The sequence below is a fragment of the Indicator indicator genome, chromosome 5 (genome assembly GCF_027791375.1).
Source record: "Indicator indicator isolate 239-I01 chromosome 5, UM_Iind_1.1, whole genome shotgun sequence".
Lineage (NCBI taxonomy): Eukaryota > Metazoa > Chordata > Aves > Piciformes > Indicatoridae > Indicator > Indicator indicator.
Window position 1 is genome coordinate 19,783,145 of NC_072014.1, and position 139,120 is coordinate 19,922,264.

Consider the following 139,120-nt stretch of genomic DNA (forward strand, 5'->3'; position numbering starts at 1 on the left):
AGTGAGGGATGCTGCAAATTTCCTCAGGGTCCAGCTCAGGCTGCTGCAGAAGGCAGTGCAACTGTGCTGTGTTTCTTCTCAGGAAGGTAACACAGGACATATCTCCTCTTTGAGTAGAGGAAGATCAGCAAGTTCTTGTGCTAAGCCACAAAAGATTTTTGCCCTGCCTATTTTTTTGGCAGAATACATTAATAATCATTCTTTCCAGCTTCTCTTCTTCCCTCACTAGCTAAGTACTTGCCATGTGCAGCTGTAAAAAATTGTTTCCAAAGAGAAATAAACTGGAGCAAAGACGTCTGTAATTGGAGACGTGGAGGAAAGTAGAAGGGCGTTTTCACTTTGTTATCCTTGGTTGTTTTTGGTTTGATTTGTGCCATGCCTTAAACTAGTCCCCTTGACAGGACTTTGGGCCCCTTTGCTTGTAGACATCTGTGTGCCACCCAGTGGCACTGACCTGCCCCATGTCCCTCCTGGTACCAGGTGATGATCAAGGCAGTTAGGAGTCAGTTAAGAGAGCCCTGTGCTGGGTCAGCAGCACCATGGCAATTCAGTAGCAAAGCTAGGAAGAGATAAGCCTCGACCAAGAGGATAGTGATGCCTAAGTTAGAAAATTTCTGCCTGGATGTCAAACTTAATAATCGAATTCAGTGTTTTCCAGGACTTTTTCAGTGAAAAGCTTTTCTAACCATCAGTTTATAAAAACTCCAACCCCCCCAATTCCTCCCCCCAAAACTGAAGGTGAATTCAGTGCAAAATTTAAGTTTTAGAAATTAGGAAGTTCTAAAATAGTCTTTTAAAAGGTATTTAGAGTACCTAAAGCAAATGTAGGCTCTGTAGAAATTTGCAGTCCTAAGAACAAAATAGTCAAATTTCGGTTTTGGTAAATGAAAAATTTTTAATTTTCTTTTACTCTTTATTGAAATAGAAATCTCTTCATGTCTCAGATGTTGACAGGACATAACATTTGTTTCTTGTTTCTGTCTCTCTTATTTTAATCCCAGACCCACATTATTAAATCTTGTAGTATACCAATATACGCAAATTTAGTGCCTCTACATTCCTATACTGAGTTAGTCTTTAATGTAACCTTAGAAGTTCTTAGAGTCTAAAAGAACAGCAGACTGATACAAAACAGAACTTTTGTACCTTGCCATATATTTGATAATTGGCAAGATAAGTTGAGAAGAATATTTCATCAATTAAATCTTCAGAAATTTTAATTACAGAGCTTTCAACTGAACAATGAAAATGTTAAGTATGGACAGCTTGCTGTGTGCCCTTACTGTGGGTATTTAAATGGCAATCCTCTGCTGCGTATGTGTGCTAGGCACTCAGATACACACATGCAAATTTCATAATGCGAATATTGAGACTGAATCTTCAGTTAAAGTGCCAGATGTAAAATCTGAACCTTTTCTTCCAATGTTATCTCACTTCTATTTCATAAATACTGAGTCCTGCTGCAAAAGCAGACAGACTTCCAAGATGTATGCCAAAACAGCTTTACAAAGCTATTTTGAGTTGAATTTTTTGTTGCAGCTCTACAAAATGTGATTGTGGTTGATTTCAGCTAAGCATATTGTGGTATAAATATGAAGAATATTCATATTGCCTGGATTTTACTTTTTGCATTTTGGCAACTTTAATGAAATAACTGAAACATCTCTTAACTGCACCTTTCATTTCCAAGTGACTTTTGACATTTTTTTCTTGCCGAAAGACAGCATTGGAAATACTTAACAGAAAAAATCATTCTTGAATTACTCAGGATGTTTTCCAGTTTGGACTAAATGGAAATTGTCAGTGATAGGAACAGTACATGAGCACCAGGGTGACTTACATACATGCACAAACTCAGACGCTGAAGGCTAAGGTCTCTCCAGTTACACAAGGAGAGTTATTCAATGAACTGTGGGTTATATTTTTAGTGCTTTGCAAAGAGGTGAGCTAGATTGAGAAGCAGCAGAATTTCAGATCTGTCCTTCTACTACTCCAGCTCTTAGAAAGCAGCCACTAGGACATCAGATTTCTTGCCTGGGGATCTCACTAAACACCAGTCCACCAGTTCTACCTGGCTCTCACATGGTTGCAGTTCATGGGGCTAATCTGGAGCTCATCTCCACACTGGCCAAAGAATGAGGGTGTCTCTGAGCACCCTCCTCCCTTCGCTTCTCCACCTATCCCTCTCTTTGGCATCTGATTTAGAGGTGATGTTACTTCAGAGCAGTCACCAGACCACTAATTTGCTCTGAGGTAATCGTCCAAAGAAATGATTCTAAAGCAGGCGATCCCCCTGCAGAGTTTCTGTATGTATTCCCATTTAGTAGTAGTTTGTTTCATCCAGGAACTGGTGTTGGAGGCAGGGAAGTTCTTGCCAGCTCAGAATAAGGCAAGTGATAGATTCAGTGGGTCACTATCAGAGGCAGAAAAGAACTCTTTGTCTTCCCTGCTGGGAGTCAGCTGAAGCCCTAGAGCTTCAACTGGCACCTGCCATCGTTTATCATACAGATTTGCATTACTACTTTGGGATCTCTACTCTGGTAGAGATTTTGTATGTCTGGGGTGAAACTATAGCAACTCCTATCAGCTAAGGACAGCTGATACATTTTTTTACTTTATTAAAATATTAACCTTTTTAAATTAAGCTTTCCTTGCTGTGGTAATAAAGGCGGTGAATGAATGCAGTTAATATGGGTATGTTATAAAATCACAGTTTTTTTAAAACAGAGAAAAAGATGGTCTGATTTAGTAGATTTTTATATATGATACAAAGAACCAAGATGATGGCAACCTCCAATCTAATTTACTTAATAGTTATCTGATCTGGTAGTTTTACATAAGCCATCTAAATATAGTTTTTTAGTTGTCTTATTGGACAATTTTTAATAGCAATAATGTGTTTCTTCCTCTATCTGCTTCTGTAAAACAAGTTGCAATAAATGTTTTTTGCTGTATGCCAGGTAAGTAATCTGGTGGTGCAGGCATATAACATTTTGGACTTGTTTTTGTATGGATTAGAACAAAACAGCATTTGCCAGTACTGCCAGAATATCAGGTGATCATAGAAATTCACTTGTGAAATAATATCTTCCGTAACACTGTAGCTTTTTTCTTTATTGTTTTCAAATTAATCCATTTCAAACCAAAATATGTATGGCAGGATATTTAAGGTTAAAATTAATCTCTTGTCCTTAATTTACCTTGGGTTTGGGGTTTTTTAATTCCTTTGGGTGCAGTTTTTAAAGTCTTGCATACCCTTTTGAAAAGATGATCAATCGCCTTTTAATCACAGTAACTATGTAGTCTGGATTGGCTAAGGTTGGCTCCCACATGAAGAAAGGGGTGATGGAAGTCTTGGAGCTAGGGGAAAAGAGTTTGTTTGCTGAAGCAGACCCTCTGTCTCAGATTGCTTTTCTTCCTCCTCTTTATTATTTCCATCCTGATTCTAAAATCTTTTCTGCATGTTTGTTTTTTATACTGCTGAGAACCTTTAAAAATAATTACCAAAACCACAGCAGCCTATCTGAAAGCTTTCTGAGACACAGTATGAATTACACAGCTAGCCAAACCTCTTCCAAGCAGGCAGGAACAGATGCTGCCAGTTGCTTTGATTGCTTGTGCAAATGGACACTTCGTCATCCAACTCCATGCATGTGCCATGGATACCCAGCATATGCTGCCCAGCTTCACGTACTGCAAGGGTTTCAGGCTTTGGAAGTTAGTTATTACAGAAATTACATAAGCAAGTTGTGTAGCTATTCTCAGAGGAAGATCTCTGATAAAATATCAGTCTTAGTAAAAGCTCTTAAGTATGCAAAGTAATGGTATTTTTAATGTATTTTTGTGTATTTCATTTTCAGTGAGCTTAAAATTTTCCGTTGCTTTATTTGCAAACTTATATTAATTCCTTTGGGCTTGTGACTCATAAAAAAAGTAATTGTTCTGTAACAGTCCAACAGAGTCTACAAAGAACTTAACTCTTTCTGGCCATGTTATTGAAATAAGCATTTAAATGACAGATCAAATGCTATTTATAACTTTTCACATCAGAGATCAGAGGTTTGCCTCACAGAGGATACAAGTCGTATGCAGAAGTCCTCCTCATTTAGTATCTAGTCAGTTTGTAAGGTCTGGTGGGAGTTTCTCTTCTGTTTGTTGGCTGTGAGCAGGGCACAGAGGGAAAATCAGGAGTTTTTCAATAGGTCATGGGACTTTTAGAAAGGTGACAGTACAGCTGTTTGCTCTCCCCAAGTTCATGAAGTAAGATGCTGCAGTGCTGAACACAAGTGGTGGCATCTCTGTGCAGACTGTGGCTGTGGTACTTACTCCACCAGCCTTCTGCTTCCAAAAGATGGTGTTTCAGGAGCCAGTGCCAGCCTTGACTGCTGACTGTGACATTCCTCAGATTCATTACTGATGTGCAAATATGATTCAGTGCGCCTCACAAATTATCTGGTTTAGTGACTAATCCTGAGCTACGGTGCAAATCCCTGCACAACAGAGAATATCACAAGACTTCACAGGATCATCCCACATAATTCAAACACTTTCAGCAAAGTCATAAGGTACAATGGGTCTCATCCAGCCCTGTCTGAAAACTGTCCAGAGCCTTTCTGTGAACTCTGAGAGTAAAATCAGACTCTCTGTCTCCACCCATTTTAGTGGAGGTTTGGAGGCTCAGCACTTTGCAGCCTCAAATCATCCGAAATTAACTTTCAGAACAGAAAAAAAAAAGATATTTTTTCTTTCTTTTTAATTACAATCTCTACCAGACCTGGCTGTCTGGTTCTCACAAAACTGATTTATATGGGGGCTTGCCACACTGGACTGAGACTTTTATTGCTGGCAACCAGGCTCTGAGGTGGTATTTGTTTTCCTGAACTGTCTTTGGTGGAGCAGGCTGCCTTACATTATGCAGATCTGGGGCTGGGTTTTGTTTTGTTTTTCCCACACTCCAGGCAGATCAGTCTTTGATTGCTCCTCTAGTGACAGGTATTCAAATTACTCTCTCATTCATGTCCACACCTGGGCTGTAAAAACTCTAATGCACCCTTGCATGTGTAGTTGCTCTTTCCCTGCTGACTGCCCAGGCCACTTAACTTTTGTTTGGGCTTTTGATGTGAAATCTGACCTAATCTCTGTGCACTGTAGTTTCTCAGTGTTCTTATAGGAATATTGCAATATTTACAAGCAAGAGGGATTGGGAAATGGTGTTTTAAATTAATTCCACATGTCTGGCCCTTATATGCCTCAGATTTCCCCTTTAGAGGTAGTCACTATTTTAATATGATTTTATAATGCTGGCTGTTAGTAGAACAGTCACAGTTCACTCTAGGTTTAGTAAAACTTAGTTGATTGTGATGAAGAGGAGGGAGAGGCTCAGGGGTGACCTCATTGCTGTCTACAACTACCTGAAGAGAGGTTGTAGCCAGGTGGGGGTTGGTCCCTTCTTCCAGGCAACCAGCAGCAGACCGAGGAGACTCAGTCTCAAGCAGTGCCAGGGGAGGTATAGGCTGAATGTTAGGAGGAAGTTCTTCACAGAGAGGGTGATTGCCCATTGGAATGGACTGCCCAGGGAGGTGGTGGAGTTGCCATCCCTGGAGATGTTCAAGAGAAGACTGGATGAGGCACTTAGTGCCATGGTCTAGTTGATTGGATAGGGATGGGTGATAGGTTGGACTGGATGATCTTGGAGGTCTCTTCCAACCTAGTTGATTCTGTTATTCTAAGAAAACATTTTTTAAAGCCTATTTGAATGTTGAAGTCAACTGAATTTTTCCCCTGTACTCAGCACTGGTCAGGCCACACCTTGAGTACTGTGTCCAGTTCTGGGCTCCTCAATTCAAGAGAGATGTTGAGGTACGAGAACGTGTCCAGAGAAGGGCAACAAAGCTGGGGGGGGGTCTGGAACACAAACCCTATGAGGAGAGGCTGAGGGAGCTGGGGTTGTTTAGCCTGGTGAAGAGGAGGCTCAGGGGTGACCTCATTGCTGTCCACAACTACCTGAAGGGAGGTTGTAGCCAGGTGGGGGTTGGTCCCTTCTTCCAGGCAACCAGCAGCAGAATGAGGACACACAGTCTCAAGTTCTGCCGGGGAGGTACAGGCTGGATATTAGGGGGAAGTTCTTCACAGAGAGGGTGAGTGCCCATTGGAATGGGCTGCCCAGGGAAGTGGTGGAGTCACCATCACTGAAGACGTTCAAGAGAAGACTGGATGAGGCACTTAGTGCCATGGTCTAGCTGATTGCTTAGGGATGGGTGATAGGTTGGACTGGATGATCTTGGAGGTCTCTTCCAACCTGGTTGATTCTATGATTCTATTCTATGATTCTAAACCTACACCTATGGAGAAGGAAGATAATCTGACAGTGTGTGAAATCCTTGACACTTTTCTGTATGCCTTCATTACAGTAAAATGCTTTCAACTCAGCCCCGTGTTGTCCTGTTGGTCAGAAGGGAAAGGTGAATGAAGACTGCTGCAGCAATGGTGTTACGCAGGTCACAACGTTATTAATTTAGTGCCCTGGGCATGGAGTAGATGTGATGCAGGGTGTCCTGGAGCTCCCTTGATGTGACTTGTGGCTCCAAACAGGCTCTTTTCATCCCAGCCTCAGGATTTGCTGAAAGAAGGCCCTCTCCTTATGATCAGTGTTGTGAAGGGGACTCGCAGCAACCTAGCAGGCAGCTGTGGTCAGTGGATTTCCACCAGGAAAATCTCAGGGCTCGCTCACCAGACTTGGTTCCTGTGATTTATACTGGCTGAAAGCTACAGCTGCTCAGGTGTCCAAAAAAACATTCAGACTAATTTTTGATACTTTTTGGCCAGTTACATCATAAAACAGTGGAGAGGAGGGTGAAAAAATCCTCCAGACTTCTGTCAATTTGATTCAAATGGCAGAATTGCTTTCATGGTACAAAGAAACAAACAAAAGGTCAGATTTCTAACTTCCTAAAGAAAAATCATGGAGCAGTAGGTGGAAAGGCAAAAGGCAGGGACGCTGATGTGAACACACTTTTTTTTTTTTTTTTTTTTTTTTTTTTTTCCCCTTGGTAACGAGCTGGAGGCTCCAAGGGCCAGCCCTGTGCCGTTCTGCCTCTGGGTCACCAGGTGTGGGATACAGGAAACATCCCATCCTGCCCTCCACCTCACTCTCTGTGCAGGCTGCCTGCCACCCTCAGGCCATGGATGATCCTGCCTGGTCAGAGAGCTTAGCAGTACTGTGTTGTGAGGATAAACTGGTGGAAAATATCCTTTTCTTCAGAACTTCTTCCAAATTAATGCAATGCTTTCTGTTCTGATTTAGAACTGAATGAGCTGGAGGCAATACTCACAAATCCTTAATTTCTGACCTAGCCTGTTCACCTTGCTAACAGCTCCTGTAGAAAGGGTCATAGTTTGGGGAGAAAGCTGTGCAGCAATGTGTATGCTGCTGAACAGGCGCGTGAAAGCAGCTCTTGGGCTGTATATTAGGAACAGTATTTTGTGAAGACAAAATGTTCACAGGGAGGAACAGGTGAGGGAACAAGACAGAGAGAGACAGGCCCTTGTTGTCCCAGGTATGTAGACCCTTACGTGAAGAGGCTGTCCCTACAGCCTTTCCCAAAATGAGGATCCCTTTCTTTAGGGCTGCACGCTGAGGTCACCCCCAGCCTGGGTGAATCCCTCGCTGGCTGTGTTGGGCAGCATGCCTAGAATAACACAGCCCTGTGCGTTGTTCCAAACATTCAGGTTAACTAAAGGCTGCCTTGCATGGTAGGTGATTGAATATTGCAGGCAGCTGCACTCTGGACAGCTGAAATAAGAGTTCAGGCACAAGCAGCTCAGTGCTTAACTGTCACTTCTGCCTAGAAGAGAGGGTAAATGTTTGCTGTTGTGTTTTTCTTTGTGGAGGGGTTGGGGGAAGGGCTTTTCTTTTTTTCTTTTTTTTTTTCTTTTTTTTTCTTTTTTTCTTTTTTTCTTTTTTTCTTTTTTCTTTTTTGTTTTTTTTTTTTCTTTTTCTTTTTTTTTCTTTTTTGTTTTTTCTTTTTTCTTTTTTGTTTTTTACTTTTTAGTTTTTTGTTTTTTTGTTTTTTTTTTTTTGATTTTTTGGACTTTTTTTCTTTTTTTCTTTTTTCTTTTTTTCTTTTTTCTTTTTTCTTTTTTCTTTTTTCTTTTTTTCTTTTTTCTTTTTTTCTTTTTTCTTTTTTTCTTTTTTCTTTTTTTCTTTTTTTCTTTTTTTCTTTTTTTCTTTTTTTCTTTTTTTCTTTTTTTCTTTTTTTCTTTTTTTCTTTTTTCTTTTTTGGCAGGAAGGCAGGAGAGGGGAGTGAGCTGTAGGAGGCTGCAGTGTCTCAAGTTGTCCTCCTTTCTGCAGCCCAGCAACTGTAGATTTCTCTGCTGCCCTTGGCCCCAACCTTTTGCTAAGGAGTGACACACACATGCTTGTGTTAGAACACTGGTGAAACTCTTCTGCAGTGCCTGGCGTAGGGATTTTGCTCCTGGCATTATTCACAGGGCTGAGGTCCTACTCCCTGGGCAGGGTCATTGTGGCAGAGGGTGTGAGCCAACTCTCAGACTCTGAGAAGGCAGGAATATTTCTGTACATCTCCTCTCAAAGCACCAGCTGAAAGAAATTGCAGGAGCATGGACTGGATGGAAGCAATTTCTGTTTCCAGTGAGTCTGAGGCACTTTCTGCTGTAGCATATTTGCTCTTACGTTATCAGCTTTTCTCAAGTCAGCATCCAAACACTTAAACTGTCCAAAAGCTTTGCTACTTTTTCTAAATAGTGTCTGGAGACAGTCCCCCAAGCTAGCCATTGCCTGTGATCCTCTGCATATCTTGAAAAAGGTCACTAAAAAAAAAAAACCAAAACCATCAACCAAAAAAACCCAACCTGTTTCAAATACTTGGATTTAAAAATAATTCTGACACTGTGGTGGACTATTTCTTAGCTGTGATTTTCCATGGATGAAACACCACTGGCTATTTGCCATATAACTTTTGGCTGCCTTTGACAAATGATATTTGTCAACTGGATGCAACTTGCCATGGACCATGAGTGCATCTGGCTGTTACTGCTTTTGGCACCACAGGCTCCTGTGCTGCCTTAGTGATCTGATTAGTTCCCTCATCACTGACACCCCACAGTAACCTGCTTTGTTACTGTTTTCCTGGGGTACCATGGAGGAGATTGAAAGTGTTTAGGGAATTTTAAGACTCTGAGGAGTTGTGTAGTGTGAACTGCAACCAGTGCTGCTGGAGGGTCACTGTGAGGAACATGAGCAGGAGGGACAGAGGAAGATGGAGGTGCTGCAGTTTTGGCAGGGCATGAGTGCATGGGATAACACACAGAGATGTGTCACAGCATCCTCTGTTTTTTTTTTTGCCAACTAGTCTTACACTTTGCTGTTGTAGGTATTTGTCTCACTACTCCTCACTAGCCTCTTAACATCTGCACATAGCTCAGTTATGCTGTTGTAAGAGGTAAAAGTTTGAAATTATTGAAAACAGTATGTCTAAAATAACCCAAAAAAATATAGCATCTCTCTGCAGCCTAAGAAGGGCTGAAAAAATGCTCACTTGGATTCTGAGAGCTTGACGCATGTTTCTTCCCCAAGAACTGTCCCCTTGCATTCCTGCTAGAGACTTCGAGGCTCTTGCTTTCTTCTTCTCTCCTTTTTGGCCCCTGACCACAGCAGGATGCCCTTGCATCCCCCAAGTCAGGAACTGCCAAATTTGCAAAGACACGGCTCGCCATGGCAGATGTTCCTGCTGTTGCCAGCTCCGTGTGTCATTCAGGTTGGCCTAAGTCCTATTTTGGTGCCACATAGACCTCATTTGTTTTATGCATATGCCTCTGAGTGAAGCCATCACCTGTCACCCCTCCAAGGGCTATTTGTGAAGAGAGAAAGGAAGCTCTGATTCAAGGTCTGGGCAAGAGCTCTCCAGCATGGCTGGTACTGGCCACTTTCTCTGCCCTGGAACTTTGCGTAGGGGGTGGCATTTTCATTCTGGATGGCGTGTCATGCACCACTCATTTCAGTATTGTGCAGAGTTTCCTTGAAATGCAAAAAGTCCCAAATAAAGTTGACATCCTTACTCTGGTAGTGGCAGCTCCCCAGAATTTTCCTGGGTCTCGTGCATCTGAAGTAACTTCTTTCTTGGTTTCTCTTTTGGCTGTCTAGTTCTCTGCAACTCGTTTTAAAGGTGAAATGCTAGTGCTTCCTTTTGCCACCATGGTTTCCTATGGACAGGATAGGACAATTTGCATTTTCACACCCTTCTTTCTCAGGCCACAAACCCTGTAACCCCTGCAGCAAAGGAAAAATCATTTCAGCCAGAAACTATCCTTAAAAGACGAGTTGCTGATGTTAAAGGACCCAAAATTACTGAGAGTGACGTTTTAGGTGTCACTTTCTCTGGAGGTCCTCAGCTTTGAAAGGTTTACCCCAGTTACGAGGAGGAAAATCCAGGCTCTCCTGTTGAATGTAGGAGTGGTTATACCACAGATCCCCTGTGTCTCAATTAAAACTTGTATCAGGTTATTCTAATGCCTGTCAGGCTTTTCACTCTTCTACGTGTGACTGAGCCAGAGAGTCTCCTAAATATTCTTTCTTCGCCCTGTAGGTAAATTCCTCTTCAGCATATGCAGGAAGCTTCCTGCTGTACTGGTTTTGGTTTGGTGAGCTTTGCTGAATTCTTTAGGGGCTTAAAACCATCTGTCTGTACATTTATTTATAGGTTTCTACATATTTAGAAAGCTCAATGAAAAGAGCAGAATTAAAATACCTGATTTTTTTTTTTTTTTTTCAGACGGGATTTACCAGCCTGGTGTTGCATGGGAGGAGTGTCTTCAGCACCCTCTAAAGCTCCCATTCACACCTTGCCACATTCCCTCACCAACTCTCTTGACACAGACAGTTCTTCTGGCCTTTGGAGGATATGATGGTGGAACATGTAGGATTGTTAATGACTCAGGTCCACCAAGGAAAGTGGGAGCAGTGGAGCTTGAACAAATTTCATGGCATCACAGTGACAATTTTTATTAAAATGGCTTAATAGTTCTGGACTCTTTTCAGTGGTGGCCAGTCATAGGGTAAGGGCAAACTAGAGAAGACAAGGGTCTTTACTTTTAGGGTAATGGATCACTGGAACAGGCTGCCCAGATTTGTTGTGGAGTCTCCTCCTTTGGAGGCTGTTAAAACCCACCTGGACACATTCCTGTGCAACATGATCTAGGCATACCTGTGTTAATAGGGAGGCTGGACTAGATGATCTCCAGAGGTCCCTTCCAACCCCTACCATTCTATGCTTCTGTTCTCTGTTTTAACAGACTCATGAAAATATATTGTGGTCTGTATGAAACTGATTTTAAGCAGTTTTCCAACTGCTTTGTAACATGTTTGCAGCTAGTTGTCCTTTTGGTTTCAAGAACTACCTTAACTAAAGTACTTGGTAACTTAGCCAAATTTCTAGAAATTCAGATATTTTTTTTTTTAATTTCACCTTTTTTTCATTAGCAAAAAGTAATGCATTTTGAAAGAACCAAGTCAATACTGGCTTGGAAGTTAGGTCCTTTGGCAGAGAGGGCCAATCAGCATTTTAATTGTTGGTTTGTTTTTTTTCTTCCCTTAAGTTCTATCAATTCTATTTTATTTCTACAGTTGTGTGTTCCTTCCTCTTTTTTTGCCTGGAAATTAATCATGCAGGAAATGATTAACCACAGTGAGCTGCCTGTCTGCCTCTGACTCAATACGTTTAAGAGGGGATGCCTCAAAGCATCTCAAAATGGCTGACTAGATGCAAACAGTGCAGTTTTGGTCCAACTCTTCACGCTGTCTATCCCAAGTTAAATATCACATTTGTTTTTAGCATTTGTAATGCTCCTGAAATGATTTATGTACCAAATTTAGTCTGAAATGCTCAGAATTTGTGTTTCATGGGGTTCAGTTCAGTGCCACTTTTGCTTGTTGCTCTTTATGGATTACTTCAGAGAGGAAAGGACTCTGCAGAATGCAACATGTACTTTCTCTCTCCTTTATTATTTTTTAAAATTAAAGTAGCTTTTATCATGATAAATTTAATATCTCAATATTTCAATGCCATTTCTGATAGCGACTGCTGGGTCTGCCTTCTGTCTTGCCAAAATCAGAGGTTCCTTGTGCGTCTTTGATTGTATGATTGACCTGGGGTTATATGGGCAGCTCTGGGGCATCTCATTTGCTAACTGGCTGGGGTGGGTTTCTTAAAAGGGAGCAGATGCAGGCTGCATGTGCACTCCTCTTGAGAAGGATGCCTGTGGTCTGCAGGGACGCAGCCCTGGCACTCAAGCTGTAGCTGAGGCAGTACAGAGCAAGAGTGAGGACTGTGGTGTGGTGTCTGCTCGTGGCGATGGCAGCCCCGATGCGGAGCAAAAGGCAGTGAGCACGGTGCTGCTGGCGCCTGCCTCACAGTGGGAGAGCAGCTGCTGCTGCCAGCTGTGGAAATCCTTCTCTCTTGCTTGACAATACAGACCTTTGTTTCAGGTTCAGGGGCCAACACTGTGGCGTACATGTGCAGGTTATTTACTGTAATCCTTGCTGTTACATCACCAACGCCCATCTAGATACAGCATTTTCATATAGCTTCTTAGAAGCTGTGATAATTTACACTATTGCCTAGAAAATATGCAAGGACCTGTGTCCTGGCTTTGAAAGTAACTATATGCCTTCAGCCTTCAGGTGTTTTGGAATTGGTTCCTTTTCAAGACCCTGAAGCACTTGGTTGTTAACAGGTTTGGTAGATAAAATGTGTTACTGGGTGGGTCAGTTCCTGTTTCAGGTATTTTATCGTGTCAGCTGTTTACAATGGAAGGCAACATCCATTTCTTAAATCCTGCTTTTTCCCACTGGCTGAGAGCAAATAATAAACTGAGTCCATTGCTGAAGTTAGGACAGTAACCAAAGCTTTCTCCTAATTGCAGAGTTACGCTTAACAGCATAGGGCATCTCTGTGCTCTGGGCCAAACAGGGATCCTGCAAATTAGTGATGAACGAAGCAGCTGCAGAATTCAAGTTCAGCACTGTGCTGACACAGCTGCTTTGCTTCTGAAGCCCAAGAGGTGCTGCTCATACCAAGGGTCAGCCCCAGCATTGCACTGCACTTTGTAGGCAAGACCCCAAGTTGTTGCATCTCTTCATTACAGTATGATCCTTCCTACAGTCTTGTAGTGATCAAATGTAAAAAATCCTGGAGGTGCCAGGTTTTGTGCTTACAAAAAGTCGGGGGGGAAAAAAATTGTACTGAGTCTAACAACCAAACAGCAAGGGTGAGTTAGAACTTCAAAGACAGAGGTCCCATTTCTTGCTGCAAAATTTCAGCATGAGTTTCCAAAATGCTCTCTGTCTCAGCAGCAGGAGCAGCCAACAAATGAGAAAAGTAAGAGTGAAGTATGTTGTAATTTGCATTTTAAGCTGAAGTTTTACAAACTGTGGTGTTTTGTTGGCTCTGCATTATACTTCTGTGTGAGGACATACAGGTTTCTGAGTCATGCCATATGATCTCTATGGCTCCTAAAAGATATGTGTGTTCTAGAGCATCATGAGTAAAACAACTCTGCAGGATGCTTGCATTAAACTTCAAACCAGTTCTGCCTGAGTTTTGTCTAGCATGGAAGCTCATCCCATGCTTCCAAAATGACACTCTTCAGACTAGTGTGAAGTTGTGTACCTACTTTCCACTCCTATCCTGTTGAGAAAGCCTGTCAGTACCAGACAGTTGCTAGCTTGAGCTCGTATGCAACTGGTGACTGCAGGTACATAGGATGGGATAGGGAAAGAAGGAGGACCCAGTATCTTCCTGCACTTTACCTGTTTTCAAATAATGTATGCAGGGATGGTGGATTTGTCCATGGGTAGTGGCTTCCTCTTAGAGAACTCAAGCTTTAAGAATCACTCTGCTTCCCCTCAACCCCCACAAATTTCTTAAGAAGCCAGTTAAGAGAAATGTAAGTAGAACAGCCCAGCACAAGCAAGCAGAAAGCAATCACTTAACTGATAGGGAGGTAGACCAGTTATAGCATTTGCAAAAGTACTGCTTTTTTAGAGAAAGCACTTCACAGACACAGCTAGTTCACTTGCTGCATTCAGGTCTAAGCTGCCTTAAGAAATTAATTTAAAAGCCTGATACCAAACAAAACTTTATTCTGCCCTCTCCAGAAGCTTTACCATGGCACATGGAGTACCAAGGAGACTCACAGCGCATTACCCAGACTGGTTTGTCCTCTTACCAAAGCAGTTGGAGGATTTTTCTCTTTTTAGTAAGTTGAAGGAGTTAAAGGCTGGTGAAATAGTCTAATGGCACAGTCACACTAGAGACAACTGCAGCTGTGAAAAGACTGTGTAAAGAAACAGGATGATTGTGGTCTGCTGTAAGAAATAATTTTCCTGTTGACTATTTTTTTAAACAGGAAGCTGAAGAACAAAGCAGCGTTAGTCTTGGTGCTTTTTTTTTAACAGGCTTCAGATTTCAAATATTGCATTTAGGATAAGTAGATAGGGAAAAGATAGGGCTTTGTGCAGTTTTGTGTAACTACTGAGAGCTAGAAAGACAGAAGGCAGAAATGTAACTGAATTCAAAGAGACCCTCTGAATGCAGAGCTGGTGCTTCTCTGGAGACTCAGCAAGCTGCGCAGTCACGCAGGGAAGGGCCGGGGAGCGCAGGCCAGCCCGTGCGCAGGGCTCTGCGACTGCCTGTGCTTGCACAGAGCTGCGTAGGCTTGGCTTCACACAGCTTCCTCTCTGTCAGTCAGGCTGTCCCTGCGCCAGCTTCCCCTCTGCTCTGCTTGCTCTTTTGCAGTAACCGGAAAGAGAAACAATTTCTGCAGTAAGTGAGACGAACACCAGAGAAAATGGTAGTGCCTCACGCCACTTTGAACTCTTTTTTTCTAGACAGTCAGCCTGAGCTAGGGGTGATGTGCTTGACTCCTTTCCAAGTCCTTTCCTCGTAAAAGATTTTAGACAAATTCCATTAAAGTCTTGTTTCAGAAAAGCTTTCTTTTGAGGAAGATAGCTTAGCAGTTTTTTTTATTTGAGTAGGTCTATAGCTGTATTTTAATTTTTTGAAGTGTGGGTATCTAACAAGATAAATCTGTTCTTTTGGGGTTTTTTTCCTCACACACATCATGGATCATCTCAGAGTGATTAAAGACTTTATAGGTGGTGACTCAACTGAAATCTTCACTCCAAATGATATTTTGTTCCATCCAGAACATTTTCCTAATGCTCACGTAAACCATAAAGGTTACTTTACCTAGCCTGGAATTTGTTTGGCAGATACTGTGCTCTTACAGTTCTCCTTGGCTTTATCAAAAACTGTTAAGTGACTTCAGAAAGTAAGAAGTGTGTATTCTTGTGAATTAACTGTCCTGGGACTGCAGCCATCACCCTGGGGTTGTCGCAAGAATAACCCTTATTCCTATTCCCACTGGGTTTACCCAGCTTGTGCCAAAATTACAGAAATGGTGGGACATCACTGTTACTAAGGATGGCTCGGGTGAATGGGCAAGAGCAAAGCACATACCGAAATGCCATAGCACCGTTAGAAGAGCCCTGTCGCATCTGATAGACACAGTTCCAGCTAGCAGTGAGCCAAAATGCCACAAAACCCACCCTTGTGATTTGAAAAAACCTCCTTGAGGCTTTTCCTTTTTTCATTTAATATTTTTGTTGCATTGAAGTTCTGCATCTCCAATGTGACCCTCCTAGAACTGGCCTAGGTTAGAATTTCTGCTTGAGGTGTGGAAAAGCAGAAGTCTGATCTTCAGCTTGGGAAAGGCTGAGCTTTGGCAGTCAGGCTTTTCCCTCTGCAGCGGCTTGTGGCTGACAGACCAGGCTGCCTGCTTGTGCTTCCACCTCTGTGAAATGTACAGGCCATGACTGTATGTGCTGCTCCTCAGAAGGAGGAAGGTGCATTCAGAGGTGATGATGGAGGATTCTTCAGAGCAAGCAGAGAGAAAGGAAGAACTGTGAGTCTTTTCTAGAGCTCTGCCTTTCCACCCTACCTATAATGGGGAGGGATCTTCCAGCAATTTAAGGGCTTTGAAGGGTCAGCATCTCTTTGTATGGTCTTGAACAGATGATACCTTCTTGAAGTAAGGGTTGATGGTATAGCTATGGGATTATCTCTAAGTACTTCAACAGAAACCAGATTGTTGGATAAAACAGAGTTCACTTTTGTTACAGCATTTTTATGCATTGCCATACTAATGTATGGGTTGTGTACTTGTGCAAAACTGGGTATGTATGTCTGTGAGTTTATACGGCAGTGGGGATGATGTAGGGAGCCCCTGTTTAAAGATGCAGCTGATTTCCATACAATGAAACACAAAGTGCTTTTTACAGATTGTTTAGGTAATGTAGCAAATAGACCTGTTAGCTGCAAGGATGTGTTTCAGCTGACTACAAATGTATTTATTAAATAATCTCTGGGCCTTGTGTGTCTCTGTATATTACTGTGCAGGTTTCTTAGCAAGACCAGACACAGCTCAGCCTTCCACCATGCCTGTGCCTCCCCCTCCAGCTCCCCCTCCTCCCCCAACACTGGCATTGGTAAGTTTTACAGGAGGTAAATACATTGTGTATACACTGTCCTCTGTTGCTGCTTGTCATACTGAATAGGCACTGAGGTGTGGATGAGGGTATGCACATTATTTGGGGTGGAGAGGCACAGCTCCTCAATGCTTGTCGAAGTCAGGGGAATCAAAATCTTGCTTTCCCCTTGCCCTTCTCCAGCCATGTACTCCTATCTTCTCCCTTGTTCTACTCTAGTACTTACCTGACCTGAGCTGGAAAAAACCCATGATCCTATTGTTTACATTTGGTAAGGATAGTTCTTAGCCCACATAGCTCCCTCAGCTAGCCTTTGGTATCAGATCACAGGACTTACTGCTGGCACAGCGTGCTTGGTGAGACTACAACAGAATAGAGCTTGTGCTGTGTTTGCTCTCCAACAATCAGTCACATCACTGACAAGAAAGAAAAGGCTTCTTGAAATGCTACTGTGAAGGACTCAGATATTTTTGTAGCAAACCCCTAGCTGATTACACAGCTAGATTGGGCTCTGCTTCTGAAGTCTTTTCCTCATTTTCCACCCCAAGCAAGATGCAGACTCTCTGCTTGGCTCCTCCATGGCAGCTCTCACCACCTTTCCAGAAATTTCCATAACGCTGATAAAGCTAGAAAGTTTTTCAGGAAACACCATTTGCTAGAAGAAATAACTATATATATGTTCATGTAAGTGTGCATATATGTGTCTCTTTGGGAGAGGGGTTTTAGTTGTTGTTTGGAAAACTCTCACCAAAATATAAACTGAAGAGAGAGGACTATTGAGACAAACCATTGAGACCAAAAATCTAAAGATTTTATTTGGTCACTATGAAGAGGTCTATCAAAACTAAAATAGCAAATAAAGCTCCATCTTTCTTGTGATTTATCCAGAATTTGTATATTAAGAGCTTTCACTACAACTTTCAAGAATGTTCACCTTATTGTGTAGTCTGTTCTTGTTCAATCTCCAAAATGGCAATTTGCCACAAATGTGCCTTGCCTTTAAAAAATCAGACTCCAAATCCTAAGTGAAAAAAATGCAAATTCACATAAAAGTGTTCTGTTTCTGGTGAACAGTGTGGGTTAGAATAGTCAGCCTTGTTTTGGACCCTAAGTCACTAATAAGACAAACTACCTGTAACATCATCCACAGAAGCAAACATGGCACGCTACCCCCTCCAGTGCTGTTAAAACAGCAATTGAGGTCTCGAGTAACTACCACATTTGAGCAAAACTTTGTTGCTGGAAGTTGAGGTTTATTTTGCCTCTTCACTTTTATTTTTTCAGGCAAATACTGAAAAGCCATCCTTAAGCAGGACAGAACAAGCAGGGCGAAATGCCCTATTATCTGATATTACCAAAGGGAAAAAACTGAAGAAGACTGTTACTAATGACAGAAGTGCCCCAATTCTAGACAGTAAGTATGATTCTGCATGTCAGAGTTTCTGTGTGTGAATGGTTCTGCATATCTGAATGCAGAATATTAGTTTATATATCATCAGATGCACTGACATGAAAGAGGTAGGTAAAATAAAATACCAGAAGTTTGCATGCATAAAAATAAATTCTGTTCATCATGGATTAAGTCACTGAGAAATTAAGTAGTGCTTATGAAATGCAAGTGTTCATTTGTTTGCTTACTCTCATTTTCTTGTTTGCTTAAATCAAAAAACTATGCAAACCCTACTAGAAGCTCTGCTGAGGAGCTGCAGCAGATCAGGCAAATAAAAGCCCTGTCAGGACTGAGGAGAGCACAGAGAATACCATGGAATTTCAGCTTCTACTTTTGCATAAATAGTATAATAATAGAAGCACCCCTGGCACAGCCCCATTGGCTGTAGTGGCCCCAGTGCCACTTAAACCAAAGCCAGAAGTCCCAGCCCCACCTGTGTGTCACTCTGCTGCTGGCAGTTTTGCCACTCCTGCAGTGACTCAGAGGTGTTATCCTTTTGGCTGAGCCTTGCTGTTCAGCCTGCCCAGTGGAGCTCTGGCACAGGGCAGCAGCTCCACTTACCTGAATTGAGACAAGGTCTCTGTCTAGCTGTGCTGCTGCTGTGTCTCACTGTGCATGTTGGCAGGTGCTGAGAAGAGGCTACGAAAGCCTGGGCAGCAAAAGTATTGGGAAGGGAGAACAGAGGAGAAAGAAAGGGTGTTTATTGCCTCAGGAGAGAAGACACTTCTACAGACTCATTAGTAAATGTGATACAACTCAGTCCTGATCTGGCCATGCAATTCAAGACTGGACTATGATAGGAGGATGATGAGGAAAGAAGGAAATGCCCAAAGGAGTGTGACATAATAATAATACAGTTCTATGGTCAAACAGGTGTTTAGTTTTTTAACACTTGAGTATTATCTCTGAAAGCAAAGTTACGTGTTCTAGCTATTGTAATGAGCTGGAGAAAATCATTGGGGGAGTAAAGGAGAGGTAAACAATAAGATTAAAATGATGCATCCCATTATCTTGTTTACGTGAATTAACAAATCATGATGAAAGACTAAACCATAGTAGCAGCATTTCTCCAGAGGCTCACACCCTATGTGAGTCAGAGCTGAACTGAGGTAACATGCTTAAGGAAAGAGAAGGATGATGTGAAACATTCTGCCATGAACACATTCTTCCTCCTTTTTTTCTGGGTGGCATTATTAGAAGTGCTTTTGATGTACAGGTTTTAATTATTTGAAAGTCAGTGGAATTTTCACCCACTCAAAGTTGTGGAAACAGAGATGACAACAAATTAAGCAACTGATCTTCAGCCATGTAGCCCATCATTTGATAGCTGATGTCCACAGATGTCTCAAACTGTGGGCCTGCTCATTTTGTAGTGATGCTCTGTATTTGTTGTTGTGGAAACACTTTCGTTGTACTTTTAGGATCTTGTCGTATTTCTGGACCTATGGGGAAGTAATCAAAAAAGCAATCTTTTTCCTTGCTAAGCTTTGTTTAAATAAGTAGGCATGTTGCAACATCATCAATAGCGACAGAGTTCTGTGCATTCCCAGAACTAATCTCCAAAGGTACCTCCAAGAGGAAAGACACCTTTGTCTTCCTTCTTCCTTCTTCATTTCACATGAAATTGCGCTGTCTCAGAGTTTGCTTATGGAGAAGTGAAGAAGGATAAGAGAGCAAAGATGGTAACAAAGATGATATGATGTGCTCAGTTCCAAATTCTCCATAGTGATAGTTTCTCTGCTTGCCAGTCCAGAGCAAGCTAAAAAAAAAGTGATGGCTTAATAAAATGCAGTGGATATGTTTATTGCACCACTTCTTCCATGGTGAAATAGTGGTGGTGATGGTAGCTATAATGATCCAACCTGAACAAAGACATGTGTTTTGAAAGCTTGTCCATTTTTCCCTAGCTACAAGCATTTCTCTAATGAAAGACATGACTTTGCAGGATCAGTCTTGCCTCTCTGCCTAACATGGGGGATTTTTTTTTTCCCCAACAGAGCCCAAAGGACCTGGTGGAGGTAGCAGTGGTGGCTTTGGAGGTGGTGGCAGTAGCAGCGGTGGGGGTTTTGGTAGTGGTGGTGGTTTCAGCGGTGGTGGACCACCTGGCCTTGGAGGCCTTTTTCAAGCAGGAATGCCAAAGCTCAGATCGGCTGCAAATCGAGATGCAGGTAAGAAAGACCTTTCAGTTCCAGTGTGAAAAAGTAAATTACATTGTTTAAAACCTTCATAGCACTGCAATAAATTAACTGCTGGGATTGAAAAGTCTTCAAATATCTTAGGCTCTTAGGAAGTGTCGTTTTCAGCTTGAGTCTTGTTTTATTCTTAACACCAGATTTCATAGTTTTTAATGAAAACTAAAGATCTCAGCAATGTTCAGTTCTATATTCGGGCAGACTAAGGTCGTGCCTTAGCTGTGGGTATGCAAGACCAGAGAATTCCAGATTAATTCTTCCTTGTGCCCCAAGAAAAAGGATCTGCTTTCCAAATGGAACATACCTCTGCATCAGCTCCACAACAGCATGACTTACCATTTAGAGAGTGTATGAGGCATCCCAGCTGGCTGATACCCACACTGCAGTTGTAGGCTTGTCAGGGCATGCACTGTATTCTTATGGCTGGAAAACAGCTGTCTGAAGCCTTTGTGCCCCTTGAAATAAGGGAGATCTGTCTGGGGCCAGTTAGTTTTGTAAAGTTAAAGATGTAGGATTTCACGTTTGTTGAGGGAGGAGTGGACACTAGGGGTTGTAGGGTATTATGAACCTTACATGTTTTATAGATTAACATAATTTTCCAGCACCTGTGTACAAAACAGTCTCTGAAAGATGGTATTTTCTATTATGTCATAGTCTGTTTTGGGAACTCGTATTAATACAAAAGTTCCTGGCATCACAGGATAGTACTTCAGCTGTAAGGCTGGCTGCCTTCTTCCTGATGTGCACTAGTACACCCTTAGATAACAGCAACTGAAAACAGCCGCAACTAGTCTTTTGCTGGACTAAGCTAAGAAAGATTTCTTTGCTTTCATGTTGATATTATCGACATCAATGTTTCTTTCTTCCTTGTGTTATTGCTTGCTGGGTGATGGCTGCATCAGTGGTGTTACCTTGCAGCCACTTCGGTCTCTGACAAGTCGTCCCAGATAAGCAATTCCAGAATGTCACCTGCTACTCGGGAACAGCTCCCCAGTGCTATCAGAACCGCAGCTCACTGCTCCTGGGTGCCAGGCCCTGAAGGCTGGCGTGCCCCATGCCAAGGCTGACCCCTTAGGACGCAGCGTGTTAGGAAGTGCCTGTCCGATGGATTCTTACTCCCCATCCTGTGTCCGCAGATACCGGGGCAAGCCGCCCCCCGGCCTTGCCGCCCGGAGGCCGCTCCGCAGCCGCCAAGCCCTTCTCTCCGCCGAGCGGCCCACCGCGCTTCCCGGGGTCGCCCTCAGGGCCGCGGACCCCTGCTCCCGAGCCGCAGAGGAGCCGCATGCCGCCGCCAAGGCCCGACGTCGGCTCCAAGCCCGAGGTCGTGCCGCCGCCGGTACCCAGCACGCCCCGGCCCATCGCCTCCAGCCTGCATAACAGAGGGTCGCCGCCGGTGCCTAGAGTGAACCGGCAGCCTAGCCTGGGGCCTTCGCCACCCCCCTTCCTGGGCAGCCGGAGCGCAGGATCGGCCGGGCCACTCCGGCAGACGGGCCCCAGCGCGGCATCCCCCTTCTCCGGCCGGCCACCGCTGCCGCCCACGCCGGGCCGGCCGGCTGAGGACAAGCCGCCGCCCCCACCGCCCCCCGCCGGGCACAGAGCACCCGCCGCTCGGGAGTCGGCTCTGCCCCCGCTGCCGCCGCAGAACAGCAAGCCACCTGTGCCCTCTGCGCCACGGCCCACCGTCGGCGCCCCAGCGCCACCACCTCCCCCTAGCAGGCCGGGGCCACCCCCTATCCCGCCTGTCCCGAGCGGCAGCGACGAGATGCCGCGGCTGCCCCAGAGGAACATCTCGCTGGGGTCCTCCTCATCGCCCGTCGGCGGGGGCGGCCGCTCCGGACCCCTGCCCCCCCCGCCCAGCGAGAGGCCTCCACCGCCGGTCAGAGACCCCCCAAGCCGATCAGGTAGGGAGCCAGGGGCTGAGGGTCCAGAGCTTTGCTGGGGATTGAACAAGTGGGCCGGGTGTGGTGAAGTGGAAATTCTTGAATTGCCTAGTGGCGCCCTTGGCCGTGCTCCCTGCAGCATAACCCCAAATCGTCAGCCACCCTGCCCTGCTACAGCCTTGAGGGTGCTTCACCTGCTGTGACCCAGAATCATTGAATGGTTTCATTTGGAAAACACCTGCAAGATCATTGAGTTTAACCATTGTCTAACTCTTATCAAGTCTGGTGCTAAACCATGTCCCTTAGCACCACATCTATGCATCTTTTAAACACCTCGAGGGACAAGGATTCAACCACCTCTCTGGGGGAGCCTATTCTGGTGTTTGATAACACTTTCAGTAAAGAACTTTCTTCTAATACCCAATCTAAACATCAACCAGTGCAGCTTGAGGCCATTTCCTCTTGTCCTATTATTTATATAACTAAGGAGAAAAAACCTACAACCTCTTTTCAAATAATTGTAGAGAGCAAGGTCTCTCCTCAGCCTCCTCCAGACTAAACAACAAGATTTTGGAGGCCCCGTCCCTGAGGACATTCAAGGCCAGGCTTGAAGGGGCTCTGAGCAACCTGATCTAGTTGTGGATGTTCTTGCTTTACTGGAGGGGAATCGGACTAAATGACCTCTAAAGGTCACTTCCAACCCCATACATTCTATAATTCTATGATCCACAAGGTGGATGCAGAAGTAGCAGCATCAGATGGCTTCAGATGGGGCATCCCTTTTTCACCCTGTGCAATGCACATAAGGGCTGGGGGAGCAGGATGTGACTTGGGGCAGGGCCTTCCCTGCCAGCCATTGCCATGCACACAAATGGTGCTGGTAGGCACAAGGGATTCTGCAGCTGGAAATGAAAGCCTGTGTGTATGATGGTGGCTTAGGGACAGTCACTGTGCATCACCAGCCTGCTCACATGGGCTTTTACAGATCTTGGCAACTTTCGTTATAATTATTGTAATTAAAATGGGTTGCAAACAAGGGGTTTCCCCATTATGTGCTTTGATGCAAAAATGTCTAGGTTCTGATAGGTGACAACGTTTGCCCTCCTGAGTCAACCAGCATGAGTTAATGGTGGCATTCTTGTCAATGGAGGTTTGCAGAACCAACCTTCTACGTGTTGGGAGACATGAATGCTTACAGCCAAATTCAAATTATATTAATAAAAGACCTAGCCAACGGTTGTTAAATAGAATGGTAGTTGTTACAGTGTGACTAATTGTTGATGTTTACCATATGCAAATTTCAAATTAGACTAAAAATGGAACTGCTTCCTTTGAGTTAATTTGTAATATACTTTGTCCTTTCTGACAACTCTTGTTTATAACTTTTGAGAATTGCACATTATAACTTAGTTCTCTTAATACCTAATGGTTTTCCCTCAGGAGATGAGAGTTTGGGCACAAACAGCCCAAATTCTTAGAAGGGAGAAGCATTTCACAGAAGGCAAAACTGGAAAGCTTGTAGAGTTGATTTTCATTTCATCTTTTGGAATAAAAATCTGGAATAGTCTCAAACCCACCCAGTCCTGAACAATAGAGATGAATGGCATGGAAGCTCCCACAGGCAACAGCCATCTGTGTTGCTTTCCAGCTCCTTGAACTAGCCTGGATTTCTTGTAGCACAGCAACTGCAGCAGCCATGCAGCTACAGAAAATACTGGCCCTGAAACCATGCTTTGTGGAGCTGGTTGCCAGCCAAAAGGATGGCACAATGCCAGCACAGCCTGCAGTAAATAAATCAGAGAAATCTTGTCATGTTTGACTGGGAACATGGATCAAAGTTGCAGAGAGTGTCTGCAGTTATTCATGTGATTCCAAGAGCTTTTTTTCCATGGTGGTCTCTGCTTCCACTGTTGCTTTCCTGGTTGGTTCGTGTCATAAGCAGATTGTTTTAGCAAACCTGCGGTACCTTTCTGCTGGTTTAACAAGCAGAAGGAAGTTGCAGCCATAAATTATAAACGTAAATACTTCTATTCTGCAGCAGTTCAATATGGATGATGTGGTTTAGAGAGAGAGCAAGAAAAACTATTCTGAAAGTCACTAAATGCTTCTCTTTCTTAGAAACCATTCCCTGAAGGCAAACTTCAGTAAAATGTAAAAAGAGAAGGTGAAAAAAGAAAACGGGGGCTTAAAAAAAGAAAAAGCTCTTACCAAGTATAGCATGTTCTGCAGAATCACAGAATATTAGGGGCTGGAAGGGACTTTGAAAGATCATGCAGTCCAGCCCCCCTGCCAGATCACACAAGAAATGCAAGTGTTCCTTGAAGCATTTTCAATACTTGTTGCTGGATATATAATATCTGCTGCTCTCTTTTTCAAAATGCACATCCATAACTAGATTTCATCAGGTCAAGGAAGCATTTCATTAAAGTGAACATAATTTTCAGTTGCCCAACTGAGCTCTGACCCAGCAGTCAATTCTGTTAGACTACTGCCTAACAGAGGTAGCAAGACCTTTAAACAGGCTTAGCCCTGTGCACCCTCTGCTTCATTCCCTAACCATGAGCACCTCTCTCCTGGCAGCAGCAGCAGCTTTCTTGCCTTTACTTACCTGCTGCTCTTGGAGAAGCACCCATCCTCTGCCCTCAGGAGAACCCTGGTCCTGTATTATGTGAGTCGTGCCTTCATATTTGACCTGTCATGTCACCATGCCAGTTAACTCACAAACACAGACACTGGCAATACCAGTCTACATGTGAGGTCTGTTTTCAGTTTAGGAGGAGGTGGATGTGCTCCAGCTATCGAAAAACCTGGCATGCAGCATATATGTTTATAAATGAGCGAGTTGATGCCATGCTGCTTAACAATGCCACTCCTGGGCTGAATTTCTCTGTGCACTGCTGCAGATTCTGGCTGTGACGCCCAGAGAGGACCACCCTTATGGAAAAGAGCCTCTGAGCCTCTTCTGCTACATGCCCTCTTGCCTTTGCAATGATACATGGAAAAGAAATGGGTTATGGTTTGGATGTCCACAGTACCCTGAATTCCACCTGTAACCTCATTGTGACCAATGTAATTTAGAGTGGCTTCAAGGATCAGCACCTATCCCAAGGGTCTTTTCCAACCTGAATGTTTTTGTGATTCTGTAGCTGAAGGAAATGTGGGTGCTGAGATGTATTTCTGCCCTGCTCCCCTGAACTCTGCTCACTAAATCAGTACCAGCTCCCTAGAGGGCACTGGACAGTAAAGAAGTCTGCGTTGAGGGCTATTTCCCCTCACGGTCAAGGGTCTCAAGCCAGCACACCCTCTCCCATTTATTAATGGGAGGCCATGGAATGCAGGCAATAGCCTATCACCAGTAAAATAACCCCTGATGCAAATGACATTTGTGTGTTTTTTTTCTCTTGTCTTGCTCCAGGCCCCCTCCCACCACCTCCTCCCCTAAGCAGGAATGGAAGCACTTCAAGAGCTTTGCCCGCTGCTCCCCAGCTGCCATCCCGGGCAGGGCTGGACACCCAGAGAGGTGGACCACGACCACCACTTCCTCCTGACCGGCCGGGCTCAGCAGCACCACCGCCACCACCACCGCCTTCATCAGCTGTCCGAAATGGTTTCCAGGATCTAGGTGATGGTAAGTCATCCTCCCAGTTGTTTGCCTTTGACAGAGACTGTATGGTAGCTTTTGGCCTTAAGTCACAAAAGGTTTTGTTTCTAGTGCAGACCTTTGGTTTCTGACCAACAGAATTGTCATTTGGGTCTTGATTAACCCTGCTAATGGACTGAATGTGCCACGCATAGAGCACAACTGCAAAGACATCAGTACAGTCTCCAAACCAACCCTTTGGAAAACAGTCTGAAAAATCCAAATTTACTGTGCTTTACTTTGCTACGATACAGAAGTAAGGCTTAAAGGGGTTGTTCTGACTCTAGTATGAATTCAAAACGTAGCTACATTAAGATAAGGCTTTTTGAAATCAGAATGATGACTCAAAAGCTGAAAAATAGATGAGAGAAGAGGCTGTCAGAACACTGCTGAGAAGCTCAACTATTTCTCTTTTTGTTAGTGTTTATTGAAAAGACAATGTCCAAGATTGCTGTTTTGAAGATTCATTGTGCTTTTCTTCTTAATTTTGTATTTGCAAAGGGTAAATAAACCTTTCAGCTAATTTTGGAAGGCCAAAACTGGTATTTCTGGTATTTGTAAGGTCAGAAAAACTAAGCAGAGAATAAAATTGTAACTTGTGCTTTTGAAAGATCTTCACACATCAGACAATGCAGGTGGGTCACAAGCACATTTTTTCCTACCCTAGTCATTTGCAGGGTTCAGAAAACATACTGGTTTCTGATTGCAGCCACTGGGAGTACACACGGGAAAACTGGATCACAGCAAATAGCCACATGTACAAGTGCCAGGCAAAACTTAGTCATTCATTACGTTATGCAATAAAATATAACAATATTGCAAGGAAGCTATGGTTGCAAAGTCCTGAAGCAACCAAGTGAAGAAATGACAGTTTAAGACAGCCCACACTTTTTTCCTTGGGCCTCTGAATTCAAATGCAGAACAGAGCTCCACAAACTTTTCCTGTTATTTCAGTGAAGAAAATGATCAGCTTGCTTTATTCTTTAGAATCCTATAGACTCAGTAAGTACATCAGTAGGGTCTCAGTAGTCTCAAGAGATACAGTTTTAGCTGACATAGTTTTCCATTTTGATACTAGTCACATAGAGGTTCCTCTGTCATCATAGATTTTGTCGTAATGGCCTCAAGTTTTCTTTTTCCTTTATAAAATTTCAGAAAGAAAAAACACCACTTATAGGTCAATGTGCTTTTATGATGCTCTTGAGATTTGTTTATCAACAGAATGTGAATATCAGAAAATTCTACATTCAGGAGAAAAATACTGTTCTGGAATAGGAAACGCTATGTATTTTGGGTAACACGTATATATATGTCTTTCTGTGTGTGTGTGTTAAAAAAATGGATCTGTTATACATAGAAGGGAACATAGCACTTATTTCAGTGGAATTATGGCCATTTTCCTGCTCTGTGGTTTTGTGTTAGATTGGCTAAGTGTCAAGTTAACAAGAATTTTCATTCACAAACTAACTTAAAGCATCTTCTTCCCTGACTTCCCAATAGGATACTGGTTCGGTACTGAGCTATGTAAACATTTTGCAATATAAAGAATGTATTAAATGTGATATTCATGTCAATATAGTTTCCTAAATCTGTGTCACAAAAGTAATGGGCAAATCACGTGGAATTTTTTTCAGATGAATGGGAAAGCAGATTTTCTTTTCATCCTATATCTGACCTGCCACCTCCAGAGCCGTATGTACCTATGAACAGAAGTTATCCCAGTAAACTAGCAAGAAGTGAAAGCAGAGGTAAGTTTGTTCCACCTCTGCTGTTGCAGTTTCAGCAGATCATCCTAAAATCAATGTGTATAGGGAAGAAATTGGATGCCAAGGTTTCAGAACTTCTCAGACTAACAGCCTGGTCACTCCCACTGCCAAATGCAGGTTCACAGGCACAATCCCTCTTAAACTTGTATTTGAGGCAGAATTTGTTTGGGTTTTAAGTTGAAACATGTATTGTAAGATACCACCTTTGCTATCATAGTCAGTCCTTCCGCTACAGGCAGCTAGAAAAATCCCCTAGGACTTCCACCTCATTTCCCATGTTAATTCAGGCACAACTCATTTATTCTTGTGCAAACATCATCCTTGAGTTTATTTATCCTCCTTCCTTGATGAGTTAAACGCCTAATATTTTCTAAGACAACAGTCATATCCTCTTCTCAGCTTTTATTTTACTGGGCTGATTAAATTGGGATCCCTGTTTCCAAGCTCTGTGCTCTGATCATCAGAGTTGTTTGTGTATCCATTTCAGTTTGGTTTTGTTGTTTCTAGTTAGGTGCTGTATCAGTTCAGGTCTCAACCATGTTTTCTACAGAAGAGTTAGTTTCCTGTCTTCATTAGTGATATTACCTGATACTCCCAAGGATCAATGTACTTCTTTCACAACCAGTGACATTGGTGGCTCATAGTTATCCTGTAATCATCTGCACACTCAGATGTTTCTCTGTCTCTTCTGTTCCCAAATGAGGTTTTGGTTTGGAGCAGGAATTGCTGTTAGTCTCTGATCCTTCACTTTGCCTTGTTAGCATTCATCCCATTGGTATTGCATTGCACCGTAAAGAAAGGCAAAGTAATATATGCAGGTTTATGTGTCCTTTCATGAGTTTACAATGGAAATCTTCATATAGGGAAAAATATGAAGAGCTTTGAAACATTCTGTAGTTAGAGCTTGCCACTTTCGTTGGAATTTGCATGTGTGTCTGGTAGCACTGAGAAGGTTTGTGTTTGTGTAAAATAGTAAGGTTAACAAGAGCTATCAATCTAGTTTTGAGAAGGGTACAAAGGACTAAAATGCATATGCTTTTCAGACATTTGGCGATAGCATTATTTCAAAATTTTCTTTTGCACTGTTTGGAGTTTTGATGATGTTTAATAAACTAACTGGAAACTACAAAGATTTTTTAGTGAAATGGCTAGGCACAAAAAAAAAAAAAAATCAGATCTTTACCAGTTACTGAATTAATGAATTGGATGTAAGCTTCCACTTTAGGAGGAGTAATACAAAAAACTTCCTTTCTCTTTTAGGTGGCTCTGGCCGAAAAGAAAGAGGTGCTCCCCCACTTCCACCTATACCAAGGTGAAATGGATTCTGGCCCATCTTTGGGCAACGTTTGTTTTCAAGTTTCCTTCCAGTCACCTCTCCTGTCCACATCATTGGAAAGTTGTCTGCTTTGCTTTATTTCTACTCTGACTTGTCAGCTGGAACAAACTTCAGTCTTTCTTACAGAGTGCAGCTTATGAACTATAGTTGCTCAAAGCTATACATTTTATTTGCTTACACTGCGGGCTGTCATGAAAGGCATTTTGTGAACCATACACAACATATGTGTATCATGCTTACTGTGTCCAGTCATATCTCCTTGAAAGCTCCACAGGAGGGCCGGCTTTGAATTTAATAAGAGCTGGAACAAATCTGTTTCATTCACTTTGGGTACACTGGCTGTGTTATTTGAATGAAAAAGTAAAATCTATTATCTGTTTAAAAAACAGTTGCTGGGGAAAAACATGTAGCCAAGAGTTCTCCGGATCCTTCTTTGCAAGCCTAACTCATCCCATCTGCTTCTGCAAGCCATAGACTACTTGGTGACTGAGAGTTTATCCTGAAGCTTTTCACTTCAGCTTAGTCAAGCAAATCTGATTTCAAACAATACTTAGCACATCTTGCCCCCAGGATGAAGTGTGGCTGGCCTTGTTTTTAATCTGTGAAGAATCTTGCAAAGAAAAACACAAGTGAAGAATTCATCAGCATAAAAATACCCTTTTTCATTTTAATCCCTCTTTCCTTGTTTTTTAATAGTGTTATGCTTTTAGTCACCTAATTCTTTCCTACTCTGATGTGAACCAACCCGCAGTCAGCTGTGTACTGTGTTATTTTAATGCCCTCTACCTGTGACTACATGCAAAGAGTCCTCAGAAAGTAGTCATGGTGCAAATGCAGCGATTATAGTTGCAGGCTCCTATAAAACATCACTAACACCAGTGCTCCACAGACTGCTTTCCAGTTGTTTCTTTGGTACAATTAAATGATGGGTTTTGCTTAAAAAGCTTCCTGGGGCTTAGGTCACAAGTCTCATATTTTATTTGACTTGTGTTATAGTAGAGCAGCTGAGGTCAAAAATGTACATAAGTGAAAGCCCTCTGATGTAGTGAAGGAGGTCTGGGGCTTGTGCCTTCAAGGGGGAGCATCAGCTCCAAAATTTGCTCTCTGCACTGGTTCAAGAGAAATGGGAAGATTTGGCTGTCTCAGTTTGCCATGAAGCCTGTCCTTTCAAACTGTGCTGAAAGGGGTCTCCATGGAGAGCTGCAAGGCCTACATTCATCAAAGAAAGAGGGAAGTATTCTAACATTGTGCCAATTCGTTAATATGTTTAATGGCTTTTGAATTTTGTATATGAGAAGAGAATTAATTATATGAGTGCATTTTTACAAATGGATCTAAATGCATAGAAAATGCCTTTGGAAATTAGAGGAAGGGTATAAATCTGGATTTGAAATATTGCTGAATGTTGCTCTTTGTTAATTAGGCTTCTGATGGTTAGCTCTGAAAAATTGCTCCTCTGTCTCCTCAGTAGTTTTGGTAGTGTTCTTGGGATCCTTACTGAACTTGTATCAGCAGCCATGCTTCACAGGATGTTGCTCAAAAAAAAAAACAAACAAACAAAACCACCAACTAGTCATGTAGGTTAGGAAAATTTTTCTCTGGCATGGAAAATATGATCCTGAGTACACTCTCTGGCTAGAATGAGGTCAGCCCTTGAAAAATCTAAGGAATTTAGCCATAAAGGATCTGGATCCCATTGGACTGCTTGTGCATAGGGCTTTTTGCTCTGTCAGTGGGCAGGGAGGGGCAGATCCTCTTTCTGCCCAAAAGCCTGACCAGTCACAGTGAAGGGGATGAGACAGAGTTGTATTTGGCCAGAGCAGAGGTAATATGGCCATTTCAGTGTTTGTTTACAAAATCTTGTTAGCTGTGATAGCATTTGATTATGTACCTGTTTTTTGCATTTTTTGTATCTAATGATGTATTTTAAGTTACTGTTTATGGTCTTGAACCTGCAATTAAATGCGCAGGCGCAGAGATGTATCTACATCTAATTGCAGGATCATGGCTCTAAGAGTTTCTTAAACAGATAGTCGAGGGACCTCCATGTGACAGGTGCACCTTGGAATCAAACCTTGAGCAATACTGAATTTGTATATGTATTTTATGAATGTCACTTAAAGTGCCTATCCCTTTGGGATATTCTTATGTGAATAGAAGTCCAAATAAGATTTTTAGGATAATAGCTTAAAGGATAAATTATTGTATCCATGTTTTGAAACTGAAGCATTTATAACTTTCTAAGCAACAACATTTTGAATTTAAGAATGCAATATTTTCAGTACCTTGACCTGTGAAATCCTTTTTAATTTCCAAAAAGCTATGCATCCAAAAAACCCAAACCTCCAGTACCTGTTTTTTAACTTAGCTGCTTCCAGCATGACGGTTTTACTTTGAGTAAGTTAATGAAAATGCTGCACATTGTTCTGATAGCTCCCTGCATCATTTAAAATATCTTATATTTGATCTTTAGAGCAAGGTTTTCTGATCACTACCAAAGACTTGTTAAACCAGCTTCAGTCTCACTTCAAAATGTGCTGTGTAAAAGGCCCTCAGTCAAGAAGCCAAGAAACCTGAGCTACTTGGAGTTTAGCACTTCTGGGTGCTATGGAAACCTCTTCAGAATGGATGTTTCGCATATAAGTAAAATAGCTTAACAATGCAGAAAGAGATTTTTTTTTTTTTTTCATCTAACAACAACTTTAAATCTTTTGCTATAAAAATTCCTAGATATATTCCAGAACAGTGCAGCATTTTATCGCTCAATATATTGCTTCATATATCAATACCTATTTGCAATATCATAGAATGGTTTTGGTTGGAAGGGACCTCAGTATTAAAGTATATATTTCACTATAAAGTGTTACAAAAGAATACAAAACAGATTGAATCACTGGTGCCTTACAACTTTTTTAGTAAACTTTTCTATGTCTCACTAGAAAAACTAATAGGCTTTGCTTTTCCAAGTCCTAATGTAAATAGTGCTGACAGTAGCATTATAAAGTGTATGAGCTAAGTCCCGCTGTTGTAATGTGCTTGATCTGCTTGCTTCAGACTGAGCTTAGTATATGGAGGGACTTGGGTCAGTCTTTAGGTGTGGTGTAAGTGGGCACTAATTACCCTCACAATCAGTTATTGATATTGCTCTGGAAGTTTAACCCTTTCCAAAAACCAGTGTCTCATGCTGCTGCCCATACAGCCCAGCTGACCTCAGTATCATTACATAGGTTTTTAGAGGACTAAATTTGATTCACTGCTTGCGTATTAAGGTTTACTGGGTTTGTCTCAGTGGCGTTGCATTACAAACCTTCACACCTCAAACTATCTTTCTATGTCATCACTAAGACTCTTGTTGTGTGATAACAGCCGTGGTGGTTCACTTCTGTTTAATTTGTCAGTAAATAAATAACTTTTGTACCACATGACAGTAATTTCTGTTCAATATTTTTGGAAGGAAAGCACATTATGTCTGTTACAGCTTTCAATACCAGCCATTGGGAGAAGAGATCACAGTGATTTATGTTCACAGTTGTTAAAGGAACTCAGTTTGTGTTTCAGGAAGCATGTATTTCTGTAAATGAACTACTTCTTAAATAAGGTTGCAAAGTTCCTGTTTAGAAGTCAGCATTTCCTGCACTGAAAGAATAGTAAGAATTTTTTTCCCTGCAAGACAAAACTATTAAAGAAGTTCCTTAAACCATCCCTTCAAAAAATGTGCAGTAGTTTCTCCATGCAGCAGCAAGTGTTAACTTGTAGAAGTAGGTCTCTGTTGGAGCAGAGGATAAGGGAACTAAACTTCTGTTGTGTTTCACATATATTGTAACACAGTTTTATGTGCCGAAGTATGGAAACAGAAAGGGTACTTTTGGCCTTGGAAGCAAAGAATGGAGTTCAGTGATCAAGAGATCTAGGGAGGGCCCCTTAGCCACAGAACGCTGTAAAGAAGATTGCAGAAGGAAATAAAAAAATAATTTGCTTTAATTTCTATCAGTACTAGAGTACAAGTTGCAATATTAAACGTGCACATATGAAATGCACATTGCAATCATGAACACTGTTGTCTCACAGTCAGGCACGAGCAACCTGTTAGGAGGTTACATTGTTAGGAGCGGTACATTGACTCTGTGTTGTACGAACTTCAACCTTTTAAATGGTATGCTCCAGAAATGAGGTGAATCTTTTACCTAAGTGTTCATGGAATGTTCGTGTAATAGTTCTTCCTGTACACTAAGAGAAAACTGGGATCTAGTAGCCCATACAGTGGAAGTGTTTGGACAATTTAGTTTAAAATATAAACCTGGAGCACCGGCATAAAGGAAGTCTCGGAGTTACTCAGCAAAAGCAAGGCACACGTGTATGTTCTCAGTGAGTAAGTATGTGGCAGGTAGGTAAGGCAGACTGAAAAAAGAAACTATGTTTTAAAATAGGGAGTAACCCTTCAGTGTGTTGCATTTTGAAAGACAGCTTGTCTGTGATAAAAGGAAGAACTCTAAATTTGGACTTCCAAAGCCACACAAGACTGTGAGATAAATAAAACTTAAAACACAGACTGAGCAGAAAATAAGATTTTTTTTTTTAATCAGGTGCTTAAAGTTTTTATAAAATAGTAATCTAGTTATATGAATTATTTTTTTCTTAACATTTATTTTGTATGTGAATTTGTTCTCCTTATTTTTCTGTCTTATGCCAAATAAATGTTACTTTTATGTAATTGGTGGTGCAGATTGTTACATTGAGGAAAAAACACAGTTGCATCCTTGGCAGAAGCACACATTACATTAGGAGGATTTAAACAGTGAGCCTGGCAGCAGCTGGGGCTGATTGTTCTCCCCTCTTGCCTCCCTTTCCACAGTAGCACAGCCCTAATGCTTAGAGGACTTTGGGCCTCCATACAGTGAAGATTAGACACCTGTAGATAAGAAGAAATACTGAGTTTAGTTTAGGATAAAGAATGATTTATGGGCGTTTGCTCCTGGCAAGGCAAGCTAGGCATGTGCCACAAGGACGTGACATGGAAAGTCACTAGTTTAGCACAGATTTTTGTTCTTCTTATCTTCACTGGCTAGGTAGAAGGCTGCCAGAGAATATCAAACAAATGAAATCCTCTTTTTGGCTTTGGAGATGTGTTCTTGATCTTGGATGTTAACCTTTCCAGATAATTTGAACCGAGTTCAGCACAGAAAGGCCCTTCAATAAAAGTCCTGGGGTGGGGGGGCTCAAATTGAGGCCGCACTGCCAGCTTCTGAGAAACTAGAAAGATCATTTAAAACCTAAGCTAAAAAGCTCCCTATCTATCCTGTAAAGACCTAAGCAACAGGTTTACTCTTACGCAGGTGGTGGATCATTTGACATCTATGGGATCTGCTTGTTGATACTTCCTTTTTACAGACTGACTGGTACAGAGATCTAGACTTTCTTAATAGGCCACCAACACCAGTGGCTCAGATGTAGCCTAGAAGCTCACCAGTTGTGCCTGTGCAATATAAATAGAAGAACCATGACAGAGGGCAGAGGCTAGGAATTTACGAGCTGTAAAGGAGCTGGCTCAGCTGGCTGAGAGACCTTTGTTTGCAGATCTTAGTGACAGTAGCCTTGAATCAGAATTCAGAGGTGTGAATCTAATGATCAGCTAGTAGGACTGTCTATCTCATGTTGTACCAAAGGAAACATGGTCCTTTCTGGCTTTCAAGAAATGTAGTTGCTGTCTTGACTTTGGGAAGAGGGAACTAAACTGAGTATGCTGTGACCTAGTCATAACCACAACATATTCCCTCTTCCATTTAACTCCTAAAATGCTGTTGCTTTAAAATAAGCCCACGCACTACACTGTAAACAGTTCTGACTGCTCCCTGCAGTTGCAGGAAGGCTCACGTGTTGCACACAGTGCACACAAAAATATCCAACTCCTTTGATCCTGGTTCAACAATTTCCAATGACCTTCCCGCTTTGTCTGCACAGGCTGCTCCCTTCTGCCATCTCACCTAGTTTGACTCCATTTTGTGTTGAAGATAGTAAATTAGTCCTACGTAATTACCAATTTGAGGGCTAAATATTGGCCAATGCATCTCTATACAACAACTTCAATTTATTTAGATAATTTAGATTAACTATTTAGTTTTATTTAGATATTTATGTATTTAGATTAACTAACAAAATAGATCAAGAGCCTTCAGGATTTGTTTTTCTCTGGCTAACAGCAAGCACAATGAGCAATGCTTACCAGATGTTTCTGCTGTCTTACGGATCTCTGAAAATTACCCAAATACGTAACATAACAATCTTGATTCTAAGTTTCATTTTCTATTACACTCTTAGAAGTTCTGTACATTTCATTTTATACATAACGAAGCTGTGCGGTTTACACTTCTAAAAGAGCTCATCCTTTTCACTTGTTGAATGGGCGCCTTTGTAATTCTCCTAAAAAGTTCAGAGCCCTCCAAGATATGAGGGTGTGGTGCATACAGTGGCATGCCAAATTTATAATCAAATAATTTCTTTCTCATAAGCAAAAATGTTTCTCCCCATACACATTAACTTCTGTCTACAAACAGATACGTGCCTGAGCTTCACTCTCCCTTTCAATTATAACACCATAAAAATTTAGCAGTGCACATGAGGGCTTTTTTTGTACCCTGCTGCTTGTTGTGTCTTTGGGGGGCATCTGTGCTGCTTGGTCTATGTGTGTTTACACAAATACAGACTGCTAATCAAAAACTTTGGTGAAGTGTAAACGTACACAAGATGGCACTTTGTCTCCACACTGTAGATACTACAGCAGTGTTGGGAATAAAAAGGAATACAAATAATGTCTGCTTCTAATGCGAGCTAGTAGAGCTTCAGAATATAGAGATTACATCCACCAACATAAGGCTGACACAATGACACCTCTGAACAGAACAGCTGTTTCACATAGCAGGGTGATGTACTTGACTTCATCAATAATAAATTATCTTTTCTGTAACTCCTGAAAGCATTCCTCTAAAAATTAATTAATGCTGCTCTAAGTCTCAGATGTTCATCTGATAATTGTCTTCCATTGCCTTTCTTGTGCCTAGGAAATCTCCCAGAATAAATTTTTTTAGTCCAGTCATTTGCATCCTAGCAATATGAATGCACTTTTCTTGTGTAGCAGACCCTCTATCACTTCCCAAAATGAGGCAAAACTGCTTGTTGTCTTCATTAAAGCCCCCAAAGGCTGTGAGGTGGCAGCTTAATGGAAAAGACTCTGTCTCTGTTGTGTTAAACTTCTCCATTTCAAGAAATGGTCAGAACTTTCTGGGAAATACTCTGTAATGGATTCCCTCTGTAGTGGATTTTTCAAGTGTTAAATTTAAAGCAAACAAACATAAACACCAAACAAAACAATAACAACAAACCACAACCCAAACCCACAAAACAACCACCAAAAAACCCTTGAGAATTACTGGTTTATTCTGTTCTTTCATAAGTAATGGAAACATATTTATTTCTACATTAAAATTTTGATACTCAAGGAAATTACTTTCAACAGAATTAAGACAAAATCACTTGAAACAGTAACAATCATGCACACTGTTATTTCCTGCAGTGGCAGTAAGGATCTTAGCCTAGCTAAAAATTTCAACTGCAGTCCAGGTACAGAAATAGTCCTGAGGAAAGAATGACTGACACAAAAATACTTTTGATTAAAACACAGAATAAATAAGGTGGCTGCTGCTAATGCTCCCTATGCCAAATATGAATCCATCTACTGAACAAAAATAGAATTTCAGACAAGGACTGCTTCAATCTTAAAACACATATTTATGGCTTAAGATATGGCTTCTATAGAAGCTAAGTTCAAGACATAAAGCAGAAATCAATCATGAATGCAGTCTATATGATATTGTCATACTTTCTAGTGCACTACAATAGGGCACATCTCATTTTCATAATTTTTTTCCTGCAAATTTCCTTTTTTTACAATTCTTTTTTCTTCCTCAAAAAATGTTATTTCATCAGGAATGCTGGGCTTAAGTCTACATAAAAACCTCTCTCATTTTTAATATGACTGTTCTTGTTTCTTAATTTTTTGATAGAATACAGCAGAAATCTCTGCCTAAGCACCTCTAACACTAAAGGTGAGCAGAGAAGCTGAGGCCAAAGGGGCTGTTGACTGCCATTCATCCTTCCTCTTGCCAAAACAGGAGCCATCAGTCTCTCCCTGCAGCCACTCTGCAGGGCTTTATCACTGTGCAAGTCCCTTTTCAAAACCATTCCCTTCCCAAAAAGGACTGCTTTGGCTATGTTTTACTTGGCTCCAAGCTTGTGCAAACATCATACCTGATAAGACACATAACCAGTTCCCTTCTGAAAATGTTCCTGTGCTCATGCCAAGATGGATGTTTAGGTAGTTCTTCATCTCACATCCCGCTTGACTTGTAGTAAGCATATGAAAATTAGTCTTTCCTGTTTTCTGTCAGGAATTTAAGCAAATTCAAAATTGTTGGTGAGCCCTCGCATGCCCTGTTGAGCAGCAGACCCCATGTGGCTGAAGGCCAGGCACTCCCAAGCTATGAGAGCAAAAGGCAGCTGAAGTACTCAGAACACTTATGAAGAGAGCAGGGTAAAGGCCACAGGTGAAAGTCTAAGCTCTGTCATATGTGTGTTGATACTAGAATTACTGTACCTCATGAATAATGTCTGTTGCACTGTTTGCCAGAGACTGCAGAGCCCTTTAGTATTTTCTGTGCTGCCTGTGCACCAGCCCTTGCAGCATACTGCACAAACCCTTCTGCTTATTTTTTCCCCCTATTTAAAACAGAAACTTTTACTTCTGCTATTTGGCCAGAAGCTTGGGCTACTTATGAAACCCGAGAACCTTTGATTGGAAACATAGAGATATCTTGTTTGTTTCCTCTAAATATATAGTTTATTCTCCTCAGCCGTGCCTACAGGACTGCTGCTGCACTTTCATCCAAACACCTATCAGTGGTGGGATTGGCCTGTTTGATCCAGATTATCACAGATTTAAAAACAAAAATTGTGCTGTGTGCTTTGAAAATCACTACATAGTCTCTGCGCCAGGACCTTCAGTCATCCCTCTCACACACATACTGGCCACTTGTGTAGTTTGCGGGGGGAAAAGAACTCTAAATCCCCTTTTTCGCTGCAAACATTTCTAATGTAAGTCCAAGTACAAACGTGTATCATAAAACGAGAAACTGTATGTTTGTGTTTGCTTTGCACTAAGCAGGTGGGAATAGGTCTGGTGCACCTCCAGCCTAGGAATTTCTCTTTGTACTGAGAAATACTCCACAAGAGAAGCTCTATGCACAGGCTCAATACATTATGGAAGAGCACATTAGTCCATTAACAGCAATAACATTCCCTGCAAATATTGCAAGGGAATTTTATTTTAAATGCTTATTTCCAGAGCTCTCTTGTTTTATTAAGGTTTTTTTAGGCAATTTTTATTCCCTTTCCTATGTTTGTACAGGAAATTAGTTATTTTTATTAAAAGCTCTAGTTTCCACAGCAGATGGTGAGTAAGAGCCCAAATGGCACAGTTTGCTTAGCCCTGCTGAGACACACAGGTGAAAGGAGGACATCCCTGGAGTGAGGGCATTGCTCACTGCCTGCAGCTGGATGAAGGCAGCAGCTATGGGCACAGGGCTACCAGGGCTGACTCAGTTGCAGAAGCTCATTTCAAAGCCGCTTCTATTCCCTGTGTTGGCAGTGGAAAGGTAAGCTCTGTCAGCCAACTGGCTTGCGGACTCATCACCTTTTCTTCCTCTTCCTGCTCACTTTTGGCTATGAATCCCTGAGTGCCTCAGGACTTGCCTGCAGTTGGTGCAGTGCTGCAGTCCAGGCAGGCAGTGGGGCTGGAATGTAACAGGGCAGACAAGCACTTGATGGCACCTCTGGCTGCTTTCCCCATTTTCACACCGCCCATCCAGGAGACTGTCTCTAGTGTTAATGCCAAGACTTGGAGGTTGTGTCAATCAAAAGCGTTTCACTAGTGTTTCATTGCCTATGTGATAAGCAATTTGTAAGCTGTGGTCCTAGCATTTAAGTATTGACAACTTTGAATGCATGGGTTTGGCTGTGAGCATATGGGAGTGTATAACTGACCATTTGAGGAACACACACACTGTTTGCCTCTGGATGTATACACCCTGATCCTTCATGCAGTCCCACAACCCTTAAGCAAGTAAAATTCCTATATTGGCATAAAAATGATGCAAAAGAATAAAACGTCTGACTACTCTGTTCCAGTTCACTTGAAAGCAGCATGCTATTGAGTGGTCTTCAATAAATGAAGTTTAGCTGCAGCTGGAAAATTAAAACAAAATGCATTTTTTTAACTGAAAAATGTCAAGTGGAAGTAACAGATAGTTGTAAGAAAGTGACTCAGACAATATTGCGGTATTAAATCCAATATTTACTCAAATATTTAACAAAAGAAAGTCCTTTGTAGTGTGAGTCAAAGAAACAGAAAACACTATCAGTCTGGCAATCCATATGAGATTAAAATATTGGCCATGAATTTAAGTGAAATGCCAAATTTTTGCACATAATCCGGAAAAGGCACGAGGAACAAAACATTAAGGAAGAATCTGTAGGTTACAGAAGTATGAAAAAATTATAGGTACAGTAGCTTTATGCAGAAGAATTGAGGAAGCAGAGGGTATATTAATATGTCTCTATGACAAAGTAACAGAAAGGATTGAATGCAAAAGTGATGGTGAAATGAAGAAAAAATAAATGAACAAAAAACCCTACAGGATTTCTGCCAAAGACCACTGTATACTGCAATCAATATATTTGTCAGATTATATTTAAACTGTGTTCATTTAACTAATAAATAGTGGCTTTAAAAATGGAGGAATATGATGTGATTACAAATGGAAACTTAATAAGTGGAGAGAATTTACAGAGATTTGGTTCACATTCTGAAAATATTTCCAAAGCTTTAAACTTGTTAAGTAGACATTGGTTTTGTGATTTCTTTCTCTGGGTTTCTTTATTAAGCAGTTGCTTGCTGAATAAGCAACAGGTGCTGCAGATCATGTACCAGAAAAAGCTTATTTAATCAGTGCAGCTTGCTTTAACAGAGTTTTCCTGAGCAAAGCAACGTTTACTAAGTGGTGTGTGATACTGATAGGTCTTCTTTTTTCCTTCTTTTTTTTTTTCTCCTCTTTTTTTTTTTCCCCCTTTCCTCCTGGTTTTGGAGGAATTAGGCTGAATTTGAGTAGTTTTACAGTGACTGAGTGGTAAGAATACTGAGAACACGTAAGTAATAAGCTGTCTATGTCAAAATGAATGGATGGGATTTTTTATGTTAGGAAAAAGCTGTGACTCTTGTGTCCTTTCTTAACACTTTTACCTCATACTATTAGTCATATGGATATGTGAGAATAAAAAAATAATTGAAACATCTACACACAGTAGATACAGCTCTAACTGTAATATGAGGCAAATGGACAAAATGTGATACCGTTTTCCAGACACAGCATTTGAAACAGCCATGTTAAAACAGTGTGACTTTGTGTGACTTTTTATTTTTTTCCCTAGTCAGACAGGTTTACTTGTTACCTTATCTTTGCTGAAGTCAAATACAAGTATTCAAACTTACCTTCTCACTGAGCCAAGTAACAGATTGATACCTTAGCACTAATGATGGATTTATACATTTAGGAGGACTCTGCAATATTGTTTTGTCTCCCTTGATTTCATAGTATTGAAATCACATGGGGCTATTCTGAATTTTACTGAATTCAGTGCAATCTGATTTGAACTTTATTTTTTTGCTTTAGAGAGGTGAATTTCACCATGCACAATGTTTACTCCACTCACTTACATGAACAGTCTGTTTCAACAGACATGAACACACATAATTATTGCTGAAGTTTTAATTTGACTTTCTGCAAGCTGACTATATTGGCTTAATGTATTTTCTTTTCGCAGATACAATATTTTGAAGTCTATAATTGCACCTACAGCTTTGTGGCATACCAGTAACATATGCCCTTGTTTCAGCCACAGAACAAAGTAGAAGTGAGAGTGTTGCAGTAAAAATGAACATTGCAAAGCCAGTGTGAATGTATATGTTGTCTTACAAAAGATATATCAAAAACACCAATTAAATTCTTATAATTAACATAGATAATGGGGGATAGTATTGCAAAATTGTATATGAGCAGATAAACAGCTTTCTTGAGAAGGAAGATGTTCTACAGAAGTGCTCCAAGATAATGGAAGTGAACGTAAACATCTGGTGTATCATTTCTGCACTAACAAGCTTCAAGCTTATAGGTAACAACATCTGGGTTAGTCTGCTTTCAGTGACACAGGTGCTGGTTGCCTTTGACACTCCAGCAAAGAAATTCAGGGGCCTATTGCCAGTCCACAGATTCATTTTCCTCAGGTGTCCCTTGTTGCTTAAGTGCCTCATCAAACATATGTATACTGCAAGCTATAGTTTATCTTCCAGTAACCATATGAGTCAGTTCAAGTAATCAGAAACATCTAGATACACAGAAGTACTTGATGTTCTTCCTGTACATCTTACACGCAACTGCAAAAGAACAGACACTGGAAGCCAACAAACTTTCCAAATCCTGAACTACATTTTTAGATAACCAAAGTTAGATGTGCATTTTCAGATGGAGTCACAGAATCAGAGACTGTTGGAAGGGACTTCTGAAGATGATTGAGTCCAGCCTCCCTGCCAGAGCAGGATCACCTAAAGCAGATCACACAGGTACATGTCCAGGTGGGTCTTGAACGTCTCCAGAGATGGAGACTCCACCATCTCTGGGTAGCCTGTTCCAGTGCTCTACCACCCTCATAGTAAAGAAGTTCATTCTCATGTTAGGTAAGAAAATTTAACACAGGTTGAGCACAGGTCCTGCCTTGTGCATTGTATTCTCTATTTCCTTGCTGAACAATAAGCAGTATGAGAACAGTATTTTTTTGAGTATGAGAGTTACAAGGCCATGTTGGCTATAGGCATAACTCCAAATTTCATATAAAATTTGGCTTGTTGTCAATAACCAAGGAGCACTGAGTAAGTACTTTTCCTGGAATTGAATATAAGGAGATTACCTAAGAAGTTCTAGTCACTCCACCCATTGTTGTAATTACTGTGCTGAGAGTATACCTTTAGATTTCCAGACAGATTTCATCCTGATGCATTTGCCAATACTCTTGCTGGCTGCTCATCCTCTTTATTCTTATTTCTGTCTAATCTTGGAAAAGTCACTTTTTTTTGCAATACCCTACTGAGAGGTTGCAGGAGATGTTGGCATGACATTTTCACTACTATGTCAGTAGAACTGCTTTGAAGCTCTGCTGATGCTTCCTATTGTCCGGCAGTGTTGTCTTTCAGTTATCACCATATCCTAGCAATTTGTCTGCAACTTCCATGCCAGCCTTCTGACTCTTTCTAGGAAAAAAATCCACAACACTCTCACTTTTAGTATTTTCCGAAACAAACTGGAGAAATGTACTTGCTTATGGTAAGTTCTTGAGGACTCTTCCTCAGAATATCCCAGCATTTCAGCCTTTGCAACAAGTGCTTGCAGTGTACCAGTAGACCTCATGTCAATTACCAAGATAACTTTGTGATCCTCTGAAAACCCGTCCATGCAGTTTCTGTATAGAAGAGTGAAAGGCAAACCCATCAAAACTCTGAAAGATCCCATTATACTTACTTCCGAAAACTAATCCAAATAATTTTAAAGTTGGCCTTTGTCAGGTGCCAAACTGAGAAGCTTTAAAATAGTCTTCCTTAATAGCGTTTGCATTAACAAAACAAACAAACAAACAAAAGTCTCACCCTAACATTATGGCAGGTGTTACCCAACAGGCTGTACCACCTTCCAGCAATAAGCATACATTTAATGGCACAGCTTTCGTACAATCCCTCATTGATCTTTCAGTTGAGCCATGTTGGCCTGGTGTAGGGACAGGATGGAGACAGGAATGAGAGGCAGAGAGAAGGCAGGCACTGACTTCTGATTCAGCATTGCTGCTAAATGTCATTTGGGGTCCATATTAAGTAAATTAATAGTAAATCAAACATATAGTATCAACAATATACTGTCTTCTAAGTTTCCAACAATCATTTTTATCCTTACAAGCTTCTAATGCTGTCTGCATTATTTATGGGATTTTTCTTAGCCCTTCCCTGGCCTTTCACTTAATTTCCTTGTAATTTTTGTTGTTGCTACTGTTATTGGGGCCCTTTATGGATAGGGCTGATTTGTTTCTGCTAAGGTTCTTTTGTTTACAGTAGTCCTTATTAACTGAACCAACCATGGCTGAATTTATTAGACGATATCTGAGGCAGCACTTCATAAACTGTCAATCACATCTTTCTTGGTTGAGAGAGTTCTCCCCTCCCCTCTGTTTTGGTCTTCTCTGGATGTCACATGAAAGGGGAATAGGAACAGGTTGGGGTTTTTTGTTTTCTCAGGATGAAGGGGGAATTCTTGAGCAAGCAGACTCTAGATGGCATCTTGTCTGCCAGGAAAGATAACTTACTGCAGTTAGGACATCTATTGCCATGTCTGCCACATGTAAGTAAGGCAAGCTATCTGCATCAAATAAACTATGGAAGAAAGTATTCAACAGACAGATTTTCACACTTGTTTTTTGGCATCAATGTCCAGCTTAGCGCCTAGAAAATGGGCAGCTTGAGCTGCCACATCAGTTGCATTCAAATGGGAAGCCATGAGAAAGCTGGATCCTTTCAGCAAGGAAAATTTTTGGCTACGACCAGCTTTAAGATTTTAGTGGAGAAATAACTGTCTGACCAGCCTTGGGGAACCAATGCCATGTAGAAAGCACAGCATTATGCTTCTGATTTTGTTTCTAAGCACTCTTAACTGCTAGGAAGTTGCAGTTAGTTTAGAAAGCTCAGCGATCAGGGCTGCTCTGACACCAAGCAGGAAGGTGGGGAGCCAGAGCCACCATCTGCCCACGCCCAGCTGTGGGCAGCAGCCCTGGCTCGGGCAGATAAAGGCCGTTGAGGCCCACACTGGCCTTTGCTGAAGTTGAGGCTTGTGTTTTGCCCTAAAGGGGTGTGTGGAGGCTCTGCCCTATGCCTCCTCATCCCTGAGTAGGAGCCGCGCGTTCCCGCCAGGCCGAGCACTGGACGTGAATGAGTACAGGCGGCAGCAGGGAGCTCGGTCTGCCCCCGGGAGAAGCTGGAGACGGCGGGAGTTTTTTGCGCTTCCGGCAGGAAAGGCAGCAGCCGAGAGCTGCAGAAGTCCTCAGAGAAAAGGACGCGGCGGGGTCACGTCGCAACCGGCCGCGTTCCCCCGCGCCGCCGCTGACGGCTTCCCTCGGCTGCTGAAGAACTCAGCCGCGCGCTGCCGCCGCCATCTTGCGTCTGATCCCTCCCACCCGCCGGTGGTCGCCGCGCAGTCTGGCGCCTCTGCCCCAGCGTAGCTCGCCCGCGGGCCCTGTACGGCGCGATTGAGTGCTGGCACAGGCTTGGTCTCCAGCGCACAGGGAAAGCGGCAGCAGGGGGCAGTGCGAGGCAACAGCGCTTCTCCTGCGGCGGAAACCCTGGGGCGGACCCCGACGGGCGCGGAGCTGCCTGCGAGTGCCGGGTTGTCGCTGGTGGGGCGGGCCAACTCCTCGTCTGCCCTCCCATCCTGGGCCTCGGTACCTGCGGCCACGGCCTTGGGGAGGTTCTGACCTCGGCAGTGTACGAGTCTTTTGGTCGTATGCTTGTACAGGGGTGCCTGCTAAAAGCCAAGTAGGTAAGCTGCCGGCTCCTTCCTCCGACTTCTGGCTTTGTTTTCTAGTGATGTGGTTGTCACACGGGACAGTGCTGTTATTTTTTTATTTCTTGGTTCTTTATGAGTGGAAATACTGTGTGCTCCTAGCGGGGGTGACGATGGAAAGGAGAGCAGTGATGGGATGGGCAAGGCCACCGTGGCAGGTGAGAGGCGTTTATTTTGTTGTGGCTTTCCCTCTGCAAGCCAAAGGATGTTTCATACCTATTTGGCAGGAGGGTTAAGTGAGGTGCTTTTTAAAGAGTGCCGACAATATAATATAATCTGTCTTTTGAAAAATGTTTTGATGTTTGCTTCAAAAGTGTGTATCTGTTGACAAACCCTAAGATGAGCTTAATTGAAAATTAAGCAGAGGTATGCTTTCCATTTGTTGTGCTGGCTTGATATTTTGTGCTGTTGACAACTGTTGCTTCATTTGATCTTGCCTGAACACCAGCACTGACAAATTTTGATACAGCTCTAAGTGTTGTGGTTGCAAGCACTGCCAGTCACATGCTCAGGGCAGGCCTCAGCTTTGCTGGGTTTCCTGTGCACACAGCTTGCCCTGCTTCTCCCCTGTCCAGGTGCTTGCTTGTAATGACAGCATAGGGGGGGAAAAAAAAAAGGAAAGACAATCTGGAAAAAAAACCTGCTCAGAAACACTTCAAGGTATGATATTTCTTGTGGCATGGTCTGGATTTCAGGCTAGGGGTGGCTGGCTTCTTGGGTTAATTGCTGTTACAATTGTCCTCTCTGATTTCTTAGCCCAGTGAAAAGTAAAATTTATGGTTAATTTGCAAGAATAGGAACTGCAGTAATCACTTCTTTCCACTTAATTTTATCATCATAACTCTCTGAAGTTCCTTCCTTTATGGCTTACTGTGTAAACTTTTACATGAAAACGCATATGGTACGTTCTTACCTGAGCAGAGGATGGGGTACTGAATCTGCCACAAATGGAACTCTTCATGCCCTGATTCCACTTTCAGCTTCCTGAATAAAATAACGTGTCATCCTTTGGGATATTTCTACATTGCATTAAAGTAGAAAATGAGGTCTCATTGTGGAATATAGTTTATGAACAGTCTTAACAGTGTTACCAGACTTAGCCGGAGAGTGATTGTCAAGTGAAAGTTTGCAAGTGAGAGACCAGAGAGAAGAAGTATGTTGAGGTTATCTTTTCTATTCTCTCATACCATCTTTGACTTTTGTTTAGAAAGAGAATGAAAGGGATTTTCCTTCTTGGAAAGGAGACAAATTCTCTGTTTTGGTATTCAGGAACCTGATATTGCTTAACTCACAGCTGCTGAAGAATTAAGCTTGGTCTGGTGGTTTTTAAAATTTTACAAATATTGACAACCTAGAAGTAGGGTGGGCAAATATTAGTGATCCAGTTTGTTTCAAGGAATTTGTAAACTGCAGTTATTCCTGCTCTGTTTTCAGAGTTCATACCAAGCTTCCTCTCGTGCTGCCTGTACTGTTCTTCCTTACAAGTGCAAGCTGACAGTCTGGCTGCAAGCAGCTATGCTTGACACAGGTGACAGCAGATAAGACAGCATTATTCCTAAAAGTGTTGTCTTTATTGGCCTGCAGTTCTCAACAGTTCAACTGTGGCTAATTTTTCAAGGATTCAAATCTGATTCCTCAATCCCTAAAAGGATAACCAAAAATCCTACCTCCTATAGAGTCAATGCTAAGTGCTTTCTTTTGGAACTGTTACATATACTTATTTTAGTGTCTTTCGACTAGTTTGTTGCATCTGCTGTAAGAACAGATGAGCGTGTAAAATATACAAAGTTTTTGGTTTTCATCTGATCATGAAAACACTTTAGCTCATGCGAGATGCTACTTTTAGTTAAGCCCCAGCTATGATAACACTCTATATTAAATTAGTCATTACATAATCTCACAACAGTTATGTAAATGAACATGTCCTGTAGAGCAAAAGGAGCTGAGAGATGTATTCACTGTGTTAAGCAGCGCTCTGTTCAAGAGCTTGTATTTCAGGAACATACCCACTGCTTTGCAATAGATAACCTGTGTTGAATGTGACTGTTTTAGGATGTGTACATCTTTGGAGCTGAAGAGATGATTCATACTCAAAGCCCCCTGAGGAATGCCAGTAGCATCTTTTACTGTGATTGTTTCTCTTTTTGAAATTGGTATAGTTCACCAAAAATTGGGCCGCACTGACTTTACAGTGTCCCTTGTAATGAATCACAGAATTAACCAGGTTGGAAAAGACCTCGGAGATCATCAAGTCCAACCTATTACCTAGCACCACCTGACAACTAATCCATGGCTGCAAGTGCCACATCCAACCTCTTTTTGAACACCTCCAGGGATGGTGACTCTACCATCTCCCTGGGCAGCCCATTCCACTGATCAATTCCTCTTTCTGTGAAGAACTTTCTCCTCACCTCAAGCCTAAACTTCCCCTGGTGCAGCTTGAGATTGTGTCCTCTCGTTCTGTCACTGGTTGCCTGGGAGAAGAGACCAACCCCCACCTGTCTACAACCTCCTTTCAGGTAGTTGTAGACAGCAAAGGTCTCCCCTGAGCCTCCTCTTCCCCAGGCTAAACAACTCCAGCTCCCTCAATCTCTCCTCACAGGGCTTGTACTCAAGACCTCTCACCAGCCTTGTTGCCCTTTTCTGAACATGTTCAAGTATCTCAATGCCCTTCTTGAATGGAGGAGCCCAGAACTGGTGAAGATAGTCTGAAGGAAGGATGCAAGAATATTCGTGGCACTTTACGAAAGATGGTTGTAGGACTTGTGGGTGTATGTCCACATCAGTTTTTTTTAGTGAGGCAGATACAGGATTTAGCAGGTGCTAGAACTAGAGAGTTAGTCTTCTGGATCTTTATTTAAGTCCTGAATTATAAAATAGGACAGGGGTGCTTCTGTATTTTGTAATGATTTTGTGAGGAGAAATAATATTTTTAATACAGAGGAAAGATTAGTGTTTAATTAAATTAGGCAAAATCTGGGTTTAAAATTACAGGCTTATGTAGCTGTATTAATAGACTCATCTACGAAAGCATAGTCTGTGCTAGCAAAAGGCTTAGGCAGCTCAAACCGCTTTTCAGGAGAGAGAAGAAGGAGATGCTGTAGTGCTAAAAGTCCTTTCCACTATATAGTTGCATGTAGACAGTGCCTTTGGTGAGTAAGAATGTCAGGAAAAAAACCCTGTCATTAGCAGTGGTAAAAGATACAGCCTTGGATGGAAAGACTCAGGAGATGAGAAAGAATGGTAGAATTCTGGGACAGATACAGCCAGAATGTACTTCTACTACAAACCAAAAGTTGCATTTGATTAAAAAAGCTTCCATTTATTCTGGGAAAAAAAAAAAAAGGAGTAGGTTGAATATGTTGCATCCTTTATGCATGGATGCAAGCTTGAAGAATTCAAGGTGAGGCTGTGCCATAAACTTGTTTTTAACCTTGCAGCCACTGTAGAATGTGGTTACCTTCTTTCAGTAATTCAGTGTTGGAAATCTGTCTCTGATCCTATTTTGGATGTCTTGCAAATCCCTACAATATTCTTAAATTTTCCTAATAGAAGAAATAGTTTATTGCCTGCTTCATCAGCAAGTTTTTCCATCATCACTTTGGTCTCCTGGTCCAAGTGTATCCTCTATAACGGAAGAAAAATACAACCTTTAAAATAAGCCCTATTTTGAGTGAGACACATTTCCTTGGGAGAAGAGATAGCCAAGGGTACTGAACAGATTTAAATGATGCAGCTGTGCAGTCCAATTGCAACAGCATCATAGGAGTGCTTACTGAAACCCTCAGGCATAAATAAAAATCGTGAGTCTAAGAGATTATGCTATATGTGAATGTGTGTATGCTGGATGCCAGGATGTGAAACAGCACACAAAATCTCACTTTTGCTCTGACTTGATTTACTTGCTTATTTACCTGGCTGTTATGAGTACTCTGTTCCCTAGATAGGATATAAAGAGGCTGGGAAGACTCTTGAACCAGTCATTAATTTGCACAGATCTAGCTATACAAAGTACTGGCTTGGGAATCAACTTTGTAACTGATATGTTAAATGGCTCAAGGCAAATCAGTTTGCTTTTGCTTTAGTTTCTGTCTTCCTTTTAAGAGTACTTTAGGATTAAGTCCTGTCAAAATTTTGGATGTAGTTAGCTGATGGACCGCACATGCTTCAGAGCTCTGTCACCAACGTCTTGTCTGTTTCTGGCAAGACCTTGTCAATTGACATTTATGTTTGATATCCTCTCTCTTCATCTTATTTGCAGACTTTACATGTGTACTTGCAAGTAGAACCTTCTGTGTTATAGTCAGGCCTTTCAAAGGGGATCACTGTCAGCAAGTGAAGATCAGGAGTCACCAGACATATCTGTGGTACATAAATAGTTAATTTGATGTATACTTAAATTTCACTGTTACAGTTCTAAAGAATTGTATGTAGCAATATGGATGAGCAATAACGTGATGAATTGGATCATTGGCCACTGTGCCATACGTAGATCCCTTCCTAACTGGAAAGTGTATCATTACCACATGATATTGAAATGTTGGGAGAGGTCAGAGTTGCACAAAGCAAGATACAGTCTTGAAGGGTGATACCATGATTTGATCTCTAAATCTTTCTTGAAGGTAGAGAAGGCCTTGCCAAATGTTTTTGTGCCAGAGTGAAGGTATGATTCTTGGTCAAATTTAGCTTTGTTGCTTGGTGTTCTGTTAAAGCTATTCCTTTTGTTGTTCTGTAACAAATTAAGAGTTCGTAAGTTTATACCATAAAAGACTGTGAAAGCAAAGGGGTTTTGATGTGTGGACAATGAGTCAGTAGAAGGATGTACAAAAGGAGAACTGATACTGATAGAGTACCTATCAGCAACTCTGTTGCTCTGAGGGAGTATCTTTTACGGAGAACAAGAGGACAGTTTCAGGCTTATTGGACTTGTATTGACAGCAAGATATTCACAAAAGACATCCTGGAGATGGGTTGAAATTGTAATTTTAACAGGAGAAAATAGGTCTGGATTAGAGAGAGCTATGACTCATCTATGTGTAATGTAATAAGTGTTTTTGAAAATGCACAGGAAGGGAGACAAAAGAGGAACAAGGAAGGAGCTCTATCAGCATCTGCAGACATTTGAGGGATTCTCCAATATAAATGTTATAGGAAGAAGTGGAGATAGGAAGACAACTAGGAAGTGCTGTATTTACCAAAGATATGGGAAAGACAGAGAGGAGGATTACTGTAATAGAAGTGTGTGATGGTCACAAAAGATGAACATGGAATACCCATTTTGAGAGTTTTAAGAAGATTCTGGCCTCTTGGAATTTTGGTGAGCATTGTTTCAGGCATTAAGTAGGATCTAAAGATGGCTGAAGGACTCCTGGCCATACATAAAGCTAGGCATGTAGAAGCAGAGGAAAACAGCAGTTAAAGGGAGTTTGGGGGTGGAATTTTCATATTGGGAGTTCAATGTCTATGATTAAGGAAAAAGAACCAAATAGGACATAGTTAAGAAAGACCTTAGATAAGTTAGAAAATAAAACTAAAGATTTGATCACTGAAACAGCACATGAGGTTTATAGTTGGGATTTGACAGTGAATGAGAAGTTAAGGAATGTTAAAAAGAGTCTTGTGCTTTTCTGTTGGAGACTTAACTGGTCTTGTAATGGTAGTCCAGGAAAGCAAGGAGCATACAGTGCTACGTTTAGCAATTACTGTTTTCTGAAACAGTGACTGGAAAGTGCTGAGGAGTTGTAATTTATCCTAAATGATCCTAGAACAGTAATTTTAAAAAATCCTTGTTATATCATCTTTCCTTCCAAGAGATTTTTTGCTTTTTGAATGCAAAAGTTTTAATATTTCAGTGTTACTTTTTAGCCTCTGTCAGTTGTCTTGTTGAATTGTGTGGACTTGAGAGAAGATGATATGTGAAGATGATATATGTATGGAATGTATTGTTCTTCCTCAGAGTTGTTTCTCTTTAGCTACTTAGTATTTATTTCATTATTTATTTGTAAGGCACTTGTGTCAACTACCCTGTCAGCAAGTCTGATAAACATTCACAAACAGTTTTGGAAGTTAATAGATAAATACTTTCATTTCTTTTACAGATGAGATCATTTCACACTCTTGTTTTGAAAGAAGTGGTCAAAGGAAATGGATAGCTATTCTGACTTCAACAGAAACAACCTTTCATCTTCAGTTAATATGTCTATTTCTTTGCCTGAAGAAGTTGGACTCAATGCCACCAATGTTAGTCCATCTATGTCAATAAGCAGGCTTTTTCCAGCCTTGTTAGAATGCTTTGGAATAATTCTTTGTGGATACATAGCTGGAAGAGCCAACATTATCACATCAACTCAGGCCAAAGGACTGGGAAATTTTGTGTCCCGTTTCGCACTCCCAGCTCTGCTGTTCAAAAACATGGTGGTACTTAAGTTTTCTAACGTGAATTGGTCCTTCCTGTACAGTATTTTAGTTGCCAAAGCTGCCGTGTTTTTTTTAGTCTGTGTTTTAACATTGTTGGTAGCAAGTCCTGAGAATCGATTTAGCAAAGCAGGCTTGTACCCTATTTTTGCTACACAAAGCAATGACTTTGCACTGGGATATCCAATAGGTAAGTATGCTTTCTTCTTTAAAAATTATTTTCAGTGGCCTAGGCAGGTTTGCTGTATTTTTCCATAATTTGAAATTAATTCTTAACTGAAGTTAGGAGCTATTTAAGCCATTTTTTTAAGTCACATTTCTTGACCTCAGACCAAGTACTTTTTGGTAAGGGAAGAAAACTGTCAGCTGGTATGAATGAGACAGAATTTAAAACAATCCAAACGACTGTTTTCTGTATGTTCTTGTCAGATTTTTAAAAAATATATTTTAAAAAAGGATTTAAAATACAATTTCTAAATTGGTATAAATTACCTTACACTTACAGTTTTCCATGTGGGAAATTGCCAGAATTTCCCACAAAATCAAAAGTTCTTGTTTAGCAAAGTATGAGTCTGTACCTGTGGTCTCTGAAGTAGCTGTAGTGGATTTTTTACCAATTTGGCATTGCCTCTTGTTGTAACTTGAAGAAAACATCAAGCCACAGTGTTGGTGCCTACTGGTTGTGGAGTGTGTATGGCAAACTAAATTTGTACAGAAGGAACTTCATAACTTAGATAGACAGTTATGGTTTATCCCTTATTCTGTTGTGGCCAGTAGATATGCTCTAGGATGTGTTGACAAATTATGTATTATAATGACACTATATAAAAGATGGTTTAACTCTTAAAACAAACCGTGTCCTGAGATTTCAGCCCACATAATTTCTTTAATAACCACTATGCTATTTTGTGCTGTTTAACAAAGATACATACATGGGAAGACTGAAATGCAGTTTAAGTTTTCGAAAGTCACCAGTGTTTTTCTCTATTTGCTGTTAAAACAGTTCCACACTACAAAGTGATGGGGTGAAAAACAAGCAGTACGCAGCTTTGGCAGTGCACACACACACACCACCTTCCTATCTCCACCAGCACAGATAGAATTACTATGACAGAAAGTTTTGTTTGTTTGGGTTTTATTACTGGATGAGATGATACAACCCTGACAGAACAGCTTCATCTGCTCTTAGATGTTAAAGCACAGGTGTAGCAGAAGTGTTGTGTGGATGATGGATCAGGTACCATGACTATAATGGTGCTAATTGTTTTAAGCATGAATAACTGATGTTACATAAAACTGATGTGTGCTTTTACATGTAATTTTGAGCAGCTGGGATGTCAAGAGTTGGGGGGGGGGTTAAGTATTAGATTATCTTTGATTTTCTTTCTTCTTTTTTCTTTTTGTTTTTTTATTGGTTCAATGTGAAGGCACCTTGATTTAAATAAAAAGAAACTTTTTCATTAGAGACAGAAGTTGTGAATTATTTTCACTGTTCATTAAGAGTGGTTTCTTATGTTTTTTTCACCAATGACTCAGTAAACTACATTGGTTCCACTTTTTGCTACCCAGGAAAATGCACTATGACTTCAAGTATTTGTAGACAGTATTATTTATGTGACTCAAGTTGCATTTGACTGAAATGAACTTTCTGTATAAAGCAGCATAAAATATTTCTTGAAGGTTTGAGGCTTTAGAAAAAAAAATTACTTACATAAAGTGTCCACCATGTTTAAAGTGGTTTTATTTATGAGGAAATATTTTGTGTTTAAAACTGGCTTATTAAATGCAATAACTAACCACAAACTAAGTAGTTCTGTTCAGAAGTTTATTCAGGTTTTTAGGACAGGTTGCTCTTCTATATGTACATTAATCGTGGCCTGTATGAGGAAAAGCACCTTTAGTGCCTTTTCTTCTGTGTTGGAAATCATCTAGTTGAGAACATAATTTTTTTCAATCTAAAGAAGAGACGTTATAGTAAGTGCTGATTTAGTACTTAGTAGATCCTGTCATTCCAGATGTTAAAATAATATGAAGGTAGAAATCTTTTGGGTTTTGAAAAACATAATCGTGAGGGGAAAATACTTGCAACAGTTGACTGCTTAATGGTCTTAAAATTTATTTAGTATTTTGAGTGACGAGTTATCGCACAGAAAGGTGTATTTATGCAGTAGGACTTCTTTTTTTAGTAGTAGTAGTAGTACAAGTAGAATTGTACCTGCATATTAAGATATTTCTGCCTGGAGAAGAATGTGTTTCTCTCCAACTAGGGCAGGAAAAACTAAAAATAAAAGCATTGTTTTTGCATATTTTTGAAAATTACTGGAAATAGTAACATTCTAAGACAAGTAAAAGATAACATCCTACTTTTAAAAACAGTGGCTTGGTTTTTAAGTTCACACTAGAATAAAATCTTGTATATCTTTCTAGACTCTCTTCATGATTTTTGAGGTGCTGTTAGCACAAACTTGAAATAAGAAGTAGCTCTGACTTGCCTCAGAAGTATGTAGTAGCAAAGAAAAAAGCACAAACTCGTAATTTAAAGTTTCTTGAGAGACCAAAACTACAGCAATAACTCTTGTCCCGAGTAGTCCCAGAGAATGAACTAGTAATTATATGATAGTTTATTTTTTTATTTGGTTGTTGCATTGCTGTATTGTATTGCATCAATGTAGAAAAATCACACTTGACATACACATTGAAAACTGGTTAAATTCCAGAGATAGGAGACTCCCCTAAGATAAAAAGCAACTCGTGTCCTGCAAAGATGCATTTAATTCTCCACAACTTTCATGTTTCTGGGCAGGAAAAGCAATTCAGCAAAATAACTTTTTTTTCTCCAGTTTTTGGGATGACTCAAAGGGCACACAGAATTGTTATATTGCTTTGCTTCCTTTTTTTCTGTAAATGTTGAATATTCACAGAATCATTAAATAGTGTTGGATAGTTAATCTTTGGTCTTTAATGTGTTCATTAGATGACTGTGGCTTAATGATGATTGGGCATGCTTCTCTTACTACATCATTTTATATTGATTGTAAAGGCAGTTATTTCAAAAGAATAATGGAATAAATTTTCTCTAGTTTATTTAAATGCTGATGTATTTTTGCTGAAGTGTTACCATTCATCACCTTTTATTTCCTGTTTTCTAGTTGAAGCTTTATATCAAACCACTTACCCAGAATATCTCCAGTACATTTACCTAGTGGCTCCAATATCTCTGATGATGCTAAACCCCCTGGGGTTTATCTTCTGTGAAATCCAGAAGTGGAGGGATAATCGCACTGTGTCACACAGCAAAATTAAAATAGTGGGCCTAGCACTTCTTCGAGTTTTGCAGAACCCAATTGTGTTCATGGTCTTCATAGGAATTGCCTCAAACTTTATTCTTGGCCAGAAAATTCCTGAATACCTTGAAAACTTCCTTGATGGACTGGGCAGTTCATTTTCTGGTTCTGCACTTTTTTACCTTGGACTAACTATGGTGGGACAAACTAAAAAACTGACAAAGAGTATGTTTGTTACTCTGATCCTTCTCATCACAGCTAAACTGTAAGTTCAATTTTTGTATTTTTATAGTTTTGTTATCTGTTTTAAGCAGATGTTTTTTACCTCAAAGTCATTATAGTGATAATAGACTTCACTTCCAGTATTTTGGGTGGGTGCTTCCCAAAGCAAAGAAAAAAAATCAGGGGTGCTACAGCTTCCTGGACTGCCTGCAAGCTATCTGTCATCACAAAGTGGCTGTTTGGGGAATTACTAGCTTAAATTAGCATTTAATAATTAAATAATAAGATCAGAGTGATTTGGGTTGTAAACCAGCTCAATGGCAGATTTTGTAAGACAAAAATAGATTTTAGTGTGACCACTTTGCTCTCCTGGTGTTAATGTAATTAGCCTGTGTAAGGCTTCTATAGCGAGTCTATGTGAGAGTTGGGGTATTGATAAAGGTGAACAAAACAGCGTTCATGCAGGGAGTTATTTTGCTGGCCAAAACATTCAGAATGGGATACTGAAGCTTGAGCCCTTGTTATATTTCAGGTGGCTTGCAGAAGGTGGTCTAAGTTTCAAAGCTGCAGACTGACAGTTTAGCTACACTAACAGTTGAAAAATGAGGGGGTTTTATATATTTTACCTTTCTAAATCTGAAAATGTCTACTGAATCAGGGAATGTGCTTATATTCCAGAGTTTGTTGTAATTTTTACCATTATTTGTGAATTGGGTTTTTTTGTTTAACTGGTAAGGTAAAATCTTTGGGCAGCTGGTAACTGTTATGGTAACAGTAAAGGCAACCATTCAAAGTAATACCAGTTTTTTGCTTTTTATAAATAGTATTAAAACAAGCCTTAAATTTCCTTTTGGTCCATTTTCTGCGTAAAGAAGAGTCTGTTGCTATAGATTTAGTATTTGTTTTCAATTATTTTTTCTCCTTTCTTTTCAGACTTATGATGCCGTTTCTCTGTAGGGAAATGGTGGAACTCTTTGACAAGAGTGACAACGTAGTCAACCATACCAGTTTATCAAACTATGCATTTCTTTATGGAGTTTTTCCAGCAGCACCTGGTGTCGCAATATTTGCAAGTCAATTTAATATGGAAGTGGGAATTGTATGTAATTAGCTTTTCCCAATTATATACTAATTTTGAGTAGGCTTAATGTATTTGCTTTTCTGTAGTATAGACTCTTTAGATTCACTTATACTCCCTAGATCTCAAGTATTAATTATATTTCAGATTATTAATTATGCAAAGTACTATTTCCTGATGTCTCAAATGTATTTGTAGTACACATTCATAAATAAGTACTCGTACTTCTCTGATTCATGACTGTAGTAGGAGCCAGGATAAATCTAAATCTGAAGAACTTATATTTCTATTGGGAGCTTGTAGGTTTTGGAGTTTGTTGTTTTGTTGATTTTTTTTTTTCTCGAAGATCTTATCTTTGAGCTACTGTTTCTATAGGAAAAAAAAACCAAAATTATGTTGCTGACTTTAGTAAGAGCAGTGTTACATTAATACTGAAAATTTATGGAAGAACTTGTGCTTTAACTGATTCTGTTGCCCTTCAGTTAAATCTTGTGATAGGAATGCGTTTTACTTTGCTTTTTATAGGAGAGGGTATCAATTATCTTTTCAACCTGAAATAGAACTTCAACTGCTTCCTTTCTTTTTCTTCACGTGACATTAAAATATTGCCATTGACTTTCATTGCTTTTAATGTTAGCTATTTTCCATTTGTTTAGTTGTTTTTTTAATAGAAGGGAGGAAAAAAGAGAACACTAAAAGTAAACCTTACAACATAAAATTTTGTGCCCCACGAAATCAGGGAATCTCTTTAAAACAGATCTGTAGTGTGAGTAGCAATTCACAATTCCATCACTCTGCAAATTCTAGAAAGAAGAAAAACAATGAGAGGCCAAACCAGAAATTATTTAAATGTAAATATGTATGCCATCTTCTCCTGAATTGGTGCATATTAGTATTTGCATAACTATATGTTTTCTTATTTATTTATGGTGTGACTATTTGCATCCAAAAATAAATTTTGACATTGTAAATCCACCCCTAGGATGCAGTTATTACTATATTTGGCATCCGTTATAAAGTATTTGCAGTAGACAACTCTTTATTCTTACTGTTTCAGAAGCTTGTTAATAGTTTCAGCTTAACTGTCTGTATAAAATCAATACTTTCTCCCTCAAATTCTAAATAATTTGTTATAGAAACAACTCAGTGATTCGTTAGAAGTCTATGTTTAATGTAAAGGTACAGTTTTTCCAGTGGTTGTATTCCTGAAAGCAGATTATTTAGCTTGACATCTGATTAACTCTGTCCTTGCTTCTATTTGACTTTTTGCAGATTACCTCAGGCATGGTGATAAGCACTTTTGTGTCTGCACCTATTATGTACGTTTCTGCGTGGCTGTTGACAATTCCATTTATGGACCCCAACCCACTGGCATCTGCGCTCCAAAATGTTAGCTTTGACATAAGTATTGTCAGTCTCATTTCTCTGGTAAGTGTTAGTGAATTGAAATACTAAAGCTCACTGTCATGCCAGGGTACCATTAGTACAAAAGCAGCAAACCTAGTCATGATGAGACTCACATTTCATAGAATCATAGAATCAAGAAGGCTGGAAGAGACCTCAAAGATCATCGAGTCCAACCTGTCACCCTAAACCTCATGACTATCTAAACCATGGCACCAAGTGCCACGTCCAATCCCCTCTTGAACACCTCCAGGGATGGTGACTCCACCACCTCCCTGGGCAGCCCATTCCAATGGCCAACCACTCTCTCTGTGAAGAACTTTCTCCTCACCTCCAGCCTAAACCTCCCCTGGCGCAGCTTGAGACTGTGTCCTCTTGTTCTGGTGCTGGTTGCCTGGGAGAAGAGACCAATCCCCTCCTGGCTACAACCTCCCTTCAGGTAGTTGTAGACAGCAATGAGGTCACCCCTGAGCCTCCTCTTCTCCAGGCTAGAGTCCCAGCTCCCTCAGCCTCTCCTCATAGGGCTTGTGCTCAAGGCCTCTCACCAGCCTCGTTGCCCTTCTCTGGACATGCTCCAGCAATTCAACATCTTTCCTAAACTGAGGAGCCCAGAACTGGACACAGTACTCAAGGTGTGGCCTAACCAGTGCTGTGTACAGGGGTACAATGACCTCCCTGCTCCTGCTGGCCACACTATGCCTGATGCAGGCCAGGATGCCATTGGCTCTCTTGGCCACCTGGGCACACTGCTGGCTCATGTTCAGGCAGCTGTCAACCTGTACCCCCAGGTCCCTTTCCACCTGGCTGCTCTCCAGCCACTCCGACCCCAGCCTGTAGCTCTGCATGGGGTTGTTGTGGCCAAAGTGCAGCACCCGGCACTTGGATTTGTTGAATGCCATCCTGTTGGACTCTGCCCATCTGTCCAGCCTGTCAAGGTCCCTCTGCAGAGCCCTTCTACCTTCTAACTGATCAACACCTGCTCCCAGCTTGGTGTCATCTGCAAATTTGCTGATGATGGACTCAATCCCCTCATCCAGATCATCAATAAAGATATTGAACAGGATGGGGCCCAGCACTGATCCCTGGGGGACACCACTAGTGACAGGCTGCCAGCTGGATGTGGCACCATTCACCACCACTCTCTGGGCTCTGCCCTCCAGCCAGTTCCTAACCCAGTGCAGAGTGCTGCTGTCCAAGCCACAGGCTGCCAGCTTGGCCAGGAGTTTGCTGTGGGGGACAGTGTCAAAGGCCTCATAGCCTGTTGCAGAAGGATGAGGAAGGAGTTAAAAATCTTGATTTAGCTGTGGGTAGGCTGGAAGGCTATGCTGTAGAGAAAGATGGCTAAGTGAATTAGAGCACTAGTGCAGGGCTGAAGACTTTGTCCCTTTAATTGTGGAGGCTTGTGCTGTTGAGGGTTTTTTGAACAACAGGGTGTGCTCGGAATAACAGTACTAGTTAGTCCACAGAGAATAATTACATCAAGATAGGTGAGGTGCTTGTGTACCACAGTAATGGAGGCTGTGTACAAACTTCAGATCCAGAACCATCAGCAAATATACATTTCATGAAGTATTAATGAGTACTAATAACAATGTCTGACTCAGAAGTTTTAATTTACTTTTATCAAATTCCTTTCCCAGAAATTCTGTTCTTAAAGAATGGGTTGATAATGCAAAAGTCAAATGTGAATTGTGTTTTGGCTTTATAGGCACTACAGAACAGTGTGCTTATTATTTTTTTGCTTTTTTAAAATAAAACTATTCATGTTGGAGCAGCTTGGAATTTTCTTAAGTTGTTTCACTGAAGTCTCCTTGTCTTGAAAATGTGCATCAAAGGAAGCCACAAGTGAATGCTGCCTCTTGCTGTCGCAGACAATTTTTGAAGATTCAGGGTAAGGGATAGGAGTTTTAAATTCTAAATTGCCAGGCACTGTGTGGTCATTTATGTCCTGGGGAATGACCAGGTTTCTACACACTAGAGGCAAGTCATTGGTGCTTTCTGGAAATATTTTACCATTATGAGAATGCAAAGATTTTTTTTTTTTTCTGGCCATAGCTGCTGAAGCATCAGGAGCTGACTACATTAGTCATGTTGCTAATAAACTTTTAAAGATTTGATGTATATTTAATTTCACCATAGTCTGCTAGGATACCTGTCTTGTTCTTTTGGGGTTTGTTTTACTCTTAATTTTTTTTTTTCCTTGTACAATACAGATCTGGTCTCTTGCTGTTATTCTTTTGAGTAAGAAATACAAACAGCTTCCACATATGATTACGACAAATCTCCTTGTTGCTCAGGTCAGTAGTAAGAAGAATTCTGTTGTATGAGTTTTGTGGGATTTTCTTAACTCTTACCATCTATGGAAGACAGGGGAATCTAATGTGTGACTTGTCAAAACTATTTATCTGCTTTAAAATACACACTTGAGAAAAAATGAGAGTTGATGCTGGTGTTAAGCTTCTTAAACAGAACTACAAGCAATCAGAATGGAGAGTGGCTTCTAAAATATACTTTTAATTATTGGCTGTTGAATGCACTTCTGTATCAGTTTGTGGCAATCTGATGTCGGCAATGCCAGGATCAGCAGCAGTGTATGTTTGACTCCATTGAGACCTGATTCAAGGAGCTAAATAGAAAACTAATTTACATGCTGGTTTGGCTCCCTGAAGTGGCTTGCTGAGGGATCTGATGGGTGCCAGTGGTGATGCAAGGAAGGGATGTGAGAATACGTTGGTAGCTAGGGAAGGGAAGTGAAAAATTTGTGGATTAATTCTATTTATTATTTAAGCTGAGAGAAAACTACAGAGTGTGTTTTCTTCCTTCTCTTGAAGGAAACTGCTTTAAATTCAGTGAAAGCAGCCTGTGCTTGCAATGTATCTGTGTGGTAGCACTTCCTGAAGTGTTCCGTAGCTTAAAAAAATGTAATAAAAATCACCAAAAACTCATATGTGTAGTGAACTCCCTGAGGTCCAATCATGGAGTCACATTTGGGAAAAAGTCATGTATGACACTCACAGATGCTTCGCATCTGTAATGACAAAGTTAGTTTCCATCTGAGAAAACAAAGAATAAAACTATTGAATTACTGTTTCCATCATATTGCAGCCTATCTTTTCAAATGCCTTCAGTACTAAACTTCTAACATATGCAGTATCACTGGGTGAAAATTTGCATACTTATTCACTGAACAAACATCTGTTGACCTCAGCTTCATGTCCAAAGAATTTCAGATAAATGTTTTGTACTTAACAAAAGCTTTACCTTTTACTCATTGTAAGATATATAAAGATGATTAGTTCTCCTTTGTCTGACTTCCCTTACTCCCACTTTATCCGAGTTGCTAACAAACGCCCCCCCCCCCGCCTTATAGGGTACCATAGTCAGTGACATAATGGTAATACTGAATTTACTGCTTTACTGTTATGAAAACTAGCAAATGTATGGAGTTTCAAAGCTTATTGTAGCCACATTACGCTGTGTTCAGCTTTTCTTGTCATCCTGCTTACCCATTTAAGTGATGGCATCTTACCTTTCCAGTTTATTGCTTGCATCGGAATGGTTGTATGGAACTTCATTGTTAAAGAGAAGGACATCACCCTACAGATCCTAGTATTTATATTCCTCTATAGCTCACTTTATAGCACCTACCTGTGGACAGGTATGATTTTTCTAGACAGAACCTAAGTATTGTAATAAAAGATGAATGTTCTGAAATAATTTTACTATATTATTCAGAGTAGTTGTTCATTCAGTTGCATGTAGTTCTGCAAATATACACACTGTCCCATGGTCATGATGGCAGTGTTGCCTTGCCTCTGAGGAGATACACTCCAAACAATTGTAAAAGGCAACATGAGTTTTTTAAACCTATGAGGCAAAGCAATTGGAAGGAAAACCCTGGTTTCCCAAGTAGTAGGTAACTAATCTGCAGGGGGAAGTAAGAAAAAAAAGAACCTGAAGCTTCATTTGAGGTTTGTGGTACAGTATGTATTTAGCAAGGATCATGCCATTCTAGTATGTTCTTAAGACTTTTCTGTATGCTTGTGAACCTTCCTAAGCATCCAGAAGTGAATGTTTAATATAGAATTTCCTGAAATTTCTTCAGTGTTTCATTATTAGTATGATTTTTAAAGACAATAGGTATCTTTATTTTACTTCCTTATGATACAACTAGAAAAACAATTTTTGTCTATTTGAAGGTCTGAGAATATCTTAGTTATTGAGCAGGTCACATTATAGAGTTTCTAGACTTTGTATTTATTGGTTCCTTTTTAGTAATAAACAAGATTTGTTTTGTTTTTTTGTAGGTTTTCTGTCTTTCTCTTTGTTTCTGTTGAGGAAGAGAGAAACAGTAAAGATTCCCATTGGCTTTATTATCGTGGCTGGATGGGGGTAAGTTAAGTCAGATGTTTCCCTGTAAAATTGGTGGTAGCGTACTAAATATGTTACTTTGTTCATACTTTGGTCTTTCAGAATTCCAACACTTATGGTGGGAATCTTGCTAATTTTTGGTGAATGTAACAACACCAGTATTGACTCTGCCTTTTTCTATGGAAAATATCAGGTATGAACATCATCTGTCCTTATCACTTCAGACTTCTTCCATGCCTAGTACCTAGTTGAGAACTTGTGTTCTCGGTTTGCTTCATATGTAAGTAGCTTTCAGTGGAAATACAGGCTTCCGTAACTGCAGTATCACTATAGAATACTTACAGAATGAAACAAAAATTTATTTCTGTAATGAACCATTAGGAAAACTTGTTTGAACAAGAGCTTTCACAGGTATGCAACTATGACTAAGAAAAAGAGGGAGTAGGCTTCCCATCTGGGAAGGCTTAGGAGTGGTAGTGAATTGCAGAGCCCTTTTTCTGGTGACTGATTTGTAGTTTTGCTTGATAATTATCTACAGTTGTTATTATCCATTAGCTAATTAATGGCTTCTAGTCTTCAACAGATAGGATCTACATTACCTGTGTAGCAGTAACTGCTTGCACTGTGGGAGACTTCTCTGCACAATCAGGGGCTGAAAGTCCCTGAGCCTGAACTATCATTTTTACCAATAAATAGTTCATCTTACCAGAGGATGTTCTAGCATAGATATTTGTCATGTTTTTCTTCTGTCTTTCTTACGGATGTAGAGGCCATGAGTCTCTCGGGATTATGCATGTGGCACTTTCACAAGTATTACATAGCTTCAGAGTATTGGTGGCAGATCATTAGGAGAGGCTAATTAATAGGATGCTCCCCATTGATGAGAGCATGGAAATTGAGTTGTGTCAGAGGGTGACAAAGACACATTCCTCTTTGGAATTAAAAGGTGGCTGAACTTCAACTCGAGCACTAATGATCCTGAGGTGAAAGATGATGATGGGATGTTTTTGGATTGCATGGGAATAAGGGTCCCCACTTAAAAACCCAGCCATGGAAAAACAAAGAAACAAAACTAACCAGCCAAACAAAACCAAAACCGCCACCACCAAAACACAACAAATAAATAAAACCCCCAAACGCCTTAGTTACTCAGGCAAGGAAAATTAGTCACGTGCATTGATTGCTCTTTCAGTGCCACAAGATGCAAGAGCAGTAAACACATTTGTTTAGAATCTTTTGTTTAGATATATTTGTTTAGAATATTTTGGAAAACACAGAAGTTAGACTATTTTCTTCAATTTTGTATTCAAGTGTATTTTCTTTGCTCTCTTAACAGATAATTACCACAGCGGTGATTCTGTTCACCAGTATATTGATGTCAGGTATCTCACTTATGTGCATGAACAGAACTAGGGAAGAGTCAAGCTATGAGGTGTTGAACCCATATTCACCACGTAGCCAAGTGGAGGAGGTTGAAGTGGAAGGGAGTGAGGGGAATCAAGTTCCTCAGTCTTCTGTTCCTCAGTCTTCTGCAGGATCTTCTGCGCAGACTTCTCTAGAATCTTCTGCACAGCCACCTTCTGAAAGAGGTAGAGAAAATGGATTTATAAAATAATAAATGGCTTGGGATACAATAAAACAATGTTTAAAGTTGAATTCTGACCTGGGAAGAACAGTTTACACCTTCAAGTGTTATATGTAGTGTAGCTGCCTGAGGGTTTAGTTTATGTTTCTAAGGAAAGTTGATGGTGTTATCACTGCAAGGGTAGGGGAAGTGAACAGGAAAAAAAATGTATATGGTTTCTATGTAAGTAGTGGTGTCTTAATAAGAATATGATAAATGCAGTTTGCTGGGCATCTTAGATTGCTTACCCAATAAACTGTCACTCTGAGAATTGATTGTATGCCAGCAGCATTGCTTCTCAATGTGTTTCTAATCCTCCTTGTCTGTATGTAGCCTTTTTGATCACTCTAGCTATAACTACTTATGTGCCTTCTATATTTCTATATTCAGCACACTGGAAAAATTAAGTCTGCCTTCTCATTTTGGGTTATTTTTTGGTATCGTAGTTAAAGCTGTGTAGAATATATTGTTATACCTGGAAAATAAATGATGGTAGTGAAGGAAGCTAAGTGTCCTGTTATCCTGTGTATGCCTATAGGTTGCTGTTCTTGTCAGACAAAAAATGGTGAATTATCCTGTGCTGGAGAAAGCAAAGTGGTGTCAAATTCTGTTGAAAGCAAGGTTCCCTCAATTGAAACAGGTAAAACATTAGTGTCTGTAGTCCTCACAAAGAAACTGTTTGGTCTGTTGTTCTCTCAACTCCGTTTGCATACTTGAATTTAATATGAAATATAAATTATTAGGCAGTATATTAGGTGTTGGTTCTCTTCTGCCTGATAGTTATTAGTAACCATTCAGTGCTCAAGATAGACAATTGGGTTTGGGTTGTTTTGGGTTTTTACCACTAAGTTACTTTAACAAGTCCTCCTGAACGTTCAGACTTTACACGTCCATCACTGCTTTGTTTGGATACTGAGAAGTAGAATGCATAACCCTACTTTCCCTCAAGTTTTCCACTTAAACATACTATTTTACATTCTCATGTTCACATCTTGTGTCTTCTGAAAAGGTCTTTGAAGCCTTTGTTATAATCATGCAGAGGTTTTAAATGAGAAATCTGAATGAAATCTAGAGGAGCAAGCACTTACTGCAGATTAGATCAAATGTCCATGCTGCTGTACTATTCACATCTAGGGGAGAGAGATGAAGGAAATTGACTAAAAGGGCATTTAGGAGTCACTAAAATAGAAAGAATGGATCAAAGCGACTGCATGTTCAGCCTATTCTCATTGTACATCACCTTCAATAACCAAAGCAGGGAAACCTTTCTCTTTTTCCTATTTTCTTCTTGTTTTGGTTTGTTTTGGTGTTGGGTTTTTTTTGTTTTGTTTTCTTTGTTTGTTTCGAGCCTTACAAGGAAGTTCATATCCTTACACTTTGCTTGGATGCAAAATTTTACACTGAAACATAGAGTTATGTCTTCTCTCATATGTCTCCTCACAAAATGCTAGCTCTCCGCCTATTGCCAAGTACTTTATCTATTAGTTAGACAAGCATCATAAGAATGTCTTCCAATGATATAATTAGACAAGCATCATAAGAATGTCTTCCAATGATAAAAGGCAGCTAGTTTAATTTTCTTTATCCTAAAAGATAAGGTAGAAAATACCTTCTGATATTGAGTGGAAATTGTTTTCAACCTACTGAGTGAACACTTCAAAGCTGTAAATCAGTAAAAGCAAATCCTAATAGATACCTTGTGTAACTTTGGCTGCGATAATTACTAATCCTGAACTGCCATGACAGGTATCTGATGCTAATTCTTATATATGTGCTTGCCAGGAAGTTTTTCACTGCCATCTAGAGGAAGATACTCAGAATTCCTTAGAACTCTGTAGCTGGAAGACAAGCAACCATTCTCTTATGTGTATTTGGTTTCTTGATTGAGAAAATTCTGACAGTGTTCTGATGTACCATGTTAAAATACAGTCATAGAACTGAAATAAATATGGTTTGTTGTCTGATCTAGAGCTCAACAGCACTACAATACAGAGAAATACCAGTCACACTGATGGTATATTTGGAATATTTGTTCCAGAAATAAATTACAAGTTTTAAAACTGTTTTGAGAAATGGCTATTATTTCTATTAGTGTTTTCTAAATACTTACCACAACTTAAGTTTGCATTAAACCTTTGATAGAAGTGTTCTGTTGCAAAAACCTGTCTTTGTTTGAAGGGTACATGTAAGGTACTGTTTCATTCAAGAATAAATACCTGAACAGGTTATTGTCAAAGCTAATATTAAATTGTGTGTGTGTGTCCTCAGTACAGATACTCACCAGGTAATTTAACTCAGGAAGTTACATTAAACAGTTTCCTCATGGAGTTTGTAAGTTAGAAACCTAATGAAAATTTTTGGTTTGTCTTTCAGCTGATCAGTGTGTAAATCATTGCAGTGCTCAAACCTGTGTATTGGCTCAGGAAGAACAGCTTCTACAGACTGGAGACAAACAGCTGGCCAGACATGTGCTGCTGTGCTTGCTTCTTGTTGTTGGCTTGTTTGCTGTAAATACTTTTTTTTTCTCTCTCCATATTGTTCAAGTCATTAAGCTAGAATGATTTTTAGGAAAGCTACATAGGCAGTCCAGTAAAAATCTCCCAATTACTCATGTAACAATCCATTACAGAAATTAGAGGCTTTATTTTTGTTTATTTTTGGAAGAAGAATATCATAAAATTATTTTTTCTGTGCCACACCATAAACTAAAGGCAAGGTAAGATTATATTAGCGAGCATGCCATGCTGGAGAGCCGTAAAGGGAAAAAAAAATGGAATTTTGTCTTTTGGTAATCAATTCATCACTACCACCCTTCTTCCCATTTTTCTCAAAACCTAGTCTTCTGTAGAAAATAATCACTTGGGGGCAGGGAGACAGGAAAAGGGATTTCTGCTTCTCAAGGAGGCTACAAAGATTGTTCCATCCAGTCATGCTTATATTTGGAACTGATTTTGTTGTTTTATTGGTGTTTCCAAGCATCCTTATTAACTAGATCCTGGTTGTGAAGGTGGCTGCTTCTGTGCAAGAGTGCAAAATACCAGAATCTAATGCAGTAGGGATGTAATTTGAATTTTTAACTATGACAAAGATGAGAAGCAACTCTCTCTGTTTGAATGTAATGCCAAAAGTCAAGCTTCTTGTGGATGACAGTAGTGGAAGGGTTTTTTATTTGGCTCAAATATGTGATATTGCAAAGGCCAGTGTAGCACAGCTATGTAGTGTAATGGCTACTATTACTTGTACTATTCTATTAAGTTACAAAAAGAAACTCATATTGCCTATATCAAATACTTCATGCTAATTTTTAATGTATTGTTTCATATCTGTTATATTTAAGAGGTGTTGAAAATGTTAGCCTTTATTTTAGTTGTGTGTGAATGGTTACGTAGATACTATGAAACGAGACGAGTTATATGACAGAATTAGCCTTTACACCCAAAGAGGTTAACTTTGGAGGCTTTTTAACTTTTGCCAGGCATCTAAAGTAGCTGAGGTGGTATGTGCTTCAGCTTAAGACAATCTTAACTGTGCAGAAAATATGTAGAGAGCACTGGACTCAGTTAAACAGTTCTAAAAACAAATACTGCAAATCTATCTGGGCTAATATTGCCTGTGTTAGGTTGAATCTCTAAGTATGCTTAAGGCAAGGGCCTTTTGTCAACATGTAAAGAGGCAGGATCTCTGCACTGGTATGTTTTGCATTGTTTTGTTTAAAAACAAACAAGCTTTTCCCCCCTCCCTTCTTACTTGTCTTCATCTGAATAATTTGTTAAATTAAGACTGTGAAAATTGTGCAAGAATATATTGGCATGTGAAGAGTGAGAAAGTGCTTTTGATTTTTATAATCAGGTCTGGTTCATGGATTTTATTTTTGGGGTTTTGTTGTTGTTTTTTTTCTTAACAGAATCTTTCCAGTTGTTTGTGGTGGCTGTTCAACCAAGAGCCTGGAAGGCTGTATGTGGAATTGCAATTCTTCTGTGCTGTGTTTAATTTTGGTCAGGTTTGTATCAATGTTTGTTCTGAAAATGAGTTTGTTAGTGGATGTCACAACAGATACTATCACAAGCACTCTAAGTTCAAGTCCTCAAACAATGCTGAAGTTGCCAGCTACTTGTTTTGCCTTTTTATGTCAAGCCTTTTCTTTTGATACAAGACTTTGTTATCTCTTCAGTTTCAGTTCCAGCACTATTAACAGCTGACAGAGGTATGATTGTTCCAGCTGTGCATGGACGATTTCAGTGCAAACTGACACAGGGTAGCTTTACTTGTCTATGAAGGTGAAAGCAAGACAGTGTTGATACACATACCAGAGATCCATGAACAAGTGTGCTTACAAGATACACTGCAGTATCAAAGAATGACTTAGAGAGCATTGTAGCATTCAAATTACAGTAAGTCAGTTATTTTTTGACATTAACAAAGACAAGTTTAAGTAACTGCTTCTGTTAAGGATAGCCAGTTATCCTAACGTGGCAGTGTCACAGCATTATGTTTACCAAACTGTTTCTTAAAGAGTTTCTTTGATGAGCTGTTAGGTATTAATCTGTCTTTTTAAGGCCAAAATGAAAACTCAAAGCAGAAACAAATGTGTTTTGAATGATATCTAGGGAGACAGAGTTTTTATGTATGTTTTTGCAATGATTTTTTAATGTTTTGCTTCTGTTCATTAGTTTGCTTAATGTTGCCTTTTCTATGTTTTTTTCCTCCAGGGTTTCATTTGCTTTGGTATTTTTGGCTTAGATAAGCATTTAATCATTCTACCATTCAAGCGAAGGTAAGTAGAATCTTTGCACTTAACACCTATAACCTTAATTATTAGCAATAATAATTAAGGGTATTGAATGTTTTGTGCTATTGCATTTAATTTCCTATTTGTTCTCCAAATTTATTTTCTCTATAGTTTTGGGGAGCTAACTGCAGTTCACTGTGCATGAGTTTTTACTGCTGTTCTAATGGCACTCACAAAGACAAAAATCCCACAGGTTCCCTGTAGACAAAGTCTTTGGTAAATGATGGTGAAGTATGTGACTGGATCAGAGAGATGATGGATCTTCAGAATTAATTTCAGCTAATAAATCAAAGCTTAGGTGTGAATGATGAACTGGCTTCTGTCATCAGTGGTTTACAGTCCTATATTCGTAACCTCACGCAAGTACTTTGTGTGGATAGGCCCTTTCACTGTGCAGGCATAAGCTCTCCAAAGCTGTCTTTAACTTAGAGCTGGCTGGCTGTAGTGTGAATCCATCAAGTAAAGCTACTCTGTTTTTCCTTCTTCCTGAGCCTAGAATAAAACTTTTCAGTGTACAAAGGTCATATAGGCACACTGGGAAGATTGTATATAAAGTAGTGGGCACAAAATGAGTAAAACAGTTGTGATAAGCTTCCCAGTTTCATATGAGTTCTGTTCTATTATTTGCTGTTTGGTTAAAAATGCCTCTGGTTAACTGACTGGTTTTATTTTTTTATTCCCCTTCTTTTTAAGACTTGAATTTTTCTGGGGAGGAAGGGAATCGGCAGGGCATAGCGATCCCTCTGTACCTGAGGAAATAAGGATGACCTGTCAACAGTTTGTTCGTTATCATAGAGATCACTGTGTCAAAAGTATTGTCAGAGGCAGAAGGTAAGGTTCTTCCCTGCACATATAGCCTGTTGCAAAAGTTATATCTCACCTATGAAAATAATTAAATGCAGTTTAGACTGCCTGTGGGCATTTTCTGTTGTGGAGTATTTATTCAAGCCCTAAAGTAAGGATGAAGAATTTAGCAGTAGCAGAGAAACGTTTCTAGTCTTACACTGAAACACTGGTGTGAAAGTTACCACATTATCCCATTTAGATTTTATATAAATTATTAAAAGTTTTATGTTTAAGGCATTACTCCAGCATTTAGACGGAGTTCAGGAGAGAAAATCCTTCCAAAGAAAGGTATATGGTGATGTCTGTAACAGGGTGCATGTGTGTGTTTGTTTTGTTTTGAGATTAAGAAGGTGTCAGTATTTATGTGGCTGAATGTTTACTGATAAAAATAGCTTTACAGGAGGCAAAAACATCGTAACTGATGTCAGTGTATTCAGAAGTATTTTTAGAACCTTTACACGTTTTGGGTTAATACAATTTCTTCTGCTTATTCCTCTTGTGAGGTCTAAACCTCAATTTAGGAGAATAGCAAAGGTTTCAGAGGCAAATTATGACACTAAAATCAAAAATCGTGCATTCTGGTATCATAGGTGGATGAGAGGAGAAACACAAACAGAAGCAACAAAACCAAGAAAAATATTCTGCCTTTATTTAAATATTTACTGTATGAAATGGAGACATGAGGAAATGTTCTAACAGGACACTGGTAGAACACACTGTTTCTTGTGGTGAGCTTTTAAGCAGAACTAGTTTGGCAGGATGAGGTGGTCTTTTACTGGTCAGGTAGTCCAAAACCATATCCCAGAAGTGGTTTTGACAACATCATGATTGTATTCAGTCTTCTCAGAAGTCAATAATGTTCCATAGGAAATAGAGTAATAAAGTTATCCACTTAGGAAAAATTAATTATGGCAGTTCAAAGTCTTGCTTTTTTCATGCCAGACAGAAAAGATGTGCTTGAAATAGGACAGGTTTTACAGATGTGTTTCCCATGCATCTGCTGCTATTGTGGTTTCTTGGGCTTTGGGATGTTCATTTGGTTGTTTTGTGGGCTTTGTTAATCATATATCTACCAGAGAATACATAACATGGTATTTGTTGCTTCACCGCTTTAATGTTTGTGCAGAACTAGTTTCATGTCTTATTCCTCCTTGTGAGTTAAAAGAAAGCATTTATCCATTTAAAATGTTCATCTAACTTGATTCTATCCTCTTTGATTTAAACATACTGTAACTGAGAACTTGCCATCACGGATTTTAATTTATTTTAATTTTTTGCTTCTCTGCTAATAGATGTTAACACTTGCTCTGTGTTACTGCTGCTTTCAACTTAAAAAAAAAAAAAAGGGAAGTTTGGGTTTTGCTGTCTTGTGTAGCTGTTAATCATCTTCAGAAACTCTGTGCTTGGGTTCCATAGAGCAGATCTTAGATACCCAGAAACATTCATTGCTACAGGTAAATTTATGAATAGTATTTTTACTGCAACTAGGTAGATCTTAGTGGCATTGCCTCATAATTAGTTTAGTCTTGTTGTAAAGGTTTTGTTTATTAGTATCGTCCATGTGGTAAATATTTAAGTGGTTTTTATTTACACTATATGTAAGCAGTTAATGTCTGTCTAAAGCTACAGAGAAATTATAAAACAGAATTAAAGTGCGGATTGGGTCCCTGTTGCTGCAGGAGTGCTGTACTCAAACCAGGTACTTTGTTGCAGAAATAACTATCCAGGAAATAGAATTACATTGTGTGTCTTCTTAGGAAAATGGTTAGGTATGTTCACTGATGTTTACTTCGTATTTGCACAAGCCTAAAATAACTTTGTACCTGCTTTTTGCTCCTCGTTGAAGTGTCTGTACGAAAAGGTAGTGAACATTTGCATGTCCCAAATACACAAAACTTGCAAATGCTCTTCTAACATGCTCTTACCTATCATCATGTCTTTCCTTGTTTCCTGCTGTTTTTCCTTGCCTTTCCCTATCGTGCAGTGATGGTACCAGATTTACAGAACATGTGGGTGAATCATTCCTTTGACATACAGGTGTGGTGCAAAGATCTCCACTGGCATCTTCTTTGGCTGTGACCTGGTGAACTGGCTCATGCAAGTTGGCCTTGCCTCTGACCGTGGTGAAGCTGTGGTGTATGGAGACAGACTGATGAAAGGAGGCGTCATCCAGCACATCACAAATGAATTCGAGTTTCGGGATGAATATTTATATTACCGCTTTATTCCGAAGAGATCAGTTCCAGTTGAGAGTCATTGACCTGAGCATGTAGTCAGAGGACAGGCAATTAGGGGTGAGTCTAACCACCTCTTCTGCCTTCACCACTGAAATTGGCAGTATTTTAATCTTGGGGCTCCCCAAGATTTCTCTTTTAAAGTTAAGAGATGCGGTTCTACTTGAGTGTAACCTGAATGAAATGGTAGCAACCGATATTTACTGAGCCTTCCAACCCAAATGCAACAAGAACAAAGTAAGGTGCTCTGCATCTAGAGCATTTTTTTTTCAATTTTGAACAAAATACATAGTAAAAACATGTGTCACTGTCATTATTAGAGAGGCATTATAACAGCAGCTTTAGTGACTGGTGCCACGAGTTAAAACAAACAAAAAAACCCCAAACAAAACATGAATGTCAGAGATTTTTCATGTTGCTGTATATTCTCCATATTTTAGTGTGATAAAATAGCGAGGTTTATGGTCAGGCTTTCCCCTACCTTCATAGAAGGAAAATTTCATCCATCATACCCGTTTTTACTACTCTACTCTTGTCTAACACCAGAAACCTTTTCTAGGTGTTTCCACGTCAGGTCAGGTAGTTAATTTCTTCCTTAAAGATAAAATCCTCTATTTGTAACATTAGAATTGTTGTCAAGATGATTCTGATGTGAGGTAATACTGAGTGGGATAAATTACAGTTTTGTACAAACTTACCAAATTTTAAAACTGTATAAGAATATCTACCACTCCCCCATGTTAGGAAAAAATCCCATCTAATGGAATTTCATATCAAATTGTTTCTGATGTTTTGCCCTATGGTGGTAGTAACAGCTTTGTCAAGATTATTTTTTTTTACCTTCTGAAATTAGCTATTCCAGTTTTATTCAGAAGAGCTAGCCTTAAATAAAGATGTTATGGAAGCCTTGACTTGTGCAGGTATCCTGGACAAAGTAAATTATCAAATCATAAAGCTTTTACAATTAAATATAGTGACCTTTAAATCTGTTCTATAAAGAATCCAAACTGAACATCTAAGATAGGGTTTAGAGTAGCTGGAGAACCTAAATTTTCAGTATTGGTTGCCTAACACAGATTTCTAATAAACCTCAGGCATTGATACGATATTTAAATACCTATTCTAATGTCATTCAGATTCCTGTGCACTGAAGGCAGAAACTGTATCTTCTGCAGTGTTTTGAAAAAGGAAGACAAACTGTAGTATATGTTAGCCATTATACTGTCTTTTTAAAACTGCAAGAACAGAATTTATATAGCTATATAAAAATTTTATATGGTGAGGAAAAGGAATCTAAGTATTAAAAAAAATACTTGCTCAAGCATATGAATAACTCTTCTCACTCTGTTTTTAAAAGTCCCTCCCCTGCTTTTTTTTTTTTTAAGTACACAGATTTGTACTGCTTATGCATCTACTTTGTATTAAGAATTAAAAGTGATTTTTAGCAGCCTAAACTACTGTTTGAGAAAAAAAATTGTTTTGTGGTAACTATAACTCCATGCAAGGCTTATGTTGGAAAAATAATTCCTTTTACTGTCAGTCTTATTGCACTCCTGCAGTGTTCACAGAAACAACTGCATCCTACCACATACATATGCTACACAAGCTGACATATTGTAATGCTTTCCAGCAGCAAAACAATTGACAGCTGTATCTGGCTGTGACCACAAAGGGAAACAATAGAGTATTTCCATTGCAACTGCTTAAGATGGCTACATCAAATATTGTGGAATAATTGGATAAATGTGACTTAAAAGCAGAAGCCATGAGTATGTCTGGTTTCTAAGTACTATAACTTCTCAATAAATCTGTTACTTTATTTCAGAGTTCTGAGCTTTGATGCGATGTGAGGTCTGAGAGGGTTTTGTTTGCATGTCAAGATTTACAACAAATGTGTTTTTCTGAAAGATTTGTTGAAGTGGTTTTTGGGTTTCTGACTTGGTATTTGTGAAACCCACCCTTTATGCCTTTTAGGAAAGCAAAAGACTGGTTAATGGGTATTCACACAAAAATACCAATTTTCATCTAACAGCCTAGACAGACCTTTTTAGGGACATTTCACATTGTCATATACTTACCAAATACTGGGAGGGTTTAATTCTTCAGATGTTCAAGAAGTTGATCTTAAGTCAGTTTTATGGTCCTAAAACTGCCTTTGTTTTTGCACCCTCGTCTTTCTCATTTTCATCTCTTAAGTCATGCCCCTGCTTCCCTTTTTATAATGGTTGTGCTATTTCCTAGCTTTGAACACAATGTATCTGTTTTAAGTAAGAAATACCTCAACGTTTTTGCTTAGAGAAGGCTTCCTGTTACAAAGGTGATGAAGAGAACATCTCTAATTTACAGCAGACACCAGATTCTATTCTATTAACTGTTACAATGTTGTAACTGCTAGTAACATACCTGTTAGTCTGATGAGAGTCTATGATTGTTGGTAAATAAAGAATTATATACGGGGCTATATATAAATTACTAGTGTCCTGGGTTTAACTCAGCTGGCAGCTGAGTGCCCTCAGTCCAGTTACAACAGTGGCTCAACTCTTGGGTACATGGGCATCCACATGATGTACTTTGACCACCAAGTTCTTGCCTGAGTGGCAATATCTTCCCAGTTAGATGGGTTTACCTCTGCACTGCCAATTGTAGCCACCCCCACAAAGCATTTGCCACCATCCAGGAGTATCGAGATAGAGCACTGGCCATTTTTCTTGCTCAGCAGTATCTAAAGCCAGCTGGATGGCTTTCACCTCTGCAAACTGACTTGATTCACCTTCTCTCTCAGCAGCTTCTGCAGCCCCTTGTGTGGGACACCACACAGCGGCCTGCCACCTTTGGTGCTTTCCCACAGTGCAGCAGCTCTGTCAGTGATCAGACCTATTGCTTTTCATTATCTGGCAGTTTGTTGTATGGGGGAGCCTCCTCAGCACCTGTCACCTGTTTCTTCTGGTGGCCCATCTTGCCATTTTACCCCTAAAAACTGGGTCTGTCATGCAGGTCCCTTAACCTTACTCCATTTTATAGTGAATTCAGCCTTCAGAAGAATCTGGGTTATTTTCTTCCCTTTTTCGTAAACTTCTGCTGTGTCTCCCCACATGATGAGTCAATGTACTGCAAGCATTCTGGAACTCCACCCTGTTACAGTAGTCTGGATCAGTCCATGGCAGATGTTGGGGCTGTGTTACTACCACTGGGGCAGTCGATTCCAGTCATACTGGACATCTTTCCAGGTAAAAGCAAACTGTGGCCTGCATTCCGGTGCTCTGGGAATGGAAACAAATGCCTTTGACTCCAGCTGGTACTGGAGCTCCAGCATATCTGGCACAGTGGCACTCATTCCTGGTATAACCTTGTTCAGAGCACAGTAGTCTACTGTCACTCTCCATTCACCACTGGAGTTCTGCATTGGCCATATGGGGCTGCTGAATGGTGAATGAGTTTTAGTGATTACCTCTTGTCTCTCCAGTTGTTGAATTAGTTTATAAATAGGGAATCAGGGAATCCTAACTGGTACAATATTGGCACCAGTGCACCATTGCAGTGGCAGTTGGCACCTGCTGATCTTTAATGTTCAGCAGCCCCACCATAAATGGGTACTCTGAGAGACCAAAGAAAGTGGTCAGCTATTTTCTTTCTTCTATTCCTAAAGCAGCTATACCCAATGCCCACCAGTATCCTTTTGGATCCTTGAAATACCCTCTCCTAATATAGCCTATACCAAGGATGCACGGGGCCCCTGGGCCAGTCACAATGGGGTGTTTGTGCCATTTATTCCTGGTTAGGCTCACCTCAGCTTCTAACACACTCGGCTGCTGGGTTTTCCGTCACACCAGAAATGTAGACATGTTCCACCCCCTCGTAGTTTGGATCACAGGATGTTAGGGGTTGAAGAGGACCTCTGAAGATCACGTCCAACCTCCCTGCCAGAGCAGGACCATAGAAGCTAGCACAGGTCACACAGGAATGCATCCAGATGGGTCTTGAAAGTCTCCAGAGGAGACTCCACAAGCTCTCTGGGGAGCTGGAGAGGTATCAGAGTTCGATGGCATCAGAGTACATTGCGCACCTGTGTCTACTGAAGGTTTATACTCTCTTGGTTTTGTTGTACTGGGCCATCTGATCCACACAGCCCAACAGACCTGATTGTCTCTCTCGTCTACCTGGTTAGAGGCAGAGCCCCTCTAATCCTGGTAAGAATTACTTGCATATTGTAAGAATGCCTTGGAGACCCCTTCAAGAGGATCAGAGGCAGTGTCAACCTGTCTGCTCACTTTGTGAGATTTTCCACTGGAAACTGGGGCAGCATTCTTCTGAAAAGGGTTTCCTTGCAGCTCACAGACTTGTGCAGCTAGAGCTGAAGTGGACTTTCCATCCCACTTCTTCACGTCTTCACTCTGGTCACGTAAGTAAAACCAGAGGATACACCGTGGTGCATGCTTCCTTAGATTCTCTCTCTTGCCTGGGTTCTAATAGCTGAAATATTAGACTGCACAGGTGGGGAGTAGGACATGTTCTTTTGGATTCGTTTGACCTTTTGGGACAGCTCCTCCATGGCTGAAACACAGGCTCATGCATTAGAAGAGGGACATCCCTCATACGGCTGGAGCAGGCTAACCACAAGAAGTTCCAAGATGTGAGCGTGGTGTCCCCCCATCTTGTCCTTCATCCCTCCTAGTGGGGCCAGTCAGCTTAAACCAATACAACTAGGTACTTCTGGAAACCTGAGAATAGACTTTTAAGTGCTTTAGAGAGCAACTCTTTTTTTTCAGGTAGATATTTGCTTCCATCAAGGATCACTGGCAAGTTTTAAAATAGTTGACAATTTGATGTGTGTCAGTGGTTGATCTAGTGATGTGCGAATTTTTGGTGGTTACAAATAGCTTTGCTTTAAAGATGTGGTCAACAGTGCAATGAATTCTTTTATTCTGAAGGTAGAGTAGTCTGGGGTAAATCTCAGTTACCTTTAAGTTATAGTTCCATGAAAACATCCACTGAACAAGTAATTCCAGAGGAGTCTCCAGTAAAAGAGTGGATCTTTTTCCTATCATTAATCTCAAATTAATTGTGATAACAGAGAAGGGGTGATATTTAACTTTTAATTTTTCTTGGTAGCAATCTTAGTACACTTTTTTTGGGGAAAAAATGCTCCTTTGTAAAGCCTTAGATCTTTTAAAATAAGCTGCAAGATGTATGCTGAGACATGCAAAGGTTGCCCTCTAGAGGACATACATTTTTTTTAATTTCTTTTTTAATATGTGGTGATGGGAGAGGTATTTATTCCTCCTGGTCTTATCGTCATTTCCTGTTTTCACACTGCATGTGTTCTAGGAGGAGGAAATGCCAGGAAAAAAACAGTACCACAGTTTCTGATACTCTTCTGGTGATCACTTGATCTATCTCCACACATCACACTTTTGCTTTGTATCCTGTAGGCCAATGAATAAACACAGCACAGACACTAGAGTTGGAATATTACAACTAAACCAGCATGCTTAGCCTTGTTAATTGCCAGCCTATGATTAACTGGCCAAGAAATTCATTAAAAGGCTTCCCTGAAGTTCACTGCTTTCACTCCTGTGTAACTTCACCATGTTTGCACTAACATTTTCTTATGCTATCTGTAAACTTGACTCATACCTTGGTTTCTAGCACAGTTTTACCTGGCATTTATTAATGCCTCGCAGTTACCAGAGAGCTACTTTTGAGCAAGCTATTTCCTTACTACTTCTGCAAACTTCATTGTGTATGAAGTTTTTTTTGCCTACAATTTTTTTACCAGTGGAGAGAGTGGAAATAAAACAGCTTACAAAAATGACACAACTCCATGTGTATAACCCCATCTTTAACATTGAGACAATTCCAGAAACTGATTAATATAAAGAGCCCATCAAATAATGCTCTTTCTGTGGGCATGCTGTCATGTCACGTACTGCCACTGCAGCTCTAATTCTCCATTTCATGTTCCAAGTTCTTTACTGATGGTTGTAGAAATACTATGTTTTGGATTTGTTTTTTTTTTTACTTCCAGTTATACTTTTTACCCTGTTTGATCATGTAGTAAAGCCAGAATTTTCTTTCTTTGTTGCCACAGATAATAACATTACTGTCACATATTGATCATTACCTTTAAAAGGAGCAGAGTGGAAGAGTTTTTGGCAGGGCAAAAAGTTTGATTAACTCCATAGTCTAGTAATTTTGGCAAGGTAAGTCATGATTAAAAGGCACTATATGAAGTGAAAAAAAATTTGAAATGCTTTCAGGTATCCTGTTGAGTACATGCATATACTTGTGTACCCCAACCTCCTCAATAGTTGCCCACTTTTTAAAAGTAATGATTCAAGAAACATTAAAAAACTCACAGATGATGTGATAAAGTGTATTGCAGAATTAATTTCACAATAACATCATGTTAATAAGTTACTTTATTTTTTTATATCAGGGTGGTCAAAATAGGGAAGTGCAAATTGTATGGTAACTTGTAGGATGCTTGCACTGTTGAATTCCATGTAATCAGATTTCACAACGGCCACAAGAATGATCAGAGGACTGGAAGACTTGACACATGAGGAAAGGCTGAGAGAACTGGGTTTGCTCAGCCTTGAGAAGGCTTAGGGGGGGTCATTATTTCCATGTGCCTATACGTAAAGGGTGGCTATCAGCAGGATGGAGAATCCCTTCTCCCACCATAAGAGTTAGACATTGGAATAATCTTCCAAAAGAAGTAGTAGATTCCCCTAAATTAGAAAGTTTTAAGACTCAGCTCGACAGGGTGCTGGTCCACCTCATTTAAACTATACTATTACCTAGGAAGTTTGGACCAGATGATCCTTGGGGTCCCTTCCAACCTGACACTGTGTGATTCTGTAACTCTTAGTGTCATTTTACACTGAAGGACCAGAGGCTTCATATATGAAACATATCTTAGAGTGGTTGTGTCAAACAGCTGAATATCAGTCTTGCTTGACTTGCATATCTTTTCCTTTTTATTCAGTGTAAGTAAAAGGGTCTACATTTTACAAAGTCCTTCGGGGTCACCATTAAAATTCAGGAAAACGTGAATTTCTGCTACAATTGACTATAAATGCTACATGTGTACACTGCAACTGAGTTCTCCAACCCTCAGTTGTGTTCTTCATTCAAAGATGGGGCTGTTCCACAATTTAATCAAGCCATTACATTCTAAGTGCATCTGCTGTTGACAAAATCAATCTCTACTGACAGCTTTATGTCACATACAGACAAAGCCACTGCCTAGCTCTTAAAAGCCTTTTCAATGTTGCTTCATACAACCAAGAGCTGTTTGGCCTGAATATGAATCTGCATCTTTTAAAACTGTTCACACTAACTAGTACACTGAAAATAAGATGAAATCTATATAGCCATTTAAGTAGAAAAATTAATCATGAAACTGAGTTTTACTATATTCAAATCGCAAGTTTAGCTATATATTTTGAGTTCTTCTTCCACACACTGTGAAAAAAGGTTAACCACTTGGTTAGTGTCAAGACATCCGTTTTGCAGGATTGATTCCATTTCACTGATCTTCTGTTTCTCCAATTCCTGTATATCTTTCAGCATCTTTTTACCTTGGTCCTGCAAAAAGAAACATCTGCATTTCACTAAAAAATATACAGAGCATGTAGCATTCACCCTAACAAAATTCTTTTCTGCTGTCCTTATTTTAACATCCAATAGTTTCTAGGGTAGAAAGTTGGTTTTGTAGAAGTTAGCATCATGACAGATTTTTTAGCGATCTTTCCTAACATCTTGCACTCATTTCATCTCCCTGCATCCTCATATAACGGACTAAAAATAAAATTAAAGCTGCTCTAGGTATTTATGCTACCAAAACTTAATTAAGTGGGCATATGCCTTATTTTTTAGAATGTGGATCTATAAATAGAGGAGATGGTACTGTTAAAAGTAAGCAACTACATCTCTGCTTCACCTTTGTATCCAGCTTTCGTGATCTTGTTTCCTTTCCTGTCCCTACTAAGCAATGATAAGCATGCCTCTTTACTGCCTCAGGCCAGAGTTCTGAAGGGTTTTAAGTACTTTTATCAGGAGCTGTGTATTTGCCTGTGGCTGCTCAAGCATTTCCCCATTCTCTGACTGGCACAGAGGTATGTGTAGCCTGCTACACTGCCAGATGAGCACTACAGATGTTGGGCCTGGTAGTACAGCAAAGTGCTAGTTGCAAATTTTAGCGTTTGAAACACATGCCAGCCAGATGCTGAAACAATGCGCTTTCTGCTGCGCTGCACTGTTCTCTGCGATCCATCACAGGGCATTAAATAGTATCACATTAACAAAATGTGAGCAAGGAGCTTATGTAAACCACCTGCTTGCATTGAAATCTAATTTAATCAACGTACCTGGGTAGTTTCCATAACTACAGCAGCACTTTCATGTTTTTTATAGAGCTCATGTCTTCGATCTGGCTTATTCTGAAAACGTGGCTGCTTCTTAACTGGATCATCGTGACCAAATGTAGGGGAGCTAGTTTTTAATAAACGAGTAATACTGGGTACAAAAATGAAAGGCTTGAATACAGACCTAGGAGAAAATAGAAGACCTTAGTTTTTTAAAATTAAGACAGTCTATTGCTGTATTTTTCCCCACTTTTCTAATTCCTTCTTTTAAGAAAGAAATCTCAATTTAAAAATAAAATATATCTGCTGATGTTTTAAGTCAGTGTCATAGCAATGACTCACTAAGTAGACATCATTACTATACATAATGTTCTTCCTACTTTTTGAATATGATTTTTCTGGGGAAAATAAGCAAACGAGAGAAAACCAAACCAACAAACAAAACAAAAGGAAAAATTAGACAAATTGCAGATATTTGCAACTTTTTATCCAAATTACTTCTTGCTATATCACCTTGCAGGATCTGGAGTTCCAGTAAAGAAGTGAATACATGGCAGATTAGGCTGCTGAGGCAATACAGACACCATGCTTCCAGTTGTCATAAATCCACCTTCCATATTAATGCCACTCTCTTTGTCACGGAGAATTTCCATCATTATTTCGCAAGTGATGGATCCTATTTAAGATACAATAGTTATTTACACACAGCACTGCTTATGATACCAACTAAATGGCATGTTCTCTACAACTGGTTGCTTTTTCCTTTAATAGGCAATAGCAATTTTAGTTATCCATGTTGGCAGAAAAAAAAAAGAACATCTTAACAGCATACCTCACTGTGTAACACACTTTAAAATATTATTGTTTTCCCCAGAGTATTTATTTCAAAGAGTAGGGGATAATGAGCTATAACATTTATGACTTGGAAAAGAAGGGGGATGATGACACATGATGTTTCCCAGAACGGTAAAATACATATGGATAGCGAACGGCCATTCACACAGTGACTTTTCAGATGAAAATAAGTAGCTTGGATTAAAGGCTGAGCTTTATAAGTACTGTGTGGAAGTTAAAATCAATCACTGTAATAGTTTTTTTGTGTTTGTATTGGTGTTAATACCGCTACATTGCTTTGGAAATGTAAAAGTAACAAAAACCGTGCATGGATTTTATGTGTACCTCTGGAAATGTAACACCAAGACTGTCACCTTTCCTTTTTTTTTGTTGTTTAATTTTTATTTATTTTATTTTAATCATCTGACATTCCAAAGCACTTAGGCTTCAAGTTGACAATTGAAAGGATACACTGGAGTAACATGTTCTATACTTGGAATCAACACAAACTACAGTAGTACTTCCATTTAAAAAGAAGTCTTCATTGGCTACCCATGTGAGGTATAGTACCAAATGTCTGTAAGAATTCTTTTTTTTTCAGGTGAAACAAAATCTTTTCTACATGTCTCTGCATCTATGGTCTGTCATCTAGTGTTCAAATGATACATACCGCTGTTCATGTATCTGTGCCCTGTACACTGCTTAAATCTTGTCATGCTATCACCAAGCCATCCAATATTCTAATAGACAGCACTTGTATTTTCCTTTTCAAATCTGGCATACCAGTTGAGCATATATTTATGGCAGAAAAACATAATTCACTCTTTTTTTTTAACTTGAAGGTATCGTCTACCATTTAATCTTTTAGTATTTCACTCAGTGAAGTTCTAGTTGCATAAAGATTGTTCTTTAAAACTGTTTTGCTGTTTACTCTTAAAGAATTGCTCTGCTGCCAAGTCAGATGGTCTCCAATGCTACTTTTTTATACACAATTCAGATTGCTTGTAGACAGCCATGCAGCACCACATTTCAGCAAGGAAACACACGTAAATATTTCCACAGTTGCCTGGGAAAATCAGACAACTAATGAAATCAGCAAGTGAGTTGAATGAAAGAAATTAAAAGAAGCAACAGTCGGTTTGTCAACTGCAAGTTGGCAGCTTGTCCAGCAAAGGTCTTGTGTATTTTCCACTAGACTTCTTTATTATTTTATATTCCTGAAATATGTTCCCTATTTTTTTGAAATCTAAATAATGTTTATCTAAAAATGGTCTTCACATGGTAGGCAGCCTGGAAAAAAAATCTGTAATGCCACTGAGAAAGAAAGCTGAGAAGGGTAAACTGATTAAGAAACCAGTGATTTTACTGATGCTGCAAACCAAATAGTTTTTAGTTAGGGCACCTATTTAAAATACATCTAAACAAACTGGCACCACATGAAGCTGATAGCCCGAACACCTAGTGTTCAAATGGCTCAGGTAAATGTCTGAAAATGGGGACTTAGAAGGAAAACACTGACAGAATCTCAGCATTTTCATAATACAAGTAAATACAGGTATTATGAAAATGCTTTCTGTACTCAGAACCTGCAGTTCTCAAAATGAATGCAGGATTTACATGATCATTAGAGCAGGATAGCAAAAGCTAAGTCATTCTGATGCATTAACTAAATGCTAAACCTGATCTGGCAGACCTCAAATAAATAGAGGAGTGAAACGTAATTTTTGTTTCATTATTTCAAATGAGCAAGTGGATACAGATGGAGCAAAAACGTGCCAGGTGGACACAGTAACTTCTTTCTATAGAGGTCTGAAAAATAAGTCAGTGATTCGGAGCATCTGCTTAGAGTACAGAAAATTATTTTGTTCTGTTCTCAGTGTGTTTTGTTGGAATCCCCAAAGTTAAAGGAGCACTTACAGTTAAACTACAAGGATTTAAAAACAATCTCAAAAAATAAATGCAAGATATTTATCTGAATGCTGTGCTTTTGTTGTCTTAGACCTGTATGAGTGGTACCAAACTGAAGTTGTTCATAAGGTTCTGTTTGTGGTTGCAAACCACTGGAAGTCTGTTTTAGTCTTCAGGTTTTTTTTTTCTTAGAGGTACAGTAATAATGCATAGCCTACCAAAGTGTATCACAGCAGGTCACACCAAGTATTTAGTAGCGTGGTCATAACATGACCTCTTGGTGTTTTCACTGTAGCTGTGTTTGTGTTTGATATTTGACTCATGTTTTAAGTTTTCCTCATCAACAAATCGGCAAAGAATTCAAGTTGAAGGTTTCTCCTATAGGTAAGAAGTTACTCTACCAAGTTCTTGTTCATCAAATCATTTGAATGATTGCCCACATCAGCTGTCTAATCATTTATGGTTTAAGTTAATGTAGCTCACTAAATGCTTTGCTTGTATTCTAGAAACATATATAAAAAATTATACCTTTGTGTTTGTTCAGAAGTTTATAGCCTTCACAATATCGACCTCTGGATGTGGTCATTCTGGCAGTATTTACATAAGAATATGTGGCAGCAAAATCAAATTCCTTTTCTCCATCCCACCAGCCCTTGCTTTTGGCATATTTCTTCAGTTCTGGATGCTCTTTGTCAATCTTGGTTGTGATAGAGAGCTGGTTGGAAATATTCCGCATGCCTCCTGTTTGTAAGGTGAGGAAAGAATGTATTTTAAATACATCGAATGCTTTCTCTTGGCATTTTGTTTACAATTAGTTTACTAAAGCAAATGATACACCTGAAGAGTTTCCTACAAGATCTGGGAGTCCTGTGGCTTATTACTGGCCCTCTCCCTGGCTATAATGCATCCTTCAAATTGAAATTTCACTGCCACTCAGTTCTGACTCATTTATTTCTATTGCCAACATCGTATTTCCACTATGTCTGAATTATTCCTATCTTTACATTCTTTCTATTGGGCCTCCAAAGACGTATCTTGTCCTTCTAAGGCCACTGGAATAATCAGTGACTTCAGGACTCAATGCACTTGATCCTGTTAGTTTTACCCTGTCATCAGATGAAACTGCAATCAGTTGCCATCAAGTCTTAAGAACATTTCGTATTGCTGTCATTCTCATGATGACCTCTGTGGTCATCTCTGAATCTGGAAATGACTCAGCTCCTCTGTGAAGATAGCCACTCCACACTGACACCCTAGAAAGCAGCTCCTGCTGTTTACAGGCTCATGTATATAACTCAGAGCTAGTTTGATGCCTTAATGAAATGGTAAATTAGAAGTGGAGAACTGCTAATTGTCATTGCATTTGAAGTATTTAAAATCAAGAACACCATCCATACCTTCTACTTTTTCTGCTGCCCAGTATTTTCCTGATGTCTCCAGCACCCATGCTTCCTTTCTGTCAGCTATCAAAAAACTGTTGTGGTATGTAAATGCCATGTGGCTCTCCATGCAGTTTCCTCCCTGTCCATACTTTTCTAGCAAATCAACTATGACAGCAAGAGCCTTTTCAGCTGTGTCCGCTCTCTCCAGTCCAAGCCTAAAACAAAAGGAAGATGTTATCTTCGGAACTATAAACTCACATACAATTCTTCAGCCTGAGTATTTGAATTAACTTAGAGAGCTATTTCTATATGTACCTACTGCTTGTATCATCTGGTAAGAGAAAGAAGCAAGTCACCTGAAGGGCTTGTTCAAGGTGAGTCCTCTATGTCCTGGACATGAGCAGAAACAACCAAACGGAAACACGGAAAGGCAGGGAGAGAGCTCCTAAGAAATGACTGCAAGTGCTGTGTGGGTATTGGAACCAGGATGAAACAATCCAAGAAGGTTAATGAGAGTTATGTTGTACCCAGTAAGGCACACACAAGAAACTGCCATGATTTGTGTAGAGATGCATGGCTAAGCCTGAAACTTAAAAATTCATGTCTGAAAGATGGGGGAAACAGGAGATGAGTATAGAGCCTACAGAAAGACCAAAACACTAGTTCCTAAAGTCCAGTTGTGCTCTTTTTGAGTCATGTTTCGGTTTGTTATAAACCTTGTAGAGAGAAAAACGTTTGATGATATCCTTGACAGATTCTGTTCTAGCACCCGATACCTCTCATGGGCTCCCAGCTCCTGGTGGAGACCTACTGGCCCATGCCAAGAAACACAGTTTTAACTACGGTTAGAAAAGCAGAAGACAGAGGCGTGTCTCCTGAAAGTGAACGCATGTGCTTTCCCATATAGCTCAAAACTAATGATTCAAAATTCAATTCTGAATTCCGTGCCAGTTGCCAAAACAGCCTGTGCAAACCTTACGAGGTCCATGCCGAGGAGAGCTTCATCGTCGCAGATCTCCTCTCTCCCCCACACGGCTTCGTTCCCGATGCACACGCCGTGCTCGTTGGCGCCCATCTCTGCCCCCCAGAGCCAAGAGGGGCGGCTCAGGACCACGGCGTAGGTCTGTTCGACCTGCTCGATGGTGATGTAGGTGCACTGCAAAGAGCCAGAACACACAACAAATCACCTTTCAAACCAGCGCTGCGGCATGCATTGCCCTTCCTTCATCGGCCAAATCGCAGGCTAAAACTACACAGGAAACAGGATAAAAGAGGTTGGGGGTTTTCGCCATCTCCAGAAGGCCTCGTTCACCTCCAGCGCTGCACCGGGCGGGTACGCGGCGGCCGGGAAGTGGACGACCTCTTGCACCTCGTCCGCCGGCCGGTCCGAGTTCTTCCCGAAGATGACTCGGCCCCCCGCGGCGGCGGGCGGCAGCGCCACAAAGGTGTCGCAGGAGCGGGGCGGCACCTGGGAGAACATGCTGGCTGCAACAGGCGCCCAGCAGGGCCCGGCTGCGACAGCGACGGCAGGGCGGGGCTGAGCGACGGCGGCGCCGCGCCCCGGCAGGAAGGGCCACCCGCCGACCCGGAAGGCCCGGCACGAGCAGCCGGTTAGGGGGTTGTGCCAGCGCGGTGGTTTGGTGCTTGTGTTGTCGCTGCCGTCATGGGGAAGTCGTTCGCCAACTTCATGTGCAAAAAGGATTTCCATCCCGCCTCCAAGTCCAACATCAAAAAGGTGAGGGGGGGCAGGGTGCTGGGCTGGCGGGGGGAGCCGTTGGAGACCTTGCTAGGCGGCTGGGCTGGGGCAGAGTGCTGCGGCCCCTCGGCCGGGGGGGGTCACTCGGTTAGTCAGGCCGTATCAGCCGTGCACCAAGGGACCTCGGAAGGGTGGGACGTGGCCGGGCAGTATCCCGTGAGGAATGGTAGGCTCCCGGCACTGGAACGATGTGAGTAAAGGCATATCGGCCTTCCTATAGTGGCACCGCCTTCGGACAAGAGGGACAAGGGGGAAGGAAGAAAAGTTAACAAATATTTGGAGCTTCAAACTTACTTCCTCGCAGGTCTGCATAACTAGTGCCTTTTCCTGGCTCCAGCTTTCCAACACCTGGTTCCCTGGATAAATAGGTGCTGTATGCTGTCCAGCACCTGTCACGGTGTGCTCATGTTCTCCCAGTATTTCATACCTGCTTGACCTGGTTCCAGGGCTCTCTCCTTCAGGACTGTACCATGTCAGGAGCTTCCAAGAGAACCTGGTATTTGAGGTCTGATGAACCTTATGTGAGGAAGCATTGCTGTGAGGAAGACAGTGACACAGCGAGGGTGTTTTCTGAGCCAACTTTTCTCTTAGAATTAGTAAACTTTCTTATATTTTGTCAGTTCTTAAATGTTGTTGGAATTGTGGCTTATAAAAGTTACTGCTTGTGTGAAGTTCATTTGTTGAAACACTGCACAGAAATAGCATCTTTTGCGTGATTAGAATGGGAATTTTCCATTGCTTTGTATTCTTAATAGATTAAGCCAGTTAAGTATTTTCTGTATTTATTTAAAATGTAAACTTGCATGTTTTAATTAGGTATGGATGGCAGAACAGAAAATATCGTATGATAAGAAGAAACAAGAAGAATTAATGCAGCAGTATTTGAAAGAACAGGAATCCTATGATAATAGGTGAGCACTGGCATAAAACTATGCACTCCTTCCTACTGTCTTTTGTTTTCATGGCAATAAAAGACATGTTATTGTGAGATATTTGAAATACCATATAGCTTGGGCCAGAGTAGTAGGACAGTGACTGTGACTCATAAATTGCTGTCTGATTAAGCAGAGGAACAGGAGCTTCTTTAAAGTGGCTTGAGCATATCTTCCAATTCATTCTAAAATACATTGCACAGAACAGATTCGGATCACACAGAACTCTGTTTCATGATTCTGTGGAATCAATTATGTTGCAGTTGTGTGATTTGGGGTACACCATGGAGCATGCAGAAGTATTGACCGATCGCTCAGGTGTTTTTTGTTGGTCAAATATTTTTACTCAAGAAATAAAAAAAATTGACAGTTACTATAACAATTATCCTGCGGTACTTTTGTTTTTAAACAATACAAATGTGACTGTTCTGTGTGTGACCCTCTAAACTCTGTCCTTTTTGTTTAGATTACTTATGGGTGATGAGCGTGTGAAGAACGGTCTTAATTTCATGTATGAGGCCCCACCTGGAGCAAAGAAAGGTACTATGGTTTCCTAATCGTGAGCAGGCTGTACTGCAAAGCTAAAAACCTTCTGAAGAAATAAGCACAAGTGTTTTTATTTTAAAATAATGCATTCCTCGTGAGGTAATGCTGAAAAATATGAGTTCTAGTTCTTCCCATGGGAATATGCAGACATATATAGCATATAATAATTTGCATATCACGATGCTTTAATATCCTCAAGAATGGTTGGGTTTGTTATTTTTGACTAAGAGTTGAATGTGAAGGGGGGAAACAGTTAAAATATATTCCTAGTGATAGCAGAAAGTCTGTACTTGACCAAAGGTTTCTTTTTAGCCAGTTGTAGAGCTATTGGATGAGGAGTACTAGGCCTTGGCCAAGATGATGGCTTGGACTACACAAACTGGTGTGTTGGTCTATTCTCCTTTTTAGAAATCGCAGGGTCACCTTCGCTTAGGAATTCTCTCCACAATTCAGCTTGATGCATGTCAAGCATAGGAACTACCAAAGCAAGAACTTAATTAGTGGACGTTTTGTAAATAAATACTTAGATTCACTAGTCCAAAAGTGCTGGCTTACCTGACTCTAGTGGGTCTGTGACACTATTTAGTAGATTCATAATGGAAGTTACTAATTACCCGGTGGATACTCATATCAGTCACTTAATTTTAGCAAAATCTGAATGTAAATGCAGAACTAGGAACATATATTTCCTTTAAAAGAAAACATTCTCTTTTAAATGCATCTTTCCTATTTGCCAGAAAGCCCTTGGAAATGCTTGGGTGGGCTCATTCTTGTAGACAAATTTTGCAATTATTTAACTTCAAATGCTCTTAAAGTAATCCCTTAAGCTTAGAGCAAAATGCTGCTTTAAACTAGTGATTTTTGCTAGAAGATAATCTTTTTAATATTTTCAAGTTAAGTATCCTTGTTACTTACATAGAAACCTTTCAGCTTTTATTTTTTTAATCAGATTAATAGAGTTTTAAAAGATTATTCTGGTTTTACAGAATTTGTAACCATATACTAGAGCCTGATTATGAAGTGTCTTCTATTTAAATAAATTTACTTTCTGAGTATTTGCATTGTCGTGTTTAATATAAACCATAAAATGTTTTGTCTCCAGCATTAGACACATCAGCTGCATTTTACATGTGTAATTAATGTATTATTTCTTTTTTTTCCATGATTTCTCAAAATTCAGAGGAAACTAAAGAGGTATTTCATTACATCATTTCTTTGTTTTCTTTCTACATAACATGTACTATCAAAAAAAATTCAAACTTAACATGCTTTCTGTTTTCTAGCAAGATGGAGAGACTGAATACAAATTTGAATGGCAAAAAGTCGCCCCTCGAGAAAAGTAAGCTATCTGGATTTTAGCCAAGTATTTTAGTTTTTTCTTCTTGATTATCTTTCATATCATTTTCTGTTGTGGTTTTTTTTTGTTCGTTTTGGTGTTTTTCCCCTCCTGTTTTCTTTTAGAGCAGGTCACTTATGTCTACTCCTGCCATGTCCTGGCAGTTAGAACTTGTAAAATTGGAACCATTTCCTTGACCTTTTTTGAAAATGCATTAAAACTAATGTTTACTGGAAGTATGTTTCTGATAATGGATACATACTTTATAATAAAAGGTAGTTGATGTATGATGTTGATTTGTTTTTTTTTTTTTTAGTAGTGAATGAGTATTTGTTCTCTTTTGTGTTTGTGTAACAGGTATGCTAAGGATGATATGAATATCAGAGATCAGCCATTTGGTATCCAGGCAAGTTACATAAATGTCACTCTGGGGAAGTCTTGGGTATATTTCAAATATTATCTAACTGCAGAACGTTCACATGGACTCTCTTAATTTTATCATCTGTTTCTCAGTGAGTTTAAAAGCTTGTCTTATGCCTAATAACAGACATTTCTGTAAACTTTAAGCTGCGTTGTTAACTAAATTATGTTCATTTTCTTTTTTTTTTTATTTGTTTTTTACCCTTTTAGGTGCGGAATGTGAGATGTATTAAATGTCACAAATGGGGCCACGTCAACACTGATCGAGAATGTCCCTTGTTCGGCCTTTCCGGAATTAATGCAAGTTCAGTCTCCAGTGATGGATCAGGTAGGCAGCGAATACATTGTAAAGATTCTGGTTAGATGTTTTGAGGGAACCCCTCGCATTTAGTTTTAGAAGGCTTAAGTCTATCATGTATATGAAAGAGTTGATGAAATGAGGAGAATTATTCTTTATTCCAAATGTAGGATCTGCAATTTCAAGTTAATTATTTCAAATGACAGGAACCTAATTTTCTAATTAGTAACATATTTAAAAGAGATTCCATAATGACTGTTGCTTTAATTCTATCTGTGGCAAAAATTGAGAAGCTGCAATAAGATTGTTTATATCAGAATGACAATATTTGTGTTACCAAAAGAAAAAAAGGGTTCTCAAAGACTTCCAGTTCAGATTCAGGCAGACTGCTTAGAAACGCTAGAATATACCAGTGTATACCAGTGTATCTTTGTTAATCCTTTGGTAAAAAAGGAAAGGTTTGGATTTTTTTATATATGTAGTTGTGCTTCTGTAAGTGGCCAAGCAATTTAAACCTAGATTTCCAAATGCCCGGGTTCCTTTTAGCTGGCTCTGTCTTGCATCATGAACTACAATTTTTTTTTCTCCATTAGCTTTCCTGCTACTTGAAGTCTCACAGCAGTTAGTGTTAGATGAGGCTTAAAGAATTGGAGATAAATGTTCAAATCAAATAATTATTTTACCTCCAATATTTTGCTTTGTGTAATTTGACTCAAGTTTGTAACACTTTTAAGATTCTTTAAATTGTGGCCCATTAAAGAAACACCTGGTAACATGGATGAGTCTTCAGCCTTGCTGTACTGCACTTCAAGATCGTGTGTTGTGTTGCACACTTGATAACATCTGGGATTTTTCTGTCTTTCCTCAGGTTATCTATTTTATGCAACAGTTCTTAGTCTTATTACATATTTAACCCACCAACAATCTTGCTTTTCAGAATTAGGTCACCTAGATATGTCATTTCTTTGAGATGAGGGCTGGAAGACCGAATTGAAAGGAAGTAGTGTCACTTACACTCCTCTGCTTTTAGGTACTGATGATTATACCATTGCATTACCCATCCTATAATTGACATTCTCAGCCTTTCTATTCAGAAGGTTATAATACTAAGTCATTTTCTTGCCTCATTCCTACTGTAGAAGAAGCTATGATTGGAGCGTTTGTCAGTAGTGGAATTTTATATTGTGCAGCTCTTACATGTCTGATACACTTTCGTGCTGCAGAACACCCTGCCACCCCTGCCCCGTTCAAAATCTGTGTAAATTTTAGGAGTGTTTGGCTATGAAAATGGGAAATATCCGTACGTGGTTGCAAAAACTTGAAAATGGGCTCCCTCTTATTTGTAATAGTGTATACAGATGCTTTGCAGAGTCGACATAAGACTAACTAGTTGTTTCAAACCTAACTGAACTGCCTGTCTAGGTATAGGCAACATTTGACTGCTGTGGGCATTCCCTAGTCAGAGTAATTTGTTATCCAGATAGCTTTCCAGACAGTCTTTGTAAGCCTAAAGAGAGGAATTTGGCACATATGGTGAATTTTGCATGAAAGTACTTGCATGTTCTCAGGCTGTGCCAGTGCCCTCTCACTTTCAGCTCTGGAACTTAGTGTGCTATTCTGAGCATAGCTATTTTTTAATAGGCTGAGGAAGGATTTCAAGGAGCAGGAGTGGGTGACAGATCAGGATTTGTATATATAATTTGTAAGACACTGTTCTTGGGTTTAAATAGTCAGCTGTAATGATACTGCTTTCAAGGAAATTGTGTAAAAACACTGCAGGTAAAGCTTAAAACTATTTTAAATTCTTGATTTAATAGCAAATACAAGGCTTGTAGGAAGTGGTAATATTAATTAGGTCGTCAGATAAGAGGTTGTCTGGTTTTTGTATCCTCAGGAATACAATCCTTTCATCAACTTTTCTAAAACTTCATATGATTTAATAGCAAGCTAAATTGTAGTCCTTTGACATCTTATAGAAATTCCATGTATGTAAATGAAGAACTACAGTTGAGAACACAAGTTATTGAAATCACTGATTCTCTTAAGACTCATAATTCATCCACGTAGTGTGTTAAAGCTTACATCAATGTAGAAGAAAATACACACCCTGAATAAATAGGAATTTCAGCAATGGTGAGTGATTGCTTGTAATGTACAGCAAGAATTTTTTTACTTTTTATCTTTAATAGCTAAATGTGTTAAAATGTTTGCAGCTAGCTCTCAAGGAGTTGAAAAATTTGGGGCTAATTAATCGGAGCAGATAATACTTCAAAGGGTCAGGAAGTAATTCTATATGTAGTATATACGTATCTTTGAAAGCTTGTTCCTAGCTTATATATCAGGAAATCAAAATACAAATATTGTCTCATGACAGGGTACATCTGAGAGTTGCAGATGTAATAAGTAGTAAAGGTGAAACCAGAATTAAATGCTAGGCAATACACAGGACTCCAGTTAGTTTGTGAGATTAACTGTATTAGGGGGACCAAATACAGGCTAGAAATAATTGGAACTTTTTTTTTTTTAAGACAAATCTTTGGAATTTTTTTGTAAAGTCTTTGAGAACTCTGCTTTGAAGTGATTTTCTTGGTAGAACTTTATTTCCTCTAATTTTCAGTCCTTTCATCCTAACAAAAGATGATCTTGCATCCTTTTCTTGCAAACTGAACTGAATAATTCTTTTCTAGGCGGTGCGTGGTAGTTGCACTACCTAAATTTAGGTTAGGATTCTTCAAGCTTTAGAAATGCTTTGTCAGAGCACACCATGCATCAGCACAGTGCTGGAGGATGCTAGTCCATGCACTGTAAAGCATCCTGGCTGGAAATGCAATCAATGCTTGTGAACCATCGACCTCATGGTTCTGAATCTGATACTCTACAGACATTGTCATTGCTAATTTCTGCAGCAGGCAGGTGTTCAGCCATCTCCAGGAAAGCACATCTTCATCATACGTAATGGTTACTTCAGAAGACAAATGCTATCACTCCAAACATTCCCCTCTTCATCCTCCTTCCTGCAGCATTTGTTGCTGAGCACAATGTCATATGGTGTGCGATATCCCTGTGGTTGGCTAGAGTCAGCTGTCCGAGCTGTGTCCTCTCACAGTTCCTTGTGCATTCCCAACCTGCTCCTGTTGGGCAGCCTGAGAAACAGCGGGGGCCTTGACACTGCACAAGCACTGCTCAGCAATAGCTAAAACGTCCCTATGTTTATCAACCCAAACAGCACTAACCCAAAACATAGCCCAGTGCAAGTTACTGTGAAGAAAACTAACTCTTGTCCCAGCCAAAACCAGTACAGTGGTAGCCACAGTGTTGCTGAAAAAAATCTTTATGCATGTATAAAGAACTTGCGCTTGCCTAACGAGAGGGACATTTTCATCTTTCCCCTTGGTCAAAAGAACCTTTTGAGAGGAAATGAGGGTCAAAAAATATGTTTTATTAGGATAACCAAATTATTGAGTTAAAACCAGCAAGAGCAGCCTTTCCCCATCATTCCTATTCTTCCTCTAAAAAAAATGGGCCTTCAAAGATCCTAGTTGAATGGTGGCTTCAGTTTGACATAAGTCCAAGGTGTGTTTTTTTTTTATGCCCAAATTAATGAGTTTCATTGGGATATAGACTCCTTATTTGAATGAAAAAAAAAAGCTGAAGTACTGCCAAAGCCTACTTCAAGAGCACTTGACACAGGCTCAGTTTGTGTATTGTTGTAGTTTGTTCATGCTTCAGAAAGAGCAAACCAAAATGTCTTATTTGCACTCAGTCTATTTTTTCAACCTCAGGAAACTGAGTTCATACAAATGAATAAGATACTCCTATGTCTGATTTAGTTGCATTATCTGAAGTTCCTACTCCGTGTCTCTGTGAAGAAAAAGCAGTTTTTTATTTCCTACATTTTATTGTTTTTTTCACATTATAAAATAACCACCAATATAGGCTTTTCCTTTCCCATAAATTCTATAAGTTGTGATTCTCTTCTTTCAGCAGAGGGATACTTGTCTTTGAATCTTACATGATGGCTGCACTGTAATCTTCCTCTTTGCACGTAAACTGACTGACCATTGCTGTTTTAGATGCAGTGTTGAATATCATGTGTGCAAACACCAGTCATGGACTTAAGTTTACTGTGGTGGAACTGCTGCAAGGCAAAAGCTTGTCTGTGGCACAGAGCTGTGTTCTGTGAGAAAAAATCTGCTGTCTTTCTAGAACACTGCAGTGCTTCAGCAAACCAAAATAATTACAATCAGTACCTTAACTTAGGCATGGTGATTTGGTTATTTTGCTTCTGGGGCCATTTTTCTAATCTAGCTGGTAGTTCATACCCCCCAAAAAATAATAATCTTACCATTTAAAAAGCACCTATTGAATAATATCTCACCAGTGAATAGAGATTATTTTTGCAATAAGGCAATTTCAGTGGATGTGGTTATCATGGGATAATCACACCCCTGGGGTATGGTCTTGTCTGTAATCTCCCAGGAGTGTAATTATTTCATGATAACTGCACCCCCTGGTGTTGCATTATTTCCATTATGAAATTCTTAGTTTTAGATATAAAGTAACTTACTTTGATCACTGGAAACTGCAGAGTAGCGTTAGAATGTTCCAGCTGTGAGGCTTACAGAGACCAACTTATAAGATTTACTTCTTTACAAAGATAAATTAGGCAATCAAAATGCTTCTTTGGGCTAAACTGATTTACAGGTTTGGGGTTTTTTACTGATAAAATCCTAACTTTCAAAGTTCAGATAAGATGAAAATACCAGCTATGATTCTGGGTTAACATGCTGCTGTGTATATATATGCATGTATGTAATAGGTCATTGCATCTAAAAGTTTGCCTGTTCTTTTAACTTTATTAGAACAGAGATGAACAGGTTTTCTGTGCAAAATGTTTAGAAGTAATACTGTTACTTCACTTCTTGGTCTGCTAAAGTTAGGACAAACTTAAACACCTCTTTTTCTTTCTTTCTTTCTTTTTTTTTTTTCCTGAAAACAGTCTTATTTTGCTTGGTGAGGGTTGGGGGAGAGAATTGCTAAAAAGCCATGAAAGCTTGTGACTTCTACCATAGGTTTTTTTGAGAACAAGTAACCTGCTAGGAATCTATTACTGTCTTATGAAGAAAGGTATTAGTATCTTATGAAGTAAAGCTAGTGTCTCAAATAAGTAGGAAATTTTATGAATGGTGTAGTTAGAAGTGGGATGGTAAGATTAAAAAAGTTTCTTATGTTCTTGGCCTATGAAACCAAAGCCTGGAGAGAGCTGGGCATCCTCTTTTGCTGTAGAATGCTTTAAATATTTTACAGCCAAGTGGCTCCATATGTGATCTGTCCAGTGAAATTACTGAGAAGAAAGTAATGTAAGGTGGTAGAAATGCATGTTGTGAAAAATTCAGGTATATAATGGTAAAAATGTAATGGAGGAACATGTGTGTACATCTCACTCTCTACATGTATCTAATGCCTTATGTTCTATGATGATAAAGAAACTCTTGGTCTGTCTATGCAAATGCAGACTTCTACAGATTCATTATCAGCTCACAGTTTGTGCTCCTCTCATCACCTGCGTATACCTAAAATAATTGTGGTTGTGGTTTCCACTAGCTTATCACTTAGTATCTTCAGCTATCTCTAGCTTTTGGGTGAAACTCCTTTCCATAATAAACACTGAAATTACCAGTCATATGGAGACAGCAAAACAGGATCTCTGTATATCCTACTTTCTGTCTATACCTTGCTGCATTTTTTTCAGTGACAAGTAAGGTAGTTTTTTGTTTCCCAAAAGATTAAAAATCTGCATTGTGTCAGGAATGCAGGAATTGATTTAAGTATTCTCTTTAATCTATAATAACGAAGGAAAGGTATTTGAATGTTAACTGTGAATATTTGTATAAATGGTCGTCTACAGAAATGGTGTATGAAACCTTCCTCTATGATCTGCAGCTGAGACCTTTGATTGTGAACAGTAGGAACCTTAAGTAAATCTTCATATAGTTTAAGAACTGACACATTTTAGAATAATCCTCTTTTTTTGTTTCAGAAGCCTCTGTATTTGATGTGAATGCATAAAATACAGCTTCCTTTAGAAGTCTTGTGCTTGCAATTTAAGCAATAAATATGGCTTCCTATAGTTTGTTTCCAAACAAAACAATTCAATGATTCTATGATTTCATGAAAATACATAACTGCAGACACTACCTAAGTACAACTGGTTATTGTAATTTCCCCTGTCACAGGTGGGAATAGTGGTTACACTCTTACAGCTTTTCATCTCTTTGCTTCTCATGTGTATTCCATCATAAAAATCTATTTAAAACTTAATTGTTTGCAAAGAATCATTCGGTTTGCTGATCTGAATGGGTGACTGTAGTGAAGGCTTTTATCAATAAATTGAGCAGATACTGTCAAGACAGTCAACAAGAGGAGGGAGAAGTAAAACTAATCATTTTGGTGATACTGGCAATCATAACATTATGGTCTGTCCTTACTGCCACTAAAACTGTTGCAGACAAAAAAGTATTTAATCACAGTCGTTGCGAAAAAGGTTTTAGCATTCTGTTCTCTAATATTGGATAATTCGAAAAATGGGTTTGACATTTTAATGGAGGCCTGCTAGATGGTGTGCTATAGTGGGCATTGTTCTCTCAAGAGGAGTCCTGTGCCCGTGCCTCTTGCAGGAAACGTTCTGGCAGCAACAGTGTTACATACACTCTGCATGTGTAGCTTCAAGAGAAGTAGAGAATTGAAAATTAATTGCAGCTATAGGTTTATCTTGTTTCTGGAATGGGAGTGGGGGTAGTGATGCAGAGTGGGAGAACTTGCTGTAAGTTAAGCACTTAAATAATTGAAATTCAGAATTATATTTCCTCCCTTGGATTTTTCATAGAGACAGAACTAAATCTGTTAAATTGACCTCAGTTGAGTGTGACAAGAAATGGGTGTGTGCTTTGTTACTAATTTAAAAAAGAAACAGTAGAAATTCCAGTATGCTATCATTCTGCAGTTGAGTATAATTTATGCTCATATAGGCTTCAGAAAAATTCTATTTACAGATCCTTTGTTGGTATAAATATTATAAAGCTGCACCAACAACAGTTGAGCAAAGGTTGCACTCAAGTTGTGGTTTGTTAGACTAAAATCCTTCTTTTCACACCTCACTGAAGGGTTCATGTTTCCAGATTTTGTGCCCTCTTTGAGTCAGCTGAGCTGTCTGGATTTTTTTCCTTAAGTAGTATCTTAAACAGAAGGTAACAGAGATGGTGCAGCAAGAACTTCTCTGGGAAGTAAGAAGCAGGAAAAACTGTAATCTATTTACTTGACCACACTGTTTCTTGAGAATTATAAATAGTTTTTGAATCCTTTGGTGGATCTTTAAATATAGAGCCTCTTTTGTGCAAGCTCTTAATATAATTTTGGGTATCTGTAGCTGTAGAAAACTTAACAAGTTGTCAGTTTTCTTAAAAAAGTATGGTATTGACATGCAGTTAATTCCACTATATTGTAAAAAGCTTTTCTGAGAGTATGAATTAATTTTAAAGCAAGTAAATCTTTTTGTTTTAAACAAATGTCATCTGGAAGTTTTAAAGGTTTTTTCTTTTCTTTTTTACCCTATCAAAATGTAAATTCCAGAAAATAAGCTTGACAATTATATTCAAAAATAGCAAGGTACTGTGTTTGACTTATTTAAAAAATAATAAGAAACATGATGAAACATTGTAACTTTGAAGTTATTTTTAGTTTGCTGATGGCAGAATGCTGAGGGGCTAGTTGTCAGAAGTTGTAGCAGTTAGCTATTTTTACAGGATTCCTGTATCTAACATTCTGTCAGCTCATGATGTCATCTAGATGTTTTCACCTGTGTGAGATCACACAGGTAGCTTCTTAAACTGTCTCACAAATCCATAAGGAATTAATACATTGAGGACATTGTTTTTCGTAGTAGACAAAGGGAGGTTTTGTACCTTATATAGAAGTGATTTTTTACAAGTCAATGAGTGCTGTTAAGAATACTTAGCTAACATCAGCTCACAAGATTTTAGCCAGTTGAGAAACTCTCAGCTCACTCTTAAGATCTCTTTGACAGTTTATGGCTAACCAGAAAATACATGGTTACCAGGTATGCGAGTGGTGACCTAAGTGTAGTTAGTCATGAAGCAAAGACAGGCTGAAAAGATTTACCTCTTTGGCTTATCAGGCAAACAAAGTTTGATCATTCCTCTGGGCATAGTCATGTCTCCAACAAACAGGACTCCACAGTTAGTTCACACCAAACAAAGGAAGAGGCTCTCTCTAACAGCCACCGTACTGATGGCTCCAAAATAAAGCTTTAGCACCTAGACAAGGAAGCCAAGGACAATTCTGAGAAGCTGTGTTTTTCAAGCCTCAGTTAAGTACTAAAGTATAAATCAAAAGCAGTCTATTGAGGCATGTATGTGAAAAGAAAGTCACCAAGCTTTTGATTCCTTTGATTCTAAGGAAAGGAATTTATTTACGAGAAGAATTATTTTCTCGACTCTCCTTGTTTTGTTGCAGAAAGTAGATGGTAATAGACATTTGTTATTAGGCTGTGCAGTCATTGTTAAATATAATGTCTTAATTTAACTTCTCAGCTTGGTCCTGTAACCAGTCACTTTAGACTGCCCAGATCAGATATTGTTACTATGGTTTGGCATTGGTAGCCAAACAAAGGTAGTGATACAATCTTGCTATCAGTGAGCAGCAGAAATTCAGAGACAGAGGCATCAGCTGTTCAGAAAAAAAAACAAGAGCAAGTTCGCCTGTGACAGCCTCTCAAAAATGTTCGTGCTTTTTAAACTCCAAAATCAAACGCTGCAAGAGTCCTCCATAATCAACTGTAGAGGACAGCATGCTTGCGTCATGCCTGGCTGTGGTCTGCCGGAAGGGTCGTGAAACAGAACTCTGTTTTGACCTTACTTTCATTGATGGGGGTGGTTTCTTCTTCTTGTTTTTTCTAAAACCTTTAATGACAGTAAAAATAATGCATCTAATAAAGCTTCATGGAGATATTGCATCTCCATGCAAGTCAGGCCAAACCTATGGTACTGTTTTCCCTCAACACAGTTATAGAGAGGCAGAACAGAAATAATATATTTCATAAACGACTCTCAAGGTTCTGTAGGTGCATTTTATGTAGCTTGTATATATCCATAAAACAGGAATAACAGTGTTTTTTTAACTGTTCTTGTCACGGTAATACCACATTGCAAAAAAAAATATTGCAGATGGAGCTATAAATGTCTCCTTAATGTCATTAATAAGGATACAGAAGCCACATAAATTTGGTTTTAGCCTGGCTTGCTTTCCTTTTAAGTTTACTTGTTTTTTGGTTTTGTATTTTCTTAAGCCTAATATTGGTTTCACCTCCAAAAGGTATACAGAAGCTAACTCAAACATTTGTGTGTTAGATCCCAGCTTGAGCTGCCACTCTGACAGGTCTCTTGTTCGCTTTTATAGATCTGTGTGATAACAGCACAACTGACCTCCATCGGGCACAAGTGCGAAAAAATCAGTAGTACTGTGCAATCATTATACACATATGCAAAACAGGATATTATTTTGCTTACATCTTTGCCTGAAAGGTTTGTATCTAGAAAGTAATTTTGAACTGTGGTTTTGAAGGCCAACATGCCTTCATGCCTCTCTGGTCTCTGTTCTGCCTGTAGTCCTTATATGGAACCACAAAGTTAGGATTTTTGCCTTTGTCTTTTTGCAGATCTCCTTTATGTGTGTTGTATTCCCCTATTTATGTAATCATGCTACTGGGAGTTATTAGGTATCCAGTATGCATCAAAATGTGTTCAATGCTGAGACACTGAAGGAGGAATAGCTGTCAAATTAGTTCAGTTACATTCAGTTCAGTTGAGCAGTGGTTCTTACTGCCTTTGGGTAATAGGGACTCCAAGCTTCAATCTGGCCAAACGTTTTGGCTTTTTTGGTATGATGAAATCTTTTTTCATAATTCTGCACTTTGTCTCTGTTCAGCTTCCTCATACAGGGCTTGGTTAGGTTTAGCCATGTGATTGAGCTGTATGGCTCGTTTGTATAGCCTTTTCAAATCAAGACTTTAGCTGGTACCGAATTCTCTTGTCAGATTTCTGTCTAGTGTTGGTTTCTATTCCAGCAGAGTAGATTTGGGCAAGCAGAGAAGGGTTTCAAATTTCAAATAGGTAAAAATGTAGACACTGGAGCCCATAGACATTCATTAACTACCAGTGAGCTTACAAATGCACTGTAACACATAAAAACCACTTTAAGTGAAAATAAGGGTGGGAGGAATAACCTCTTACTTATAAGAAATGTAAACTCAAGGAAATACTAAAAGGGATCTTAATAGGAAATTCTTTTGCCTGGCAAAACAAGGAACTTGTGAAATAGTCAGTAATGCAAGGGCTCTTTAAAGCACTCTAAAAGTTTTACCTTCTTCTTTCCTGCTTTACATATAGTCCTCTTTGTTTCTGTAAGCAGTACTTTATACAGAAAAACCAAGAAAATGTTGAAGTTACATCTTCCTTTGAGAAAGTGCTATTTTATTTCCCATAGTAAAAATTGTCCTTTACTTTCCATAGTTTTCTGTGTTAAAAATGCATGAGTTTTGTCCATCTCTACAACTAAGAAACTCTTGAAATCACAAAGCAGAATCATTATGTTTCATAAGACTGGTTAATCTTATAATTTACAGTTAGTATTCTGCAGTAATGTAATTGTGTGCTCCATGCTCTTATTACCTTCCTTATAACTCTAGATTTACCTTATATAGCAGTGCTAATTCATGGACAGTAAAGGTAGTGAATGAACTGGTAAGCAAATACACTGAAAGTGACCTAACAAGAATGTATATTTAGGGTAAAGCAAACGTATCTCATCAGACAAGTACATGAGGTACTTGATCACAGGTATTCAGTTAAAGCAAAAGAGGGTTTATAAATTATGCAGTCAGCTCTGAATGATCCAAACTCCATTCTGTTCTCTGCTTCTTGTTACATGTTCACAAAGAAAAACGGCATGTGCCAAATCCCAAGCACCTGCTCTAATGCAACATATTGTGCCTTTTTTGAGATGATAAAACAGAATTCTCTGAAGAGGTAACAGCCTAGTGACCTGGCATATGTAGGGGTCCCTAAATAAGTAAGGTCACAGATAATTTTTGTTCTATTTATTTATTTTCCATACATACACTGAGTTTCTAATAACGTTTACTTTCTATATTTGGTTTCCAAAATGTGAAAAATGGTCTTGTTTTGGGAAAGAGGAGGCACCTAAAAGTCTTATTTAATGTGCTTTCTTTAGGTTTCCTGTGCTTTTTTAGTATAATAAAAATATATTGCTAGACTTACCTAAATATATTGTTTTCAACATGACAAAGTTACATAAGAGAATCCCCTTGTACTTAAAGAAAAATGCAATTATTTTCTATGCTGAATCTCCAGACTGCTGTTTTAGAAAATCATATCTGATTATTTGCTCAGCAGAAGATTATTGAGTTGATTTAGCTGTGATTTTACTTAACAAAGCTTCAGCTGAATTCCTACTGTGGAGTCCAAAAAAGGTAGAGAGATATAAATGATACATTCAAACTGTGATTTTTGTGAACAGGGCCATCAATGCACCCCTCGGAGCTAATAGCGGAGATGAGAAACAGTGGGTTTGCACTGAAACAAAATGTACTGGGGAGAAACTTGACCGCAAATGATCCATCACAGGTAATGATCTTTTTACCAGTAAGCTGAAAATGTCTACAAATCTAAATGTGATTGCTTGTGAATTGCTACTTAATGTTTTCAAATATGCATATCCATAGGAAAGCTGAATATCTCTACCAGTAGAAAAATGCCCAAAAACTTAGTGTTTTCCAGTTTTGTTTTAGTCAGAATGGTGAATCATAAATTGCTTATTTTAAAACCACATATAATAAATTAAATCCCTCCTCCGGGTGACTAGAAATTGAATTTTCATAAAGGGGATAGTCAGGATTTTTTTTCCACATGCCTCTGATGCAATGCTAGCCTTTGGATGAAATTTGAGGAAGCATGCACAAATAATTGTTGCCAGGAATGCTGTATCTGAAGACTTTTATACTTGATTAACTATTGTTACATTTATTATTTCTGAGAGTTAAAATGTTTCATTGTCTTTACTTAGACTGCACAGGGTACATTTCATAAATACGTAAAGTGAAAAACTCCTTGAGTGAGCCACCATGAAATAACCTTTGTTTGTATGGCAGGATAATCAAACCACCAGTAGAGAGGGTATAACATAGCTCTCAGCCATAGAAATCCTCTGTTAATAAGTTCATTGCGCCTCCATAGGTGGATGTATCTTTGCATTTAAAAAAAGCTGTGCATGCCAGAAAAACATGGCATATATGCACTGTTAAATGAATCACAGTGTGTTTGGTTTATGTTAGGTGTGGTTGGGGTTTTATAGAAGAACTTTTTAATTTTATTTCTTCTTTCCCCTCCTGAGTGTGGCTAAAATTAAAAACATCACAGTGGAGAACTGTAGTGTACCAGATGCACATAATTTGAAGAATTCAGGGTCTTCAAAGTAGCTATGCTTTGCTGATTGCGTTACTGTATGTAGATTATATGATTGCTGTATTTTGCATTGCTAGAACACTCTGTGAACATTTAAAGACTAATAACACAACAGTGAAGTAGATGTGTTAATACCCATTTTCCTAATGACTAAACCGAGACAGAAAAGTAATTTGCTTAAATTACTCTGGGTTCAAGCAGGACTAGCATCTTACCTATTCATCCAAGCATGATAACAATGGAGTGACTTATCCTGGCAAATCATGTGGGCTCACTGCAAAATTGGCTGGTTTTTGTTAACTATTTCAGAAATGTTTCTGTCCCTAGCAGTGATTTTTTTTCTTGTATTACTAATAACTCTGGTTGTATAACCCCCACATTCTAACGCCTACTCTGCTTTGAGACAAAAGGCGGGCAGGGGGTGGGGGCAATGTTCACTTTTTAGCAAGTTTGCTGCTCTTTCCAAAGTCTTAAGCTGACTTAGTAATACAAATATATTTGTGTCTGTGCAAATGTAAGGTCCATAGAGGAATCGCTTTTAATACAGAAATCTGAATGAGGAGATTATTTTTATATATAAGAATTTAATATCTTACCCACATTTTGCTAGGAATTTGTTGCAAGTGAAGGAGATGATGACCCAGAAGTTGAATTTTTAAAATCACTGTCAACTAAACAAAAACAGAAACTTCTAAGGTAAGTGTGGTACCGAGTGAAAGAGATCCGTATCGCTAGTAATTCTGACTCCGTGATTGTCCCTGTAACTCTGCTATGCCACTGAAGAACTTAGCCCCATCAGTACAGAAGAAAACTGGGGCTCGTAACTGGGATATTAAAATAAGAAATCACTGTCTCACTGAAGATGCTGTCAGGTGCTAGTTTAAAAGATTATTTTGCGCTCCATCGTTTATAGTATCTTCTCCCAGGATTAAAAATCCTATGTTGTTGCTTACTAGTTTACAACTGGGCAAAGCTTATTACCTTCTCCAGTATAGCTAAACTGATCCTGAGTTTGCACCCAGGGCTGAGGTTGACCTAGCTCCTCACTGCTTTTGTATCCGGGTTTTACAGTTTGCTGCTCCAGCAGAGGGGTCTCCCCAAAAGTACTGGGTTTGGAGTTCTAATAAAAAGTTAATCAAGTTTTCAGTCCTTGTTTCTGTCCTACTAATTTCACATGTCAAGTGACTTACTTTTTTCTTTTTCACTCTTAATTTGCAATGCAATCTTTAAAATAACCTGAAAATGTTCAAAATGCAAAATATTAACTACTGCCTGGTAGATCCTGTCCAGGCCTTTTTGGTTAAAAGACTTTCTGTGTATGAGGAGTGAAAAGAGAGGATATAGGTGAATGGCTAAGCAGGTACATGAGTAGATAGGTACTTATGGTATTTGCATACATAATTATCCAAAGAGAGTTGGCATATTTTGTAAGGAATATATATGTAGTATGATTAATGTAAAACAGTGTTTTGTTTGAACTTCTGCTGGCCCAACACAGGGAAATTACAATTATTTATGTTTAGAAAGTTGAAGTTCAGTAAATATTCAGGTCCTTTAGATTTTATTAGTCTGGGTTTTTATTAGTTTTCTTTTTAATGCACTGGAAGTAGTTTCACTATTCAGTCATTGATGTTTTGAGAAGAATAAACAGAAAGCGAAATAAAAATTAGGTGAAAGCAGTCAAACAGTGAATGCATGTGCATGATAGAGCATTGTATTTATGCCTAGAAAATGTGAATTTCTAGATGTGAAAGAAGAGGTTATTGAAAATATCTCTAATATTTGCCTGGAGAACTTGGAGACATAGGCTTTAGAGTCTCAGTTTCTATTCTTAATAGAAAACTAACGCTAATTGCGTTTTTTTCATTTTCAAAATCTCTTACAAAAATCCACAAACAAAAGCAGCAAAGACTTTTCCAAGGTCTCCAAAGCAGGCTGGCAAGGAAACAAAAGCACTACTGAATGTATTTATTTCTAGTTACAAGGTCAAATTTGACATATCCTAGTTACATTTTTTAATATTAAAGAATTTTAAAAATCAAATTCTTCCTGTTTTGAGGGAGCAGGTGTGGATTACAGGAGGATTCTTACTATGGTTAAAGTCAAGTTAGAATTTTAAAAGTAATACTTTGCTGAAGATGTTTTTGTGGAAAATAATGTATTTACTGTGTAATTCTTCAGAAATAGTGAACTTTAAAAGACAATGGCTGTAATTTAAAATGTTTTAACACTTCTGATTGTGCTGCTCTTCTGTTTTGAAAATAAAAGGAAGTTGGATCGTCTGGAGAAGAAAAAGAAAAAGAAAGACAAAAAGAAGAAAAAGCAGCAAAAGAAAAAAAGCAAAAATAAACACAAGAAACATAAGATGAGATCCTCTTCCTCATCCTCCAGTGAGACTTCAGTAAGCAGCAGTGATAGTGAGACTGACAGCAGAGATAAAGCAGCACAAAAGAAGATGTATTCTAAGAAAAGAAAAAAAGACAAGTTTTCAGAGGCTAGCAGCAGCAGCAGCGATTCAGAAGGAAAAGCAGAGATGAGGAAGGGAAAACTTTATGAAGGTCTCTCCAGTAGTCACGGTAACAAGGACAAAGATAGGGAGCAGTACAGACTGTTAAAGCAAGATAGTTCTGCGGAGAACAACAAACGGAGCTCCTGTGACGGGGAAAGAAAGTCCAAAAGCACATACCATAGCACCATCAAGAGAGAGACTGAAAAAAAGGAGAAGGATAGTAGAAGCCAAAGCATGGATGAGAGGAGCAGAAGAAGCCCTTGCACAAGTCACAGCAGTTCCAGGCAAAGGCAAAGAAGAAAAAGTCTAAGTCAAAGCCCTGGCGAGGAGAAGCACAGGAAAAATGAAACCAGAAGCCCCAGCACAGATGTGCACAGAGAGAAGAAAAAATGTAGAGAGCGCTATGGGGACAAGTGCAGTAAAGTGGAATGCAGAGGAAGGAGCAGATGCAGTAGAAGCAGAAGCAGAGAGAGGAAAAAAAACAGATAGTATAGCGGACAGGTGCAAACAAGAATGTCTCCGTTTTTTGATGAATACCTCTAACAAGGGCTCAATTACGTATTGCTGTTCATTTTCCAACTTCTGTAACTAGCATTTCCTACATGAAGCCAACAGCATCATTTCTGTAATGTTGGAATATTTGTAAATTAGGTATAAATGTTAGGGTATTTTTCTTACTGTATAAATACACTTGCTGGCAAATACCTCTTCTATACATGCAGTAATTCATAGACCTGATTTCAGGATTTAAAAATATTTCAGAGCAGTACATGATATTCTTGGTTTTGTTAATGATGATTTCTGTTTAGATGTGACTATGAGAAGAAGAGGAGAATAATTTGGGAAGAATCCTGGGATATGTGAAATGCTAACAAATGTCCGAGGGAGTTCTGGATAAAATCACCACTTCATGTATCAAAACACTGTATTGTACAGGGGAGGGTGGGGTGTTATACTGAAGCGTTTTTCTTAAAGTTCCCTGTAAGAGATCAATTCCATGAGTTAAAAACAACAGAGAGACATAGTTCACGTAAGTGTGTAGCCAACATTTTTTGACCACCTGCAGTGTACAGCTTGGTCAGGGCTATCTAAACATCTTGAACCCCTGTTGGTGTATGTCAGTACAATGTCAAGTTATTGTTCAATAATCTTTCAGGACATGAAAAGAATATTTACTGGCTCAACTGTTTTGGGTATTTCATTGTTTGTAGTAGAAATTTAATGTAAAGAGACATCCTTTTTTTTAAATGAAACAAACCTTTTGGGTTTTTAAATGATTGTCATTTTCTCCACACATTGTAATGAATATGAGCTTCCATAATAAAATACCTTATTATTTAAAACCAGTAAGAATTGCCTTCTCCAGAGTTCTGAATCAGTACAAATGCACAAGGCAACCCTTGTCAAGGTTTTTATTGCAAAGGAAATGCCTCTCTGCCATTTCATAGTGGCAGATGGAAGTACATTACCTAGTGGAACAATTAAAAGACATCACCTAACTCAGTATTCTGGCAAGTAGCTTTCTTTCCCGCCTCCCTCACAGGACAAAGGGGAGCCTTTTATTACTTCTGCTTCTTAAAACGGTAACTTAGAAGTTTTTTGATGTCACAAGGAGTATAATATATGGTGGAAGTGACCTAGCTTATCCGTTAAGTACGTGTGAATGAGTTTGAAAGGGTGAGCCATTAAGAGATGTCACCTTTTAAATGCGTTTGTATTAGGTTGCCCCAGGCATTCTTGCTGAAGTAGCTAGGAGTTAAAGGTCCTGCACGATTCAGTAGAGTCAGAGCCTATGTACGTGTGGAAGCTCCAATTTGGAAAGAACAGGAGGAGACAGTCAAAATGTATGTACGAACAATCTAAACAAAACCTCTGGTGTAGGCTTTACTACCCCCTCTGTGCAAGAGAGGACACAGTAATGTCGTAAGAGAAAAGGTACAGTTTGGTAGAACATTTTCATGTTAAGTGCAGCATGAAAGATAAAAGGAATAATCAGTAAGTACGGGAAAGTGCCTCTACTCCAAAAAAGGTCTCTTGCTTATAAGTCTGTCTGATGGTTGTGTGGCACAGGAATCTGGCCACCCAGTGTCCTGCCAACTGCAGTGCAACTGACTTCTATCTGCAGAAGGACAGCTCATCATTTATGTTCGTAGGTGGTTTGAGGAGCTCTGCACTGTATTCATTTGCGTAAGCATATACTACGTGCCTCTTGCCTTTTTGCATAGCCAAAGACCAGCAAATGGCATGGGTTCGTTGTGATGGATGGCTATGGTGAATGGAAATTAAACCAGAAGAATAATAACATTTTTGATCTGTCTTAAAGACTACCTGCTAAAGAGTTTTGAAAGAAAACACTCAGTCTTGCAACACCTTTCTTGAATTCAGCACAGCCCTGACTGCCTGGGATAAGGCTGTTGCAGCTTTGGAGGAAGAGGCTCGTTTTCTCTCAGTTCCTAGGCCAGTTTGTGGCCTCGTACCGGTACCAGAGCGTTCCACAAAGGAGGCCGTGAAGGGCGTGAACCTCCTTCACCTGGGCCTGGCTGGCAAAGTCGCACCGTAAAACACGGTGGGTTCAAAACGTAATTAAGAGAAGAGGAAGGGTCGTTGGGGCAATGTTTCCGCAGCTTTCCCCCACAAGATGCGGGACCCGGGTGAAAGCCCTCACGCCAGCGGCCGCTGAGCAAGCGGCGTTGCCTGGAGCGCCTCGGCAGACCTCCCCCTAGGCCGGGACGCCACTGCGCTGGGCCCTCAGCGAGGCTGCTCCGCAGAACAAGCAGGGGCCCTGTAGGAGGTGCTGTCGCTTCACGGATGGCGATAAGAGCTGGGCTTTGGCGTTTGTTTGCTGTTGGTTGTTTGTGGTTTTTATTTTTTTAAGACGCGGGATAGGGCTAAATCGCGGCGAGACTGGGCGGCCGGGGACAGCAGCAGTTCCCTCAATCTCGCGGGGAGGGACCGGGCCCGGCGGCGCAGTCCTCTATCGGACATGTGAATAGGGCTCCCCGGGGCCGGAACGGGAAAGCTGGGGCTGAGAGCGAGCCGAGGGCTCCCCACGTCGGGCGGCTCCACACACCGCGGCCCCAGGAGGCTGGGGCAGTGTGAGGGCGACGGTGGGATGGCGTGGGCTCCCGCCAAGCCCTCCGGGGTCTTCCCCTGGAAGTGGGCGGTGAAAAGCCTCCGTCCTCGGGCGAGGGGGCTCCCGAGCCGCTCTTCAGTTATGCCACCCTGGAGAACTGATCATTTAAAATTAACGCCGAACCGTAAATTATTACTGTTCTGAAAGTAAATAAACAGGTGACTTCGAGATCAGGTTCCTGCATGGATCGTTACAATGAATATCCCTGAAGGAAGCTCTCTATTTATGTTGTCATTGATTAATTCTCACTACCTCATTTGATTTCGATTTAGAACGATTTGATTCTAATTTAATTAGCATGTAATTTGGATGTACATAATTACTGTAATTATGACATTCAGGTAAGGCAGCTTTAGGCTGAAAGGCAATTTCAAATTTTCTAGCAACCTACTTTGTACTAGGAAACGGACAAGGACTTCGCGCCCTGCCATCCAAGTAGCAATTAGCACATCTCGGAAATAGGCGCTGCCGCGGGTTTGTGTTAAAACAGCGGCGCGAAGGCGGCGGCGGAGCCTCGCCCGGTGCCTGCCGGCGGGTGCCCTCCGGAAGCCGCTCCCAGACCCCCCGGACGGCCGCAGGTGCGGGGGATGCCCGCAGAGCCGAGCGGTGGGCGGGGAGCAGTGACCCACCCCTGGCGGGGTGCCAGCGGCAGTTGTTAAGGGCTCACCCGCCCCGTCAGGTGTCGGTCCCGGAGGAGTTGCAGAGGCGAGCCGGCCACCACACCGGATCCCCGTCTCCCCTCAGGTGGGTGCGCGCTGCAGCCGCGGGCCCACCCCACCCCACCCCTACCGTCTCCCACCCCACCCCTGCCGTCTCCCTCCAGAAAGTTCATCGCAGCCAGCCAGCCCGCCCGTCTGGCCTCTTCCAGCGGTCCGGTCCCACCGGTCCCACCCCGCTCCAGTTGCCACATTCTCCCCGCGCTCCAGCCGCGGCCCAGCTCGGCCCGGCCCACGGAGCACCGGCAGACCCGCGGCGGGCTCCGGCCGCACCCCGGAGGCCGGCGCAGGCCTCTAGATGGCGCCCAGGAGCCGCAGTGCGGCCCCGGGCCGGGGCAGGGCGGGCGCAATCCACAGCCGCGGTGCTCGGGCGCTGCTTCCCGCTGTTTTAAACGTGTTAAGAATGCTGTTCCTGGAGGAAATTTGTAGCTAAATTATTCTCACTTAAAATAAACACTTAGAGGACCAATTACCCGAAGGGGCGGGATCTCAGCGAGATTCCCTTTAGAGGTGTGAGAGAAGATCTTGGCGAACACTTAATGGCTGCAAATGAATTACAGCTCCCGCAGATAAAGTTTCCATTTGCATTGGAAGACACAATTCAGAAACTGTCCGAACACGGGATCGGGTGTTTATGTATTATCTCATTAGAACAAAAACATTAACGTTCCCTTTTAAGTGCAAAACGAGCTGTTAGAGCTGTAATTCGCCGCGGGGGTCAAGGGACACACTTCCTGCGGACCGGGGCCTCGGCGGTCGAATGACATGTACTAAATCATTGTTCCTGGCATTTTACCTTTTCCCGTCGGTCGGTAGTTGCTGTCGCTGTTCGGGTTTTAGCCGCGTTTTAACGGGCATAAAGCTGTCGTTCGCGAGGTGTGGGAGCGGAAACTGCTGAAGGGAGTTGTAAATGGGAGCTGGGCTCGTCTCACAGGCAAGCCCAGGACGAGCGGGGCAAGGGGGCGGGAGGCCGGCTCTGCCCTACGCCTCCCTCTCTGCCAGAGCCCGGGAAAGCATCTGTCTCGTTCCCGGTGCTGTTCAGCTCGGGTCAGTGTCTTCCCACTATTGAGGTGCTGCTGGACTACAGGTTCACTCACAGAGTGAAAACAGATTTAAATTTCGTTTCTCGCATGGCCTGTTCTTTAGCCTTTCTTTGTGTAAAAGTTCTCTAGACCATATAATTGTCACCAACACGTACGGAAGAATAGTGTAAGTTATTTTTTATAAGGCTACATGCTTTCTATTTTCCTGATTAAACGAATAGGGTCTGAAGCCCAGAGCTGCTCCCCTCTTCGTTTCTGGGGAGTCTGTAAGTGATGGACGTTTTCTGACCCGAAGGGGCAAAGGCAATGCGAAGAGGTCCTTGATCAGTGAGCTGAGAATTGTAACCCCGGCCTAGCAGAAACTGGACCTGGATGGTTTCCTTTGATGTGTTTTATTATACATCGAAAACAAAGATGACTTTTGCCCAGCACCCCGCGAGGGTACATTCCTCCCCACCCTCGGCACCCCCCGGCAGGGAAGGGGAGTCGCGTTCAGCCTCCCGGATAGTCAGACCGCTCTTTATTTTGCCTTCGCCCTAGCACGTCCCCCTTGCCTGTTCCACTCTCTCCTGCTCAGCCCGCTCCCGCCGGGAAACTTGCAGGCACCCTCGCGTTGGCGGGAGGGGAGAAGGCCAGAAAATTTTCGAAAAGACTTTAGGGGCGGGTGCTGCCGGCAGGCCCATGCGAGATGCATCTCCCATGAGGCTCCCGTCCCCCCGCCCGTGGAAGGGCCCGCCGGGCTCCCACCGCCGCCCCGGGGCAGGGGCAGTATCAGCGCTGCCCCATCGCTTTTGTGCAGCAGAGGCACGGAGGAGGTGAGATGCCGTTGTTAGTATTCACGGCAGATGTATTTTCTTTAACGCAACGTCTTTATTCCAGTTGGTGGCCGGCAGCAGAATCCGTTTTACGGTGTTATTTGCATTCCCTGTTTTATGGAGGATTAAAATATTTGTATTCCTCCAATCTGCACCCGGCAGACTAAATTAACTTTTTTTTTTCTCTCTCTCTCTCTCTCTTTTTTTTTTTTAATAACACAATTATCTCATTTAACAATTTGCCTTTTAAAAAAATCCTGTGGCTGTTAGGTTGGTGGTCAGGAGACAAAGGGAGTGAAAATAATTTTCATTTCAATAATTGCCTTCTGGTCAATTTAACTGTGCCTTATTTTGAAAGAGCCTGTCTAAATGAGATTCCTGTCCCAAATGTGTTCCCAGGCCTTAGCCCAGCCTTTAATTATTCCTGAGTTTTTTTTCTTCAGAATAAGACGCTGCACTGAGTAATCACAAAGAAGTCAGAGAGCATCCTTGAACCTTTTCAATAGCAGAGCCACTGATATTCAAATAACATGCAAGGACCATTTGACTGCATGGGGACATAAGCATTTCCAATTCACTATTTGCATAGATCAACTGTCTTTGAAAAGGAAAGGAGCAGTTGTCTTCCATAACATTAAAAAGCCTAGTTATCAAATCAAGTGCTTAGTTTGGGGCTTTTAAAACGTTTACATTTTATCTCAGGTTGCCCTTTACCGTTTGACATGCAAATTTGGTGCAGTTAATTTGGACAATTAAAAGGATCTTCAAGGGAGCTTTGTCACCGAGAATATTTGGAGTTTTCCCCGTGGACCAGCTGAGATAAAGTTGGCCAGAACAAATGATGTCTAGGAGATTAATTAGATATTTGATAAGACATGAATCCCTAATAAGGGAATACAAGGCACAGGGGGCTGATGTGTGCTCTAAGTCAAAATTAATAACATTTAACAAGATTTTCATTTAGGCATGAAATGTCTTTTCCGGAGTATTGACTCTGGCGATTTATTCTCCAGAGATCACCTCCCAGCCCAGGCAGCCTTGTGGCGCTAAAGGCTTTTTAAATTCAATAAATAGTTCCTCAGCACACTTAGCTTTCACTCGATTTTAGGGATAGTTTAACCAACGGCACTTGGACTCGACCTGACTCCCAGCTGGTGTAACGGAGCTCGGACCCGGGTTAGATTTACTTTTTGGTTTATTCCTAAATAATAATATTTTTAAAAACCCAACCAAAATCAAAAAACAAGCAAACAAAACAAAAACACAAACACTAGCCCGTTTAAAAGAGCAAGCGGCGCGCTGGAGCGCGCCGGGCTCGGGGACCAGTTTCCTCCCTCCCGGCTGTCGCTGCCGGCCCTATTTTTAATCACAGTCACTGAAAGGAGGATGGGGAGGGGAGTGCGAGGGCTACCACTAAAATCCCGACACTTGCGAGAGCTGGGCAGGGGAGTATAGGGTAGAGGGCACGAAGAACAACAAACCCGTGAGTATATTGTTCAGAGTCCTTTAATAATACCAAAATGAAAATATGTCAAGATTTTTTCCATACAGATAAACGCATTTAAATTCTTTAAGAGACCTTAACTTACGTGTGTTTGAATGAATGTTAACTCAACATTTTAAATATCTTTTACATATATACTGACTTCCACAAAGTGCATCAGAAATGTAAAATTAAAAAAAAAACAAAACCCAAAATCTCCCTGAATTTCAGGAATTCAACAATTAAAAAATAAAATACCCAGCCCCCCCAGCTCAACATTTACAAGAAAAATAAGCGAACACGATCTGTTTTTCTGGTTTGACTCCTATTTATACAGATGTTTATGAGATACAGAGAAACCGTCTCGGACTTGCAGTTTGATTTCTCACCTTACGCCTCTTAGGATGCTTTCCTTCCAACAGAACGAGAAGAGAAAAAGGAAACGGAAGAAAGTGTCACTCGGTACCTATCGGGCGGGCGGTACGGGGAGGCTGAGCCCGGCCACGCCGCCCGCCCCGGCTGCGGCCCCGGCGCCGTCCGCGGCGGGGTGGGCCGCGTCGCTCCATCGAGCCTGGGGCAGAGTCCGGACAGCCCCGAGGGCTCCCTGGCGGCGCGGGGCCGGGCCATGGCGGGGACCAGGCAGCACTGTCCCTAGGAGTCGCCGGGCCCCGTAGTAGGTTCCTTGCCCGGTCCACGGGCGGCGGCGCCCACCCCCTCGTGCAGGATGAGGTCGGGGGACTCGGAGCGCGGCGTCTCCAAGTTGCTGGCGTCCGTGTCGCTGTCGCTGCCCTTTTTGCCCCCGCCGCCCCCGTTGTGCGTTTTGATGTGTTTGCTCAGGTGGTCGCTCCGCATGAAGCGCTTGTTGCAGACGGGACAGGCGAAGCGCTTCTCGCCCGTGTGAGTCCGCAGGTGCCGCTGCAGCTCGTCGGAGCGGGTGAAGCGCTTCCCGCAGAAGAGCCAGTTGCAGACGAAGGGCCGTTCGCCCGTGTGCCAGCGCAGGTGTGCTTTCAGGTGCGAGGTCTTGCCGTACACCTTGCCGCAGCCAGGGATATGGCAGCTGTGTAGCCCTTTGCGCCGCAAACTTGCCCCCGCCGGCCCCAGCCGCTCGGCCTCCTGGCAGTTGGGGCAGTCGCAGGTGGCGCGGCCCGAATAGCGACGGGCGGAGCGGGCCGAGCTGCCCCCGGCGGCGGCAGCAGCGGCACCCGAGATCATGGCGCTGGCCGCTGCCACCGCCGCGCTAGAGTCCGTGTAGGAGGGCAGCACGGGCTTGAAGCCCTCCTGGGTGAGCAAGTGCTGGCTGGTGGAGAGCAGGTGCGAGGCGGCTGTAGAGCCCAGGCCGGTGGAGCTGAAGGCCGAGTGAGTGAGGGAGCTGAAGTCGGGGTTATAGGTGCCCAGTTGGGAGTGCAGCGAGGCCTGGGGGGCGCCCGAGTGCAGCGAGCTCTGCAGCCCCCCCGCCGGGTTCTGCACTTCCAGCCAGGAGCCCGGGTTGGTGTGCACGTCCCACCAGGAGGAGGCCGCCCCGTTGGCCACCTCGCCCGCCGAGAGCGTGGAGTGGAAGCCCGACTTGTACCAGGACTCGTAGGGGTGCGCCATGCCCACTCGCGGATAGAGGCTCTCGGCCGCTGAGCTGTGCACTTTGGAGATGAAGGCCGACTGCCCGCCGGGCTCCTGCGGGGACACGCCCGCCGCTGCCGAGTTGGAGAAGAGACCGCCGTAGTCGCTGCTGAAGGCCGACGAGGTGGGCGAGGTGGAGGCCAGGCAGAAGGCGCTGTTGGCTGTGCCCGTGCCGCTGGCCAGTCCGCTGGAGCCTCTGCTCGTGGCAACCGTGAAGCCCGAGAGGCTTGAGCCCAGGTTGCAGCTGGACGTGGAGCGTTTCCAGGGGTGGAAACCCCCTTTGGCGAAGGCGCTGGACTCTGGCAGGGTGGTCAGGGGGCTGGTGTTGCCGATCTTGTTGCAGGTGGCGGCCAACATGGCCAGCGGAGTCGTTCCAAATCGCGGCTCTTCCTGCGGGAGAGACAAAGCCGGCCCGTCAGCCTCACCCCTGCCGCCTCGCTAGGCTTCCGTGCGAGTGCGGGTGGAACCGCGGCGCGACGACCGGCACCACGGAAAAGTTTTCTTTTATTTTGGAGGAAGGCTCTATCCCTGCCCCGCTCGGCGCAACTTGTTTTCTGCCGGGGATCGGTCTCGGCTCCCAAGGGATTTAGATTAGAAACAGATCCCGGCGGGGACGAGCGACACGCGTGTTCCGAGAAGGCGGGTCGGGATGCCCCGCGCAGCGCCTAGCTGCCCAAGCCTACCGCCATGAAACCAAAAATCCCGTTGGAGCCACCGTACAGGAGCAGCTGAAAAAAAAGGAGACGGCAGAAAGGGAAGCAAGGTGCGGAGCCTGAGACCCGACCGACGCCACTCGAAAACCTGAGCTCGCAAAAAAAACAAAAAAACAAACCAAAACAAAAAAACCCCACACACACAAAAAGAAAAAATAAACTGTAGCAGTTCGAGTTAAAAACAATAATATTTAGAAAACAAAAGAACATGCAAGCAGCCCGACTTCTCTCTGGCCAAGCGAGTTTTCGGGCTAAACTATGCAAACGACCCGATGGGAAACCTGTAGTGAAATCCCCCGGGACGGGGTTACTTCTCGCCCGCGGGTCAGCGCGATTTGCACGGTGGACAGCTGCAAAGCAGAGGCAGAAGCAACAGTTTTTTTTCCCCGAGGGTAGCGAAAGTGCCGCCGCAAAGCCTCAAGACAGAGCACAGTTCTGACTTACCCCAAGAATAGACGTAGCCATAGCACGTCCCTGGGCTGGGTGGTGGGTTGGAGGGGACGGCGCTCGATGTGCGCCCCGCGCTGCCCAGCGGCGCTACGGACACTCTAGCTCGGCAGGGCTAAACTCTGCCTAAGTGCGGGCAGCGCCCGCTTTGAAGTACCGCTGGCGGCGGCTCTCGCCCAATGAGGGCGCAGGCGGAGCGGGCCGGAGCGGGCCGCCAGCCAATCAGACTGCGCGGAGGTGCCGGCGTCGGGGCGCGGAGCGCGTGCCAGTCAGCGCGCGGGGAGAAAACTCCCCGCTCCGGACTGCGGCGATTGCGCTGCAATTAACCGCGGACCCCCGGCGGCCCGCCGGGTTGTGACTCCCGCCGTGAGGGGCCGGGAGACCTGCGGCCGCGGTGACGCTGCTCTGGCACCGGCTGGCTGCGAGAGGAGCGGAGACGGCCGCAAAGGGCAGGAGGCGAGACCGGGGTCAGCGCCGGCGGAGGGCTGGTGTCACTCCTGACGCCACTCCGCCGTCGCCTTAAACTGTGCAGGAGGTGTTAGATTCTCGGCTGCTTATTCAGTCACCTGCGATTCTGGCGTCCAGTAACTCGTACCTGCACTGCTTTTATTCAATAGGCCCTTCACAGGCCATTGGGCAGCTCCGTGTCGGATACAAATAACCTAGCAGCACCCTAATGGCATTTTATGAAAACACGTTAATTCTGGGGTTTGCTTTGCTAAATATTTGGAGTGATTTCAGGCACAACGTATTTCTTACTTTCATTGCAAAAGGAACGGAGGAGGCTTTTTAGATACATAAAACGCAAAAAAATTGCAAAGTCAGGGAACCGATAGGCATCTCTTTGCTCTCGTACTGGGGCGGGACGGTGGGAAGAGTGGCATATGACATCCTATGACTTAAGAGAGAGGATTTTAATTTTCAGAGTAATACCCGGCAAAATACTTTGAAAGTCAATTTCGTAGCCTTGCAGCTCGTTTTCCAAGCCTCATATACCCTTGTGGAATAGTGCTTCTAATGGCAGAAGGCTTGCTCCCTCCTCGCAATACTAGGGCGCTGCTGGAGTAAGCCTCCCCAGCACTTGCCTCTGGCCTCTGCACTCTGCACACTCCACACGCCCAGTGAGCGACAGGGACTTTACCTGCTCTCTGCATGTGCGAAATGTAAGTCCAAACCTCGGCTCCTCAGTGTCTTGCAAGCTAGTCCCTTTGATTTGTTATTATTAGAGGCTTCTTAAAGTAATTGGCTAGAACTTGCCCATTCTGTATCCGTGGAAGATCAATAGGCGTGCAACTTCTCATCATTGCGATCGTTTTTCTAAGGAGCTTTTCCCTCCGCTTCTGCCGTCCCCAGCGCGACTGGGTACAGTTCTGAAACAGAAATACGAGTGCATTCAAGCAACGTCGGGTGCTTGCTCTGCATTTGAGTATTTCCTTCTTCTCTGTGCCGTCTCAGCCCTCCTGTGTAAAGCCTCCTAGCAGATGCAAAACAGGCATCGCTAAGGAGCAAGATGGAGAAACCGCAAATTTGGAAGGATTTCGCTTTTCTTTACTTATTTTTATGGTTTTGTTTGTTTTTTCTTTTTTCTTTCTTTTTTCTTTTTTTTTCCCGTGACTAAATAAGGCGGGCATTGCGTTTTGTTGTACATTATGTTTTGCAATCTGCAGGACGCCTGTCACGCTAGGGAAGGTTGTCCCTGGAGATTATCTTTTATTTAAACGTCTAAGGCTATTTTCAAACGACTCTCGCTTTTTTTGTCGGCGCGTATTAAACAGACTCGGGCAGTAGAAGCAAATACTGTTCTGCACTTAATTCTTTCCACATTGACTCGCAGCCAGCACAGGGCTCCGGGGAGCGCCCTGCAAAGCCCTTCTGCGAAGGGTCTGCTTGGAGCAGATCATAAGCGGCGGCTTTCCCCGGGGGGGCTGTAGCTCTCGGCGGGTGGAGGCGATTGAAAGGCGGTGGCGGGGGGAGCGACGCAACCCCCGCGGGCGAGGCGAGTAGTCCGACAGGGGCACCCGGGAGCAATCGCCCAACAGGTGACTCCCTCCTTCCTTCCTTCTCCCCTCCTTCCTTCCTCCGGGGGGAACCCGCTCCTTCCCAGGAGCCTGCCGAGGTAGTCGTCAAGTGGCAGAGAGGTGCTTCTGGCCAACCTCAGAGCGACGAGGGGAGAGGGTCTTTCCCCTCTCATTGGAAAAAGGCACCAATAAAACAGGACTGGAAAGCAGACAGCAAGCGTGACGTTTAAAATGTTGCCTTCACCTGAGCAAGTAAAGGCATCCACTGCCCCCGGGCGCTCAGCAGCGGAGCGGGGACTCTGCGGTGCCTGCAGGCGGGCGGATAGCTCTGCCTGGCGTCCGGCTGCTCTCCCCTCCGTACGTGAAGTAGCTAAAATTTGCAGGCACAAGGAAAGCGGTGGGAAGGCTGAGCGAATGGCGGCGAAAAGGGGGAATGCTGCTCGAATCTTTAGGGGGTCAAGTATTTTCTGACAGATTTTTTTCATACTCCAAAAATCGAGTTTTTAAACAAAGATCAATGTGTTATGCTAAAGTGTTGAGCTGACTGTTAAAACATTTGGCGGGATAATGACAATGTAACAAAGGCCTGGTTTGGAGTGAATCATCACCCTTTTAAAAGTTAAAGCAATTTTCAGGAGAATAGCTTTCAGCAAACGCTTTACATTATTCAAAACGGCCAAATAATGCTCTATTATAGCGCCTGAATGCTGCCAGTCAGCCCATAAGTGCAATTTGTGCAAAGGCTCGGTGCCTTATCTCCACTTCTTTATAAAGAGGTGAATATAAAACAATTTCTTCCAAACCCAGACAGAGAGCACGAAAATTGCTTCCCTTTCTGCAATCAGGGCAATTTAACTGGAGTGCAATTAGCACTATTAAATGTCGATTCTGCATAAACAAATCTGACTAAGAAGCGAAAGTGGGGTGAGAACCTCATATAAACTGAAACTGATTTTTTAAAATTATGTATCCGGGTCCTTTACAATTGATCCGTGACGTTTTCATCTCGGAATATATTTACATCGTAAATGCATTATGGTTAAATCAACACACATCTTGGAAAAAAAATCTCAATATGAATACTAATAAAGAAGAATAGCCTAATTAAATGCAACAGTTCACTTGCTTTGAACAATATTGTTTCCCATCTTCCCTTTACACTTGTCTTTTGATCTGTGGCACTACTAAAGTTGCAGTCTTCAGGAGGTAAAGCTGGGAAACAATTCGTTCATTAAAGCTCCTAGGTTCTTATTCAAGAGCATCAGACGAAATGGCTCTTCTGTTCAAACAGAGCTCTGGGAAAGAGCTGCCAAATATTTTCCAAACAAATCGATTTAACAGCAGTTAAATGTAAGGCTGCTGTACAATTTTGCCCTGAATCCTAGGAGGGACGCGGACTTTTACACGTGGATGTTGCAGATGGGAAAGGGGCAAATCCTTCCAAGTTCAAGAGAAATAGCCTCATTTTCTGCCAAACAGAAGAGACGTGGGCAGGAAACAGGCAAACTGTTCATCGCCGAGATAAATAATTGCGTCCTGACAGATTTGTTCTTTTTTTTTTTTTTTTTTTTTTTTTTTTTTTTTTTTTTTCAGCAACAGGACTTCCGTGCGAATCCCCCTCCCCTTCTCTCTCTCAATTACACTTTTCATTTACGTGATCTGGAAACCACCATTGATTATCAGAGCAACGCAGAGGGGGACCTGGTGATAAATTAATAACTTCAGTTAAGAAAAGGCTTCCCCACTATTCAGCCCAAGAGTAGATATTAAAAGGGGGAAGAATATATAGAGATGGCGTTAAAATACAGACCTTGGTGCCTGTTGAGTCCACTGAATTCTTTCTGCTGTAGGGTTTTTCATTTGTGTGTAAAGATGAAGTGCAGCTTTTGATTAGAAGGAAATCTTTTATAGTTAATAAAAAGGGAATGAGCACCGGGATCAAATAGATCGTGGAAATTAAATGAAAATTATGGCCTTTTCCAACAATTTCTGCTGGAGCATTCATGCAATGTTTGTTACATAATGCACCCCTGCTCCCCTGCCCCCTGCACAGAGCTCGAGGTGGAGCATCAGGCTTGGGCTTTTTCATCTTTTCCTTGGTCTTTAAGGTGACACTATTCAGGGCGACCCATATTACTCGGCGTTTAAAAAAATCTGCACGGCAGTTTTAGAAATCCTGTCGTCTAGTGGACACAATCAAAAACGTGTTTGTGGAACTAATTGTCTTCCGCTAAGTTTATTTGGACCATGTATTTTAAACTTCCCTTGTCCTGTTTTTCTCAGCCGAAGACACGTTAACAATTCAAAGGAAGACTAGTTTCAAAGGAAAGAAGACTGTAGACTGTATGATGATTTTAATTACTACACTTATTGGAAGATTATTGAACAGAATCATAGGTTTCCTAGGTAGGAAAGTCTGAGGAACATTGTATGCGGAACATCGTACGAGGCTTTTATGCCTTGGTTCATATCCTTTCCGGTACCGTTATGATATATAAGGTCGGCATGATAAGCTTAGACTACAGCAGGTTTGCAATTCATCCAGTGCTAGCGTTCATGAAGCTTCCTTAAAATGAAGGTGTTTCTAAACACCAGTTTAATTAGTAAGCGGCTGGACCCACGTTCACAGAGCGTAAAACCACCCTTTCACACGTGCCTATTAAAGCAGCTCTGGTGACTCGGTAATTGGGTCTGTGCTTTAAGCCGAGGAGCTGCGGGCTCAGCGTTAGCTGGGCCGTCTCCGGCAGCGGTCCCGCCCCGACAGGTCCTGCCCGCACGATTCCCGCTGCCGCCGTGGGGCTGCCTGAGGACGAAGGTGAGCAGCAGCTGTGTGCGGGGAGCCAGGGCAGCGGGCAGGTGCCGCGCCACGACAGCCTCACCACAGCAGACTCCCCTCCCCTCCCCGCGTTCCTCCTACTGTCCCACTCCTGACTCCGTCCAAGCTTTTTTATCGTATTTTCAGCCAGGCATGACTCAGGACGTTGCTTGTGGTTAAGCAAGCTGTCTATCTGCAGATAGAGATACATGGGAGCGCAATAGGCAGGGTGATTGACATCACAAAGTTCTCTTCGGTCCACAGTGACCAATAAATCCTCTTGCAGGTTTCCACCGTTAATGAATTGATGGTTTGGAAGAGCAAAATACACTGAACTCTCCATTCTTACTTACCCTCTCCCCACTGCCCCTGTCCTGGGATTAGAGTGAGGAAAGACTGGGAACTGTTCATTGTGCTGCTTCTGTGTTCTGTAATTACTGGAGCTCAGGCTTAAGGTGAATTTCAGCTCAGATCATGAACCATTTCACGTTCAAATGCAAGCTTGCAGTACTTTCCTAGTGGCAATTAGGAGCCTATTACAAGCCATTAGATTGATCAATGTACCTTAAACAATGTGAATGATTTATATGGCCAAGAAAGAAATCTTCTTACATCCATTGTACTGTTCCAGCCACCAACCTGGCCCTGCATCTCCATTCATCACAGCTTTAAACAACAAAAGTGATTTATTTAGAAAACTTACATGCAAAGAAACAAGCTCAATTCCTTCCTTTGGAAGCGTATCTGAGCTTTATCTGTCTTTATTGTCAAGCAGTGTAAGCTGGAGGAATTTAGGCATATGGGAGGAGGAGGGAAGGGGTGGATTTGCTGGTTTCCGAACGGTTTAATTCACCTTGTACCTGAATGAAGGAAACAAAGAGACTCCTGACTGCTTTCTAAACAAGCCCCTAAACTGCTGTGCATATACACGGCAAGGAGGAGAGCAGCGCTTTACAGGTGTGCTTACCAAAGTGTTTGGGCAGCTTTTTGTAGCTACCCAAAGTTTTTGAATGACATTGTGGATGCATCCACAAGCCCTGGAAGTTCAGTAGCTATGGAGTGGACGGAGGGCTGGGATGTGCTAGATGATAGAGGAAAAGGATACATGCAGTTTTCTTCACCATGGATAGTTATTGTAACCATTCTACAATGAAAAAAAATTACGAAATCTCAACTTCTATCAAAGGCAGAGCAGCTGCCCTGTGGGCCTTGTGTGTGTGTGTTTGTGTCTCCTTTCCAAAAATCCAGAGAACCTCTTGCAATTAGGAAATCACTCCCATCTCCCTTCAGCCTCAAAGTGAGGGGCTGGAAGAAGATGGTGGCTTTGTGCTTGCTTTGACATTTGTTCAATGGCAGGCTTCCTTATCATTTTGTTAGCCTTTTTAACCTTACTACTTTTCGCAGTAAAATTCACGTCTTTTTTTATAGCTACAAAGTGACAGAACCTTTGGCTTGGCATTAAACAGTTCTAACATGTTCTGAATTAAAACTACTGAGAAAAAAGTTCACACATGTAAACTAACTCAGCTGCTCTTCAAAGTGGGACTTGATGGCACCAGTGTAACTGGTGACAGGATTTGTTAGAAAAAAGCTCTAAAACACTTGTAAGTCTGGAAATTTATTTTGAGATATGAGGGAGAATGCTATTAATTTAAGATCCTAATTATCATTTGTTTTTCAGCAACAATCTGGTCTATTATTTCTGTGTTCTGGTCTCTAGAAATTGCTGCAATGCTTGTCAAAAGTCACCATTTTATGTAATTTTCTGCAATGAGGTAAGCACATAGTGCATCAGTATTGGTATACAGAAAAGAAACAAGGGAGGTGTGTCAAGTCCTATCAAGAGACACAACTCTTTTATTACAAAATGTGGGCACAGCTGCTTCAGAATCTGATTTTCCAAATTGTACATATGGGATTGAGACTATTCACTTATTTCTTTAGTTATCATCTGCTTGCTTTCTTGATAAGAAGGGATTAGTAATGTTCAATGTCTATCATGTAAACTGAGCAATAGGAGTAAGAGCTCTCCTCCTTCTTCCCTATATGAGATCCTAAAATGACAGGAGGAGTGTTTCTACTGAGCGTGTCACATACTGAGTCAAATTCTTCCTTTTCTTATAGGCTGTACTCCATCAAGAGCAGTGTGTCCTGCTTATCTTAAACTTGTTCTTTCTCATAGAGGAGAGCTGAAAATAGCATAAAAAGTGTGGAGGCCTCTTGCAAAAGTTTTCTAGAGATTGTCCATTTAGTTACATGTGCTTGTAAACCTTTTTCCTTTTCCAGATCTTTGCCTTTGTCACTTCACCCAGGAGAATTGCTGGGCCAATTGTCTCAGGACAGGTTCTGGTCTTCCTCTACTTTAAGTATCTCTACAAAAGCTGTCTACTTTAAGGGCTTTCTGCAAGCCTTAACCTACACATGTATGCCCTCTTGTACAAAAGCAGCCTGTGCTTTCTAACACGCTGCTTCAGGCACTTACATTCCATCTGGGTTGTGTTGCCCTTTAATTATCAGTCTTCTTATTGTGATCAAATGAACTTTTACTAATCTCTGCATTTATTGTTAAGGTAAATAGATGCTGCTTTTAATCAATATGAAGGGCCACACCAATGCAGTTCGAAGTAACTTAAGTCAACTGTAAAGAGTTCAATGTGTGTATAATTACAGAGGACATCAACTATTCACTCCAGTCTTATTCAGGGTCTCTTTAGAGACAGACCTCTTCCTTTTCTAGGGTCCCACTCTCACTTTCCTTGCTTCTTACCACTCTGCAAAGCATCCAAGAGGATTGCAGTGGAGGCTAAGCAAGCATCAGCCCTGCTGTATTTCAGGGTGCTTAGTGGGTTTAAACTGCTAAGTGAATAGAAGCATATGGATACAATATAACACCTTCTAAAAAAAAAAAAGGCAAAAAAAAGATTGATTGCATCTTGGCCTTTGTGTTAAATGAGCTGTTATCTGCAGAAGCTGAAATAATGCATACAGTCACTTTAAAGGAGAGCAGGTTTCCTTTGTGAACATACCTATTATTTCAATAGTACTTGAGAACTATTTCAATAGTGGCCAGGTTGTTGCTTACTAGAATACATTTGAATTGAATATGTATATATCAAAGTGTTTGGGGTTTTTTTATAATTTTGGTTTGAATTATTCCTGAGATTCTCATTAAATTTACCATTTGTAAAGGACAGATTAAATGAAAATGGCTTTAAGAAAAATAGAGCTGGAAATGATTTTGGCCTTCCTGACCTAGAAGTGGTGAGCAGTAGATACTGGACATGTCTGACATTTTAGGTGTTCCCTCACAGTTTCAGACCTTTGTACAGATGAACTCCATCTGGGATAACCCAGCAGTCAACTTTTTGCTACCTTAATGTAAATGAGAAGACTGCAGCTGTCTTAAGCAATCTAGGCAGACAACACCAAAGGAAAAATGAAACTCGGGCAAGGGCAATGCTGAGAAAAGAATGTCTATTATCCACAATAATGCTCCTAACATTTTCTAAACAGCTATTACCTGTGTCTGTCCATAATTGTCCTTGTTACAGTAACGGTGCAATCTTTCTTTCAGAACACTTACAGAAATCTCTCTCCACTGACTTTTCCAAATGTAAACAACCTATATAGCATTTTATAATGTAAAACAAATGTGGTAAGTAGGTCCCACGTTAAAGAATCACTTTGACTGGAGTGTCTGAAATGCTAGAGGGATTTTTGGATGGGTTAGAAAATGCCACCATTTGCATTCAGTTTCCAAGCGTGGTCCTGTATTTATATGTGGGTGTCAGCAGGGCATATAGCATGTTGTGGCTGAATTTGGATGGTCATAGAGAACAGATAGATCACTTTCTCTTTTGCAAAGTGGTGCAAGGTAAGTTGTTGTGGATTTCTGATATCTAATATTTTTCATGGCATCTTTTTTTTTGCACACAAACATGACTAATTTTCAGTCTGGATGCTAACAAACATTTGTCTACTTAGAAAACAACATGGCTATAAAATTCCTGGTTACACTAAAACAACCAGAAGTCAATGTCTATATCACCCTGCCCCCCATTCATAGTCCTGTTAGGTAAATAAACCATGTTAGTTACTCTCATTAAAACAGGACTCTCTGTAAACAAACTGTTAAGCACCTCAGGAGGACTGAAAGCAGTGAAACAAAGTGCAAAGTTTCAGATTTTGAAATTTCATTTCTGCATTAAGAAATCAGATGTTCACAATTCCTATGCAGTGCTTACACAGTGTAACTTGATCCTGCATTATGCGCTTTGGAGGAAATTTAGCAAAGCTCCTAGGCTGGTTCAGCTTGAGACAAGTACCACAAAAATGTGTGCCATTCATTGAGTTTTTTTTTGTAAACATGATAGCTGAAAGCACACATCTCAGAGGAAGAGCTGGCTGTATCCACCATCTTTTTTGTATTATCACTGTACATACATCAGTATGTAAAATGAAGTAGCCAGACCTTTCAGTCATTACCCAAGTCGTTAAGCACTAACTGCAACAGACACTTTTTCTGAGTGAGGACTACATATGCAGATTCCAAGTAAGATGTTGAGGTTAGTGAATGTAGAAACTTGTGTTTTTTTAGATAAAATCTTCTGAAAAATTGAAAACTCCAAAATACAGTTGCAGGCTTTGGAATGATGTGTTGCTGCATTCTGCTTTAACTCCTGAGTGTTTCAGAATCCTGTTTTGCTAGCAGTTGGGAAGGTGCTGATTCTCAGACCACAGAGATGTTACTACACTTTTCCAGGGTATAGCTTTGGTCTCCACAAAGAGACTGGCTATATCCCGTGAAGCAACAAGGGTGCAGGAACACCTCTTTGTGTCAAAAGTGCAGACTGGAAATACTACAACATGTGGTTTTATTGCCATAGGAGGGAGGGACTCAGCTAATATAGCACTGGATGTTCTGGTGATGCATAAAAATCTGTGGTATTGGGCATCTTGCAGCTCAAAGACTGAAATTCTTCAAACACAAGGTATTTGCACATGGTGTCTTACCTGAGCATGCACACTCACACTTGCATCTGCATACGGAAGAAGGAGGATACCTCTGTAAATAAGCTGCTTAAAAAGAAAACCAAATAGTCAAACTAGCAGCTTGGTAGTTTGATATTCGATTGCCTTTTGTTACAGTATTTTTCAAATAGCTGTTACCATAACAACATAACATATTTTTCTTTTAATATTTTTAGCTGTTTGGAAGAAAAAATATTCTTGCCAGACTCTTTCCATAATCACTTCCATTAACTGCAGTGACTTCTACTGGAGAGGCCAGTGCTGATGTCTCCTGCTGTCACAAGTCACTCACAAATCTAACAGATATTTTGTTTGATAAGGACAATTTGAGCTTTATAAAACATGTTGTAGTTTGTTGTTTGTTGTTTTGTTTTTTGACTCCAAAGAGCAAGTATCAGTTAGGATAGGATTCAGAACTGATAATTTGCCAGGGAACAGGGTGCTTGATGTCTGTCAGCAGAATGTTCCCCACCCTTGAAAAAAACGAGATCAGACTGAACCATAAAGATCCTCCTTCAATAGAGCAGTAGAGTGCCAAATGCCAAGAGACAGACTATGTGTGTGTGTGTGTATATACATATAAAATTAACACACACACACATACGTACATATATATATAACAACAACAAATGGAGAAAAAGGAGGAAAAAAGGGGTAGAAATTTTTTAGGAGACCAGTATTTTCTTCTGTATTCTATAATATGTATTTTGCTAAACTCTTAAGGTAAATGCTGTAGGTGAGTGTGGTTTATCACAACAAAACACAAGTTGCTATAAAAACAATTGGAAAAGGCAACAGGAAAGAAATCAGTTTTAAACACTGATGATGCCCCAGAAACAATGGTAATTTTATTTTGGATTCCAGTAATTTGCATGACTAAGAAATAATAACTTTTCCAGGCCCTCCACACACTTGACAGTGGCAAACATGTCCAGATTATTATATTTAACAATTTGTCTGCTAATACCATCTTATTTCTGGAAACAGGGACAAACCTACTTATTTTTGCCATTTTTTTTTTATAATTAGCTTTTTATAATTTCATAATCAACTATAATCATCATGTTTTAGCCTAAAGAGTTTGATTTTTTTTTTCTTTTTTAAGCTGTTAACACAGAATAAGAAAAGGTTCCATGAATTACTTCAATGTTGTTATCTACAATTTTTCAGAGAAGAAATTTGATCCCGACAATCATTGCAGATAAATATGACCAGCAGCTAGCCTGCCAGTTCTGTCATGCTACTTTTCTAGGGGAGGTATGCAAGTGTGTACATCCATATATATGCATGTGTTGCCCATGTTTTCTTTGTATTAGCTAAAAAGATGGATTTCAAATCATTAAAAGTAAAAAAATTGTTGCTAAACAATGTACCTCACTTTAATTTCCACGTGATTTCCCATAAATCTGCATTCACAAGAGCAGTTTAAATAAATTCCAGAGAGGATATTTCAGATTTGCAGAAGTATAAATGACATTATAAAATGAAGTGGTTATCTGGTCATAAGGCTTCAGTGAGACTACTGCCATAAGAATCAAATCTTCTATTTACTTTAGAAATGTATCAAACATTTCAGTGAACCTGAAAACGGCAGTGTTGAAAACAGCATCACAAATCCTGTCACTCCATTTAAAATTCAGAATAGATAGCATTTTTTCCCTGTGTAGTTCAAAATTTTTATAAGGTGTAGCTGTTCTGTAAGTAAATTAGTTTCTTCCATGTTTTGATGTATTTAAAAGCATACACACATTGCTGTATTTTCACTTTTAAGACTGCAGCAGGTCCAGCATTAGACTGTCTGCTGGAGTATATTTTTTCTGGTTTAGCAACAGAACTAACAGTCTTTGATCACATATCACTTGATGCAAAAAGGTGAAAGTGGTACTGCAGATGCCTGCAATTTGATTGATAATGTTAAGAATGTTCTTCCACACAACTGTCCACTAGAATTTATTTGCTGCAGTGAGGTTACTCAGTCTGAGATAATTTCATACAGGCAGCATGCAAACAATGTTAAGGAGATGTTTTAAATTTAGTAACAACTAAACTCTTCTGCATTCACACCACTCTACCGTAACTAGGACTGAGAAGACATAGTTTAAACAAATGGCGCTTTCATACCCTGCCCTTGTGTGACTTGTTGGTTGTCATTGTTGGTTGCTCTAGGACTCATAACTACTGAGAGGACTTTTGCAGTGGGCACTATTTGAACTTCTGAGCATGGTCTATAATCTTGATTAATAATTACATTGACTGCAACAGTTTAATTCAGGGTAGGTATCCAAAACTGTTTCTGAAATGAATAATAGACATGCTTTGTAGCTTATGCATGTCAGAAGTTATAAGACAAGACTCATCGTGCAATTTAACTATTTTAACACGACTTTTTAAAAGTCCAATGATTTAAAACAATTACATTTTTTCTTTCTAACTTTTAAAACAAAAAATGTTTCATTGCATTTACATAGTCGATGTAGTTTAGTGACCTCTACAAAAGGCTTCCTCTTTGAAGTGTTCTCTGAAGAGAGCTTCAAGGCAGCTGAGTGTCTCAGATTGTGATTTTGTAAGGTTTTGATGCTAAAAACTATTTAACAAACAGCTCTGGAGTATTTAGGTTTTGATTAATAACACACAGTGCTGTGGTCTTTAAGTAATATAAAGTACGAAATCTAACATGTGGCAGAAAAGTATGCATTCCACATGGTTAGAACAGGAATAGGGGCATACCAGTATCTGAGCAGGGGGGAAATAGTTATACAAAACAATTAAAATATTTTTAGGACTATATTAAACTGTTGTCTCTACTTGTGCCAAAAACTTCTCCTCAAACTTTGTAGTTGGAAAGGACGGTTCTTGAGCAATGTAGGGAGTTCTGCTTACCATTGATTTGTTCTTCAAATGTCCACATTGTGTATGGGTCTGTAGAACCCTGGATTTGGTTAACACTGACTTCCCAGCAGAAAACAGTTTAGGAATAGTAAGTTTATTACTACAGTAATATATAAATAATACTAAGTAAACTCAGGGAAACCAGTTGTGTGTAGCCATCCTGATGAGCAACACTCAGATAAATCAGCCATGAGGCCTCAGAACCACTGGCTGAACTAAAGTTCCTATATAGTTTCACAATTTTCTCAAATGTTGAAGCTTTACTGGAAACAGAAGCTTTCTTTACTCAGGCAAAAGAAGTTTTATTCTAAGGAACTAAAATACTGAGCTATTTGGAATCTTCCCAGTGAAAGGACTTGAACTAATGTTAAGAGGTACTGAACTGGCCCACACTGAAGGATTCATTTAAAAATCTCACCTCATTTATACCCTAATTACTATTATATTAGCATCACATCTAATCTCACAGTAATTATGTATTAGCTATGTATATAGATAAACTCTAGGAGGAGATCTGATGTTTGCATACATTTATTTTATTAAATTGAAAAGGAGAAAAGACCTACCCAAGCCTGGCATCATATACCTTTTAAATTCCAACCCCCCAAAAAAACCCATAGAACTTTAATTTCTATTTTAGGACAAGACAAAGGGGAAAGAAAAGCCAAAACCACTAATTTAAAAAAATAATTTGTTTATGACAGAAGCAAAATGCAAACTAATCAGCTATTTGCTGTGAATACATTAACATTGTGAATATACAGGTTGTCATTTAACATGACAATGCAATACTGAAACTGGCCAGATGTAACACTGTCAGAAGATGTGTAGCTCACCATCATCTCCATCTTCAAACCAGTAATTCTTACTGGTTTCAACTTGTTTGTTTGTTTACAGTGGCTGGAAGTAGTATGCAGCCACAGAGATACATAGCATGAAAAGACTCATAATGTATTTGTGACCAGTTTCATGTTCCATCTATCAGTTTGAAGAAAATCCCGCTAAACACAGTGATGGGTTTGGTTACAATACAAATCTGATTTCAGCAGTGCACTACTATCTAAACCCCTTTAGTGATTCTGTCTTCAAATCAACATAGCCATGACTGTTTGAAAATGCAAAGAAGAGAGCTCCTTCAGCAGGCCCTACTAGCTATATCTAGCCCACATTTTATTTTTTTTTAATTGTAGGCATTTTTGGGTTGGTACTACTAAATTGTAAGGATTATTTTGTAGTTGTTGACATCAAAATTAAAAATAGTGTCTATTTAATCTTTTTTTCAAAAGCGTTCAGGCTACATGTTGTGAAAACAAAATATAAATAAATAACAAAAGCTATATAATCAAGTGTCTTGATACCTAACCAAATTGTTACCTGATGATTGGAATCTAACCTCAGAATCAATTGCAGAACTTTTTAAGTGTCCGTTCATCCCATCACAGGGGTAATACAGTAAAGATTTTAATAGAACAGTTTTAGAAGCAGGAATGTGACAATTTTTTTGTGATTCAGCGTTTTGAATCTTTAGATTGCTATCTAGTCTCAGCTAAACAAAAGAGGGTCTTTAAGTCTTCTTAAGCACAAGCATATTTTACAGAGTATCCACAAGAGACAATTTTGAGGGCTTTTTAAATCAAGATCTTCCCCCCCCAAGTACTTTTTCTGCATGAATTCCTATTCTATATAGATGCACGTACCTGCCACAACTCACAATTTATCACAATTCTGCATTTCAAATATAAGTAGGCTGGTATTTCTCCAGTCAATAATTCTGAAAGGTACATACTGAAAAAAGGGGAAAGACTGTAAAGCCTTAAGGTATCAAGTATTTTGAAAATACTTAACTCTTGCAGTGTCCAGGAATTACAGGAGAATAAAACCGCAGCACTGAAGTTGCTGACAAAATGCTTTTTCCTAGTGGGCTCTTTGTTGGGTAAGGGAAGACTAATCAAAGCCTGGGGCAGCCTCCTTGTTTCTTCTGGGATATTGGAGCATCAGTTTTCCACCTGACAGGTTGTTGACTTAACTGGTGAGGCTCTGCAACCAAAGCCTTCCTATGGTGGGTGATTTACAGAGCTGGCTCTAAGGAAATTCAAGTTAAGCTATTTGTATCCATGTCACTTTGGATGTGTCTTGTGAGCAATTAAAATAATAGCTCACATTTCATACTCTTAAGGTATTACTGTTTGTGGTTCTCTCAATTTTTAAACATTTCGAATGCCACAGACCACTTCAGCAAGCTTGCAGCGTAAATGGAGGCTTCTGCTGAGCAGCTGATAGGGCAACTCACACTTTCAGGGAAAGTGTACCTAAAAGCAGGGAATTACTATAAATCTCCTGGTTCAATGTACACTCTTGCTGAAATGTTACAGGAGTAGCTTGAGTATTCTGCCACTTCTGCTTCTCACCTGTAGCTTCAGCCTAGTGTATTTATAAATTTATTGACAGTTGAAATTTTAAAAGAGGAGTTATCAGCTCTCCTTAGAGATGCCCAAAAAAAAAGGAAAAGTTTTACCTTTCTTCCCTCCTTCAAAATACTACACATTCTTACTATTTTCACGTCAAAGTCACGACATGGAGAGGTTTTTGAATTTTGTGATGGTTGAACATTAAGCGAATACATATTTATTCAACCTTAAATAGAGAAAATAAAAGAAGTAAAACTACTTTTGAACTATTTTATAAGCAATTTTAGTGCATAGTATGCAATACTATGTTGTGTACTAGATAACATTGATATGAAATTGACCTCTGAAGTAAGAAAAAAACCCCAGCCACTTCTCAGCTCAGCAGAAGGCATTCAAGCAAGTGTAACAAGGCTAAATAGGAGGCCAGATCAAGTTTTCAGTTGCTTTATTCCTCTTCTAGCTTTGAGAGGTGGATACTGAATCGTGACTGCTCCGTCATTCATACTTCCAGGTACAGACTGGGAAGGTGGCTGGGATTTGTGTATGATCTAGACAAACAATGTTGTGGAGGGTTTTTGTTTGTTTTGGTCAAGTGCTTTACCAAATCTGGCTATTAGAGATCTAGCACAGCTGATGACCTGATGTAACTTCAGCTTCAGTGTTGTCAAGATCATCTAAGGCCTTGTATTATCACAGCAGTGAGATTAATACTGGTAGTAGCGACCACCATCTCTTTCCTGACTGAATGCTGTTAGGCATTTTGTGCTTGACTGTAGACCTCTCTAGAGAAGTGTGCATCTTGACCTCAAAAGACTCCTGAGACAAATCCTGGTATTTCTGTGTCAAATTCCAATGATACACCAAGTTCCGAGGAAAAAAATAACAATCTAGAAATGATAAAACTAATAGAAGGAGAAACTTGAGTTCACCTTTGGTTTAAATCAAGAGAATTCTTACTCTGCCTTGCAGATTAGATGAGTTTGCTCATGCTGTTGCTTCTGTTGCTAATTGCTTTAAGTATATCACCCATGAGATTGAAAGTGAGCTGACAGGAGATCTCCAGTGTTGCCACATGCTAATAGCTCAAAAATGTGTAGATGTAGAGAGAACATTATTACTGACTTCCTGCAATAAAATGTGAGTTGGTAATGCATTGAGATTTGCATTGGGGTGGACCTTCAATGACTCAAAATCATTCATGATTGTTGAATGCCTTTAAAAAGAGCCTGTGTTTCTATGGGGATCATGCAGAAAGTGTTAGCCAGCACCAAAAGTATCACAGATAATTGTTGTGAAAACATTTAAGATTCACTTGCGTCACATGGATTTCTGGTTTGTTTGGTTTTTTTTTTAGTGCTGTGCACAATTTTTTCTGCATTTTAATTATTGGTTTGCTCTGAAAGCAAAACATGGCTTTTTGTGCTTTGTGTGAAAACAAAAAATCAACAATTTCATCATGAAGTTTCATCCTTGAGTCTGCTGAGCTAGAGAAAACAAGTGTTGGATACATTCGTAACTTTTGTGACTTTCTGGCTGAAGTACCTGTTGGGATCGATAAGGATAGTGGTCAAATACTATTTTTGTACTTCTCTGAAACAAAGAGTTATTGGAACTGCAGCTTGCAGATTCCGACAGTGCAGGTATGTTTTCAGTCTAAGAAAAGAAGGGCAACTATTCAAGTAATTATTCAATGATGGATTGAAACTTGCATTTGAGAAGTCACTTCATAACTTATCCCAGCTAAAACCGAAAGAAAAATAACTTTACCTAGAAGAGAAAAAAATAGCAATATTGTTCTCAACCATCTACTTGGTAAAATTTGGTAGAAATCAACTTGAATTGGGTATTGAAGCAGAGGTACCACTAAAATTGTGACCAATTCTATTAAGTCTTCTCCCACTTTGTGCTGAACAAAAATCTCTATATTCTCATTAGTATGGTTGGACACAGTCCTGAAAGTGATCACATAGATCTTTTTTTTTCCCAGAGGTTGTAAATGTTCTAGATGAGTCTGTCAGACTGTATACCAGTTATGCTTTAGCATTAGCCAAAAATAATGACACTTCATTTTTACTGAACTAACATAATACATCTATTCAAACCTGGCCACCTACCTATGTGTTCCAACCTACCAAACACTGAGGGGGAAGAAAATTGGAGTAGGGGGATCATCATTTGACAGACACATATAATAAATTAGTGATTTCCCCAAATCTTTTCACTGAACCAGCAGTGCAGCGAAGTAGCTGCCACTGAGGCACCAAGCTCACATTATAAGGGGATGTAGTTAGAAGAAATCATTAATACAAACATTAAACAGTCACTGATTCTTTGGAAGATAAAATGAATGGGATATATAGACTGAATGGGATATGTAAACATTCTCAGCTATATGTTTCAGGCTAAATCAAGGCAGCAAGGTAAGCAGCCTCAGTTACTGAAAAGCTGCTTGGCTCAGGGCTCTGTGAGTGAAGTGTAAAGACACCACAGCCTCTGCCCACCCACCAGAGCCTTGGCTGCCTGTGCTTGGGGCAGCTCTGATGCAAGCACAGGGGTGTGACCTGGGATCAGGCTGCTGTGAATTGAGCTCTGAGACAGTGTCACTGGAGGTGTGTTAGCTGTGCTCAACAGCTGCATTTACGCTCAGGTGTGAGGTTGTAGGTGTGCCTGTCCTTAGTTCTATGACATTTTGTGAAAGTCTCATCACCTAATCTCCATCCTATTTCAACTTGGCTATCTGGATTGACCACAGACCTCTTTGTCACTACAGCTTTTCTGGCACTACTAGACATTTTGCTGATCCTGGTTACTGCTACCAAACTTCCTTTCGTCTTCTTGCTGAGGTGTTGTGGGAATGCTGCTCCAGCTGGCCTAGATGTCAGACCGAGCTCATGTCTGGAGTTCTGCTGGTGGCTCACCTGTTCCAGGACACCAGCTGCTCTGGTGGGAAGTAGATTTTGGTCCCTTGGAGAATGTAAAGGATTTTGAAGACTTGTAATTCATATGGAAGAGATCAGGGCCCATAGGAATATTACTTTTTTCTTCTTCTTTTTTCCTAATTAAAACTGAAAGACCCATCTATTTTGTGAGAAAGGCTGTAGCCAATTGTAGATACCATTACAAGTATTTTTGGAAACAAGCCACTCCAGATATTTGAGACCTTTGAGATTTCCATCTGTCATCCAAAATAAAACAGTAGTGGATATCATTTAACAGAGGATGGGACAAAACAAAGCAAAACAGAAGTGCTAATGTCACTGACTTATTTGGCTGGTGTTTTGTAATTAACTTTTCCCCCCTTTGCAATCACTATATTTTGATCCCTATTTTCTACTCCTTTTTAGATTTCCATTGTTCAGATCAGTGAACTGACATTCATTTGGATTCTAACTCTAATGTTTTCACACTTTTGGTTTTTGTCATGTATTTGATATAACTCAAATGTAACTAGTTAATACTGAAGTATAACTTTTAATTTATCAATTTTTGCAGATTTTTTAAAAAGCATTTATTCTGATTACTTGTTTATTATGATACACTGCTTCACAGTAGAACCTTGACTTATTTTAAAAAGATTCTGAAATCTATTAATACATCCTGCATGTAAAAAAGCCTAATAAGAATCCTGTTATTTCCATAGCATAGTGGTATTGCTGTAGACATCACATGGTGATTATGATTTCACTGTTTTATTTGAAGATGTGCAGTGCTAATACTTATTTCTCAACTTCAGTATCATTTTAGAACCACTATCCTGAGAAGTAGATAATGTTAGAAAGAAGGTGAATTATCAATGCAGAGTGGCATAGCCATCAATAGGCTAGAAAATACACTTTTAAAATCATGCTTTTACAAACATGGCACAGTGTGCTGTAGCACTGTATGCTCTAAAAGCTGCAAATATATTTTAGAAAACACTGATGAAGCCATTACTGCTCCATCCATTTGTTCATAGTATATATCATTATTCAAGAAATTTAAGAACTGTAATGATGGAAAATCACACAGAAAGAAAAGAAAAGGAACATGGACTTTGTCAGAAACAAGGGCTACATTTTTATTCAAGAGGCCCATAATGACGGAAAATCACAGTGAAAGGCAGAGAAAAACAGGGATACCATAAAGGACTGACATACCACAGTGGCACAAGTAGCAGAACAGTCATAGCAAGTGGATAAAAATAAAAACAAAATTAACTAGAGGAGAGCTGGACTCAGGGATGAAGCACAAACCAGAAACAAATCACAGCAAATGCTGAAGATTAATTTCAAAGAATCTGCTGAGAATGAGTGGAGAGACAAGTTGCATCAATATTAATGAAGCTGAAATAGAACTCCAAATGACCACGAGTATAAATGGGCACACAAAGCATTTTCTTTTAAATAGGTTGGAGATTGGATCACGAGACCTTCACAAAAAGGAACAGAATTCACAAAAAGTTATTATGGGAAATGTGATAAACAATCATAACATAAATCTTAGAAAAGAACTACAGAAATACTAATTACTAGCACATTTATTTCTAAACAATGCTTTATAGATTACATATTCAGGAAAATAAGAGGAAAATATTATTTTCTGATACCAAACGATCTATAAGCTTCTTAAGGGGATCTTATATAACCTCAGGTATTGGTCTTCCATTTTTTTCAAGCAGTCTGAGAGCTAGGCACCTCAATTCCTTAGTGTATATTCCACTTTAAGTTCATATATCGTGCAAGGAAATATTATTGCTCACCTTGAAGTGAAAAAATAAAACATCTATGTTATATACAGGTTGGCAGTCAGAGCTTTCTGCAGGCATGAGATAAACTTTCTTCCCAAATTACTTAAGCTACCCACTCACATTAGACAGCCACAACTACAGGCTGTAGAGCTGTCAGTTTCTCATGTTCTTGATATTAAACATTTCTGCCCCACCAGCTGACAACTGTATTTGCTTCTTGGTAGGTAGCCTATGGCTTTAAACAAGGGGTCAGAGTTTAAGAACCTGATTTTGTCAAAAAAGACCAACACAAATGTGTAATTTCTTAGGTGGTGTTTTCAGGAGTCCTGTAAATTGTAACTGGCATGTCAAATATTGCAAGATCTTCATTAGCAAGAAAGCAGAGAGAATGAGTACCTTTCCCAATACAGATAACTCTTCCCTACAAAAATTCCTTGTGATGGGCAAAATTTCAACGTTCCAGAGAGACAATCAATTGCTCTGTTTCACTTACATAACAAATTAAGCTACTAGTTTTGTGTCTAACATGAGAGTTGCCACATATTGTTCCTTCCTCTCATAGCAGGTCACTGATGTTATTTCAGTGCCTTCCTACAGCTTAGCAGCAGCAGTTTGCTCCACTTCAGCGTTCTTGCTGGCTGTAAATGCACTAATCTTTCTTTTGCATTGTAGTAAAGATGTAATGATCTAAGTAAAGTTACCAAGAGGAATAAAAATACTTTGTAAGCCAGAGATGTGGATTACATTTGGAAGAGCAGCTGTTTGCAGTAGGCCACGCTCTCATGTTTTGTTGGGATGGCAAGAACTAGATAGTGGTAGCCCACAGTTAAACTCTGCTTGAAAATGCCTATGCAGAAATTATTTGGGTTCTGAAGTCCCTACTAATGAAATTTGTATCCAAGCATCCATGCTGTTAAGTCATGCTTTGATTGTACCCACAGAAATATTAGGATTGTGAGGCAACAGGATTTCTGTAACTATGTTTTATTTCTTAACACCGTGGTAGTAAACTTTACCACTTGATAAATAATTCCTCAGTGTTTGGTAACAGGATTTAATTATTTCCAGAACTCCCCTACAGAGGTGTTCTCAAGCAGGCAGCTGATCAGTGAGCACTTCAGGTGTGCCACCTTCTGTCCTGCTGTCTGCATCCTCCATCCCAGTAACCAGCAGGGTGGGACAGTGATCTCTTCTTATTCCTGATGTGAATGCAATTCTCATTTTGGGAAAACAGGGCTCCTATCCCCAGCATTGAATAAAATTCAATCTAAACATTTTTCATAGACTACTAGCATTTTTTTTTGTCCTTTCAGGTCTTATGGTTTCATATACAGGAAAAAAAAAAGCTCATGTTAGAATGGTCCTAGCATCTTTGAAGCCTAGAAAAAGCCTAGTATTGCCCACTCCACGATCAGTCTCAATTTAAGATATTTTTACCTGGTTTCATTAGTAGCAATCATAGAAGTGTTTTTATCTTAGACTGGTACTGGCTTTTACATTGTCGTTTTGCTAGGCTACTGAAAAGTTTAAAGTAGACTTGTGATTTTTGAGCTAAAATTTCATTACTTCCCAGGTAATTTCTCGTACTGTAGTGTCTCTTGGCTTTCTCTCTCCTTCTGTGAGTGAATGTGTCTTTCACTACTCTCAGTATGAAAATCTCAGTATTCCTGTTAGTTTTTCTTCTGAGTATTATATACATTCAGTTATAAAATTCAGCTAAAATTTGCAGACTCATTATCTAGAAATATTATTAACATGTGTCAGATCAGATGGGTCTGCATTACATGCCTCTAGACTAACAAAGTCTGAGATATTGCAGAAAGGGGTGAGAGATGCTCTATACCACTACAACAGTCCTGAACAACTTTGGAGCAGCATTAACACCATTAACAACTAAAACAAGGACAGTTAGTACAACACAAAAGCATAAAAATGAGTAAATATAAATGCAAAGTATATTATGAATTTAAGCATATAAAGAACAGGATAAGGTTAGATTTTCTCTGGAACTTGATGCATCCACCGTTAAAAGAACAAATCTTATTGAACCATAACAATAATTTTAAAATACTCTATTAAAGCACAGTTCAGCTGGGTGATGACTACTTTTAAACTTCACAGAACTCAGTGAACACCATCTAGTTTGGACTGTGTCCTTGAGTAATGTTTCGTTTTAGTGCTGAATGTATTTATTACTGGGAGCCATCCAGTTCCCTCCAAGTGGCAAAGACCCAAGCAATTCAGGAGCGGTGGTGTGAAAGAGCAGCTGTGTTATTCTCACCCCCTGGGTCGCACTGAACATTGCCTGGTCACAGCAAGGATCAGGGGCTCTGTCTTTATTCTTTCAGTTCTACAAAAGCACTTATTTTTGCAGTTAAGGGTGACTTTGCAGTAAATATATGTTCTGGGCAGGAAAAAGCAAAGGGTATGTTGCTGGCACAAACCACAAGGTGTTCATTTTATTATTCTCCCTTAAACATTGTTTTTAATAAGGTAGAGTTGCTCCAGGGCTCCTTGACTTCTGCACGTGTTCTAGCTGTACAATAAGTTGTATCTGTGCAGTACTTCTGTGTTGGGGAACTGACATTGAGATGACTGCTCTGTAGCTTTCTTTTTTTTTCCTCTTAAACTTATAAACCACATTGTACTGGGGTATGGTTAAGATTATTATGGTATGCCAGTTTAAAACAAGTTCCACCATTATGCTAGATTTGGATAGAAACATTCAACCAAGTAGGTCAAACCATGACTCTAAAGGCAATATGAAATCAAAAGGATGTAAGATCAAGTGTTACATTGCCAGGAGACAACTTCTAGCTTTAGAAATCAGATGCTTTGAAGTCCTGTATGTCCTGGGTTAACACAGCCTGCTCTCATAAGATCCCTGTTCCCCACATAGATGGGAGGGGAATTGGCACAAAAACGACCTCTCTGGGTTGAGATAAAGAGTTTTGCTGGAAATGATACAGTGCACAGTTACCTTAGCCTTTTTGCAGAAAAGTGCACCAAGATGCAGAAGCAGCAGCAGAAACCTGCAATAAAACAGTTCCCCCCCACCCAAGCATGCAGAAGCCAGCACAGTGGAAAAGATCAACACCTCAAATGTGGAAACTGGAAGCAGCAACTAGAACAGGAAGCCTCTCTTGTTACAATCTGAACTTCAAGCCTCGTGATCCTTTGCTCCAACCATCGCTTCCATTTTGCAGCTGGCATGGCGGCAGCATGGTATGGAGTATCAGCAGCAGATCCAACTCAACCCATGATGCTGTATTTAGTGAAGTGGCTGTGCTAGCAGTAAGTTAGGTATAGAGGTGAATGGGGGGAGGCACTGTTACAGTATGTTTTATGAAGTGTATAAATTAAAAAAATTATTGGAGATTGCAAACTTTTTGTGCACAGAGGACTGGCTTTTATACCAAATGTGGACATGATGAAATACAGCAACAAATGTAGTCAGGATCTTGGCAATTTCTTTTTATCTTCCAGAGTTCAGCTGTTTTCCCAAATAGCTAAAATCAGAATTATACCTATTGTAGGCTCTAATATTCATATACTTTATGTAGCAAAGTGCTTATGTCTGTAATGTGCTTATGAACTGATGAAGGAAAAAAAAAAGTTAAACTTAACTGGCACCTAGATAAATACCATCTTTCTAGTCACAGACAAATACTTAGCATAGTAATTTTTTTAAATTTTTTTTTTTTTAAGAAGACAGTCATAATGTTTGTATTCTAAGAGCTATCATGCCTGAATTGAAAAAGATGGACAAAATATTGTAGGGCAAAATGTTAGGATGGTGTGAAAATGTAATAAATTGAAACGTTCCCCAAAATGACCCTTGCAGAAACTTTGTGGTCTTATGAATAGACCTAGGCAAAACTACCTCTTATTGTTGTTGTGAAATTGTCTTGCATAAACCTACTATCAGTACAAGTATGAATGAAACTGGGCAGTCTTGAAGTTTAGAAGGATGGAAAACTAAGATATTTATTCAATTTCTGAAAAGGAAACTAATTTTGGGTACTGAGGTTTGTAATTCAGGGACGTGAAGGATGCAGGGGCAGCTCTACAGTTATTTATAAATATTTTTCATTAATTTCACTATTTCTGAAAATTTGTTATAGTAATCCATCATCTTCATTCAATAGCTAAATATATTTTAATCTGAATTAGCTGGTTATTTTTTTTCCCTTAAATGTGTTAGATTTTAAGACAGTAGAAAGACCACATTAGAATGATACCATCAAGAACTATAATTGATTATTACTATACTAGTAGAAAAGCTCTGAACAGATACAGTATTCTTTTTCAGTCAACCATAGTTTTGCATAAATCTCATGTCACTGTCATTTCTGTAGTTCCAAATTAGGTTTAGTAGAAGTGTCCTTTCTTAGGAAAAAAAGGGAAACAAGAGTGTTGGGTTGGGTTTTTTGTTGTTGGTGGTGGTTTTTTTCATGCCCAAGATTATATTCCTTTTATTTTGAAAGAGATGATATATAATCTGATGATACTCTCACCTTGACTCCTTTACTCTGGTGTTTTTCAAGTTTTGTGAATTTTGTCTTGTGGACTTAAAATAGGACATACTATAAGAACAGTTTTTACTGCCTTCCCTCCTTCAATTTTCTTAGCAGGCAAACACTTGATGGTACCTGTCTTTAATGGTTCAGAGAAGTGGAGCCTGAGTTAAGGAAAATGTCCTTAATTTTCTGAAGAGTCCTGGGCTGACTTCTATAGCATTTCACAATTAATTTTTCATATATCATAAATATTTAACTTGTTCTTCTTGAAATATCTTTTTTATTCCCAAATCATCCTCTCAAGAAGTGACTACTTTATTATTTATTAAATTGACAAATGAATTGTTATAAATAAATTTCAATGTGTTTACAATGGGCTCCTCTTGACCATACCCCGTATTCATGAATATCTAAATAAGCATGAACTAAAATCTAGTAGTGTGCCCAACCACCAGCATTCATTCGAATCCAATGAGTATTGGATGCTCAGGGCTCTTTTCTGGGTGCTGAGTGTTGCAATGCTTCCTGTGCTGATGAAGGATTGTCTGGTTGTGAAAGAGAAGACCTGGAAATTTGAGCCCCCATCTCTACTTGCAGTGAACAGCATTACTTTTGTGTCTTGATGTTTCCCTTTCATTTATGTTATTATTTCCACAAGGGTCCAGGTTCTTGTTCAGTTTTCTTACAAGCCATAATCATCTCAGAAAGCTTTTGGAGCTCACATTCACTAAACAAAGCCTATAGAGAAGGACATCCTAAATTATAGCAGCACAGACTTTGACAGGGACAATTTAGGATGAGAGAATTGTTGTTTTCTTGCCAAAGACTTTTATTTATTTTTGTCAAATTCTTTTAACAGAAGTTAGATGAAAAAGGAATTCTTCTTCAGTTACAGTATTTTAAAGTACTCACAAAAAGAGATGGCATATTAAGGCAAGTATTTATGCTCTTAGTAGTTTCTGCAAATAGTGTTACACAGATTTACGACAGAAGAAAAAATTGATCTAGACACAGAATGTAGACATGGTGTAATCTTTATTGACTCAAAAT

General features: G+C 40.4%; 5 protein-coding genes across 6 annotated transcripts; 3 read left to right on the forward strand and 2 right to left on the reverse strand.

Annotated features, from left to right (window-relative positions):
• Window positions 1–16,513: 16,513 nt before the first annotated feature.
• WIPF1 (WAS/WASL interacting protein family member 1) lies at window positions 16,514–28,808 on the forward strand. 2 transcript variants are annotated; one of them, XM_054381169.1, is made up of 7 exons: window positions 16,514–16,564; window positions 17,849–17,978; window positions 20,012–20,182; window positions 21,343–22,107; window positions 25,502–25,714; window positions 27,361–27,474; window positions 28,753–28,808. In XM_054381169.1, the coding sequence occupies exons 1-7, from the start codon at window positions 16,514–16,516 to the stop codon at window positions 28,806–28,808; spliced, it is 1,500 nt and encodes a 499-aa protein (XP_054237144.1). The 2 variants fall into 2 exon arrangements, with proteins under 2 accessions (XP_054237144.1, XP_054237145.1); XM_054381170.1 differs by lacking the exon at window positions 20,012–20,182 and having other exon boundaries at window positions 21,544–22,107.
• Window positions 28,809–44,519: 15,711 nt separating this feature from the next.
• Window positions 44,520–70,906, forward strand: GPR155 (G protein-coupled receptor 155). The gene is made up of 16 exons (XM_054380904.1): window positions 44,520–44,562; window positions 50,685–51,190; window positions 54,150–54,549; window positions 55,440–55,605; window positions 56,857–57,012; window positions 59,202–59,285; window positions 60,526–60,646; window positions 61,296–61,380; window positions 61,462–61,552; window positions 62,696–62,948; window positions 63,522–63,623; window positions 65,357–65,490; window positions 66,888–66,983; window positions 67,693–67,757; window positions 68,466–68,603; window positions 70,656–70,906. Exons 2-16 carry the CDS (start codon window positions 50,731–50,733, stop codon window positions 70,876–70,878), a joined length of 2,574 nt encoding a protein of 857 aa, XP_054236879.1. The 5' UTR covers window positions 44,520–44,562; window positions 50,685–50,730; the 3' UTR covers window positions 70,879–70,906.
• Window positions 70,907–78,285: 7,379 nt separating this feature from the next.
• SCRN3 (secernin 3) lies at window positions 78,286–84,490 on the reverse strand. The gene is made up of 6 exons (XM_054380894.1): window positions 84,320–84,490; window positions 83,361–83,560; window positions 82,492–82,704; window positions 79,735–79,897; window positions 79,225–79,405; window positions 78,286–78,442 (listed from the first exon to the last, which is right to left on the reverse strand). The coding sequence occupies exons 1-6, from the start codon at window positions 84,418–84,420 to the stop codon at window positions 78,287–78,289; spliced, it is 1,014 nt and encodes a 337-aa protein (XP_054236869.1). The 5' UTR covers window positions 84,421–84,490; the 3' UTR covers window position 78,286.
• A 496-nt stretch (window positions 84,491–84,986) lies between these two features.
• Window positions 84,987–104,922, forward strand: CIR1 (corepressor interacting with RBPJ, CIR1). Its single transcript, XM_054381095.1, has 10 exons — window positions 84,987–85,080; window positions 85,918–86,012; window positions 86,500–86,581; window positions 87,762–87,773; window positions 87,863–87,918; window positions 88,273–88,321; window positions 88,546–88,663; window positions 100,247–100,353; window positions 101,801–101,886; window positions 103,459–104,922. Exons 1-10 carry the CDS (start codon window positions 85,009–85,011, stop codon window positions 104,186–104,188), a joined length of 1,407 nt encoding a protein of 468 aa, XP_054237070.1. The 5' UTR covers window positions 84,987–85,008; the 3' UTR covers window positions 104,189–104,922.
• A 6,618-nt stretch (window positions 104,923–111,540) lies between these two features.
• SP9 (Sp9 transcription factor) lies at window positions 111,541–113,681 on the reverse strand. Its single transcript, XM_054381211.1, has 2 exons — window positions 113,661–113,681; window positions 111,541–112,893 (listed from the first exon to the last, which is right to left on the reverse strand). Exons 1-2 carry the CDS (start codon window positions 113,679–113,681, stop codon window positions 111,541–111,543), a joined length of 1,374 nt encoding a protein of 457 aa, XP_054237186.1.
• Between the last annotated feature and the right edge of the window lie 25,439 nt (window positions 113,682–139,120).

Coding starts and splice junctions, on each gene's coding strand:
- SCRN3 (XM_054380894.1), bottom strand. CDS start 84,420: ATGGGCGCCAACGAGCACGGCGTGTGCATCGGGAACGAAGCCGTGTGG. Junction 82,705..83,360: donor GGCAGCAGAAAAAGTAGAAG/GTATGGATGGTG, acceptor CCTTACAAACAG/GAGGCATGCGGAATATTTCC. Junction 79,898..82,491: donor ACTTCTGAACAAACACAAAG/GTATAATTTTTT, acceptor TATCTTAAATAG/GATCCATCACTTGCGAAATA.
- CIR1 (XM_054381095.1), top strand. CDS start 85,009: ATGGGGAAGTCGTTCGCCAACTTCATGTGCAAAAAGGATTTCCATCCC. Junction 88,322..88,545: donor ATCAGCCATTTGGTATCCAG/GCAAGTTACATA, acceptor TTACCCTTTTAG/GTGCGGAATGTGAGATGTAT. Junction 100,354..101,800: donor CCGCAAATGATCCATCACAG/GTAATGATCTTT, acceptor ACATTTTGCTAG/GAATTTGTTGCAAGTGAAGG.
- WIPF1 (XM_054381169.1), top strand. CDS start 16,514: ATGCCTGTGCCTCCCCCTCCAGCTCCCCCTCCTCCCCCAACACTGGCA. Junction 20,183..21,342: donor GGCTGCAAATCGAGATGCAG/GTAAGAAAGACC, acceptor CTGTGTCCGCAG/ATACCGGGGCAAGCCGCCCC. Junction 22,108..25,501: donor AGACCCCCCAAGCCGATCAG/GTAGGGAGCCAG, acceptor GTCTTGCTCCAG/GCCCCCTCCCACCACCTCCT.
- SP9 (XM_054381211.1), bottom strand. CDS start 113,681: ATGGCTACGTCTATTCTTGGG. Junction 112,894..113,660: donor TGGCTACGTCTATTCTTGGG/GTAAGTCAGAAC, acceptor TCTCTCCCGCAG/GAAGAGCCGCGATTTGGAAC.
- GPR155 (XM_054380904.1), top strand. CDS start 50,731: ATGGATAGCTATTCTGACTTCAACAGAAACAACCTTTCATCTTCAGTT. Junction 66,984..67,692: donor CTGTGTTTAATTTTGGTCAG/GTTTGTATCAAT, acceptor TTTTTCCTCCAG/GGTTTCATTTGCTTTGGTAT. Junction 67,758..68,465: donor ATTCTACCATTCAAGCGAAG/GTAAGTAGAATC, acceptor CTTCTTTTTAAG/ACTTGAATTTTTCTGGGGAG.